This window comes from Candoia aspera, chromosome 8 (assembly GCF_035149785.1).
Source record: "Candoia aspera isolate rCanAsp1 chromosome 8, rCanAsp1.hap2, whole genome shotgun sequence".
Taxonomy (NCBI): domain Eukaryota; kingdom Metazoa; phylum Chordata; class Lepidosauria; order Squamata; family Boidae; genus Candoia; species Candoia aspera.
Window position 1 is genome coordinate 7186409 of NC_086160.1, and position 144179 is coordinate 7330587.

At 40.2% G+C, this 144179-nt stretch overlaps 3 protein-coding genes across 4 annotated transcripts; 2 read left to right on the forward strand and 1 right to left on the reverse strand.

Annotated features, from left to right (window-relative positions):
- The first annotated feature begins 22408 nt into the window (after positions 1-22408).
- SLC34A2 (solute carrier family 34 member 2) lies at positions 22409-46305 on the forward strand. Of its 2 annotated transcripts, none has more exons than XM_063310185.1 (13): positions 22409-22531; positions 27593-27704; positions 27837-27968; positions 29104-29232; positions 32266-32409; positions 33469-33580; positions 36399-36594; positions 37534-37629; positions 38418-38538; positions 41152-41319; positions 42937-43053; positions 43538-43662; positions 45083-46305. In XM_063310185.1, exons 2-13 carry the CDS (start codon positions 27596-27598, stop codon positions 45647-45649), a joined length of 2016 nt encoding a protein of 671 aa, XP_063166255.1. In that variant the 5' UTR covers positions 22409-22531; positions 27593-27595; the 3' UTR covers positions 45650-46305. The 2 variants fall into 2 exon arrangements, with proteins under 2 accessions (XP_063166255.1, XP_063166256.1); XM_063310186.1 differs by lacking the exon at positions 22409-22531 and adding an exon at positions 24283-24454.
- Positions 46306-57366: 11061 nt separating this feature from the next.
- Positions 57367-96699, reverse strand: SEL1L3 (SEL1L family member 3). The gene is made up of 23 exons (XM_063310475.1): positions 96166-96699; positions 94779-94905; positions 88366-88487; positions 86774-86889; positions 85613-85668; positions 84111-84243; positions 82577-82706; positions 81741-81887; positions 79687-79898; positions 78242-78421; positions 77191-77310; positions 76034-76174; positions 74315-74377; positions 73695-73871; positions 71784-71911; positions 70474-70557; positions 67798-67888; positions 67627-67711; positions 67287-67396; positions 65465-65592; positions 63703-63805; positions 63553-63625; positions 57367-58632 (listed from the first exon to the last, which is right to left on the reverse strand). Exons 1-23 carry the CDS (start codon positions 96548-96550, stop codon positions 58472-58474), a joined length of 3072 nt encoding a protein of 1023 aa, XP_063166545.1. The 5' UTR covers positions 96551-96699; the 3' UTR covers positions 57367-58471.
- A 9028-nt stretch (positions 96700-105727) lies between these two features.
- SMIM20 (small integral membrane protein 20) lies at positions 105728-111887 on the forward strand. The gene is made up of 3 exons (XM_063309885.1): positions 105728-105872; positions 107398-107454; positions 111494-111887. Exons 1-3 carry the CDS (start codon positions 105764-105766, stop codon positions 111529-111531), a joined length of 204 nt encoding a protein of 67 aa, XP_063165955.1. The 5' UTR covers positions 105728-105763; the 3' UTR covers positions 111532-111887.
- The last annotated feature ends 32292 nt before the right edge of the window (positions 111888-144179 follow it).

Genomic DNA, 144179 nt, shown 5'->3' on the forward strand with positions numbered 1-144179 from the left:
CTGCCGTTGCAATCAGCCCAGTCCCTTCTAGCCCTCCAGGGTCTGGGGTCTTGGGTGGAGTTCTCCCCTCTGGGCCTTCCCCTCACCCCACCGATACTTGCTCTGCACACCTTCCTCCACCCTCCAGCTGTTCTCCATCCTTTTTTCTCCAGCGACTCCTTCCTCTCCAGCAACACACTTTTACTCTCCCCTCCTTCTTCCTCCCTTCCTCCCTCCCTCCCTCCATCTTCAGATCCTGTGACAGTGCAGCTACCCTTCGAGGCCCCGACTGAGCTGTTTTTGCCTCTTTTCTCTTCACACCAGCAAAGCCACGGCCACGACAGGCCTCAAAATCCATACGCCACAAAGACGAGCTTTCTCATCTTGTCTTCCCTGCCCAAACAAACATAGTCTACCAGCCAAATAGAGGGCTGTACTACCAGCTGATAAAACCAACTGCTTACACTTCCTGCATACAGGTAGTCCTCGCTTAACAACCATTTGTTTAGTGATGGTTCAGACTTCCAATGGTGCTGAAAAACCCGACTTACAACTGGTCCTCACACTTATGACCGTCGCAGCGTCCCACATAGTTCGCTTAATGCCCGCTGCAAAAAGGGTTGTAAAATTGGGTCAGATTTGCTTAATGACCACTTCGCTTAGCAACCGAAATTCCAGTCCCAATTGTGGTCATTAAGTGAGGGCTACCCATACATCTATAACCCAGAAAGGGTTTATCCAAAGAGTAGTAAGCAGGAACACTTGGTTGGTGATTGGCATTCAGCTCAGTGGATTACAGTTTATGCACAATGGTATTAGTCCACGATGCATAAAACTGGCTTTGTCTTAAGACTTTTTTTTCCCCAGATGTTTTTAAATGTCTCACTCAGATTAAATTATGAGAGAGAGAGAGAGACTGTACAATTTTTTTTCTTAGTATGCTGTTTAACTTTCTCAGGAAATATAGGTGGTTGTACTTCCTTAAAGAGCTAGTTTTTCCCCCCTTTTATTGCAATGTTGTAAATCATGATACACTTTATTATTTCAATGCAGATTCCTATGCAGTAATGTTTATGTAATATGAATAAAATTCCTTAACATTCTATTATTTTAAAAAGCTTGAAGTATTGAAAATACAAAGAGAAAAGTAAACATCCTATCGGTATTAATTGCCATTTAGGATGTCACTGTTACAAGCATAAGATGATTTAACTTTTCGTCCAAAGTTGAATATAAGATAAAAAAAAAAAAAGAATAACTGCAATTCATATCGAAGTATTAACTATGTGATAACAGTTTCAGTCTTCTAAACTATTTTTATTCACTATCATGTTCTGAAACTATTTTTAATAAATTAATATAAAATCAATTAATTTCCATAGATACATTTTACAAAACCTTAAGAGACTTTAGGTGCTACCTATGAAATGTGATGAAAGCATGCTAATATCCTGAGATACTTACTTCAAAAGGCCTTCATAGGATTGGGCTACAGAATAATTCTACGCAAACTTCTCAGGGAATCAATTCTGCTGGAAGTGGGATTGTTCTAAGAAAAGTTAAATAGGATTGAGCCAAAGTGTATATAGTTATTCAAGTTGCCAATATCAAATCTGTATTAAAAGTATCCAACAAACTAAGGACTGAGCTTAACATTTCCAGGTTTAACATGGAATGGGAGAATATGCATGTGATATGTGAGCTGTCCTGAAAATCATATCAAGAGAAAAATGTGGAACATTCCTGAGTAGGCTTTTAATGTATAATTGCTTTCAGTCACCAAATCTTCCAGGGAATCTAGATAATGCAGCTTTGTCTCATGATTCTCCAGAATTTTCCCATAACTTCTTCCCTATTCTTTTTTCAGCTCAAAATCTGTTAAGAAAATGAAAGTTGAATAATCCAGAAAGAGTTTAGATCCCAAATCAAACACATTTTTACTATGTTTAATATTAATCCATATGAGATTTTCAATTAAAATTGATTCAGAGATTTACAAACATTTTTTATTGCACCCTAGGGATCTAAAACAATTCAGCCCAATCTGTCTGTTTTGGTTAACAGGATCCTGTTGATAATTTGCCATATCATTTGGGATTTTAGTTTGTGGATGTATAACTGCCTGTTTATGGTTAGTCACATCAATTGCCTTTAGGTTATAGAAAAAATCATAGTCAATGTAAGCTAGAAACTCATTTGTAGTTTCTTAAATGGAAGCATTTTCTTGATCGTTAGATGAAATGAAATTCATTGTACCTTTTAAAGCTATGCGAAACATTAATTGTAATTAGTGGGTTGGTCTTGTTTGTAATAAGCATGAACTTAGTTATACGGGTATTATGATCATTCAAATTGTGTGGTTGTGCAATTTTATTTAGGATTCATTATTCCACTAAATAACTATTCAGTTCTGTTTGAATCCCTGTTGTATTTTGCGGTTAGAAGTGAGTTATTTTCTTACAAATCAGGGCTTGCTTGGACATAATTGTCTAGGAAATGTAAAAACAAATCCTGGGGCATACTTTTGAGTGGTTATTGAGCTCCTAAAATGTTGTAGTTGGGCATTTAAAAGTATCAAGTAGCTTATCCTAAGGCTTTTGGCAATTGCATGTAATCACAGTAGACAGGATTTAAACTCAGTGGCAAGTTAAAGGTGAGTTCACAGTGGTTTCACAATCACAAAAGAGGAATTTTAACCTGTTGGTTGGAAATGAACATTTTGGATCTTTTCTCCATTTTAAAAACTAATGCAAATACCAGAGCTTGTGATCAGGAGGACAGAATGTGCAAAACTTCTCAATTTAAACGGCACCCTTAAAACTATTTCTTGCTTTATCAGGAAACGCCTAGTGAGGCATATGGTATGTCTTTCCACTCTCATAACCTACAACTGTTGTTTTTCATTTTATCTGAAGCAAAATGAAGTGGGAAAAGTACATGGAAATCAGGATAAAGTTGGCCTTGGCCCTCTTTATTTCAGTGGAATTTGTAATTCACCATGAGCAAAAATGAAAAATAATTATCTTGTTTTCTTATTGGGTATATGGTTAATGTACCTCAGGGTCTTGAGGCAAATCACAAAATGTTCGTTTTCATACCCAAAGCCATTCAAAGTCTGTTTAGATGGAAGCATCTTTCATTGCCTTTGGCCAAGACTGGAACTTTGGCAAATCCTCCACAGTGCCAAAGTTTTGGACCAAGTGGCTCAAATTACATTGCTGCATAATGATAAGATCCTGCTTTGGTGCATGGACCACACAGATGCTTTGACTATCACAGAAGGAGAAACTGGCTAGATGTTCAGCAAAATGGCAAAAGTCTATCAAAGAAAATAGTGATTCTTCCATCACCCTCCATACATGGAGACTTTCCTCTATATTGAAGAGTTACAGAACTGAGGAGCAAGATTTTCCATGATGACAAAATTCTCTACCCTCTTCCTCCTTTTTTTCTGTTCTTTAGTGCGGTCAGTCACTGTGAGGTATGCATGGTGGGCTGAAGAGTTAAAGAGCATGGTAGAAATATTCTGCTATGCTAGTAAAGCAAAATCCTCCATCAGCTTCTCTGCATTAGCTGCCAGGGTAGGAAATAAGCATGAACAAACATGAGCAAATAATGAAAAAAAAAAATAATTCTGGGGAGTAGTGAATGGGTTTGCTTGACTGTAGGTACAGTGATAATTCAGACCTGAAGCTGTTTGTGTATTTTTATATTTTTAAAAGGGGATATTTCAGCTATCTTAAGATACATCTAAGTATCAATAAGGTATATCTAAGTACCAATACACCTAAATATCAATGAGCAATATAACTTACCTTGTTAAAAGCTTTATTTGTTTGCATTAAAAGAAAAAACAGAAGTCCTTTTTGATTCTTCTAAGAATGATGCAAATGTTAGGGATGTATTATTGCTCCAAACATGTTCTTTGAATTAAAATGTCAGCTGTCAGATTTAGTGAGCAGACAGAGCCTTGTCCCAGAATGTTATATCTATTAAAAGAGGTGACATTGCTATCTAACCAGAATAGAGAGTTTGCAGTCCTTTTCCTCTTCTCTGCTCTCCACAATTTGAGGAGCTGTGATAACACAAGCTTCAACCATCTTTTTTTTTTCTTTGGGTTTTCTTTTCTCTGGGCCTCAAAATTCAAGATGGTGGCCATGACAGGGTCAGTTTTGGGGAGATAAATGGTGTTACAGAATTAGGGAGAACTCTCTTTTTTTAACATAGCACACTCATGCTTCCATTTTTCAATTCCATGGCTAACACACACACTTTGACAGAAGATAAAGTATATAACTACAGGATTCTGATAGTAATTTGCAGTATATGCAAGGCCCAAAAGTGTAAGTGTGGGCATATATCCATCAGATAAAATATATAATCACAATATTCTGATAGCAGTCAAGCACCGCATCTTATTCTGATAACAATGGTCTAACAGCTCATGCGAGGCCCAACTTAAATAAGTAACTTATTAGCAACATTTCTATCTGACTTTTCTCCCACTGCAGCTGCCATAACTTTTGTGCTGTTCTGTCATTCCTTGTCTTGCCCCTTTCCGCTCCCATCCTTGCCTTCTTGCCGTCCTGATACTAGCCAGTAATGTGGTGGCTCTGCAGAAATGTTCATAGATGACTTAGAGTCTTGCCTTGTGAATGAATATCTTTATTAGTCTTTGACCAGCCTCTACAAAAAAAGAAAATAGTTTAATCCAACAATTTGTTGTCAGAAAAAATAAAAAAAATAAAACAGTGAAACAATATATCTAATTAAACATTTTGTGGAATTGTATAACTTGATAAAAATATCCGGCCATCTGGTGTGTGAGTGCAGGGTCTGCATCCCTTAAAAAGAAATAAACGTAAAATCTATCAGTATGGCCCTCACATTTAGGGGTGATTGGGGAAATCAAAGCATGTCTTGGGGCATCATAAAAAGGACACTGTATGAGGACATGGGCAGGAGTCTTGCCTTATGGAGCTCCCTTAAGGCAGGGATATTGTGTTGCTCCCTTTATGAATACACTTTAATTAACACTGATCTCTCTTAGTCCCTGATGCTCTTTTTTTTTTTTTTACAACTTCTACTACATTAAAAAAGTACTGATTGCCAGCCCTGGTTTTTAAAAAAGCAAGTTCTTGACTGTGAGCAGTTTTGCACTTGAAATCTATTTGAATTGGAAGAACATCAGAAGCGCCCAGCATTCTGAGTCACCCAATGACCAACTGGATGTATCTGGAAGCTCACCAGCCTGGACTGGAAAGCAAAATATTTCTTCCATTGCTTCCCAGCAGTGAGTTTTGGTGCCTGCTGCCTGATTCAAGAAGTATTAAACAGCTATCAAAATTAGGAGCCTTGGATAGCCTGATTTTCTACAAATCTGTCTATTTGCCCTTTGAAAACCATCCAAATTGGATGCCATTACCACAAATGGAACTTATCCATTTTATGTACCCCCTGAGTGGAAAAGCATTCCTTCTCTTGCTGCTCAGTCTCCATGCATGGAGTTTCCATGGATGTTTTAATACTGTAAGGAAGAAAAAAAATATTCTGTATCCATGTTGTTGATGCCACACATAGTTTTACATTTCTCTGCCTTGTTTCTTCATATTCTCTCTCATTCCATGCTAAAGAGCCACATTTACTACAACTTTCTTTTAATCACTTAACCTAACCATTTTATCCTTCCTTCCTTCCTTCCTTCCTTCCTTCCTTCCTTCCTTCCTTCCTTCCTGCCTTCCTGCCTTCCTGCCTTCCTGCCTTCCTGCCTTCCTGCCTTCCTGCCTTCCATCCATCCATCCATCCATCCATCCATCCACCCACAATGACATCCTTTTTAAGGTGAAATGACCAGAGTGTATGCAGTAAAATCATGGAGTCAGAAAGGACCACAAGGATAATCTTGTCCAACCTTCTGTAATGTGCAGGAAAACCAATTAAATCATCAATGAGAAGAAGCACTCCAGCCTCTTGTTCAAACCTTCCTGAGATGGAGACCTAACACTTCCAGAGTTAGACTCTTCCACAGAACTTACAGCAGGAAAATTTCCCTTACTGAAATGAAATCTGCAACTTACATCCATTATTCCTGATCCTATTTTCTGTGGCAATGAAAGCAGCCCCTGAGCATCTTCTCTCTAACATTCTTTTATATAAGTAAAGGTAAAGGTTTCCCTTGACATTAAGTCCAGTCGTGTCTGACTCTAGGGAGCGGTGCTCATCTCCGTTTCAAAGCCGAAGAGCCGGCGTTTGTCCGTAGACACTTCCTCTGTGGTCATGTGGCCGGCATGACTAAATGGAACGCTGTTACCTGCCCGCTGAAGCGGTACCTATTAATCTACTCACATTTGCATGTTTTTGAGCTACTAGGTTGGCAGGAGTTGGGACTAGCAATGGGAGCTCACCCAGTTTATATACCTGAACACTAATGTGATGTCTCTCCTCACTGTTCTCATGTCCCTATATCATCTTTAGAGAGCCTCTGAATTTCTTCTAACCTGTTAATGTTGTTCAGGAAATGGGGTGCCCAGAACTGTACACAGTACTCCTGGTGTGCTCTCAACAGTACAGTGTAGAAAAGAATAAGGACTCCATGCATCCATGAGATAATGCTGCTTCTAATGCAACCCACAATTGCATTAGCCTCTCTAGCAGCTGTCTTACACTGCTGTCTCATGTTCAGCTTGTTGATGATCATACCTAAGGACTTCTCTGCTTCCAAGCTATGAATCCCCCATCTTGTATGTGGCCTTTGATATTTCTTTCCTAAATGTAACACATTATATTTTTCTTCCTCTTGAAGAACATCTTGTTCCTCTAAGCCCAGTCTTCAACCTGCTCAGATTAGATTGCACTCTCATTCTGCCATCTTGGGTGTTGGGCAGACCGCTTAATTTGGGGTCATCCACCAATCTAATGAACAGCTCACCAATCTCATTATCCAGGTCATTAACAAAAATACAGGACTCCATTAGTTATTTACTCTCCAAAGTGAAGTACAGCCATTAATATTGACTTTCAGTGCAAGTTGTGGATCTACTTTAATGTAGTGCTGTTTAAGTCGCACTTTATCATGTGAAATTTTATCAGAAGCTTTGCTGACATTGAGGAAGTTCTTATCCACAGCATTCTTTTTGTCCGCTAAAGTAATCCCTCCATGTATGATCTGATGATGCATTTGTATAAGAGCATTATGATACAGAAACCCTTGATTTAACAGATCTCACTTTAGGGGATTTAGGATGATTTCTGGCTATAGATTTAAAGTCCTGTTTTAAATGCTTCTGCGTAGATTTAAAATCCCGTTTGTCCTTTTTTGCGTGCATAAAATCCCATTCACATTCACCGACATTCTGCTTTAAGGACACATTATTCCCTCCGTTGGTCCATTATTTTTACTTCCCTTCTCAATTACTCTGAGCATACAATGTTGCCATTTTTACTGCCAGCGTACAGAGGGCTGTAATTTTTATTAAGCTGTGCATTGTCATGCCAAGTTCTCCTTCCTGGTCCATCACTGCCTGCTCAGATCCTCTTAATATATAGGTGAAGCTTACATTCCTGAGTGTGTGCTAACTTGCTTCCCTTTAAATAATATAATACCTGCCTTTATGACCTGTTTACGTGAGGAGCATCATTTTGTTCAAGAAAATAATAATTTATTTCAGTGCGGTATTATCACTTCAAAGTATACACTGCATATATGATGTCACCCAAAATATTCTCAACAAGCCTAGAAGTAACATTCAAGCAATGAAACTGATCCAAAGTAGGAATAAAAGTCAGTGGTGAATACCTGGACCACATTTGTTTTGCTGATGACTTTTCCTTGTCTTCAACAATGCTGAAAGCCTTCTGTAATGGTATGTGGGAACACTATATTTGTGGTGCTCAGAGTCAATGTGAAATGGAAGTGAGAACTTCATCTCCCAGGTACTAACTTGACTGATAGTAAAGATAAAGGTTTCCCTTGACGTAAAGTCCAGTCGTGTCCGACTCTAGGGGGCGGTGCTCATCTCCGTTTCAAAGCCTTGGAGCCGGCGTTGTCATAGACACTTCCGGGTCATGTGGCCAGCATGACGACACAGAACGCCGTTACCTTCCCGCCGAAGCGGTACCTATTGATCTACTCACATTGGCATGTTTTCGAACTGCTAGGTGAGCAGGAGCTGGGACGAGCAACGGGAGCTCACCCCGCCGTGCGGTTTCGAACCGCCGACCTTCCGATCGGCAGCTCAGCGGTTTAACCCGCAGTGCCACCGCGTCCCTAACTTGACTGATACTCTTTAGTAAATGTCAATAACTCATCTAAGCAGAAGAGGGAGGGAATTCAGAATGATTTACAAAATCCTTATGATTCGGCTATGTTTATTATATCTGAAGTTCATAATCCAGAATAGAACAATTATCAGGCTTTGAGGAAGTGCTAGTTCTTCCTGTTGAAAACATCTCTAGGGAGCACAGTGCAAGAAAGCGATGGAAATAGATACCATTGGGCTGTACCCACAGACTACTGAGCTGCCTTAATATAGCAGTCTCCTGAATGTATAGACATCAAGCTGAATAATCCTTATTTGGTCAATGATCAGCCAAAGTAAACAAAATCAACAGATAAGAAGTACTGTACAAGGTTACAATCCTGGCCTGAAAACATCTCAAGCAGGAGAAGGTGGTAGCACAGTAGCATATTAGGACACTAGCAGTATATCTCTGAGATCAAAGTAACTCTGGTCTTAGAGTGACACAGTATTTTAGCATCAAAGCTATAGTCCATAAGACTAGAACACAATTCATAAAACTAAAACCACTACAAAATAATTCTTATAGCCTAAAAAGGTGATATTTTAATGACATAGCTATATACACTGCCCCCTAGAGTCGGACACGACTGGACTTAATGTCAGGGGAAACCTTTACCTTTACTATAAATAATATCAATTATAAATGTGTATGCTATAAAATAGTTCATATTAAAATAAATATTAGATGATATAGTTTTATGGTATGCTGCCCAGAGTCACCTTGTGTGAGATGGACAGCCATATAAATCTGATAGATAAATAAGTAAATAGTTTTACAGATTACATTATAATCTATAATATTACAGCACAATGAGACTAAGGGGAGGAAATCAGTAAAATTACCCCTGTGCCATCTTTTGCCTTATTTCCATTGCGACAACCCAAAACTTAGCTATTGAGCGAGTAATGGAGGACTTCAAATCTTCTAAAAGGAACTTCACAAAGGGCTTGTCCAATTTTCCAACGTTTGCTCAGTCTGTTTATAGCCTAACAACATCAGAGTTGTGTTGGCTCAGTATGCTAAAAACAACACTCCCTCAACTAGAATTTTAGGTAAAACAAGGATATTGTTCACTTTCACAAGTCCACTAGCTAACACTTGGTTCTAGATTCCAGAATACTGATTTTATGTTACCCAGTTTCCCAGATAAAAGCCCAGGAGGATTTTTTTGTTGTTGTCTTGAGCCATGAGCATTAAATCCAACAGACCAGAATTGGTAGACCTTATCCATTCTTTGCCCATTTTAAAACAGCAATCTCCTCAAAAACTCAGAGCAGGCATTACAGGAAGCCTTCCCCACTCTTGTGGGGGTGTCAGTCCCTAGAAGTCCTCAAACGTCATGACCATTGCTGAGATTCTGAAGGCTCCAACATCTGGAGGACATCCAGGTCGGACAGGGGGGTATAAGAAAACATCTGGGGTACTCAGAGGAAACAGAATGAGGTGGTGGATGTTGTCCCCTAATATTTGCCAGGTGAACTTCATAGGTATATCAGGGCCCCTGCAAGTCACCAAAAACAATATGAGGGTATCAAGCCCAGCTTCAGGTTGATGCTGCTCACTATACAAGATGATGATGATGATGATGATGATGATGATGATGATGATACAATGTTTAAAATATTGCCAAGCACAATATAGCAGTGTGTGGAAAATCTTTGTTTTAATATATATGGAAACTGGTTAAGGTGATGGACCAGAAGCAGGGAGACACAGGTTTTAGTTCTCCTTTAGGTCCAGAAGCCAGCTGGAGTGACTTTGGACTATTTACACTCAGCCATAGACAGGAAAGTCAAAAACCATCTATATACTAAACTGTACTAGACCAGCATGGTCTATTACTGTCCATAACCAAACAAAGAGACCTTTATCCTGCAGTGAAAAATAATTTGGGCTCATCATCATCATCATCATCCCAAATCAATTCATTGCAGAACGAAGTCCTCTTCATCTGTTTTCCAAGTCCTTTGCCACACCACAAGTCATTTCCATTTAACACCTTTCAACTGAGTTACATCAGTGTTTCTCTCCCCATTTTCTGGGTCTTATAAAGTCAGTTGGTATCCAGTCAAAGACCATTGTTGTCCATCGCTGTCATGTTCATCATACCATATGGACACACTGTTGCCATTTTCATGGGACCACCTGCTTCATGATGTCACATACTCCTGTCTGCTGGCGGATCCAGAGATTTCTTATCACATTATGTTACACACCAAGCATTTGCTATACTTCTCTATGTGTCACTTTCAACTTCTATACTGCTTTTGCATTTCACATCCCACTTTCTCAACTATATGTTGCTTTAGATAATACACACTGATTAAACAATTAACACAGCTTGGAATTGTCCAAATGTTCTCCAAACTAATGAGCTCCACTTCAAAATTTCATAGATAATATCACCACCCATGGTGATCTGCACAGGCTCTGTTGCTTGCACCAATTTGTATATCTCTGCTTGAATGTGAGATTTAACTCCTGAGATGGGTGATGACCCGCCCCCCCCAACAACACTGAAAACTCCTTGGTTAGATTCATCCCGATCTAGTCTGCCTTAGTTTAACTTCAATCAAATCAAATCAAATCAATCCAAATCAAATCTTTATTAGGGTCATAGGCCAGCATATTCGTTTAACCTGATGTATTCTGCAAACCTAGTTCATGTTAGTTTATGGCAAACCAAGATAGTGAGTTGAGTCAACCATGATTCTCATAACTAAGTAACTGTATCGTGCAAAAGCAGCCTTATATAAAGACACAAAATGAACTATAAGCATTATAATACAGTTGACATTCATTCTAAAAAAAGGATTTCAGGAATATTTTTCTGAGTGCCTTGGTATGACTGGCTGGGATGCATTATAAGGGAATGCTTCTACCCAAATACCATCCAGTTATCCAAAGGTATGAGCAGAGAAGAGCCTTAAAAAGTGATTTAATACATGCAAGGAAATTGAGGATGGCTAAATGAGAGGCCAATGGGTAATGGACTGCTCATCCAGGATGCCTGTGGTCAATGGTTATTACACATTAATTAAGGCTTGTTGTTAATCTTTTCGTTGTAAATATAGGTTAATGGTTATTCTTACTTCCCCCTTCTCTAAAAATAGAGGAGATCCATGGATGTTATAAGGAATTCACTGAGAACTTATAGCTCCTTGTGGAATTTGAGTTTATTTACTAATCTATTGAGATGTGAAGGTAATATTTTAAAATCCAGTAGATTTTAAAAATATTCAGATCCAACCAAAGCCCGTTCTTTTACACTAAATCTCCAATTTCCCCCCTCCCCCACAAGCCAATTTTTTCCAAAATTTGCATTGCAGAAAAGTAAATATCCTGGTCTTCCTCTAGCCCTATTTAGGGATTTATTGGTTTGGGGGGCTTTCAGTGGAGTACAGAACAAAGCAGAGATGTACCTCTACCAGAACTAGCAATTCTGGTTTGCAAAAAGGCAGGCAATCACTAGATGGCAGCAAAGGCATACAGAAACCTCTTGCTGACATCTGGTGGTTGTCCAGCATTTCACAGCCCAAGTACGGTTGCCCAAAGTTGTATTGTCTAGTCTCACTAGGGTCCACCTATCCAGCTCTGAGGTCTAAACAACAGCTGGATCCTTTCAGAAGTCTTCTGATTCCCAGCATTAGAAGACTTTCAGCAATCAGATTTGCTGAACTAGTCAGATAAACAATCTCCTATCCAAGGCCAATATTTACAGCATTATTAATATCAGCAAAATGGAATATTATTGGATGAGTGTGCACATTTATTGACCCCACCTCTCATAATTTATTTGAGGGCTGAGAAAGAGTTACAAAGCTGCTGGCAAGCTTCCATTTCCAGCTTGCTTTTAAATCTGACTTTCCCAAAGTAAGTTAACTGCACATAATAAAAAGAATAAGGCAGTAATAAAATACGAGCACAAGCCATATAGAATAACTGAAGCAGGCCTGCAGTAAAACCAATAAACCAGATCAAATATACTTTTCCTATGTAAAGCGTCTGGGTAGGAATTGTTTGTATGGAACCCAAACCACCTAACGTGCCTCTTTAGAAACAGCTTGCCAGGGCATTGTAATTGTCTGAACCTTCTTGCCTTCTCTGGACAATGACATATACTAGCAAAGTCTTTGGATCGTTAATATAAGTCTACGCTCAACTGGAGCCAACTAATCTTCCAAGGAGCCTTCCTAAGCCGTAACATGTTCAAAAGAATTACTACATCAAATGTCTGGCTTCTCATCCACTTTTGCTGAAAAATCTTGCCTCTCCAAATACTTAACTCCTTATTCAGGAATTGGTTTCCTTGGTAGAAGGCTCACAGTCCTGTTTTGGCTTGATTAGTGTCTTTACTGAGGACAAGAATGAAACCATATACTGTATACAGAGGCTTCACCAGTGCACTACACAGAAGCCAAAGCTTTTGTACAGATTTATGCTCCGGGGTTTAAACTCTAGGTTTTTTTTCCTTCCACCTTTGTGAGTCAGTGGATACTTGGCTGTTCTGTTGATGGCCTTGGAAGGCATCTGACCTATGGTGGCAAAACAATTATTAAGCAAAACACTGGTTCCTCTCCTATCACCTGCATTTCTTACAGTTTAGTCTGGTAAAGAAACCAAGAATTGGTGCAATTTAAGCATAAGTCAAAGCATCATTTGTGGTTCTTGTGAGTCAAGGCCAGAGAAAGGTAATTCTGAAAACAATTGCAGCTGAGAAGGAGCCTCTGTTGTTTTCATAAAGGAGAAGAAAATGTGATGAAAGCTGGACATAAAACTATACCTGGAAACACTGACCATTCAGTGGGTGAATTGCAATTTTGGAGAAATGTCCTCCAGATGTGGCCTTGCAGTCATGCAACCAGGCTTTATTAAGATTTCCTCTGCTACTTGAGCACCAGCACTAATTCTGCCTAAATTCCAGGATGCTTTGAATGTCTTGTTTTCTTCTTTGGCCTAACTTTCTCTTGGTTCCTTTCTCCTAGTTCCTCCAAATCCATGGCCCATACCTAGTAGATTGCATTTATCATTGGATCTCAGAGGGTGGTCAATGGATGATCTTGCTTCCATTCTTTGGATAGGCCTGTAAAAAACCTACAAATGAACTCAGAGTTCAAAGACGCTTACGCATTTCTCTCCAGCTTGCTTCTGATTCCTGTAAAAAGTTATTCTCACTATGCTTCTACATGTGAAACCTTAGTTTAGCATTATTAAATTTCTTCTAGAGAATTAGCTTTGTAATTTGAGCAGCTTTTTTTTTTTATTTGTTCCATATGATTGATGGGTTGGTGCTAACCTAGAAATGAGATGTGGTTACAGTAGTTTAACAGGTTCCCTCCAGAGTTTTACGTACTTGGCTCCTGATGAATAAAACATTGTTCTGAGGTTGACTTTCCCGAAGGAATGAATTCTGCTCCTGCAGTCCTATTAAAAGGATGTTGAGGGAAATCTCTTAAACATAAGGGATATTAAGAGAAAAGTTGTTGTTTTTTTTAGCTGTGTCCCAGAAGGGCCTTGTAGTTGCATCTCCACATCTAGCAGAGAAGCGAGCATACATTTTAATCTGTGCTTGATGAAAGAATGGAGGAATGGGAATTGGGTAGAGTATCAAATATAACAAAGGACAGGATTTCTCTGCAAAATCCCTTCGGATTTACTGTGTTGGAGCTTCACTATCATTAGCATATGCCTGTCATATCCATCTGTTTATCTCACATTTATTTATTAATGAAACATTCTACATTGTTTTGTGCCTTTGCCAATACTTCAAAAGGTTGACGGAGTATTTTGCATGACAGGACATTGCTTTGCATTTATAGAATTTTTTGATCCTACATTTCTGCTCTCTTTTAAAATTCTGGTGGTTCCAGTATTGGAGGAACAACTTTGCATGAACATGGAACTGGTAGACATATGGCTTCCAGTTTTGAACATTTGTATTCCTTGGGGTAGGGAATGGGAATTTTGTATCACTCTTTTGTGAGATCACATGGTCAGATGAATCTTAATTTTTCTCTTCCTTAGAATATTTGCAAACAGTGGCCCATCAAATGTGCAAAATAATAAAATATAAACACAAATGCAGTCAGGAATAATCCAGCCATAAAAATATGAAAGGTGATCACGTGTAGAAGGTATGCGAGAATAAAAATAAGTAAACCTGAAATTAAAAAAAAATAATAATTGTGGAAGGTTGTTCACTCTTGTTCACTATTAACTCTGCTTGTTTAATATTAGAAGTTGTTATAGATGTATTAGCTGAACACCAGAAGTAAATCTTGAAAAGTCACTTTTTTCAGCCAAGAATTCAGTTGTTAAGGCACATCACTGTTTATCAGATTAATTTTATCAGCTTTTTTTTAACACTCAAAAAGTTATAAATCAGTGTCTTTATTAACATACTTGTATCCAATTTTTTTTCTACTAAATGTCGAACTACATTCACTGTTATATGTGCACACCATGGGGCTATGGATGTTCTATCTTGGAACGAAGAACCACGCTGGGACGGTCTCTAGGTCTCTAGTGTTTTTTGAACTACTCTAGTAGACAGAAAATCCTGCCAAACTGAAAGAGCGTGGGAAACCCACATAGATAAATTCAAAACTCAAGGCGGGTCTGCTCTGAGTTTCTTTGAAGGAAAGTTCAAAGCTTCTAAACTATGGATGCATTTTCCTCCTGGATAGGGGCCCCCTCCTGCTCACCATCAGTACTCATGACAATGGAGAGTTAAACTAGAGAAAAGCCAGTTTCTAATATTTCATAAAGACATCCTCAAGTGAAGTTGGCAACAACATGGATATCACTTTGCAGTTTTCTTGACAGTACTAAATCAGTGGTGCTTCACTGTTGCCTTCTGGGTTATTTTTCTACTTCCAGCCTAGCCTGTAGGGCTAAGATTCATTAGTGTTCTTCCAATTACTGTTGAGAGATCTGGAAAGAAAATTCACAACTACCCTTCATGCACCCTGCTAAAGCAACATGCATGGGCCTCCCATTTGATAACATCCCCCCTCCTAACAAAGCCCTTGATCCCACCAAAAAACCCTCGGAAATATAGGCACCATCCTCCAAAAGTTGGCTTCCCTCAACTCCACACAATCCAAACTTTGAAAAACACCAATTAAAAAAAAATCTGGCTTGGATTGTTAAATAAGTTAGAAGTTCTAGCCCAAGGAATGCTGATTTCCAAGTCTGCATGTATTGCCCTTTATGGGGTGGTGGCATTTGAGAGGAATCCTCGAGGAAAAGTCCTGAAACCATGAAAAGATAGTAACAGAGATATGGCAAGGCAGTGCCCATGTGGAAGAATCACTGGTGTAACCTGGTGGATCTACTTGTGAAATTTTGCAGGTGGCCACCATGATTTTGTTAGCATGGTAGCACATTTTCAAGCTGTAGGAACCATCATTATGTGTCAACTCACTCACCAATCCCAAGTCACATTTACTTGTTCTATATGTAGCTTCTTTCTTTTTTTTTTTGCATATAAAAATCCCCAAATAACTCTTGCTGCAAAGTTTGTATTTGTAGCCTGTAGAAATTGTCCATTGTTGACAGCAAAACAGACCAAGCAAAATTGCAGGCTTTTTTATTATGCATTCTACATTGTACTTTGTATTACGTAGTGTATTTTCTTGTATGAAGTCTGAGTCTATGATCCTTAATAAAATTTGTTTGACTGACTGACTGGTTGATTGATTTGAATGTTGACTGCCAGTGATAGGGGAGTCATTGTTAAGCAAAGGTGTGTAAACCATTTTATCCTGGACCTTCCCAGCCTCAAACTGCACTGTTCTGATCCTTCTGGAGGTCAGGCCACATCCAGAAAACTTCAGGTGGTCCATTTCAAAAGCAGAATGTTCTACTGAAGTTAGACATCTTCTGCCAAGTATGAAGACTTAAAGGTAAAGGTAAAGGTTTCCCTTGACGTAAAGTCCAGTCGTGTCCGACTCTAGGGGGCGGTGCTCATCTCCGTTTCAAAGCCTTGGAGCCGGCGTTGTCCATAGGACACTTCCGGGTCATGTGGCCAGCATGACTCACGGAACGCCGTTACCTTCCCGCCGAAGCGGTACCAATTAATCTACTCACATTTGCATGTTTTCGAACTGCTTGGTGTGCAGAAGCTGGGACGAGCAACGGGAGCTCACCCCGCCGCGCGGTTTCGAACCGCCGACCTTCCGATCGACAGCTCAGCGGTTTAACCCGCAGCGCCACCGCGTCTTAGGTATATAATAAAATCCAGTCAACATGTACCTACTGGGAATGGAAATTTCACAATTTCCCTGTCCAGTTCTGCAGCCCAGGAGCAATTATGTGTATCCCAGCACTCAAAAGAAGAGTGATAGGCTGGTGGAAATAAACAGTAAGGAGTTTTGCACAAACAACAAAAAAACAGGGAGTTTTGCAAGAAATTTGGGACGGCTAATCGCTGGCCAGTTTTTCCTTTGTGGCTTTCTCAGTCTTCTTTGTCAGATCCTGGCTGGTATTAAGGTCAGAATATGGCATGGCATAGATGTCTGTCAATGATGTCCTTATTTTGCATGATATTATACTGTAGTAACTCTCCAAAGAAGTGTTGTGGCACTCCAATTACCATATTCTGGATACCCTCCCGATCAGAATTACTTTACTAGCTGGAAAAAATATATATTGCATTTTCCTATTAACAATCATGCTGCAATCTCAAAACAAACTGGGAAAGTCAACTGCCCATTGAAGGTCAACAGAGGTAGCCAAATCATTGTTTCTCAGTTTAAATCCACCGCATCAGGTTGTTATGCAGATAGAATGAGGCGAAGGTATGTGATCATTTGCCTGGGACCTGCGAGCTAGGGTGGAGGGGAAAAAAATCTGAATATATAAAGCTAATTGCATTGTTGACAGTGCACATTTAATCCCATTAATCCAGGAATTCCTTGCACCTGGCTGGCTGAGGAATAGCAAACACACATCTGTCTGTGATGTGTGGAGAAGGAGAGACTTCAGTTCCCACTTTTCCTCGTTGCATTATTAGCGCAGCAATGCTAATAGTTTTGGATGGAAACTACATGCCTTCATTTGGACCAGAAATGTCAGTGGCACATGAACTTGGCATCTGATACAAGAGTGTTGCCAAGTCTTTGTGGATGGTACCCCTGTGCTGAACTCTTCCTCATCACCCAACAGATAATACACAGCAACCTTGGTCCTTTCTCAGTAGGAATCAGCACCGTGACTTTTCTAACAGGCTTCCTGAGTGACACATCCTTTGGTTTCATCCCCTTCTGTGTTTTGCCCAGGAACCTGCGCCCTGCCTCAAAAGGCATAGATATCCCTGGCAAAAAAGTTGCTGGGTGGCACCAGGGCTGAAAACGTTGCTCTTCTTGCCAAATAATTAACAGTGTTGTCCCTTTCTTTCAAAAGGGATTCTTAAGAAGTTGGATAATTAGGCTTAATGTGTATATGTGTTTCAGCTAATCCTTTGCTTTTCTTTCTTTTGAGGCAGATCCGCAGGAGGATAAGCTACACCCGAAACAATACTTTTATCTAGTCAGGGCAAGCCCTATTTTAGCAGGTTTAGCACGGTGCTGGGTTTTGTTTTGGGCGAGAGAAAGAAGAATAAACAGGCTGGCCATTTAGGAGAAGGCAAAGGTAAATGCCTAGGCATGTTTTTGCAGTGGATAGTAAATTCTCTGCACTGCCAAGGGTGGACGAAGGTGCTTCTTTTAAAATTAGCCTTTACTCCAGCCTGCTCTTCCTGGGAGTGGGAAAAAAAAACCTAAGGGATTATTAAACTGCAGGTAGGCAGTGCCTTGAGAATGATTTAGGAATGTGAGCCGGCAAAAGGTCCTGATGACAGCGGACTTTGCCCAATACCTGTTGGCTGTATATATTGTAGCTCCAGCAGGATACCTGTTTGAAACCTTCATTCTCTGAGAACAGAGCAGGTGAGTAAAAGGAAATTGGAGCTCCAACTTTCCATTGCCTTCATGCTTTCATGGATACAGTATTTTCTTGCCAGCTTCTCTTCCTTTAATCTGTCTCATCTCGCAGCCGGTGAATCGGATACAGTAAATACAAAAAAGGCTGTTGGTGGGATTTGGCTGGGCAAACGGGTTGATCCTAAGCCCAAAGTGGCATTTGTCATCTCTGGAAGGTTTGATTGCTATGGCATTAATGAAATATTTACCGAATCAAAGAATGAAGTAAATGTAGTTTGCTCTCACCTAAAAGTAAAGGCAAGAAGGAAAGATTGGATGCATTGTTTAATTCTCTGGAAGTCCTCTTCCTCCATTAATGGCATTGTTTTAGTAGATTTTTCACCTTCAGGCTAGTTTTAAAAAGAGATTTTCTGGAGATAACGTATTTTGATATGGTGAGCTAAAGTGTTATATCTTTGAAAAGTGTACCAGTAGAAAAAAGACCAAGAGGTTTTTTTGCCACCCTGGCCCCCCAACAATTACATCTAATGCTTTCCTGAAGTGGCCATTGCACACTGTTAGAATTCTTTTTTAGGTTTGAATGCACTCTGGTTTTCATTCGGAGCCGTTTTGGGGCTAAGTCCAAGGCAGGGTAGTGAAACTGCTTATAGGATGCTTTTAAATGCATCCTTCTTTCTTGGGGAGAATGTGTAGATTTTTTAATTGAATGCATAGCTTCCTTGATGCAGTTACAAAACTTCAAGATTACTCATGCTGAGTCTGGTCTTCCTCTCTCTCTCTCTTTCTCCCTCGTGTTCCGGTGAAATGTAAATGTGATCAATTTATAGATCATTACAGGGAGGGATGTCACAGGAGCAAGAAAAACTGGCCCTAGTAATTTTCAGCTGCTCCAAGCAGTTATTTAAAATCATCACTTGTTCCACCATGCAAAGCATTCTATCCCCAGTGACTTCGTTATGAAGTGCTGGGGGAAAAAAGGCAGGAAAAATACGTAATTAACGAGGAGGAGCTATTTTTTACAAGCTTGAGATATTTGATTGAAGTTCTGTAGGAAGTTGTTTAACCTCAGAACTGCTGGTGAAATGTCTGGCTGTGCTTGAGCCTTTGTTACGTTTGGGAGCATCAGAAAAGCTGTAGCTACGTTAACCACAATGCTGCGTCCTCGGAACTGTGTGTGCCTTTTTGTGTATTTGCCAAATGCAAGTTTAAAAAAAATAAAAAAAATTAAGGTGGTGTTGTCAGTGGGTTTTAAATTGTGGGGCTTGGTTGAAATTTTTGCATGTCTATGAATGTCATTGAATGCTTGCCAGCCTGTCTGAGACCAATCTCTGAGTGTAGCCTACGTTACAGGGTTTTTGTGACAATTGGTCAGGAAATGAGGCTTCCGGCTTTATGGAGGAAATAGGATGAGATAATGAATTCTTCATCTTCCTCCTGGGCCTTGGAAGATGATGGTGATGATGATGATGATGATGATGATGAAGAATGGGAAGCTTTCCCCAGCATGAAGTATAAAATAAGCAATACAAAATCCAGTAATTTTTTATCTATAATGCTAGCTGTTTAATTGCCTTCAATATGTTTACAGTAAAGTACTTATAAACTTAATCTACAACTAAATCTGTGAAATAATGCTAAAACAAGTCTAAATTATGTAAGTTATTATATGTCCCATGCTATAAAATAACAATAAATCTAAAATTAAAAAGAATGAGTAAGAATAAGAGTCCCCCTATGGGAGGAGATGGGCGGGGACAAATTAGATAAATAAATAAATAGATAAGAGTATAAATGAACTGAGAAATCATTCCAAGACCTATTTGTTGTTTTTAAATGTGCTGAACTAACTTAAGTAACTTAAGTTGCTTAATTAAGTAACTTAAATTAAGTTACTTAATTAAGTAATTAAGTTACTGGCCCTATCAATAACCCTAACCTTGGAATAGCATCTAATCAATTTAAAATAACTTCTACTTTACAATGTCTACCATAATAAAATCAAAATATGAATATGGCATGTTTCTAGCTCAGTTAACATGGACTACATATCAATTCCCGTTTTATTTCGTATGTTGACAAACAGAATTTGGCTACATTATAAATAATAGAAAAGTCATTATCCAAAAGTAGTACAAGGGGATAAAACTGGTGGTATCCTTACGAGTGGTGGATGAATGGCTGAGCTGCCTACGTCACAGTACCATATACAAGGAAGACCACATTCACCAGTTCTGTCTGACCGTCACAGCACAGACACAAATGGTCTTTCAAAAGGGTCCTCCTATATTTTCCTTCCAGCACAACCAAGGGGAGGGCACTGAGATGTGCCAAGGTCTAAACCTTTCTGTATTTAGGAAACTCTAACTGTGTTAGGTAGGAAACAGATACTACTCTATATGTGAAACTCTTTCTGATAGAAAAACTTGACATTCTAGCCAGAGCAGATTGGCATGGTGTATCTATCGTACACTGCCTTATGGGAGCTCTCATCTGACCAGCAAGACATGCTTGCCGAAGTGCTAGACCTTAGTCGATGCCTCCAAGGTCCAATAAAATTACCTGTCTGTTGCTTGGTTAGTGGCTATCAACTTTGTTCCTGCAGAGAACAATAATGCTTTGAGAAGCTCCATGCCAGTCACAAGTTATAAACCAAGTCGTATGCTGCCACGACTGGCCTCAAAAGACCTCTTCGATCAGGCACGAAAATTGCTGCAGACTTTGGGGAAATCATGGATTTGTTTGCACAACCCTCTTGACTAAAATGTGGTCAGCTAATGGGTGGTGTAGTGGATTTTGTCGTTATCGAACAGCCTGGTCAGTGCGTTGTGCAAACTTGGGCAATAGAGTTAACTCAGTAAACTGTGCCTGCATCAATCAAATTAATCAGTAGCATGCTGCGCAGTGACAGCCATTTTCTTTCCATCCCACCTATCTCACAAGTTTGTTGGGAGTTTAAAATGGTAAATTCCAGGTTTATTGACCTTGTTTTCTGGAAGGAGAAGGCCAAATTAACTCATTGATAGGTACAATGAGTAAGTCACATGTTTATCCATCTGCATATAAATAAGTTTCCACAAGCTTTCCTGGAACAGGAGGGTTCCTCTCAAACGTGGAAGGCATTCTGATGAGCATCAGTTTCAAATTGAATGCATGTATTAGACCAGGGAGTTTTCATATTTCATTAAAATTCAAGAACAATTTTAAAGACTTTAAATATAATTTATTGAACCAAAGTAACCACAATTTTTGATAGTTCAGGTGTAGATTTGTTTCACTGCTAATGTTCCCTATGAATGCTGAAGGCTCTACAGAAAGGTTAATCATGGTATTGTAATTCTTATTCAGACGTAAACCTCACAGGGTTGTTGTGGGGAAAATAGGAGGAGGAAGGAGTATTATGTATGTTTGCCACCTTGAGTTATTTATAAAAATAATAAAGGCGGGATAAAAAATCTAAAAAAACCCCTAAAACTTGGCTTGACAGTCCACAGGAGATTTTCCCTGCTTCTTTCTTTCTACAGTAATTGACAAGAAGCTGATAGTCTGCTGTAGATAGTCTGCTGCATATTGATTATTTATTCATTTATTTTAATCCTTATCCTGCTCTTCTTTCTAAGAAATAGTGGTTAATGCTATAATACATGAAAACACACAACACAAAATAATCAGGAGATCATAGCACTGAAAAAAAGAAGAGTAACGTAAAACTGTCAGCTGAGTTACAGAGTTTGCCCTCTGCCCCCAGGATAGCATACAAGCTTTATTGCAGTCAATTAGTACTCAAGATAATATGTCTCATTAAAGCTAAGGAGAAAGAGACACAGCCCAGTCTACCACTTCCTAAAGCCATGTTAAAAGTCCATGTCTTGACTAAGTGGCAAAACTCAACTAAAGATGGGCCTGGTGAGTTTTGATAGGAAGATATTGTCATGAGTAAGGATGGCGAGCAGGGCCTCCCATCCAGGCTGTAAAGTGCATGCGTAGTACTGAGGAATTAGGTGGCCATTCAAAGAGACACAGATCGGGCCTGCCTTAGTCTTTGGGGTTTATATGTCTGGGTTTTTCCCACGCTTCTTCAGTTTGTTAGGATTTTCCATTATGTCGCAGTAATAAAACACTAGAGACCCATTCCTTGTCTCAGCATGGTTCCTGGCTGTTAGGACAGATATTCTACAACTGATTCAAAAGCTCTGATGTCTCGGTTTTACCAGCGTCATCTCTGATGCTTGTGAATTCCAGAGTGAAATGTTGATAATATAAGAGAAAGAACCAAGCAGAAAAGGCAAAAATCTTCAAAATATCCAGGTCCCAAGCCATTGGGTATAGAGGTAAGAACTAATTCCTTGACTGAATTCAGAAATAAATAGGTAATCAGTAAAGGCTGAACAAGACTAGAGTTACACCCCGTGTTACATAAACGCCAGGAAACAGCTGAAATGCATTTTCAACCAGTCAGCCGTTTGGACCAAGTAGATTCATTTCAAGCACAACCCATATAGAGAGCTTTATTGTAGCTGAGTCTGTAGGATATCAAAACCATGAGTCTTGTTCAGCAAGAAAGTCTCTTTATTGGAGATAAAAATGGGATGGATCATGAGTTGTTAAAGGCACTTTATACATTCAGCATTTTATTTCTGGTCCCCCCCCCCCCCCCCCGTTTTATCTCTGGACCGAGCATGCATTTAAAACTCTTTCATGTTTGAAGAATGATGAAAGCCAAGCTGTCCCAAAGCCAAACTGGTTTTATAATTGAGCCCCAATTAGGACTAGAAACATGCATATATAGCAGTGGCTAAGGATTGCTTTCTGCAAGTACCAGCTACAGGTTAGAATGTGGGCGTAAATATGCCTTCAGATTTATTCTCCTAAATCAGCATTGATAATGCAGTAACATTTTAAAGATATGGGGTCTCTACTGAGAAAACTAGGCACCAATGCATTGGTAGAGGGGATTAAAAAGTCGAGATGGAGGCTGAAACCGTGAAATTGAAGACCCACCACTTTTTTATATGCGCTGCACTTGCAATGCATGTGAAAAGGGGGGCAGGGCTTCAGTTGCATGCTCTTGGCCACCATCTCAACTTTTTTGACACACACAGGCACCCCTGTGGGACGTCTTGTCCCAGACAGGGCCAGAGAACAATGACTCTAACCCAGATATTAATGCTTGAATGTGCTTAGGGCGTTTAGTATCATCCCAAATGTTTAGGGCTTTGAAGACTCCAAACAGCTTCTCGTAGGGGTTCCCAAAAGAAATAAACAGCCAACATAAATAATATAGAACAGTGTAATATGATTTGAACATTTAATACTCATTTTGTACCCGTTTGCAGTTTTGCAGTTTCCAAAACATTTCCACGGGCAGCCTACTCTGAGTGCATTACAGTAATTTAATCTAGACTGAACCAAATTAGGGGTCACTTAGAGGTGCAGAACTAGCCTAAGCTAGTAAAAGGATCCTGGCAACTAATAATAGTTATATTTCCAAGGTAGTGCAGAATTTAAAAAGGTTTCTACACTGAGTAATTGATCCTTTGATGGGGGCAGGGGTTAAGCTATTTATAGAAGCTTCCTTCTATCCAACTCCCATTTTCTCCAGATAAAATTAATTGGTTCTAAATGATCCCAGGATGGCCTCCAAACACATCTAGGTGATTTTGGCAATCTATAGATGGAAACAGAGAGATCCTACATCATGAATCTGTTTTATAAGGAATCAATCACGTGCCTTTTGAAAGAGGTTGTAGCCAGACTTGCTTCCTTGTACTCTTCTAAGCTTCTTGAATCCCTGAACAAAATATGCAGTTTCAAAAGTCTTAACTGCTTGCTGAGTTAATAAGTAGTTAAGTTTGAAAGTTTTGACAGTGTCTTTCCACCAATGTCACTTCTTCTCTTGGTTTCACTTCAATTTTACTTTGACCATTCCCCTGTAATTTTGAGTTTTCTAAATCAGGTTATTTTACTCTGCTGTATGAAGTTCCAGTACAGTTTGTTCTTTCATGGTGCTGTCATGGATGGCAAGTTGCAAACAATACGTTGTAGTCACACACTAGGTAGTAGTTTCTATTTCTGCATTACACCTAGGAATCTTCACAAATCCCTTGGAGAAGGATTAACATTTTGGGGAATTCTGTCCAAAGAACTTCAAGATAGTCACAGAGCCGAATCATCTAGTTCTGTTATAAAAGGAATTCTGTTTAGGCATGATTCATTCAAGTTCTTTTAAGAGCCACTGAATTCACTGAAAAAAAGTTTTCATGCATCCTTTGTTTTCTACTGGGACATAAGTGGAGTAAACTCCGGTTCAGCTATTAATGCTCATTCTTATCCAAAAGAGACAATGTATACCATACAAAATAAGGAACAAGGTAGCTAAAATTAAGGTGGCAGAAAATGTTTGCTATTCATAGAATTAAAGATCAAGGGAAATGAAGGGGAGATTGGGGAAGAGAAGCCAGATTTCTAGCCACCTGCCATCCCTGTAACCATAAAGTTCCAGAAATGCATGGAAAAATAACTCATAGGTAATCCAAAGTTTCTACAGCTTGGTTGCTGAGCTTAAGGGTTGGTCTATAAGAAAAGTTGATCCCTTCCACATTCAGGAAGTGTATCCGCATGAGACTGGGCTTGTTCCCATGTGTTTCTGTGACACTGTGAGGCTTCCAAGGGGCCTGGGAAGCTGAACCTGGACAGCCAAGATAGTTTTGCTGCATTTCTTCACCAGAGCTGTGGAGGAAGACATTTCTCACTGGGGTAACTCTGGCCTCATTCCATCTCTTTGTATCTTCCTCCCCAATTTGTCTGCTTATTTGTTCATCCAATTTCTACAGTGGTCCATCTATCCCAAGAAATGTGGCAAGCAGGAAACAAATCTCAATAATTAAAAACCCAAATGAAACCCAGATTGAGGCTTTTATAAAATACCAGAATATTTTATGCCAGAGTATTTGCATCCACCAGTGGCTTTGGTTATTTTTTCATCACTGCATAAATACATTTCGACAAGAAAAGAAGGAGGATGGGAGGCCAAGGGGCTTCCATTTTTTCCCCTTCCCATTGGATGGAGGGAGATAATATTAGCTTGCTGGGGCAAAGCGGTGGGAATGCTTACTGAAGATCATGGGGAAGAGTAAGAGGTATGTGGCTGTTGTTTGTGGAAAACTATTCCTATTTTCTATGAACACTGTCAGAAGCTCAAAGAATGTAAAAAAAACATGCTTTTTAAGTTCAGAAAGCTTTGAGCATTTATGATGACCCCCTTCCTTAAAGAGCAACTTCTTCAGGATGACTTCCCCTCCTGAAAGCATTTCCACAAGCCACCTCCCTCCCTTTACCTTACCACTCCACTTGGATTTGGACAAGGACTGCTGAAAACACTCTGGAATTCAATGGGAGGATGCCATTCCCCTTGAGATGCGTCTCAGCAGAGTGTCACATGGAGAGCCACCAAGTTGCGGGATGGACACTGCTGGAATTCCCACCATTAGGAATATTACCCACCCCCGAGCCTCACAACGCTGAAGAAACGGATGTGTCTCACACTGTAGAATGTAAGAAATCAACATGTCCTTCAAGAAAAGTGGGAGACCTGTCCATGTTGTTGGGAACATTTTGGGAATGTCCTTCGTCCATATTGTTCCCTACAGGCCTCAACTTCCCTAGATGTCTCCCATCCAACAATTAACCAGTTCTGTCCCTGCTTAGTTTTTCCAGCTGAACCAAAGTCAGCTAAAACTCAAGTGACAAATGATTGATACAGCAATAGCACCCCTGCTATTTCTGTCCCTTGCAAGCCAGTTCTGAGGTCTCATTTTGTGTTAAGACAAAATCAGGATAACCAGTTCCCTATATGATAATGCTATTACTACTAGGTGGGCTGTATTTATTTATTTATTTGATTGATTGATTGATTGATTTCTATAGCCGCCCATCTCTACAAGTGACTCTGGGCGGCTACAGAATGGCTTTGTTGGTCCTTGCCCATAGCTAAACAGGGCAGGGAACCAGCTAACAATGCTTAGTTAGATGCAACATTGTCCAGAGAGACCCTACAGCAATTCCTTTCCATGCTCGTTGAGCCTTGGCCCACAGAAATCTGATGTACATTAATGATGTCTCAGGTCAGTGACCTAAGTAGAGAAAATAATTGAAATATTTGGCTTGCTTTTTTATTAGTGTGTAATCTTTAGGAATAACAATATACAATATTGTATATAGGTTTTATTGTATGCCACCTACAGTCACCTTGTGTGAGATGGGCAGCCATATAAATTTGATAGCTAGATGATAGCTAGATAGCTAGATAGCTAGATATTGTAGATACTGTAGATAGATAGATAGATAGGTAGAATAACTACAGGAATGTATTGCATGATTACTTTCTACACGGCTGATAGAATATAATAGTAATAACAACAACAACAACAACAACAACAATAATAATTTATTAAACTTGTATGCAGCCAACTCTCAATGACTCTGGGCAGTATAGTATAGTATAGTATTTCCCATATTAACATCCTTGTCCAATCACATTTAAGTTCACCCAGTTTGGTATTATGTTTTCAAAAGCAGCCTTTCAGATGGTATGAAAATTAAGGACTTTTTTCTTCTTCTTTGCAAAGCAGCTTTCTACAATGTTAATGGCATAAATAAGAATCAAGAGCACTGATATTAGTTCTGTCTGCCTCAAGGAAAGGCAGGATATCAATAAATAGTCCATAGATTCAAACAGATCAGGGTTGGTCTATTCAAGCCCTTATTAGAACCAACCAAGTCTTTTGTAATCATAAAGCCTCTCCCCTGAGTTGGACATTTACAGATAAATGGATTCTTCTGGTGAGAGTGTATAGCAGTACCAATAAAGTCTCCTTGAGCTCAAATCCTACCGAATTCACGGGCACATCCTTTTCCTGGGTTTTTTTTTTTAAACTTCCTGGTCTAGCCTACAATTCTCAGATTTCCTAGTTGTCTCTCATCCAAGTCCTAATCAGACTGAAATCGATTTATCTTCTGAGTCTATCATGGCAAGTCATTGTACATCCGGTGCAGGAGCACATCCCAAACATGAATGTAGCACAATCATTGTTATTTTCTTCAGGGACACCATCTAGCCTACAGCCTTGGGATTCCCTGGAGGTCCCCCATCCAAATACTAACCAGGCATAACCCTGCTTAGCTTCCAATCAGAAGAAGAACCAATGAGGTTGGCCAAGTGCTGTCACCTGCTGGGATACATAAGAACATGATTATTTGCTACTAAGCCAGTTGCTTTTAAGAAATGGATTTCTATTTCCCCACGTTTTACATAATGAACCATGGAAATATGGTAGTGGAGCCTTCATATTGATCTTTCTTTTATCCATTTCCTGTTCTACCTCTGTCTGCAGGACATGGCTCCGTGGCCTGAACTGGAAGACACAAACACCAATAAATATATTGAAGAACCTTGCTCCAAACCAAACGAGATTATGTCTGAAAAGGAGATGAAAGATACCAAAGGTAAAACAAAAGTTCATTCTTCTGATCTATCATATCCTTTCTCCTGAATCTCCAGTACAACCATTTTTTGGACTTCCACATCTCATATTGGTGGATTGATAATAATATTGACTTGCTTGTTTGGTCCATCAGATGGGGCCATTTCCACAGGGAATCAGCTGGAACTTTTGCCTGCATATTCCACCATAGCTTTGACTGCTGAATCTGAAGAAGAAGATCCATGGAGTTTGCCAGAGCTTCAGGATACTGGAATCCCATGGTCAGGTGAGGCTCTATCATCAGAGAACTGATGAAATTTGTTTCAATTCCTCCATGTTCTACCATCTTCCATTTAATTTCTTCCTGTTGAGTGTTATATTTCTGGAAGAAATGGAAAAGAACATTTGGATTGGGTTTTTGTTTTGTTCTTTAAAATCGTTCCTCTGAATCTTGATGGCATTATTTCTTCATCAATAACCTCAACATTCTGTGTTCCCTGATTGGTTTCTTTGGTTTGAAAGTGAATGGCTGACCAAAAAGGCAAAATGGCACATTACACATCAGCACAAATAATAACAAAGCTAATATTAAGCGATAACCTCTTCTCCACATTTGATATTTTTGTTCCAGGAATCACAAGTAGAATAATAGAAATTAGTGATACCCCTGATTGGGGTGGGTTGATTGATGCCTGTTTTCTTTAATGTCATTATTTTCAAACTTCCAGCAGGAGTAGCTGCAAATTTTTTAAAGCAATTGAGAATCCTGAAGTTTGGACTTATGGCATATTTCCTGAAAGTGTTGGTGGAAGAGATTGGTTAATGCTGATATTTCAGCTTGAGCTTTCTTGGTCAAGACACCTGGCATATGGTGGCTTCCCTGGGTTTCAGTCTGGTTTTTGTCCAAGAACTGAGAGCAGGATTTTCAAAACACCTCCTTTCCCCCTCCAAACTTCTCTTTTTATTGCATTGTCCTGACAACCCTTTGGATGTATTTGGTTAGGATCAGGAGGAGGGTTGGACTGGATCTGGATTCTGGAGTTCTCTTTTCTAACTGCGTGAAACTTCTGTGACAATAAATCCTTCCATTTTGAGCTAAAAGAAATAGGATGAGATCTATCAATAAAGACACAGAAACATTAATTAGTATTTTCTCTTTCAAATTTCTGGTCACCAGATTGTAATAAGTATGACAGAGTAAAGTGCCCTTTTAAAATATGGCTGTTTTTAAAGCTTCATAAAAAAAACCTTTTAGCTAAAGTTAAATTTTAATAATGAGAACATTCCTTCTGGTTTATTATCCACAGAGCTCATGATATCAACCTTGACTCACTGGACTTGCTGGGAACTGAAATATCGTTATGATTCAAGACTTATATTTGGTGCTAATTATACATGAAAGTTTGTTTTGTCTTTTGCAGAGCTCGATGGAAAACACAAAGTCCTTTATATTTTACGAGGCATAGGGAAATTTATTCTTCTGCTTGGATTGCTTTATTTTTTTGTTTGCTCCTTGGATGTGCTCAGCTCTGCCTTCCAATTAGTCGGAGGTAGGACAAGATTTTCAAAGTATCTCAATGTCTCTTAATAAAATATCACAATGTACTTTATTTAAGCAGACTGAAAGTCTGTTGGTTCTAATTCTGCAGAACAAAGCTTTTTAAGTATTACAACCCTAAAAGAACCCCCTTCAAGTAGATGAATATGCAAATAAAGCTTCATCTACGATGAGAATCGATGAAGGTTCAAACAGAATCAGAATCATTCTGTTTTTGTAATAGCCAAAAAGCTGTTATGTAACCAGGGCTCCTGGTCCTGTGGATAGCAATCTTAACAGCTTAATTCCTTGTGAATATAAGCCCTTGATTGGCAAAAGTGACTCTTGTGAATGCCCAACGTGATATTCATAGTAGTGATTAACCTTTCCTCTAAGGCAGTGTTTCCCAATCTCAGCAACCTTTAAGATGGGTGGACTTCAATTCCTTGAATTCCTCAGCCAGCACTGAAGTCCATCCATCTCAAAGTTGCTGAGGTTGGGAAACACTGGTCTAAGGAGCTCATGGCAGCATGCTTAAGGGCCACACCCCATTTAACTTAACAACAACTCTGTGAGTTAGACTGGGCTGAGAACTGGGGCCAAAGTCACCCAGGGAGCTCCATAGCTGAAGGGGAACCTGAACCCAGGTCTCCCCAGTCCTGAACAAACATTCTAATCACAACTCTACATTGATTGTTTGCTATTGATCTTGGATTCATATGGAAAACATGCTTCAACTAAAGAAGATTCCTAACTGGATTATGCCCAAGGATGCATTTACCTGACACAGATTGGTTCCCCAGTAGGGACTTAGAGCATCTTTATAGCATCACCCAGCCACTATGGAAATTATACAGATCTTGTCTTACTTTTATTTTGGCCCAATGATGTTTGGATGACTTGAGAAGATGCACTAAGTCCCTAGTGGGGAAAAGACCACTGATAAAGTAGAACAGGTTGTAGGGGATGTTTTGCCCCCCAGCATCCTCCCTAACCCTTATTGCTAAGCCCCACCTAGCTGGGCAAGACCAAGGAAGCAAGAACAATACAAATTTCAGTAAGGCATGTTTAATGTTCATCTGGTGTGAACAAGGAAATGGGAAGAGAAATTTCCCAGCCTTATTTATTGCGAGTCAGTTAAGGTGTAGTCTCTTTGAATACAATGAGATGGTTTTCCCCAGATTTCTCCCCACCTGGACTGAGATGCCACTTAGGAGATTAGCTGCCAATTGACTCACCAGTTGCTATTTCTTCCATTCCTTCCCCAGCTGTTCCAACATCTCTCATATTAACACTCTTAGAAGTCTCTGTATCTCAATACTACCCCTTTGAGATATTAGTGTAATCAACACTAATATCTCAAAGGGGTTCTCTAAGTTAGACTGGCTAAACTCAGTGTTCCTGGGCTAGCTTAGCTGAACATAGTGAGCCTCTTTGAGTTCTCGTTGCACTGGACACAAGGGCTGTCAATCGCAAGGAATATTATAGGCGTGGTATGGGGAGGAGACCCAATTGTTTCCTCCAACCTACATTGTCATAACTACATGTAGGTGGCTGCCAATCTAGGACTTAATCTTTTACCCTAAATCAATCTCTTAATCTAGTGTCTTATGTGTTTGGTAATGTGTAATGTGATGGAGAATTTCTTATGCATGACATTTGATAGATAAAACATTTCGCAGACGCTTGAAACAAGCAGGGAAAGCGATAGGTGGATTGGTGTATACACCCATGTGGAAAAGGCTGTGGGAACCATCCTGATCTTCATCTCAGTCAAGAAAACAAGTTCCCTTCCCTATCAGTCTTGCATACTGTGGTGAAAGTCAGATAGCTGAATATAACTGAATGGCCATTTTTCACATTTTTAAAGGACTGGTGAGGAAAGCCTATGTGAATGCCCTCAGAACATCTCCAGTTATTGTTCTTATTTGATGAAGGATATTTAAACCTATAATAAACACAAAACAAGTCTCAAATGCACGCGGGTATTAAAACTTGTATGTATGCTTCACCTTGTCTCAAACTGGATTTAAAGCACTATTTACTTACTTTTATGATGGGTCAGAGACCCAGACTGCACAGAAGAAAATAAAGTAGAATATGGCATACATAATAAAAAGGCTTGTAGAGTAATTGTGCTTAGTGTACATTACTGTCAACTGTGCACAAATTTTACAGTCTACAAATACAGACTGTATAACAAGATATTTTAGGATCTTTATCAGCCCAAAGAAGCTGAATGTATGATTCTTCTGTCTAACCTGGAAATGAGCTAAGAAGAGGTGTTTGTAGCTCACTGTGAAGGTCTCCAAAAAACTTATAATATAGCAGAACATGATCCCACAATTCAGTGCTCCCATGTTACAAGGACAAAGTCTTTCAGCGTACAGATTTAAACATTCAGTTATTTATACTTTCACGAGAGGACAAACTACGCTAGCAACTTCCTTTACAAGGGAAGCCATTTTAAGAAAAGTGATTGCATCAGAAACATGGTGGATAGAAAAATATACTGTATATGCCCCATTTTAAAGTGTATGTCAACCCTTCCCCCTTAACAGACTCAAAAAGATATTATACTAACAAATTCAATATCCCACAGAGGTCTGGAGAAGTTGGATGGCCAAATTTAGAGGGAAAAATGTGTTTCTTTTCAGTGTTCTATTGCTGTATCTACCTCCTTCAAGGAAAGAAAGAAATACAGGCAGTGTATCAGGATTTGTTAATTAAAAGACTGAAATTCATTTTTTCAAACTAAATTCTCATTTAAAAAAATCAAATTCTTTTATTCAGCAATGAAGGACCTTGGTAAATCTATTGGTTTTGTTACTTCACACCCAAGTTCTTTGCAATCAAGGCATAAAAATGTCACCAGCTAGAACATATAAATGTCCAACTTAGAGTGATATGGTCATTTTGGCTTCACAACCATGACATTCAAGTTAGGTTGATTTACTGAAATGTGAAGACCAAACAAAGCTCTGGATTTTCATTTCTTGGGTTGCAGGAATAGTCTTCTCTTCACTGAATTTTTTTTTTTTAACAGGCAAAGCAGCAGGGGACATTTTCAAGGATGGTTCAGTCTTGTCAAATCCCGTTGCAGGCCTGGTCATTGGGGTTCTGGTCACAGTGATGGTGCAAAGCTCTAGCACATCTTCTTCTATCATTGTCAGCATGGTGTCCTCTTCGTGTAAGTTAACTGTATAAAGGATTTTGGATTTTATAAATTATTATGGCAGTTGCAGAGCCACAAAATAGGGAACTGAAAAGACAGCGACCAACTCAGAAATAGCCTATAATGAAACTATGGGTACATAATATTTTAAATAGGAGGGAAAATTCTGCTGGGTGTGTTTTTTCTCTACCCGTGTTACAAGGATGGGGAAAGGCACATGTGATGGAATTTTGCCTCGCTGTGCACTTCTTTAAATTACAGGATACCATAAAGATTATTCTTTTGCAATCCTAACCAGAAATGGACACAATCTTTGGCAAGAGCCGGACTCAATTTTAATTGCACAGCTCTTGTTTCAGTCATTTCCTCAAGAAAAAAAATGTGATAAGGGAAAAATAAGTCAGGTACTCTGCTGGTCTAAAATATGGCTTCCAGTTAATAAACACTTGATAAGTTAAATTATTGTATTGCATTGTACTAAAAATGTTTTCTTGGTGATTAACCCCACCATGCTTCTTTTTACATATAGATTGTAAAAGCACTGTGATTACCACCTTCTTTGCTCCCACTCTGTCTGAGGTTGGTTTGATGGTGTTGGGCTCATGGTTTGCTTACAGTTGTGTTTATCCAATGAACAGCTTTGTGATGAACATGGCATTAGAGAACTCTTAAAGATGGTGTGCTAGAAAGCCAACATGGAAGGAAGTGTGTGTGAAAACAGTGATATTTGCTGACAAACGCCCAACACGACTCTTTTAATCATGTTATACATGGTATTGATTGATAAGGACTTGTATTGAGAAATACCTTGACTCTTCATGTGTGTTCTGGTGTATAACCTACTTCTGCTGAAGTTTGGAAAAACATGAAAACAGTATAAAGAGAGGATAAAAAGTGAATCAGAAGCAAAATACAAGCGAAAAAGCCTTAGTTTTGTAGACATGAATTGGGGGAACTGAAATCAGTTATCTTCCATGAATAACCCAGATCCCACTGAAACAGGGTCATGTATGAGCCAATAATTCTCACTCATCCCATTTTCACCTATTATTATTATTGTTATTACTTTTGCAGTACTGAGTGTTCAGCATGCTATTCCAATCATCATGGGAGCCAATATTGGGACTTCGGTTACAAACACCATTGTGGCGCTCATGCAAGCTGGAGACAGGAACGAATTTAGAAGGTATCAGATTCGGATCGTAAGGCATGCTAATAGCAGTAATGATAATAACGTCACTGCCAAGAAGGAAAATCCGAGAAACCCGTAAAATTAGTACAAACCTTAATGTTTATGCGTTCCGTAATGATGCAATAAATCTATTTCATAAAAAGCTAATATAATTAGGGCTATCTGAACATTCCAGAAGGCTATGCATACAGAGGAGGAATCCTATAGATATGGTGATGGTTTTGCTTTACACAAATCATAGTCCCTATGTGCATATCCGTGTTCTTAAGCTTATTGCAATGTCCTTAAACTGACTGCATTAATACATAAGACTAACTTTTTTGGATGGGTGGGCACGTTTTTGAGAGCTTATTATGGGTAGTCTCACAACGTGCCCCCTTTTCTACCTTTCTAGAATGTTTCCTATCCCCCCAGCTTAGCTTTGCCTTTTTTCTGAGCAGACAAATAAAACCACTTCCTGCTATTTATTTTCTAAGAAAGCCTTTGGGATTTATAAAGAGCCCATAGATCCTGCTGGAAATATGGCGGTGATTGAGGGTTTCCTTTGCATTGTGCTTGCGCTCTATTTTATTATTATTAAAATATACATTTCAAAGGAAAGGTTGGGCATGGAACCTGGTGGGCATCTTGGGAGGTTTCTGCAGGCGCATTGGTGGTCCCCCAACATCACCTTAGGGACCAATAGATACATTAGTACATGCAATGGGAGCTGTTAAGAATTGAGAATCCACTGGATTCTTAAGATTGCTGAATCTCTTCCTGAATTGTTCCTGAATCTCTTGCAGCCCAGAAAATGGTGTTTTTCTTCAATAGATTGCAGATGGCTAAGGACTAATCTAATCTAAGAACTCTCAGATTAGCCTAATTTTGTGCTGATGTAGTAGATACCTGCCTACAGTGATGAGAAGTTAGATATAGCATAATAGCCTTTCTTCCTTGTTTGCTCTTTCGCTTTTCTCCTTTTGACGCGTTGTTTGTGGTCAAATGTGTTGCGGGATCTCAGCCGTTGTCTTGACGTGTTGTGTGAACTGTGTGAACCAGGCCATCACAGTGGATTCTATGGGTCCATCTGGGTGCACATAGCATTTCTGGGGGGGAGATGGGCGGTGACGAAATTTGATAAAGAATAAATAAATAAATAAGTCGTGGGGACACAGCAACTGAGCTTTATTAAGCTGGCTTTAGTTGGATTCCCTTCGCCCTCATCACAATAGCTATACTGTGAGGCAGGTGGAGGATAAACAGCCCCAAGCCTTACCTTCAGGTTGGCAGAAAGCCGACACAAAAATATCTGGCTTACTTATGATAAATAATTCCTTGGCTTTTCCTGTACTCACCTTTCAGCAATCTCTTTTCTCTGTACTTTAGTCATACATTACAAAAAGTTCTGACAGTAATGCAAATAAAAGGGTATTGGAAAGGATGAAAACTGGCTGCCTTGCATCTATCAAAGCAAATTGTAATTTTTCTTAGCCCATTCTTCAATGTTAAAACATTGCATAACTTCAAAAGCCTACTAATCCAAACTTTGTGTTCCCTTATGACAATCTATTGAATGACAGGAATGAAATTGGCCTTCAGTTTACCTGCTGCATTTTGGCTTTTACCTCTTCCAGTTCTTTCAGAACTCATTTTTGTAGCCAAGGGTATAGGTCTTCGCTTATGCTCCTGTAAACAAACCCAGTTGACTTTCCTCAGAACTTTAAGCAGAGGATCAGCCAGAAGAATTATCTAAAAAATGGTTTGCTCAAAAGCCATTCCTTGATCTAGGCTGTAAGCTGCCATAAGTCTGCATGGAGCAGGTGGCATATGAATTTAATGAATAAATCTATCTTCCCTGGAGTTGTACCATAGCTGAGGAACGTTGGATTTATTTGGGGTATATCTTCAGACTGGTCCCTTCATAAATTCAGAATGCACCCAAATTTGGGGAGCTTTTTGTTATATAATTACCATTCATTCAATTTTACCAGAAGAACAAACAATAACAATTTCCACTGTGTTTTCCCACTGCATGTTCCATTCTTACTCCAGAAAATCCATAAAACAGGGAGTATAGAAAGACAGAACCAGGGACCCTCTGTCTGGCTATGCTCTGAATCCTTTTTCTTAAGGAAAAAAATATATTATTTTGCTGAACCTCTTTTGCTTTCTTTGATTGTCTTTCTGCTGAACTTCTTCTGATTGAAGCCAATTAGTGGACAACTAGGACCACTGAATGGAGCAGAGCTTAACACAGCAGAGAAACTGCACACAGAAAAAGAATATTACCTTAAATAGCTTTAATGAGCATGTTAGAGAAATACAGGTTATTGATCTTACACACTCAGCCTTCCCAAGCATAAAGAATCACATGCTTAGACAAAGTAGGTTTAAAAGTAAAAAGAGTCTTACTGATTTTATTCTTGGTTCAGTTACATGCATCTTCAGTGGAAAAATGAAGATTCTTTGTTTCTTCTGTTCCCTAAACTTACTGAACTCTTAGCCCTCATAGCTGCTAAGAGGTGCATGCAGAAAATGGGAAAAATCCTTCTTCAAGGCCCAAGCAGGTGGCCATAATGGAGGGAGAGAGAGCAAGATGCTTGCTGCCTCCTCAGTGGGTGGGAGGAGGAGGAAGAGAGAGAAAGTGGGAGTGGCAACAAACAGCTTCCTTGCACATACAGTCTGCATCCTAGAGCAACTCACACTTTTAGGGGGAGATGGGCAGTGATAGAAATGTGAATAATAAATAAATAAATATACTAAAATGAGGCATGCTGATTTATTGACATCTCCAACACTGATCACTCTTGATTGGTTTGTTTTTCTGCAGGGCCTTTGCTGGTGCCACAGTCCATGATTTCTTTAACTGGCTTTCAGTATTTGTACTATTGCCCATTGAAGTTATCTCCCACTATCTCTACCGCCTCACCAATCTTATTGTGGACTCGTTTCAGCTGGAAAGTGGGGAAAATGCCCCTGAATTACTGAAAGTCATCACAGACCCTTTCACAAAACTTATCATCCAGGTAAATTCTTTTCTTATTTATTTAATGTTTAACAAGAACATCTTTGGCTAATCTGACGTGTCTTGGTCTTCACTAATGCAGTACTTGGAATGGACAAAAGACTCCATAGATTTTGTGGATTGTATTTTTAAGAAACATGCTGCAAAGAATGTGCAAACAACTGTCTTTCCATCATCATGACTCAAACTCTGTATAGGTTTTTGTAGATTCTTATCACCTAATGTTCAAGTCATGGAATCTTCGTGGCCTCGTAGGATCTTGTTCGATCCTACCCAAAGTGGTAGCCTCTACTTGAGGACTTTCAGAAAATGAAAGCCTGCTACCCTAGATAATTAGTAACATTGTCTAACTGCTATTTCAGATTAATCATGCCCTCTTTTTTAAAGTCTTCCGAGGATTTATTTTTCATATTCTTGCTTCTCTTTGTTTCCTCCTTTGATGAAGAAAGGTTGAAAGGATTATGCGATCATAGTGATCCTGTTGATTGAATCTAATGCGATGATCATTGTTCCTTGCTGGCAATCAACTTTTGTTGTGCAGGATACATTTCCTTCTGTTCTGGGCACCCAGAGAATCTTAATTAATGTTTGGAAAAACAACACAAGAACAGCTCCATATATGCAAGTGCCACAATGCATATTCTGTGACACTGGACTCAAATCTATTCTCGTCTTCAAAGCTTGTTATGGAGATCAGAATAAGCTCCAAGCAAAAATGTTTCTTGATTACAGTCGAGGATGTCAAAGAGGGTAGTTGCCAAGACCAATTTGTTATAAATTATATTTTATTTTGAGGTTATGTTAGCTTTTCAGATATGATGAGTCATACTGGCCTGGCATTCTGGAAGATGCAAGGCAAGAGAGAAATAATCTGACTACGTTTGCGTTTTTAAATTGATACAATAAATTATCTTTCCTTTTTGCTTCCTTTGTTTAATAGCTTGATAAATCAGTGATAAATGCAATTGCTACAGGAGATGAATCAGCAAAAAATAAAAGCCTGGTGAAGGTTTGGTGCAAAACTAAAACTAATGTGGTGAGTATTGAGTCAAGGAATCATTTAATGCAGATAAAATGCCAGTTTATCATTGACTAAGTCACTTTTGTTTTTCCTCCTGATAACTAAGGATTCAATGACGAGGGGTAATACTGTATTACGTATTCATTCTTCTAGGAACTGCAAACTAGGGTTGTTTTTATTCTTTTGGAAAGTGCATATATAATAATGTAATATCATGCTGAAGCTTGATGTACTGAAATCTGAATATATGCAATCTGTACTGTATCCAGTTTAAATCATACTGGACAGTATAAAAATGCCAATAGTAGAAAAGCTAATATCGTAACTATCTTCACCTGTAGTTATCATTATATGGGGACCTGGAGTAGGAGCTCATGGCATATTCACCATTCAAACGGATTCCTATTCATGAATCTGGTCTTATCAGTAGTAACTGAGAGCCAGTTTGGGGTAATGATTAAAGGCACTGGGCTAGAAATTGGGAGACTGAGTGTTCTCATTCTGCCTTTCGCATGAAGCCAACTGAGAGATTTTGGGCCAGTCACTCTCTCTCAACCCTAGGAAAGAAGCAATGGCAAACCACTTCTGAAAATCTTGCCAAGATACAAAAAAAGTTAATTAAACTTTCATCTTGGTGGCTGAGGTTGGGAAGCAGAAAGAGGGCCAGGATGGAGACATTTCCATCATTTTCACTGCTGTGATTAATTCTTTGTGGCTGTCATGTTTTTGAATGATAATAGAGCCTAAACTAGCATAATATGAATGAACTGGGTTTCATCAGGCTACTTTATGTCAATGCCTAGATTGCATTGAATACGACCATCCCACCATCCGAAAATTGCACATCTTCAGACCTTTGCTGGACCTATGGAAACATGACCTGGACTGTCAAAAATGTGTCGGGAACAGAATATATTGCAAAATGTAAGGAAAAAGGTTGCTTACCGTTCTTTGAAGATTTTTTAAAAAAGAGAGATAAGTTCCTTTTTCAAAGCAAGAGATGATCAGATATTATGAAAGGAAAATGTCAGGTTGGATAGAGGGCTAACCCAAGACATATTGCTGCCTAAAATAAAGAACAAGGTGATACCCATCATGTTAGAAAGCCAACTGGACCACTGTTGGCTTTGGATGGTGGCAAAAAGTAAACATCTTCTACTGCAGCCACAGGCAACAGGTTTGTTTAGGAGATACAAGATGGGCCATATGACCAGAAATATCACTATTTGGTGCCACATTGCGGCATCTCCTACCTGAGGCATGTACCCCAATCTGCCTCATGGATGGCTGGCCCTAGTTGCAGGGACTGTTCCATATACATACATTCCCCAAATAGAGAAAAAGATCAGGAATTGGGGCTGTTCTCTCCTTGTCTGAATGTGTAATATAGTCTTTTAATATAGGTAGCACACCTATATTATGGGTTCCTATGGGTTTGAGTCAAAGGTGGTAGTTATATCATCCTACAGTTGGACTGAAATTGAGCTGATGGTATGCTATGTGTCCTGTCATCTTGACCAAGACATTTTCTTTGGGGGGGGAGGGGGGAATGCTGCAGCAGTGCTTCAACAAACCTTATTAACAGAGGTCTACTGGACACTGACTGATGTCCAGGATCTTCTATATGATCTCTACCATAGTTAGGCTGACCATATTTCCTTGAGACAAAAATGGGACATTGGGATGACAAAACGGGGCAGGGCTGGGTGACAGGTTGGATTGGCAGGCAGGAACTTCTCTGGTTTTCTCGGGCTGGGAATCTTCGGATTCCTTCGTCTGCGAGAGGCAAGGCTGGGCTGGAGAGTCTAGTGAACAGTTGTCCCTGACAAGCTGTTCCTCCTCTGGCTGTGCTTTTACATTCTCTTCTTCCCGCCATTTCAAGGCAGGAGCCAATCGGCTCACCCTTTGATCACCGCCTATCAGCTGATCTTTTTTTTTTCTTTTTAGGTTTCCCACCAGGTTGAGCTCTGCGGCTTTTTTCCCACCATTTCTGCTGAGCTCCCCCTCCCTCCACTCAAAGTCAGACTGCTGTCTGACAGGTTCATGGGAACTTTCAAATTTTTAAATAAGGTTTTTTAGAAAATGGAACAACATGGAGATTTATATTAAAACAACGGGACGGTCTGGAAATGTTTTAAAAAATGGGACTGTTCCGTTCAAAACAGGACATATGGTCAGCCTAACTATAGTTCATGCATTATGATTCTCCAGCCACTAATTTTGCCTATAAGTTCCAGAAATTTCCACATTACTTGTGTAACAACAGTACACAAGGGCTGCTTTTAGTACAGCATAAATGACAGCTCGTAATCAACTGTGGCCAATCTCCCAGAAGCTGAGCAGGGTCAAACCTGGAGGGGAGACCACTAAAAAATTCCAGGGCTGTAGCCTAGACAGAGTAGTTGAGGGAAAAAAAACATTTTAGAAGGTGGCCAAGGACTTCTTATAACTGCCAGCAGTGCTACCTCCTGGAATTGAGTTCATCTTTAGAGAATAATGTCTTCATTTACTTGCATAACAGCTTCTTCAATAATTACATTTCCACCACTGAGATACGTGTAGTCCAATGTTAGATATTTGCCGGGGGAAATGACTTTAATCTTGTATAAGATTAAAGCCAGTATAATCATTTCCCTTCTATTTTCTCCTTGACCTCAGACAGGTGGGGTGGAAATATATCGAGGCTTTTGGGGAAGGGTGTTTTTTATTGAACACTGAACATATCTGCACGGCTACAAATAACCACACCACCTTTATTTTAAAACCTGCCGGCTTTCTTGGTTGCAGGAATGTGCCAGTAGTTGCTGGACTTAAAAAAAAATATGCAGCAGGAATGGAGAAGAGACTAAAATGGACTGTTCTGATTCCACAGGGGACTGCTATCTGCACAAAACAACTGCCCAGATGCAAGAAACATTTGTGCGGTTGTTTGACTTTTTAAAAAAGTCTAAAAATGTGACTACTAGCAACTGCATTTTAAAATTAACCTAAGGAAACAGAAGGGTTCCAGAGTAAACCCCATATTCTAAGGCAGTTAATTAGGAAATTAATGTCACATTATGTTGTTTTAAGGGTAGAATTCACCTTATAATTAGCTGGCAAGCAAAGTGCTGAGGGCCAATTCAGATATTATTGCTCCAGTAAATGTCCAAAACGTTGTGTTGGGCAAAGATAATTATCTAATTATCAGTCTCTGCCAAAATGCAAAATGCAGAAAGAGCTTGTAAGAGGTTTCTCTTCCTTGTGGAAGAGCTATTTGATAGCATCTGAAGTAATACTTAAGTTACATGTGAATGTAGAAAAAAGAGGAAAGAATGGTTCAAACTGAGGGTGTCTTCAGGGTGTGGTCAAAAAAGTCAAGATGGTGGCCACAATGGTGCAGTTGAAGCATTGCATATAAAAATACTAGTGGAGCTGTGATCATACTGTTGCAGCTGCCATCTTGACTGTTTTGACCCTGACCATCAACTTTTCTACCACAACGTTGCAGAAATAAGTAATGTAACATTGGTTTAATTGACCTTTCTCCTTTCACAGGCAAGCACATTTTTGTAGGAGCAAACCTTCAGGATCTTGCCATTGGCCTTATCCTGCTCGCACTGTCTTTGCTTATCCTATGCACTTGCCTGATACTGATTGTTAAATTGCTGAATTCGGTCCTTAAAGGACAAGTAGCAAATGTTATCAAGAAAACACTCAATACTGGTAAGTATTTCTTCTGTTTTTAAAGAATATAATATTTTGTCTACAGCGGTGTTCCTCAAACTTGGAAACATTAAGATATATGGACTTCAACTCCCGGAATTCCCCAGCCAGCATGCTTGCTGGGGAATTCTGGGAGTTGAAGTCCATATGTCTTAAGGTTGCCAAGCTTGAGAAACACTGCTCCAGAGCAAGTGGAAGAACCTAGACACTCTCTCTCTCCTAGCCCGGACCACTTCTCAGGAGAATGCATACTGAGCTTAGCCTGTCAAGCATTTCAGTGAAATGTATCTAGGATCAGAGGAATCTGTCAATTTTCTAGAGCTTTGGGCCTGCTGAGGCTTAGAGATGAGCCCTTGTTGACCTGAGAAATGCCAGAGAAGTATCTATATCTAGAGTTAAATATCAGAAGCCTGGTAGTCTTTTTTCCTACTACCAGAGGCTAACACAACTCTCTTCCTACAAGCAGCTAGATTTCAATTGCAGATGCTGATTCAAGAAGTAGGCAATAGAGATGATGTTTTGTGTTGCCTCCTGCATGCAGCTTCTTATGGGGAGTGAGAAGAGGCTGGAGGTGGGGAAAGATGGTCCCTGGGGGAATGGAGATTCTCCTCTTTGTTGCAGAGCATCCTGGTGTTTGATGTATAAATTAACCTTCCGTGGAGAACAGAAATCCCAAAGTGTCTCTCAAATTGTTATGGCTCAGGGTTCAAATGCATGTCCAACACCCATTCCAAGTTTGGAGCTGCAGAATTACCACCCAATATGCAAAAGGCGCATCAAACTAACCTTGGCTGACCTAGAAAGCCACCTGATGAGGTTGCTCCCCACTTCCCTGGGAACCCAAAGCTTGCTTCTTCCCACCGTAGCTTAGCTTTATGTACTTTCTGTGCTGGAGAGCAGATTTCAAACAAAGTTGTGAAACATTATTTGTATTTTCTAACCCTTCCAGTGTTGCCTGCAGGCAATATTGGGAAACGGTGTAGGTGGATGTTGATTCTTTCAATTTGAACATGTTTGCCTTCCCTTTTCTTTGTGCGCATGGAGTCAAGCTATGAGGACAGTCACACGGGCAGGGAGCCTGTATGTCCCACAGCAGTAATGTAAAGGTGTTGCCTATTCTTGGCTGAACAGCTCATGTTTGAAAAACCCTACATGAAAAGCAAAGTAGGAAATCCTGAAATCCTGAAATCCTGATTTCTTTGCAGCAAAATTGTTCTTCTAAGGTTCTGCCCATACTGTTTCATTTCTGGAGCTGCAACACATCTAGCACCTGCCCTTTTCTTCTTGTCAAGCTTCGTTCCCCACTAGCCACCATCAGAAAGCCCATTTTGACCCAAAGCAGACAGCAGGACAGAATTCCAGGTGGAAGATGGACAAAAAAGAATCACTGGCAGAACTAGAAGACCAGTTCTGGCTTTGCTTAAAACTTTGTCTATGAAGCCAGTTTAGTGGCCTGCTAGAACCACTGAAATGGAGCAGAGCTTGTGACACAGCGGAGAAGCTGTGTTCCTGTGTTGCTGCTGTTAGAATGTAACAACTGTAATATTTAAGACAATAAATTAGGTGGAACAGAACATGCTATATAAATCTAACATCTTGTACGTTTCTGTTTTCCAGATTTTCCATTTCCATTTTCTTGGGTAACTGGTTATCTGGCTATGCTGGTAGGAGCAGGCATGACCTTCATTGTTCAGAGCAGTTCAGTGTTCACATCTGCTATCACTCCACTTGTTGGTAAGAGCTGTATGTGTGAATGTAACATAAAGGGTTTATTATTATTATTATTATTATTATTCATTTATTTAAACAGCATAGAGTCAGCTATCTTTCAGTTGCTGGACTGAGCAGCAATGGAGTAACTGCTACCTTTTATACAATAGTGTATTGTACATTTTGTCTTCCTGGAAAAGCAAATTCTGTACAATGCCAACAACTCCTAGCAATAAATAAGCTAGGATAGAAATGAAAATCTCCTATCCGCCTCCATTCTTACAATACTGGTTTGGAGTGACTTTGCTTTCAGAACTGAGTTTGTAAGTGATAGATCCTGCAAGGAGCATCTTTACAAGTGCAAACGTCCTACTGTGATTCAGAATTGATGAATGTCAGAAAGCCACTTGCTCAACCCAAGCTCATGTGGATGAAACATTTTAGATGACATGGCATTATATAAAATCACGATGAAATGATGCAATTCCTCCTGTTTTCTTCCCATCAGGAATTGGGGTTATAAGTATTGAACGGGCCTACCCGCTAACCTTGGGATCTAATATTGGTACAACCACAACAGCTATTTTAGCTGCACTTGCCAGTCCTGGAAATCGACTGAAGTATTCCTTACAGGTGAGCAATTTTTGATAATTGAAATCATAACGTCTTCAATGAAAGGACACACAATTCAACTAGAATTGTTCCCTTCTCTTGGGTATTTACTTCCTCTTTAGCAATGACCATTTGCTTTAAGGTCTGAAAAGGTGATACATAGTTTGTTCCTTCAAACCAAGGGTGTGAACATAGTTTCAAGTTCTGGTTTGGAAAAGAAGCAGAAACTCGAGGTTGCCACATTAGATACAGTCCCAAATTGCAGTTTGTACCAACTGAATATGTGGGAGGGGGAAGGATTGGGAGAGAGAAAAAGCACAACATCCCAACTTACTCATGGTTTGGCATTGTATATAAACTAACACACTGCAGTGTTTTGTAATACTTAACCATAATGGACGGTTACTTTTCCTAATGACAAGTATTGTTGTTGACAATTATTATCAAGAGTTGGCTTCATCTCAGCCATAGAATCCTAGGGATAGAAGGGACCTTGGAAGTCTCCTAGTCCAAGCCCCTGACCACGACAGGAATCCTCAGACCATCCCAGACAAATGGCTGTCCAACCTTTGCTTGAAAAGCCTGCTGTGATGGGCCTCCATGGCTCCAGGAGGCAGGATGTCCCAATGCTTCATAGCTCTCACAGTCAGGAAATTCCTCTGTATTTTGAGTTTGAATCTCTCTCTGTAAAAAATTCCATCTGTTGGTTCTTGTCCTACCCACCCATGGGCACTAGGGAGAATAAATCCTCCTTTCTCTTCCCTGTGACAGCCCTTCAAAGATGGGAAGATTGCTATCATCTCTCCCCTTAGCCTCCTCTTGTTTGACAGATAATCATTTTTCAGTTTTATCAGATTAAAGCCAACATTTACCATTTCATTCTGAATTCTGATTTCATTTCAAAGCAAAGGGCACTCATCGTCAGACTGTTTGATGCAGAGGATGAAATGTAACTATCCGATTAATGAAATGAAACTTACAAAAAATATCAGCTAAACATTGTCAGAGTCTTGATCGAAACGCTTCCCCTGTGTTTAAGCATTTCCCACTTTTCTGTGGCTTTCACTTTAAATGGATATTTTAGAAAAATGGTTTTAAAACATGCTTGCTCTTGATACTTATGTATTCTAAGTATACACACTGTTTATTATTTTGCGATGAAAAATGGTATGTGAACTGATCAACTGTCTGGTATATGGTCTAGTATTACTGGTTTTAAACAGCCACGTGAGTGAGAATGAGGATTTGCTCTGGCGTGGCTCCTGTTTCTTTCAATCGGGAGGTGTGTAGCAGAGAACTGGGCTGTTTATACAACTTGCAAGATCTTAATAGAAGAGGTTTCAGTGTCAGAAAAGAAAACAACTGATAATTGTATGGTATGTAAGTTATGCATTGTCTCAATGTTCCTCTGACTTTTCCTTTGAACTGTGTTTGCTTTCAGATTGCTTTGTGCCACTTCTTTTTCAATATCTCTGGGATCATCCTCTGGTACCCACTTCCTTTTATGCGCCTGCCCATTCGCTTGTCAAAGGGTTTGGGGAACATAACTGCCAAGTACAGATGGTTCGCCATTTTCTACCTCCTCACCTGTTTCTTCTTGATCCCCTTGGCTGTCTTTGGCCTTTCAGTGGCTGGCTGGCCATACCTGGTGGGCGTGGCTGTTCCCATCTTTGCGGCTTTGATCTTTGTGCTCATCGTCCACCTTCTGCAGAAGAAGAAACCACACCTGCTCCCCAGGAAGCTCCAAAGTTGGGATTTCCTTCCGAGATGGATGCACTCCTTGAAACCCTGGGATAATGTGATAACCGCTGCAACCGTCACCTGTGGCAAATACTGTTGCTGCTGCTGCAAATGTTGTCGAAACAAGGAGGCTGCCCAAAGTGAAGAAGCTAAGCACACAAAAGCGGTGGAAATTCATGAGAACCCTGTATCTCTGGCGGATGAAGAGAACTGTCTTCCCAAGGCCACCAAAACAGAGCAAACGGGCTTGAGTACTACTGCCTTGTAGCAGAAAGGGGGAAGTTGAGAATGGAGGTCCAAGGACAGAATGCTGAGGGGCCAGTGTAGTGGGAAAATGGGAAATGTATGCCAGTGACTTCCACTCAATGAGAAGATTGCACCAGTGATGGGTAACAATGGTTGTCAGCAGACCTTAAGTCATGTCTAAATCATGAGATGCACCTTCAGGTCATCAGCAATGTCACAACCTCGCCCCACCTCTGCTCAAACCAGGGGACAAGTGAAATCCCATAGTGAACTCTACTTGTTCTTAAAGCTCTGTGGGCAAGCAGTGGTTCTGTTTGTCACTGCTAAAGCTCCCTCATTTGCAGTCCTGTAGAAGTCCAATTTACTCCACGTTCTTCATCAGCAGATCCACATGTAGGACATATAGCCACATGGCAGATCATATAACTAGTAGGATCAGGTTTGGGCAAGACCTTTACAACTGTAGCCCCTCAATCCAATGGTTTCAAGAGTTAAGGCGTATGCCATTGTAACAAAGTGTAATATAATTTGTACAATACAAATCTCTTCAATCAAATGAATTTTCCAAAATCTTCAAGAAGTGCTGGTTGAAGTGTGTGTTAAAGAATTTATCTATGCATATTTTAGTACTGTAGGTTCTGTGGTTTGTGCAATTTATTAACTTTCTAGAGCACTTGTCTTTCTTGGACCTAAATTATTTGAAGGCTAAATTTAGAGAGCATTGTGGCAGAATTTAGCTATTATGTCTGCGTGTGATATGCAGGAATACCATTTCTTGTTTATGGACTCAAAACAGAGAGATGGAGAGGGTACACGGGCACATTCACAAAGATTTTCTCCTCCTGGCAAAATTAAATTGCAGAACAAAGTGTTTTTAAGAAGTGAATTGTGATGCCTTAAAAAAAATACCTCATGTTCCTGAAGCATTCGCTCATGGGACTCCCATGCTCTTACATAGTAGCCCTGTTGGTAATATTTTCTACCTTTATTACCTCTGTTGAAGGGTGTGAGGGAGTAGATTGTGTGCTCTGCTCTGTAAACAATAAGACAAGCAGCATTATGCAAAACAGCATTCAGATCAAAGAGAGCAGTTTGTAGATGAGGTTTGCGCCATATTTGAAGAAACTCCTTCAAATAGAAGCTCTTTAGATGTTCAGACAAATTTATATAGAGGAAGTCATGATCCATAACTTTTAGTGGCATGTGAAGATAAATCCTAAATGTTTTCATTTCAGGGCACGGAGAAGCCTTTCTGTCAACCAGGAGGAACCCTGGTGACAGAGATCATTTTAAGCCCATTCCGCTGAAAACAAAATTAGCATTTTGCTTCAGGATGAAGGGTTTTATCACCAAGATCAGAAATGGAACTAATTTCTGAGACAAGTGTTTCTGTGCTATGCTCTATTACAGATTAATGTCCCTTGCATTCCACCAGATACCTAAACAGAGTTATCATCACTGTTTATTGCCTTGTGGCTGATATTCCAAGCAACTGATAGTGTACTCATCGTTTTCCTCATTATGTAATTTATTGCAAAACTGTCTACATTTCTCAGAAAGTAGTACTATAAAGAATTTTATCTGCATGTAGACATAAAGTATATTTACTTGGTGATCCAGTCAGAATGGACATACTTGAATCTTTCTTATTGGAATCAATGAGACTTAAAAGTGCTCAGCCATGAATGGATCATGTTCTTATTTTAAAAAATGCAAAGAAACTTTATCTCAGGTAGGAATACAGGCTGGAACTGCTTATCATGACCTTAGCATGTGATAGCTAAAAATATAAAGAAGAATATAATGCACGTTCAGCATTTTTAGCTCCGATACGTTACAGTGGGAAAATTGTGTCTTCCACTTATTACTACTGAAATCAGCGAAATTTAAAAGTGCTTAAATATGCATTCCTTGGAAAGCAAAGGAAAAAATCATGCACCCCAATCTTATGCAAGTTTACCCAGAAATAAATTCCCTGTGCTTAATCTCAAGTACATTTTAACTGAAAAGCAGTATTGATGTGTTTGTACTGGAAATATATCACTTTTCACAAATATTTGGGTCTGCAGGAGTCAGTATGCCTTTAATGAAGCGAAAGAGTTAATCCACTTTATGGAGAAATTGATTAATTTCTAGGCAATACCATAGAAAATAAAGCACTTTCTAAACCAGGGGTGCTTGGGATGGGGAGAGAGTCAGAGAAATCAATATGGTGGCTGCAACTGTGCAATCAAGCCCCACCCCTTTTTTATGGGAACTTTATCATTCCTCTCACTTTGTGATCATGTTTTTATGTTGCTTGTTTTTAGGGTACAAAGTGTCTTCACACTTAATCACTAATATTAGCAGGGGGTTTGGTCATATCTGCTAAACAGAATATCAGCAAACTAATTCAGCAGACTTTTTGTGCTCTGAAAATTTTCTCAGAAAAACAGACAAATGCCTTTGCAATCTGCCTCTCATTTCTGGTTAATGTAATGATAGATTATGAAACTGTAACCCAATCTACCTCTTTTTCTCTTCACTGGAATAATTTTTTCGAGGAATAGTGGAAACTCTCCAGCAAAGTGAAGTTGGATTCCTAAGGCCCGATGGGTGGTGGTTAAGGATTAGGGCAGTTGAAGTCAACTGACAGTTGAAGAGCTAGAAGTCATGTTCAAAAAAGTTTAAGAAATAGAAAGTGTTTTCAGGCTGTATATGTATATGTATATGTAGAACTGGACAGAATCTTAAGACTAGGAGTAAATTAGGCAAGGTTAGGATGATAAAAGAATATACAATACAATTATGTTTATACATAGTCAAATTTTATTTTTCTCCCTACTTTATGAACCCAATATTTTAGCTTCTGAAAACTAATTTGTTGGAGAGCTGAATCAATGCAGGGACTGCATTCAGTACAATGTTCCCTCAAGTCTACCATTTCATACTGAATGGGTGATGGTGGTATTTTGCAGTATTCCCTAAAGTCTCTCTCTCTATAGAGAAATATGTTCCACATGCTTGGACATAAACATAATCAAGAATGTGATTTTGTTTCTTTACAACTTGTTTTGTAAACCATCTTTTCATTCCTAACTGAAGCAGCAGGGAAATGAAATAGTTGTTTTTAGCAGTAGACAGGGAAGATGGGGAAATGAAGCCAAGGCCCATACCTGCTGCCATCCCCACCAATTTCCTGGAACAGCATCTTCATTACACTTATTGTTGCCATCCCACCAGTGACTCTATGTGGATGGTCTTCAAAGTGATGCATTGCAACATGGCTGTGGAATCTGCCTCATAATTATAGAATTGATTTAATTGATTTAATATAGCTGCCTACTCCCAAAGACATGTGATAGGAACATGTGACAGAAAGTGACATGACATGAGTTGCCCCCTCCCTTGTAGCCCCTATCAACACTCATGAAATGTTGGATGGGTTGACACATTATGGTAAGCCAAAAATGAACAAATCATATCATGATTATGTGTTAAATATTATCCAAGGCATTAGATCACCAAATTAGATGTGATTGCTGAATCCATGTATTGAAACCTATATTTTTTTTGCAACAGGAAGTTGGGTAAATAAGCTTCATTTTAAGAACAAAAAAGCATAAAGATTTCTGTGGAATTCTCCCTACAATTGGTCCCTCAATATTATGTTTTCTTCATGGGACTCTCTTCTCATCCAGGAGTTCAATGGGAGAAAATTTGAAATATAATTTGTGGGGAATAGGCATAAATTTCTACTTAGGTGTAAGCTACTTTTAGTCATTCCACTGGACTTTCAACACACTTCTCTTGCATTTCACATGATTAGTGTGATCACAAACCTGCAGTTGCTTTGGTGTATTACATTTATACATTGTTGAAGATGATTGTGGGTGAGAGCTTGGCTTGTAACCATCTGTTTATGTCTGCAATGATATAATTCCAAAGATTTACTCAATGTTCTTAGTCCAAGTTGATTGCACAGTAAAACTCTTGGCCTGTTTTACAACAACCCAGTGAACACAGCCTACTTTAAATCAAAACAGGAGCAAACTGTTTACCCAAGTCTCACTAGGGACATTACATATGGAAGTAGGTTTTGGTATGCAGATGGAATTTGAATATGAAGATAGCTTTCAATGCTCTATGATCAGCTGTTCAGAGCAGGAAGAGAGAGAACCTGAACCAACCATGGTTCCTTCTCATTTCTAAAGTTGCTGGATCAGAACAGGACCATTGATTCCATCCCATTTAATGTGTCCTCATTAGCCTCAATGTACTAACATTTACACAGTACAAAAAAGAAAAAAGATGGAAGAGGTCAGCTCACCTTGTGTGTCTACATCAGTTGCACACATAATTTAGAACCTTTACTGTTTTCCCCATATCTCCCACCCACTCATGAGTGTTCCATACATTTTGCCAACCTTTCTCCAACCTGGTGCTCTCCTGTTAAGTTGAGGTATGCTCACTAGGATAAGAAGGTAGCTGTAATAGAAGACAATAGGCAGGTTCCAGATTCAGGGAGGCTACATTAAATTGTCTTGCCTTGCAATAAACAAAGAAGTCTTCTTTCTGGTTCAAAACTATGCATCCTCCAGAGTCCCCTATAACAACTTTGGATCATGGAATTGCATCTCTTTTAGCTTTTCCCATTATTTATAATGTTTTTTAGTGTACAGTTTTTCATATGTTCTGTAAGGAACTGCTTGTGTAATTTGAATTTTGTATTTGTATTATATTAAAATGTTCTGGTGTTTATAAGAAATGTTGGAAAAAGTCTTTTGTAAAACAGCTTTTGGTTGTCCTATCTCAGAAAAGAATGAGTGGAAATATTATTTGTTTTAGTAAGATTTGTGGAAAAAGCAAAAGACTCTAGAGTCATACTTTAATTTCTGTTATGCATTAAAATATTGAACTATCTTTTTTACATCCTACTCACTTCTGCTTTTGTTTGTTTTATAATAAGGGTTCTTCATCAACTGTGGATAAAACTATGAATGACCAACAATGTAAAATGGAATAGTATTGTAATTTGACATTGTTTTTGTCTCACTGGAAAAGGATTACAGGATGTTGAATGCAAAATTAAAGATTTTAAAAAGACTACAGAGTATGAAACTATATTTTTATAAAACCAGTCATAATAATGAAGTATTATTTAATATCATTTATTTAGAAGCATATATATGCATTTAATTTCTACTGTTCAGTATGCTTTGTGTGTGTGTGTCTGAACGCCTTTGAGTCAGTGTTGACTCCTGGCAACTGCCTGGATGAGTCCCTGCAGTTTTCTTGGCAAGATTTTGGAAGTGGTTTGTCATTGCCTTCTTCCCAGGGCCAAGAGAGAGTTGGCTTTGTGCTTAAGGTGGGACTAGAACTCATGGTCTCCCGGTTTCTAGCTTGGTGCCTTAATCACTACACCAAACTGGCTTTCCCAGTATGGTCCATTACCCTATTCTTTCTCCATTATCTGAGAGGTCACCTTCACAGCTCACTTTAAAATGTTAGCAGAATATCAGTTAAGCACCCAAGAAGCTTTCTTCCATAGATTTATTTTTCTTTCTTTTTGCAAATGCCCAGACAAATGCCCAGAGCATGCGCTTGGGTGAAGTAGAAGAGACAGGAACTTTGTTATTCCGGGACCAACTGTATCTGGGGCAGAATACTGATTGACATTCTTTGAACTCTACATTGGTTGATTAAATACTGGGGAAGACCGCCCATCTAATCTAATTGATTAGATTATAGAAGACTGCCTATAATCCCACCGTGAATAATATTATCCGGAAGTGACCAAATAGAAGGTGAATTTGAAACTCAGGAATGGAGGTTAGACAGGTTAGATGTGGTTGATCAATCCAGTTTAAGTGTTCCTTTACTCTTTTGCCTCTGAACGTTTGGGGATTGGATTGCTCCCCTTTCATTACAAAACAGATTTATTTTTCTTTCAAAAACTTATATGGCCACCTATCTCATACCTGATAATCCTAGGCTGCTCACAGCAACATTCCATAAGACAAAGTGTGTGTGTTTGTGTGTGTGTGTCTTTGTGCATGTGTGTTTGTGTGTGTATACTGTGTGTGTGTGTGTGTGTTTGTGTATTTTATTACTGCCACATCTCCCAAGTGGGGGAGATAGGCGGTAATAAAAATATGATAAATAAAATAAATAAATAAATAAAATATTGCCCTCAATGGAACAAATATCCTTACCATGTTATGTCTGCACAGTTTGACATCAGAACTGCATGTTCTTGAACTTCTTGAATCCTTTTTTAAAGAAAACATCAGGAAACCTTTTTCTGTACCTAGTTAACTTCTGCCACAGCATTTACTGGTTTAGAGGTCATCTTTCAGCCCAACAGTGGGAACACTTAATGGTGCAACCTAATCATTGGCATTAATTAATACCCACCTCCTGAAAATGGGAGAAGGGATAGCAGAAAAGATATGCCATTTTTGTCTAAGTAATGTGCATCTGAATTGATGGCCTGCTCAGAAGTAAGCCTGGTTGAACTGCAAAATGATCTTGTCTCTAGTGATTTTATAGTTAAATAAGATCTGAGCTAGTGCCTCTCTTGGTTGTTATAAAAAGCTTAGATACAGCCCATATCATCAGCTGGTTCAAGCCTTGCCTCCTCATTTGATGCTTCTCATCATTCCATCATCCCCTGATTAACTAGACCATAAGGTTGCATTACAACACATCTGGAGGGCACCAGATTGGAGTAGATGCCTTTAAGTTATTCTCTATCTCAACTTGAGCTGGTTAGCTGTGGTGTGAAGGTTCTACTGTTGAGCTAATACACCTTATGGATGTATATCATCCTAACTACTTGTCTGACTGTATGTTACAATATAGATTTCCAAAGACATTTGCTAGAAAAACAGAGGGGCCATCAAGGTAAAGCTCAAAGAAGAATGCACAAACGCTCTCATATTGAATGGCACATTTTCTAAGCCCACGCAAGGAATTCCTTTTTAAGTAAACAAGCAAAGATCAAATTCCTTTGCTTGAAATCATTGTTGTAATTAAATGGTTGTAAATGATACTGCTTGGCTTTCATTTTATCATAGAGAAATGTGAAATGTTCAGTCAGGTTAAGTTCATTAGCAATCAACTAAGCAAGAAGGACTATCAAGATACAGGCAGGCTTTTGCCTTAATAAGAATTTGGGTTCTGTTACCTACTTTTTTCAAATGATTCCATGTTCCTGTATGCATCCAGTCTGCAAAACTGAACACTGTGGCAGGTCTGAGGTTTGGAGGATATGCGTACAGTTTCCAATTAATTTATTCAAGAATGTTTTCCCTCAGTAGGAGCCCTTCAGATATCCTAGATATGGAAGGCCTATTTTTCATGTGTTGCTCATCCCAGATTTGATGAACCACTGCTTCACTACTTCCTATGGTTCAGCCAGCATGACTGACAGTTGTAACTGATTCTTAATGATGGCATTAATAGACCAACTTATAAAGAGTTCCAGACTGAGGAAAGCAATCGTATTTATGCTTGGCTGATAAAGCTTTCTAGTTAATTGGTAAAATGCATGAAAACTCCAAAAGCTTGAACCCCATTATATTTCCAATCACCTGCCAGTATTTCGTTATTCTGCAAAGGAAAGAGGTGTGTTATGGCATCTCAGCTCCAGAATTTTCTGGATGAATGATGATTTGGATCAATTATAGGGCATGTGTAACTCTTGATTAAAATATCTTCACTGGCTAAGAGGCTGTTTCAAGATGTTCTTTCATATGCTGATTATACTGTATTTCATGGAAATGTAAGAAAAACCTCGTAGTTTTGAAAATCTCTGCCAAGAAATAGTTCATTTTGAAGTGTTTTCAGGACACACACACACAATTGTAATGTTAAATAAGTAAAAATAATTTTTTATGTGATTTAGTTTATTTTAGCTACTTTAAGTACCTCCTTCTGGTGGAAAGGCAGCTATATAGTCAACAAATAAATAATAAGATATACCAGCAGCAAGTAAAAGAAATAGATCAATTTGGTAAGGATCTAGGTTGAAGAGCATTTGGCCTAGGGCAGGAAAGGGATTTCTAGGCTGTGTCAACATTTAAGCATGGTTTATAGAATAAACACTGGTTACCTGGGATCAGACAACAGACTATGCTATAAACCACAGTTTACAACTAATTAGGTGGGTGTCACCAAAGAAACCAGAGCAGGGCTTAGAACGTTGTGTGTGGATCTTGCTTGGGTATGTCAAGCTATGGTGTCCCAGGGACAAATGGCTATCTTAGAATGGTCTTCCTGTATCTGGTGCTTTTCAAATGTCTCTATTACAATGTATGCTTCCAAAATTATAAGCTAATGAACCTTGAGAGCATGGATTGCCCCCCTCTTTCCTTATTAAGAATCAACCTTATCTCTATGCCTGAAACACGGGTGATAGCCTTTTGGTGGTCATAGCTATAAAGGCAGAACTTCCTTCTTACAGAGAACCATTGGTTCTTTCCTCCATCAAGATTATAAATAAATTTTAAAGAACTATTTTGGAAGTACAGTATAACTGGGATTCCATTATAAGAGCCCAAGGTTTAGAGTTTCAGATTTGTGATTTATTTTTATTTCATGTGATAATTTGCTGACTTTTATTTTTACTGGGTTTTTTAAACTGAGTATTACTTTCATGGTTGGCTTACAAACCATTCTCTTAACCAGAGCAAATACAGCAATTGATAGCTGCCCAGAATCCCCCCATGAGGGGGAGATGGACGGTGAATAAATTTATAAATAAATAAATAAAATAGTTGATGGAGGAGGGAGTCATTGCTTTCCAATAACAGGAAATTGAACAGTGGAAAGCAAATGTTTCCTGACAATGGGATTTCTTTCTTAGTTTATTATATTTGAGAAGATTAAATGTGGCTATGCCATGAGATCTTATTGAGATAAACTGAAACTGAAAAGGAATTTCTCCCACAGCTACATTTTGTGATGCTTTCAGAATGAGCAGCCTACTCCCAATTGTGAGTTCAGAACTGCAGTCTCACAATGTTTAAGAAATCAATTTCAGTGAACATCCCTATGGAGATTATTTTTGAACTTCTATCTTGGACTTTAACACAGGCTTTTGAGTCCCCAATGAACTTGGCATCCTACCTTACCAAACAAAGCTGGAGGCAGTAATGTTAAAGAATTTCCCTTCCCAAAATAACTGAACAAGAAGCTTGTTTTTTGCAAATGGAATTGATTCATCTTTTCTTTTTCAAGTCACCCACTGAATGCCACCCTGGCCTCAGCTTCAATTCATGAGAACATCCTCTGCTACGTTCACAGGATGTCTATAGATGTTGACACACTCCAAGATCAGGCCAAGACAAACGGAGTTCTTATATAATTCCATTTTAATCTTCCACAAAGCTCTGGGTTTAGTATTAATCTGCAAGAGAAAAAAAGGGGCAATTCAAACCAACTACTTGGACCATACTTGTATATCACTATGGCCAAGTGAGACCACTAAGAAGCACCGAGAGAGAAGAGGTATTTTGCCATGGCTTCCTTAAAGTTGGAGTTGCTTCTTCTCCATGTTCTTCTGGTTTAGGAGTATTTCATTAGCACTCCAGTGAGAGAAACTGAGTTGTTTGCTGAAAAATAAATAATCATGCTATAGTGTATAAGAGATTACCTTTCCCCCCACCCCCTGGCCTCCAGCCATATCTAAACCCACGTATCTTGAATTAAGTGGGCCTATAGATGAGGGGAGGTACAGGTGGCTTGAGCCTCAACCTCTCACTGTTTAGCAGTCATGCTCAAAAACATGGGTACTTAAGCTATATAGCTTTGATGTATTTATCTTCCAAGCTACTTTTTATTACTCCTCTCCAATCAAGAAACTGTTGACGTGGTGTTTTCCATGTCTAGTATCTACAATTTGACGTCATTACAATTGTCACAGTGGCCTTCCATTCCTAGGCACGTGTTTATTATGGTGATTTCTGCAAATAAAATCTTCATGCCATTTCACATGAGTGTAAATATGTCCTCAAAGGCCAGCAGTTACATAACTGTGTTTTGAATATTTCCTGGGGAAATAATATTGGGTCATAATATGGCAGATGCAATTTTGAAAGATTAATAGAAACCATTTTAAAACATAGTCCAGTTTGCTTGGCTCTTATGGGATTTTTCTTTGATCTAACAAAATATAACCACAGTTGACTTATAGTTATTTTTAATTACATAGTACTACAGCCAATGATCCTCAACATAGGATAACCTACAGTAAAGTCAGCTATTGTTTCCTTACCTAACATGTAATTATCTTATATTTGATACTCACAAGACCAGTTCATACATTAGAATGTGATCTTTCTTCTGGCACTGGAACATTCCAGGAGTGGTACAGATTGGCAACTGAAAAACGTCACACGTTTTCTCTTTAGATGATCTAAAACATTAGGCTGAATGTTGTGCCTGCCTCAGGGAACTGAAACTGGAGTCCTTTCAAAGGACAGAAATAACAACAACTGTTTTAAAAAATGATGCCGTAGCAGGTAGTGCTATGTAACCAACCTGTGCTGATTTCAAAAAAGCTAAGTAAAGGTGGAGCCTGTTTGTGTTTGAACAGTTGATACAGGAAATTCCTAGATTGGGAAGATGAAAAAAAATTCCAAGAAAGCAATGACAAATGACATCTATATCATTGCCAAGAAAACTACATGGATGTGTCCAGGTCATCACCAAAATCAAACTCAACTAAAGAAGAACTTTGATGATGATGATGATGATGATGATGATGATGATGATGATGATGATGATGATGATATTGCTTGTAGAGTTTCTACCTCAGATATCAATAAATTTTGGAAAAGTTTGAGTTTTTTCCAGTTCAGATCACAAATTTCTGAGGCTGACCATAATTCCTACAAATTGAGACAGAACCCAGCTTTGCTACCTCTTTGTCTTATGACAACAAGGAGTTGATATTTAACAAACATTTAGTTAGGTAAAGGTAAAGGTTTCCCTTGACGTAAAGTCCAGTCGAGTCCGACTCTAGGGGGCGGTGCTCATCTCCGTTTCAAAGCCTTGGAGCCGGCGTTGTCCCTAGGGACACTTCCGGGTCATGTGGCCAGCATGACTCACGGAACGCCGTTACCTTCCCGCCGAAGTGGTACCAATTAATCTACTCACATTTGCATGTTTTCGAACTGCTTGGTGTGCAGGAGCTGGGACGAGCAACGGGAGCTCACCCCGCCACGCGGTTTTGAACCGCCGACCTTCCGATCGACAGCTCAGCGGTTTAACCCGCAAGAAATCCACACCAAATAGTGATCTGAAAGCTACCCTTATTACAAATTATGTTTTAACTGTTGTGACTGTAAATGAAAGCTCCTTTTAAATGTAGAAGTTCTGATATTCTAATATTCACTAAATATTATAGTTTATTGCAGGAGATTACAGTTATAAACAGACTCTATTTACAATCATAATTGTTAAATAATAAGTATTCTTTGGCATTATATCATCTGAATGATAAGACATTATTAATTTTTAGTAGGTTCAAGATTATCAACCTTCCTAGTTTACTCTAAATGAATTCCCTCATTAAGGCATATCTCTTGGTTTTCTTAGACATATCCCTTTTGACCTTTCCTGCTTAGCTAGCTCAAGGTGACTTACAAAACACAGTCATATAATAATATAAAATCAACGAGTTATCAGCAGCAAGTAATAAAGCAGCCATAGGAATTGTATTCAGATAATATTCAGCCAAACATGTTTTTGAGCAACCATGTTTTAATCCAGCTCTAGAAAAATAAAATGTTGGGATCTTTGTATCATTTCCAGTCCACAAAATTGGGATTGGCCATTAAAAAAAGGTGTGGTATTAAAACTTCTTAACTCCACAGTTCCGATATCCAGAGCAAAGCTGAGAATGTAAGCAAGGAGGAAAATATGCAAGAAGATGGTCCTGAAAATGCCCAAGTCACAAGCTGCTTAAGGCTTTTAGGCCCAAACAATTATTCTGAAGTGGATACAGAAGATCCCATTACAAGTCAAAGAAAATATGAATGGCATGATCGCCATGTAGTCTCACAACTCTGAGTCATTAATTAATACTCTCTCCCATTCCCAGCAAAGCTGAAATGTTCCTGGCCAGTCTTCAGGCTCCTTAGTCCCTCAATTAATTTAAAGGGAATGAGCTGTTCAAGTTACAGGGGTAGATGTTTATCAACAGCAACACGGGCCCAGACTTCACTGCTGTTCCCTACCCCCACTCCAGAAAATTAACATTTGCTCCTCCCCTTCACATTTTTTCTATTCCCAAATGAAACAATAATCAGAATAACAGTATTGCATTTCCTGAACGATGGGATGATTGGCTCTGATTGACTCGCTGTCATCATTTTGCCTTTAATTCCAGATCATTCAAATATATAAACAAAGTAGCTAATATACCATGAGCCTTTTTTTCTTATTAATTATTATACAGTACAAAACAAACAGGGGTATTTGATAATCAGCTGAAGACAGATGTAAATAATGAACTCCTTATGCACCCAAATCAGGAAATAAACAGGGTCTAAGAAGGATGGTTTAATTCTCATTCAAAAGTGGTTGCACTCATGGCAGCATGTTCTTCTTAATGGAGCTGATATATAGTAATTTAGAGAACATTCAAAATGCTTCACATAAATGATCTTCCTATTCATTACAATCACCTCAATTGCTCTAGATTTTGAAGAATGCTGGCTTGTTGTAGGTCATGGCATGCTTCCTCATCAGGCAGACCGGCTCTTGGAGACAACGTAAATCCAAAGAGAAAAGAGCCATTTTACTACTGCTTGGAAAAGGAAGGTGTTTTCTTCTGAAGGCAACACTTCCACATGTTTCAACTCCTTGCACAGGAATGTTGGGAATTTAAGGGATTCCCCTCCAAATCATTTGGGTCAGCAGGTACTTCCTGTTCTACTGATCTGATCTGATTAGGGTCTTCATCTCTAAGGAAAGGTCTCCCTTCAGGCACCGATGAAATATCTGGGTGAATAACTGCTGCACAGCACAACCAAAATAGAAACGAAATGAATACTTTATGATGGTCAGTGACTAGCACACAAATATAAGTAAAAGAAAAGTTCTAATATATGTAAGGGTTCATATACAGGGATGTGTTAAAGTTTTTAAACTTGGAACATTTTGCGCTCAAAACTTTTCCTTTGCAATCTGAAAGGTTGCTTTGAATTTGAAAGAGTTGGTTATGATCATTCCAGAAGTTCTTTGTAATTCAATATGGCTGAGTTTCAAGCTTAAAACATTTCTTCTAAATTGACATGGAACTCTTTTGAGCTTTGCATGTTCCCAAAATGGTTGGAACGATTCATTTTCTAACCCAAGAGGGAGTGCTTCAAACCCAGAACCAAGGGTTTCAAAACAACCCTTTTGCACGTTCCTAGTAATGTATGAAATTGAAGCTGTGGGTATTTTAAAAAGCTGATATTTCAAACAAAATTGAGGTTCTAATTCAACATTTGTTTACTGAGCAGAGATAGAATGTACATGTGTTTTTGAAAGCATGGATATTTATCTCCAGATCTCGATATAAGTGGTCTGTTTTAACACTAGTGATCATCTGTGCCAGAGAAAGGGCAGGATTCTGATTCAGTGCCCTATACCACTGATTCAAAGGACTCACAGAAAAAATATTCTGTTCTGGATATATCAAATATATGTTTGTGAAAGGGAGACAAATACAGATCCCTCTGGCTTATAACACCCCATGCCATACGCAATCTCTAGGTTTATGTAGCCCTTGAGAAGAATCTAGTCCAGTGGTTGCACCACTTCATTTAATAATGCCTTCTACAAGAGAGCTACCAGGTGCATGTTGTAACTTCTAGATTCACTCTCCATATGTAGTATTTATCACAGGGGCACCAACATCTATTTCAGTTTCATATTCAATTCCCTAAATTGAGGACAGATAGCCAGTTTGGCAGAGTGGTTAAGGCACCAGGCTAGAAACTGGGAGACTGTGAGTTCTAGTCCGGCCTTAGGCACGAAGCCAGCTGGGTGGCCTTGGGCCAGTCACTTTCTCTCAGCCCTAGGAAGGAGGCAATGGCAAACCACTTCCGAAACCTTGCCAAGAAAACTGCAGGGATGTGTCCAGGCAGTTGCCGGGAGTCAACACTGACTCAAAGGGACCAAAATAAATAAATAAAATAAAATAAAATTGAGGACAGCAAATCTAATTTATAAACTGTAGCTAGTTCTACCAAGGCAGGGATTTGTAAAGCAATTGAAACCATACAGAATCCGATTATATCCACAGTACAATTATTTTAGACTGAAAAGGCTGTGAAATATGAGAACAGATTGAAACAGAGTGAGTTCCTATTTTTATAGAGTTCCCATTCACATATAACATTGTCTTATCCAGAATGGATCCGGTCATTTTGCCAAAGAGCCTTAGGGATCAATTTTCTTTTTGTTTTATTGATGGATATTTGTTTCTTTCGTTTGTTAATTTTATATCTTGTCTTCCTTCTACAAGCTCAGGTGGTGTACACAACTTGATTAACCAGAGAATCACATACAGTATTAGATTTCGTATTTGGTATGGTATACAGTTAAAGATCCTGCCTGCTAACATTTCAATGCACTCCGGAGTAAGATACATCAGTCCAAATGGGGCTTACTTCAGAAGAGATAACTTTAACTTTACGCTGTAAAATTATCAGCTCTACCAGGTGGCCATTCAGGTGCTCTCCAAAGGCAAAAAAGAAAAAACTGTAAAGGAAATTATCTCGCCTTGCTACCCATTAGCTTGCCTTGTTAATGATCTACTATTAATCTGTTGCATTTTTTAACCTAATGGAATGCTTGAGTCTGCAAGTGCCTAAAAACAGGTTTAAACCAGTTGATGATATTCTCGTGTCTTCAACGAACAGAGCAGCTTTCTTTTAATTATAAAAGTTGAACACAAAACCGCTGCTGTGTTTGCTTAGAAAACATACAGGTAAAATCTTCTGTCATTCTAACCTTCCCTTCAAGGATTCTGTTAAGAGATCATAATTTGCTGGACAGTGTAACTTCCAAAAAGGAGAGCTCTTCCAGGGGCATTTCTGTGATCTCCTTGATCCTGTCCATTCATCTCACCCATTGTCCTCTCTCTCTTCTAGTACCTGCAGCCTTGCAAAATATAGTGATATTTTCTAATCCATCATCTGCTCACATGCCCATAGTATGTATTTCTGATGGCTGATTGTGAGTGATGGGACCACTCAGCCTTTATTTCACCCAGGACTAACTTTCTGGTTCTACTTACAATCCACAGTATTCCTAATAAGCACCTCCACATCCAAAATTCAAAAAAGTCTACCTTCTTCCTCCCTCTCTTTCTCAATGTGCAGCTTTCAAAATTGAACATTACTGCTGGGAAAACCATTGCTTTTGTTCTATAATTTCATTTGTAAAGAATTTCAACAGAGTCTTTCCATCTTCTTTTAATCTCATTTGCCTCTTTTCCATCATTCATCTTGAATAGTCCTACCTGAACAGTCAATTCTCCTGGGATTTTTCTGACCTTATATTTCTCTGTTGACATTCCTCATTGGGATATCGCTGTTGTCCTTTCATCTCTGTTGTCCTTTCATCTTTGACTTTGGAAGTCTGTGTGGTCACAGTACTTTTTGTCCAAAACTTCCATCCTCTGTCTTTCCCTGGTTGCTATAATAACTTGTTCCAAAATCCACATGAATATTTTCCTTTTCTAAGTATGGGGAATATATTTTTTCCATTTCATTTTCACTATACCTCATTATCCAATCCCACAGCTCATATTTTCTTTCATAAAAATTAATTGTACTGAACCTGTGCCTTACAATGATCTTATATTCTCACTGTGTGTTGCCCAGGTCATATCTTGGTGGCATATCTACTATTTTTAATTTTCTAAGTTTAACTCATGTATTTGATACCAATAATTCATGGCAGTTCTACAGTCTGCACCTGAAAGTGTCCTGGCTGACTGAACTTTACTTCTCCATCATCTGTTTCCAATTATGTAGTCAATTTGATTTTGATGTTCTCCATACAGTGATGTTCACTTGTTGAGTCTTGCCTGAAGCAGGTGTTGACAGTGAACATAGAATTCTCTTCACAGAACTGTATCAATCTATCTTCTTAAGCTATTGAGTTTAATCAATTCAAATATATTTGTAATTCCACATTCCTCCATCTTTCCATCTGTATTCCAATCACCTATTAGTAATACTACGTCCTTTCAAGATTGAATTTAGCACTTTTTATACTTTGCCATGAATTTTCAGTGAGAAATACCATTATGCCCTTAATAAGGATTTGTATAATATTGATATTCAGTGGATGTCCACTAATTCTAGTAGATATGATCCTTTCATTTATTGAGTTATAGCTGAGCATAAACAATGGCCCTTTTGACTACCTTTTCACATGATGCCTTCACATAGTATGATACTCCGAATAAGAATATCATGAAATTATCATTACAGGTCTGATTTCTGCCTATCTGGGTCTATTTAAAGTTGATTGATTACAGTACGTGCCATCAAGTCAGTGCTGACTTTTAGAACTACCTAAGTTTAATTATTCTTTAAACATCAATTCAGTATACTTCATTTTCTCTTTGACCATATCAGGTTTTCCTTGATTCCTGCTTCTCCTATGTTCTAACTATATGTGTCCTCCTAAAATGAGGAACTCATCTTCCAATACTGGCACCATCTATGACCAGACATCCTTGCAGCTTTGGCTTGGCTGTATCGTCAGTTCTAGAGCTAACTCTTGAAATTCTACCCTCTTTTCCAATAACTAGAGGAGTGCCTTTCAACCTGAGAGTCTCATCGTTTGTCTAAAGTTTCAGTTTTGTCCAGTTTCCTTGACAATAATACAGAAGAGGTTTGCCATTGCCTTTTTCCAGGTTTCATTCTGGAACTTCTTCTCCTAGGTGGCTCAGCTTCCTTCATGGCTGCAAAGTTCCATGTGCTCTCACTCCCCTTTTGGATTATTCTTAATTTACCCTAATTCTTAGCTTCATTTGATCCCTTAACATCAAAGATGATCCTACCGGAAGCTCACACACACTGGCATGGCTCTTAGGGTCACTGAGCACCATATAAAGGTGATAATCAGAAATCCAGAGATACAGTTGCACTGTCAATGAAGAACAGATCCTGGGTCCCTTCAAAGATTCCTTCCAATCCAGAACCATTTCGGATCTGTGACTCATTCAGAGTTTCAATGGACAATCTCCTTAAAAGTATGTGTATGAAAGTAAGAGTGAGTTCAGCTGTACCTCTTCAGCCAGAAGAGAAAAGGTTGTGATTCAGGAGAAGACAGACAAGGATGAACCATTCTTACTTGAAATAGTTTAATTTTCAAAGAAAATACTCACCCCATGCCTTAGCTTGGGACACAGTATTTTAGTATTGCTGAAATTACTCTGATGATGCCATGATAGGGGATAGAACTTCTTAGATTTAGTTTTTAACAGATTTTTTTAAAGCTAGTCACTTTTTAAAGCTGCGAGTAATTGAAAACTAGTGGTATTTGACACATGTGCCCATTTTAAAGAGCATCTGGTTCAATTAATTCAGTCCTCAATACACAGAAAGCTATGGAATAAAATGAATATCTATTTTAATCTTTATACACATGAAGCTATATTCCAGGGTATTTTCTGTGTTTTCCAAACTGAGATACAGCATTTTTTGTCAATTTATTTAGTTCTCTCCCAATATGATTTTTCTTCACTTAAAACAGAAGCCTCAAATTAGCTTTTCTCAAGTCATCTTTTCTAATGACTAAAACTAGCTTGAATTCTTTTTGCTAAAATTCAGATTGAACCCTAGTGTATGTAATGAAACATACAAAGTATACCTAATATTCTAATCCTGCACACCTTTTTCCATTTGCATAGTGATCCTAAATAATTACCTGATGGAAACCAGAAATGCTGAATGACAAAAGCAGCCAACAAATAGGCAAATAAGGAGCCCATGTAGTAAATCTGAAATGAAATAGAAGTTAGTATTAGAGCCACAGAATCTCCAGCGTTTACTCAAAGGACAATGGATGTATACGCACCAGATCAGAATTCAAAATGTTGTTTGACAAAATCCTCAGGCGTAGATAAAGCAAAGCTAATGTGCACGGACTAACTGATTCTCCGTTGCTGTAATTCCAGCACCTATGGAAAATCATTAAAAAGCGTTCAATGATTTGTAACGTTTAAGCTTTATGTAATAAGGCTGCCCTGGGCTTTGGATAAAATGGCAAAAAGGCACTCTGGAGGATGCACAACACACGTAGCAGCTGTCAGCAGCTCTTTAAAGCAGCTGCATCCTCTCCTGAATCTGCAGCTGCTGCCTGATGATAAAAAAATGCTAAGGGCAGCATTGGGTTTAACTGGGATCATTTTAGCTGCCACATCAACGGTATGTCACTTTCCATCCCGGTACCAGTGGCAACAAAGGTCATATGCTGTGTTCCACAACAAGACCCAGCAGCAGGGCAACTGATGCCTTTCCAAGGGACACCAACCTTTATAATGTAAAAACTTCTTTTCCACATTATACTGCCCATCATATGGATTTGTACACCCAGATTTATAAAATCCCTATTTAACTTTGAAGCATTTGCAATTAAAATGACAATTTTCTGCATTTTTGAATGAGAGTTTATCCCCCCCCCCTTTTTTTTTTGAGGCCGCAGTATAATCATTGGGACTTTGGTCGAAGCTGCTTCAGTATTTGCTGTAGCTTCTTCCATGCTGAAAAATAAAAGACCAGCTTCTAGGGGCAAGTCTCTTTCAAGGGTTTGTGCAGAAGAAGAGTTGAAGGCTTCATCCGCACAACTCATTTGAGCCAGTCATCAGGTTTGTGTGTTTGCGGCTACAACACACAAAAGTGCTGGGTCTCTAACCTTGTGCATGCAGGAATGGAATCAGCAGGCATCACTGATCTGGTCATGTTGTATGAACACAGCCATGCCTGCTGATTCCATTCCTGCATGCACAAGGTTAGAGACCCAGCAGCAGCTCTTTCTTGATTTAGAAATCTGCAGAAATCAGGTTCTGCATCAAAAAGAAGGTCCATATAAGTCACATGTGTATGGCACATGGGGGCAGGCAGGGAATGGAAACAGGTGGTGATGCTAGCAGATACAGTCCTATTCTTTTCCTTTGTGGAGAAGAACTTCCAAGAAGATCCAGACAAATTGTGAAAAATTGGAAAAAACAATTGAATTGAAAAATTGGAAAAAACAATTGAAACAAATGAAAAAACTTGGAGAAACAACCTACTAAGTCTGGGGTTTCCAAACCTTCTGCTTTTAGGGAATTACCCTGCACTGATTTGTCTGCTGATAAAATTTTGGGCATAGCAAAGGAGCATTGCAGAATGATGGAAACAGTGTGGCACTGCAGGCTCCACCCCTTTTGTTCAGGTATGAAAGGGGTGGGGTTTGCATTGTCATGTCTCCCCTGGGACTTGTTCTAAGGTTCTCAATTCATAATGCAGAACAGGACAGCTTTCCTTCTTTTGGGGGGAGTAAGTTGCACTTACTTTCATTATTTTCTATGTAGCATCTAGAACAATAATTGGGAAGCTATCAGGAACTCCCAAGGTTGTGGGCTACACTAGGAAGGATAAAATACCCCAGAAGATGGCTTCCGTATTGTTGCCAAAAACCCAACCTGGACATGTCCACAGAATCATCAGGACACAAGCTTGTTTTGAAGAAAACGTGATCCCTAATTTTTCACCCCCTTTAACCAGACCTTATACACCACTATAAACTTTCTACTCTGAGTTCAGTATCTGCAAAAAAAGAAGAAGAACAGGCCTACCTTTCATAAAGCTCTTGACGAAGGGACATATTTCTGGAGTGGGCAGTGCTCTCAATTTCTAAATGTTCTAAAATATGAGTTGGGATAGAATAACCTTCTTCCAGAAGAAGAGCCAAATTAAAGAATCCCTGGAAGAGATAAAATGATGATTAACTGGACAGTCCTACTGGCATGATTCCCTTCATATCCTAGAACTAGGGTTGGGTGACTGAATCTATGTCTGGCCTGCTTCTAAGCGAACGTCTGCTCTGTAGAGGGGAAGCTTGACCAGAGCTTGACCTTCCCAATTTTTAAGAAGAGGGTCTTGGGGTGGGGGGCGGTGAGCAAATCCACATTAGCTCAGTAGGAAACTGACAACCTCTGCATCTAAGCCAGATGTGTGAAAAAGGGGGAGTCTGTGACCAGCACGTCTGTCTATAGTCTATGCAAAGTGTTTGAAGACTTACAGATGTTGATTCTCACTTTTGCTTAGTATGCAACAAAGAAAAGAAAACTTCAAAGCATGCTCATTTCCTGATTTGTCCAAGGTTCCTCCTAAAAGCTTTGAGGTTGGGCAATGGAATAAACCATTATTTCTCAAAGGAATGAATGTCACTCATCACCCAGAATGGGGCATGTGGAAAGTCATGGAATGGCTCTTCCTCACATTGGCTTTTAAGGAGGCAAAAAACGTGCACTAATTTTAAAAAGAAAAGAGGAAAAGGAAGCCCTAGACTGAATGCAGTAATCCCCTAGGCAGGTAGAACAATCTGTTTTCTCTTTACGACTTGTTAGAGTCCATAAAGTTTTGTCTCTGCCTGGTCTCTTATCTGGAAGCTGTTCCAGAACTAGGAAGGCATGACTGAGTTGATCGTCCAGGCTTTCATACTTCCTGGGATGGTATGGACCAGCAACATGCCTTCATGGCCTTCAGATACTGAGCAGGGAGAGTCCACTTGGAGCAAACATCTTGAGGGTAACAGGGCCAATGCATCCTTTGGAATAGCTGTCATGAATACAGTCAGAATGGGGAAAGATGACCTTTTAGGTTCAAACAAGGCAAGGGAAGTCAGAGAGTAGTATGGCCCATATGTGTTGCTCTGAAAGAGAGAGATGGGTGAGCAAACTTAAAACTCTTCTACTTGGCCATACTAATGCATGGGAAAATTGAGCTGCTTAACTCTTGAAAAGTTGAAGACATTTTGTAGCATTTCCTCTGGATTTCTGGGATGGAAAGTTCCCCACTAGCAAGAACCCCTGCTTTCTTCTGCTCCACAAAGAGCCATCCTCTTTCCTCAAGCTGTGGCACCACTGTCCCCCTCAGTTACTCTGAATTTGGCTCGGCCACCTGTCCTACCCAACAAGGTGAAACTGCTGCTGAGAATCCGGGGGGCAGATCCAGTGCCTGTCTGTAAGGCTTATGAGGAGTGTCACTACACCACTTTCTTCCGATTGGCAAACTCAGCAGCTCAGCAGTTTAACCCGCAGTGCCACCGCGTCCCACAACAAGGGTATATTTGGTTCAAAGCCCATACTATTTGTGTCAAGTTATTTATTTATTTTTGAACCGTTCTTAATGGTGCAAATATCTGTTACTGTTCAGAATCTAAAGAAGAATTAAATGTCTTGCAGCTCATTGATTTGAAGATGGGATTCCAATCACTGGTGGAGGTACTCTGTATTTTTCAATGCTGCTCATGTGGCACCCAGTCCTGTTGCTTCTGGGGGCACCCACATCTAAACCTTCTTCAGTTAGATGGGATGTGGGCAATTTTGCAGTACTCTCAAGAGACTCCAGAGCCCCTGGATTTCATGCTTCATGTCCTGACGATGCACTACCCACCTGCGCATCTCCATTCAGCGCTGCTTGTGCATACATATGTGCTGACATATCCAAGTTTCTGGACTGGTTCTGATAGCCATAGTAGTAAAAGTCTCCTACTTTCAAGAAAGCTATGGAAAGAAAGACCTATGTTAAAGATTGCAAAACCTTTTTCGTTTTGTTAGATTTAATTTGGGTTATGATTTAAACCCTGGCGCCTAGAACTTGCCACCAGCACCAAACGCTGTTCATCAGTTGCTGCTTCTCATTCAGTGCTGGGTGACACACAAAACAACCAGATCATTTTCCACAACCCCACAATACTCACACGGCGTTACTTTTAACAAGCTGCTGTACCTACCAAATGAGGGAGCATTGCTTTGAGAAACAGCGGAATTGTAGTACTTCCAAACACAGTCAGTGGTGAAGTATCTTTTTGCCAAGTTCTGGGAAGGTTAAGGGGAAAGTAATGACTTGATGTGCCTTACAAGAAAAACAAAGTTAATAAGAAGCTAGGGGAATATGTACTTACTGGATTCTCTTCACAGAGATGTGCTAGGTTTGTCTGTGATACCTCTATTCCTGTCTCTGCAGAGAGAATGTAATACAGTAGAGCTTCATTCCTAAAATTGGAGAGAAGACCAGAAAAAGAATAATTAGCTAAAGGTAAGAAAACTTCAGAAAATGTTGGAAATGTTGGCTTTCCATGGAAGCAGATGGGGCAATCAGAAGATCTTCACCCGGTTAAAACGTGTGCTATACAACATTCCCAAATGCAGGAGTGCAAGGAAGTCATCTACATAGAACGAAGCCCAGAAGAGAAAAAGAAAAATGCTGCTTTGAACTGCCATAGTACAAGGGGTCAGTCTAGACACTGACCACAAGAAACCAAATTTAGGTCATTCCGGCTTCAAATACTGTAAACTTGGGGGAGAAAGTTTAAAGGGCAAAACGGCCAGACAGAAGAAGATCAAAGTCCTTCCACCCAATACTTCTACAGCATTCAGCTATTTTTTTGATCCTGAAAATTATTTCAAATGGGGCAGGGAAGTGGTTTCAGATATGTCTTGGGAGGGGACACGTAGATGGAAGAAGATTCACCTCTTATCTTTCTGACAGCTCATTATGTGGACACCCACAGGTGTTTTTGGCACTGCTTTAGAAATAGGTCCCAATTTGTGTGATCTCAGGCTATTGTTGTGTCCAGGATCTGAGCTGATTTATCACCAGTTGTGTTTCTGCAGAGCTTGCAGGTGGTCTATTTTCCCACTGTGAGGGCCTTTTACTCCACCTTCTGGCTCCTAGCAGCCATTTCTGATTCTTACTTCCCCAACATGCTATGATTTCACTATCATGGCTTGCAAGAGGTTTTTAAAATGCAATTCAAGAATGGCATTTTTGCAACCAGGTTCCCCTCTGAGCAACCATTCAAACCATTTTTTTGCAAATGATCTGATAAATGCACAAAATGTACAGTATGCTGAAAACATGGGTGCAAGACACTCACAAATAATTTCATTTCCCTTTTGTGTGAACTTGGCTGCTTTATATTCTGGAATAGCTCAGGGATCAGGATACTGATTGGATGGTGATGTTGATGATGATTTGTTGTCATTATTTGTTATTGGTCAGCTGGGGGGAGAGCCCTGATTGGTTGATGTTTTTCGCTGCTTTTTGAAGTCAACAGAAATGAGGATGCTCATTGGAAGGTCGACATCAAATTGCTTTGGGACAGATTAGGATTAGGGAAACAGTACAATATGGAAGCTTCTGTAGGTTGACATCAGCAGTATCCATAACAAGTCATGGCGATGTCAAATGATGACCTGTATGTGATGACATCATGGTGCTGACATGCTTATGCAATAATGTCATGATGTCTGATACAAGGATATAAGTCATTGAAGTGACGGCATCATTAGTAAAGGTAAAGGTTTCCCTTGACGTAAAGTCCAGTCGAATCCGACTCTAGGGGGCGGTGCTCATCTCCGTTTCTAAGCCTTGGAGCCGGCGTTGTCATAGACACTTCCGGGTCATGTGGCCAGCATGACGACTCGGAACGCCGTTACCTTCCCGCCGAAGCGGTACCTATTGATCTACTCACATTTGCATGTTTTCGAACTGGCATCATTACATACTTCCTATTTACTCTACTTGCCCACTACCTGTGGGCTCTCATGACTTGCATTGTCCTCCCTTCAAGTGAACTTGATTACTTTAACACGATATTTGGGTCAGCCTCTGTGATTGACAAATCTATGACAAATTGTTCAGGATGTTTAAGGTATCATTTGCCACTGTGTAGTCTTCTGAAAATGTGGTCTGCTGCTGAGAATTAAGAACATTGGAGTGCCGATAAGCTTTAAAAACAACATCTCTTTCTTGCTCTAATGGAATCTCTCTTTCCCAAAGAATAATCTGTGGATTATTGTGTATCAATAGCTACATCTGCTGGTCATTTTTTAAACAGAAAGAGCAAATGGAAGCCGGTTTACCTTTGGTTTATCTCTCTCTTGCATTAACATATATTCTTCCTAAGGGGGATTTATACAGCTTTATTCATAAATTATCCCTGGTTCTTTTTAGCAACATGCCTAGCTAGAATAAGATACATTCAATTGGAGGCAAATTTTATTTATTATCATATTTTTGCAACTGTAGAGGTGGAAATCCAGATTTTTTGAAAATTTACAAGTAACAGAAGGGATAAAAAGGTTATTTCTTCTCCTTAATTTTGACTAATAATATTTTCAAGGTGCAGGTGATGACCTCTAATTTTGAATGGGATTTGAGCATTGAGATGGGAGACGAAGAGTAATTTTTTCCCCCTTTGCTTTTAAGTTAAACTTGCTTTTTCACACTGCTGCACCGAAGAAAAATGTGCATTTTCCCATCAGCATCTTGAAGAGCTATTTGCTAAAAATTAAGAGAGATCTATGCCTCATTTGGCCCTGGGATGCTAAGTTTTATCAGATTTATTAATTTGCCATTAATGAAACAGGACAGGTCTGCTGGGAGTAATAGGTTTAAGTTAAGGATAAATAAAAATTATTCTAACTTAGCTATTATCCAGTGGCTACTCCATGGCTTTCCATTCTGTGGTTCCCTTTTTTCTCAGCTCTTATAAAATGAGGTACTGGGAGCACAAATCACAACATTAATTAAAGCACATTTTTTCACATATAAAAGTCAGGAACAACAAACCTACCAAGACAATTCCAGGTATGCATTGAGTGCTTTTTGGATGACATGACCTAAATAGCCATTCTTTTCTGCCACGTATTTTGCCCAGCTGTAAATCAAAGGAGGCACATTAAAACTGGAGATAGCAAAGCCCCATTAGGGCTGGACAGAGTCTATCCTCCTCTAGCTTTGGACATCCCAATGGGTAGAACAACATGGGAAAATCATCTCAGGAGCAAGCAATGCCTCTCCCTGGTGGGGGTGGGTGGCTGAAGTGCTCTCTATCATCTATCTATCTATCATCTATCTCAGTGATGCCCAAAAAGGTTTGACTTACACCAACTTTTTCATTTTTTTTCTCCCAACATAGTTTTGGAAGGGAGAAACTGCTATTGACATTGTGAAAAAGATGCCAATTCAGCTGTTCTTGGTGGGAAATATAATGGAAGATAGATGTGGTAGTGAGATAGTGTGAGACTGATGACTGACAGGCAGAAAGGTAAGATACCATTGAAGAAATACTAATGGAGGAGGAGAAGGAGAAGGAGAAGGATAGAAGACAGATAGAAGAAGGATAGAAGAAAGAGATGGAGATGGAGATGGAGAAGGAGAAGGATAGAAGATGGATAGAAGAAGGATAGAAGGATAGAAGGATAGAAAAAAGAGGAGAAGGAGAAAGAAGGAGAAGGAGAAGAAGGATGGAAGATGGATAGAAGATGGATAGAAGAAGGATAGAAGAAAGAGAAGGACGAAGAAGGAGAAGAGAATTGGGACTCTTTTTCTCCCTCCAATGCATTCTCTATCAATGAAATTTATCCAAAATGACGAGGAGACACTAAGGCAGCCTTTTTCAACCTTTTCACCCTGGAGGAACCCTTGAAATAAGTTTCAGGTCTCAGGGAAATCCTGCATAAAAATTGCAAAAAATATGACAGGTCCACAATCCAATTCCTTCTAACCCACACAATCCACATTTTACAATATTTACAACAGCAGCAAAGCAGCAGGATGGCAGCTGAGTCATGGCATATAAGAATTCCCACTACTGTGAGTGCTAGCATTGCATGGAGCATGAAGTCCAAAAAAGGGATGCTTGCTTGCTTGCTTGCTTGCTTGCTCGCTCATTCATTCATTCATTCATTCATTCATTCATTCATTCATTCATTCATTCATTCACCATCAAGACTTCTTGCAGAACTCCTAATGACCTCTAGGTTCCACGGAACCCCAGTTAAGAAATGCTGCACGAAAGCATAGCATTGTAACTACCTAATACAGATTAAGGTCAACCAAGCAATATTTTTTGCAATCATCTGCTCCTTCAGCATTACTTACATTACTGCTTTTTCCGGATCCCTGGGAAAACTTGGTAGATTTCCTGTAATGTAAAACTGAGAGCAGCGCAAGGTCCCTTCGATATGACCTTTTTCCGCTGCTTTATAGAAATAGCCAGCAGCAGTAGTCTGCCAAGGGAAAAAAGATGTTGAACAGGTATGCATAACTTCTGGCTAAATTTAAAAAAAAATTTTTTTTTAACAAAGGTTACTAGCTGCAATTTGCACATGTATAGTTTAAGTACATATCTAAGATGTCAAAGAGGAAAATATTGTTGAATACTGAATCCAGACTATGATAATAAGGAAGGCCCATTTGTGATACTTTGCTACAAGATTGTCTTGTCCGAGGATGGACATTAAGAATAGATTCTAAGAAAATTAGAAGTGTTTCTCCATCATTCCCAATACTTCATTTCTTTGCTCTGTTATCTCCTTTGCTTAAACTGATCCTGCAGGCCGTCTCAACAATACAAATCCTTCCCACACCTAATTTAATCAAAGGTGGGAATGAGTTAATACTATCTAGAAAATCTTGGGAGTCCTTTCAGGAAAATAAATAAATACAAGCAATGGACAGCCTCTAGGCTTAAAACCTTGCCTCCCTTTTTGCTAACTGTGCAGCAAATGCCTTCAGAATGAGAACTCGGTTTCCAAAGGCCACTTTGTGGCCATAAGGACTCTGCCATTCTAAGATAAGCATTGTTTCCCTTTGTCCCCATGACATTGCGTGGCTTGTGAAAGTCTGTGCAAGCTCAGCTGATTAACTTTTGACTTGCTGCTTCTGTCTTGCACCTGAAGATGCAGAGTGGACTGTTTTCTGTTGTCAGGAGCTCCTGCCTTGTTTTACTTCCTCCTCCCCAAATCTTCCCCTCCAAAAGGGGAATCCTGATGACTCCCCGATGCTGTTTCTGTGGGTTTGGGGAGGGGGCACTTTTCCCGCTGTCCTGCACAGAAGCTCATTTTATTCTGGTGTTTCTTACCATGAAAAGAAAATGCTGCAAGAGAAAGTCACCCTCTTCAACACAACCTGCCTTGCAGGGTTGTGGTTGGGGAAGGGAAAAAAAATGGGAAGAGGGGGCCCTGTGTATGGTGCCTTCAGCTCCTGAGTGAATCTAAGCAACAAACAAATAAATACAACGGAACGCAGGGAGTCCAAAAATGCTGTAGAGGGTATGAAGGACAGAACTGGTGTCTTGGTAGAAATGGCTCAATTTTCTCTTCTCTGGACTGATATCTGAAGGTTAACTGATTAACTGAGTTTGATGATGGCCTGAAAGTAAGTAACACTAACAGTGCAAGTTCCAAAGTAAGATGAAAAGATAAAGGAAGGAAAAGATAAAAGAAAAGACAGAAATCAGTCAGACTGACTCAAGAGATAAGTTCTCTAATGCAGTGAAAAAACATCAAGATCTGTAGGCAACAGGTTAAAAAATACGGCTAACCTCATCATCTTCTTCATTGCAGCATGTGAAGCTTAAGAATTAGGAGTGGAGGTCTTCCTGGAGTCTCTACAGCAGTGTTTCCCAACCTTGGCAACTTTAAGGGGCGTGGACTTCAACTTCCAGAATTCCCCAGCCAGCATCTTGTGGTCCACACATCTTAAGGCTGCCCAGGTGGAGAAACACTGCTCTACAGCTTTGACAAAGGAATCAAAGCAATAAGAAAACCCAGAATTTGGTACCAGGTCTTTCCATTTTAGTGCCCAAACTGTAGGATCTTCTCCATGAGAAGAGGGCAATATGAGCTAACCCCCCTTTTTTTTTTCACACCACACATTACTTTTGTTTATTTCTTCTCCTCTTTGGTTATTTCATTCTGGCTTCTAATTTTTAGCAAAGTTTTAGAGATGGCCTTTTGTTGGAACTCTGGTTGTGAATCATTTTCAGGACAATTAAAAGTTTACACTCACCTGATTTCTACCAGTAGCTCCTGGATACACTCCATCTAAATGCAGAACACCAAGGTTGAAGGAGGCTTCTGGATTACCCATGGCTTCAGCTTTTAGCCAATATTTGGCTGCTTTTGCATAATCTCTCTTAATGTTATGATAATACCAGCCAAGGCCATTCACTGCCTGGGGGAGTCCCTGTTGGGGGAAAAAAAGGAGTGCAATGCAGGTTTTTCCTATTCCAACATCTGTTCCACCAGCATCCAAGTATTACAGGATTTCATCCCAGGGAAATGTGGAGAAGAGATATGGTAAGACAATTCAGAGCACAATCTAGTCATAGTCAAACTGAAATGACTGTGAAAAGGATGTTAAAGCATGCCTTTTTGGGAGAAGAATGAAACCAGTGTGCATGGAACTTCCAGATATTGCATCTACTGGCAACATTTTTGCAGAGAGGCACTCTTGGTTAGTCTACTGCAATGGAAACAAAGAGACATTTGGTAGTTCAACAGCAGGGTAGTTCTTACTCCTAAGGAGCTGTGCAGTTTTGATAAAACCAGAGTCCCCACCACAAGACGAAAAGGAAAGAGACACAATCTCTGATAGAACAATCAACAGATATTGCTTTTAGATTCTACCTTTGAAGCGGCTTTTTTCATCAGCTGTAGAGCAAGACCTCTATTTCTTTTCACCCCTTGACCCTAAACAATGGGAAAAAAATAGTTTCCAAATGTCTTAGGCTTCTTTTTCACAGAGGAAAGTGATATAAGTGCTTTTTTTAAAAAATCAAAAATGGAAATACTCTGTTTACGAGGGTAGGATGTAAAAGGTATCAGACTGCAAGATGATTTGTTTTAAATATACCCAGAAGAGAAATTAATTAGGACTGACTCTGAAGTGGGCAATGGAAGAAGATGGTCTTGGTCAGGTGCCTGTCACCTTTCATCTAACCACAGTTCATCCTGTAGGAGAATTTTAGTTTTCAACTGCAAAACCTTAGTTTTACTGAACAGTATTTATCTATCTATCTATCTATCTATCTATCTATCTATCTATCTATCTATCTATCTATCAATCAATTTTTTATTACCACCCATCTCCCCCCCAAAGGAGGGACTCTAGGTGGTTTAAGTAACACAACTGGATTCATTTGTCGATGAGTAAGTCATTTTTTGCATGACGGGGCACACACCCTCGAAGTATCTTTGTAGTTGATGGCATGACTCACATGATTAGAAGCCAACATGATTAGTATGCCAGCACCCTGGAGAAGACAAGATACATGTTCAGCGATACGGATGATGCAACTAGCATTTTTATGGCACTGAAAACTGCATTTACCACCAGTGAAGTTTCTCTGTGTGCTGTCAACAGAGAATCTGCTTACAGACATAGAGTACATGGGGTTTAACCCAACTTAGAAGGAAACCCCTCGAAAGAGCACAATTGTCATGTTCACTGATTCAATGTAGTTTATACATGGTAACGTTTCACATGCCATGGCGCTGACGCGCGTTTCTGTTTGGGAGGGAGCTGCTGTGAACCCTTGTACCAAGCTCTCTATGTGAAATCAGGACAATGGAATGTCTTTGGGTTATCTTCTCTGCTCAAGGACTTTTCCTGCAGGCCATCAGAAACCGTTAGGAGCACCTGGGATTGTGAACTAGAGAAGATTCTGCGGGGTGAGGGATTTCATTTGCACCAAGGTTTTTTAGTTTGAATTTGGTGCACTTTCATCATTCTCAGCTTTCTCTGTGATCCTGCATACTATTCTTTAATAAATCAGGTATCTTTGAATTCCTACTTATGAGTCTGATGGAGTTTTAGAATAGGCAACCATTACAACAATTTTATAATATATTCCTGACTCAGAACTATTGCAGAACATGCATAAAGTTGCTTAAGAAATAGATGTAGGTAATTCCAGAAGCTATTTAATGGTGGGAAAGGATGCAGGAAATCAGATAAATAGATATACAAATGGACATCAAGAGCTGTGGTTGAAGCAAAAGCCTTCCTCCCTCCCTCCCTTCTCTGCCTGCCTGCCTTCCTTCCTTCCTTCCTTCCTTCCTTCCTTCCTTCCTTCCTTCCTTCCAATTCTCCTTCCTTCCTTCGAATTCTCCCTCCCTCCCTCCCTCCCTCCCTTCCTCCCAATTCTCCTTCCTTCCTTCCTTCCTTCCTTCCTTCCTTCCAGTTCTCCTTCCTTCCTTCCTTCCTTCCTTCCTTCCTTCCTTCCTTCCTTCCTTCCTTCCTTCCTTTTCTTTCCCTCACTCCCACCCTCCCTCGTAATATCATTACACAATTAAAAAAGAAAAGCAAAACATCCCAAAGGTATTCATTTTTAAAAGTAATCTTACCTTGAATAACACAATTGAGTAATCATATAAAGAGACTGGATCTTCAGTTTCCAAAGCGCCCTTTGCATACCATTCCACAGCTGCCTTTAGATTTTTTCCCACGCCTTGTTGGCCCCAGAAAAGCATCTGTCCTAGACGTTGCTAAAGCAAGACAAAATGTTCCGATGGGAAATGTTAGCCCTGCGAGGTGTCCAGACAAGAAGCACCACCAAGAATGCTAGTTCTATCTTCATTGTAAAGTTACGTTTACAGAACCTTGCAAGGATGAAAGCACTTCTCCCCTCCCCTCCTTTTACTCTCCAGGAAACTAGGGAGGGTCCCTTCTGAAATGTTCCCCATGCCCTTCCTCCTTCTATGGGCTGAGATGTCTTTTACTCACCCGTTGTTCAGTCTGCAGCTCTCCCTCCCGTCTCCCAAGGTCATTCCCACATAGCATTACAAAAATGTACAGGTCAGTTATGGATGTTGCACAAGTCTATGCATGAATTAATAGGACCAAGACAGGTATTTCAAGTAAGCATGCAATTAAATTAAATTAATTAATTAACTTAATTATAATTATTTATATGGCTGCCCATTTCACAGTGGAGGGTCTATGTCATTAGAAGTGGCAACTTAGACCAATGCAAGAAGCCAACCAACATTTGGCTGTCATCCACTTTCTTATAATGTCAAGCCATGTATTCTGGGATGATGGACAAGTTTTGGCTTTCTTCTGTGTAATATCTTAACTTTTCCCTCAGTTTGCTCTTCTCAAGGCTACACATTCTCAGTTCCTTCAAACTCTTTTCATAGGACTCAACTTTCTAATCCCTTAATTTATCCTCGTTGCTCTTTTCTGAACCTGTTCCAGTTTCTCCGAATCTTTCTGAATCCTTGTACATAGCTAATTTCTGTTTTCTAAGTCAACTTTTCCAGTTGTGGGAAAGTCCAGTGGGACTTTGTTTTTGCAAGTGTGTAGAGGATTGCAGCCTAAAGCTGACAATCATTTTTGCTAGCCTTCTGTATTTTGATGGCTTAGCCAAATACATGCGCTGGAAGAGTACTCCTGTTTTGGTCCTAAATTCACTCAATTTTGGCTAGTGAAAGTAAGTACCATTTAATTCAGGCTGAATGAAAAGAAAATGCTTCTTTAAAATGTATGGATTCAGTTTCACCTGTGCAGCTGAATTTCCTCTTATTGCTTCATGCTTCAACCACATGAAAATATCCCCATTTTCTTTGGTCTGTGCTTTTAATAACTCATCATCCTGAAGCCTGATTGCTTCAACAAATGCCTAAAACAAAAGAGACAAAAAGAAGACATTAAACACATGACAGAGAAATATCCTTCTTGCCCCTGAAGCTGAAGCCACTAATTCTGCAAGCTCACTACTCCAGAGGAAATGGGACAGGTCATGGCTGGCCATGGTATTCTCAGAAACCTTCTCCAAAGCTAAAGTTCAAAAGGGTCAATACTCTTCCTAACTTTCACTTCCATAGAATGTCACAGGGAATACCATGGCTTGCCCAGTTCTGATCTTTGTAGGGATAGACATATTGCAGCATCTTTATGGCTACTCCACCAAGGGCTAGTCTGCAGCCTATTTCTTCACTGAACTAACTATATGGACACTTGCATATTATTCCCTTGGCATGAATACAAAAGTGGGTTGTTGTGGAATGTTACTTTGAGTTTTGAATCTGGCCTGAAGCCCTGGGATTTTCTAATAATCTCCCATCCAAATACTAACCAAGTCCAAACCTGCTTAGCTTTTCAAAATCAATCACAGATGATTTGGCGCTGCCATCTAGCCAGGCAAAATAATAATGCCTCCTTTAAAAGAAAGAAAAGGCATTTGTCTTTGAAAATCCATGCCTCCTGCATAGGATACCATTTAATTCTTTATAACAACAACCTTTCAGTTTATAAAACCAGTGAATTGACCAGAGCTTCAATGTTTCTCAAGAATAATCACTGTAGTTTGAAACAGACCTGCCTCCTTCTCCTTCCTGATTAGCATCACTCACTGATGTCGTTACACGTCTTTTGTGAACAGAATGAGACACAGTTAAATAGCAGCTAGACTTTGATAACTCATATAGTGGATGAATATTTTGTAAGTTATGTCAACTGCAATCACTTAATATAAAGAGGAGTACTACATTTTAGTAATGCATTAAAACAGTCAGACAGGAGAAAATTTCTGACAGAGGCAATTCTTTTACCTGATCTCCTTCTCCAGTATGTTGATCATGTGGTGTCTTTAGAGCCACATCACTATAGTAAGCATAGGAGACCTCAAGATCCTGTGGATAATTATTAATGCCTCGGTAGTGCTTATAGCCAAGATTCATCAAAGCCAGCCGGTCACCTTCCTGAGCTGCAACCAAGCTGTAGAGCAATCCCTGGAAGTAATGACCCAATTGGAACATAAACATACTCATCACTAGTGAAGCTTGCATGTGAAACCCAGAAAAGTAACATAATATTATATTGCAAGTAGCAAATAAAGAATAGCAAACTCAGAAGCATAGAAGTAGGAGCACTATTGCCTTGCTAGGTAGGCCTGCTGAGTTTTATAATTCAATACTATCTGGAAGACCAACAGTCCTTCACCCCTGTTGTAAATGCTGCCTAAAATCTTGGATGCAGACCTTTGGAAACTGAGAATCAAGACTGGTTGTTCTGAAGCCCATCCTCTTAAGATCTGCCAGAAAAGGTTCTAAGTGCTACAGCATTGCTTCCAGAAGACCTGGGCCATTTTCATTTACTTTGGACTTGGAAAGGAATGAGAGATGGACACTGTATCTCTAAAACAAATCTTATGATCATTCCCCTATTGATCAGATTGGGGAATATAAAATGGAATGGAAATATTAGGGTCTAGGGACTACCTTATAAGGAAAGGGAATCCAAGACAAATACCTGAGTTTTTCAAGAAGTCCAGCAGCTGGAATTGGGATGCCCATCAATATATCTATACCCATACTTATAGCTCTATGTATATCTACAGTATATCATCTCTCTTTCCCTCTCCCTCTCCCCCTCTATCACCACCACTACAACAACACCCTTTTGCTCTTTTTCTTCATAAAAACTGTGAAATGTGATAAGGTAAAGACTCCTACAAGTTTAGCTCAACTCCTGGTGTGCTTTCTTAGCAACACCATGAGGAAGTGTTTGCTGCTACTGCTTTCTGAGATGCCTTTTCAATATCCTTTGGATTTTCTGGTAGTTTCCATCCAAGTGTCAACTAGAACTGGCCCCACTTAACTTTTCTGAAATCAGCCAAGGTCATCTGCTCCCTGCTGTAGCAAAACTGATAGTCAGAGGCAAAAATAAGAAAATGGGCAGTAATTGGTCTGGCAATTCAATCCAGAACTCTGAAAAATTGTGTCTCCAGACTAAGAATGAGATAGAGCTGGCGAGATGTCAGATTTTGCCAATGTCCTTTTGTCATATGCAGTGTTATCTAGAGGGGGGAGGAAATGATGAAAGCCACGTTGCATTACTTCAACACAAGTGCCACCCCTTTTGTACATGTCATGATGTTGCATGCATGGACAAACAACAACAGCATCACAACAGTGTTTCAGTCATGTTGATGAAAGCAATGGATCCCTCAGATGCCTCTAATCCTGGAGCAAAATGCAAGCATCCAACATCTTACCTGAACGGGGTGTGGAGATACACCTAGTCCAATTTCAAAGATGACACCAAGAGCATAAGAAGCTCTAGAATATCCACAATGGCTGGAATCCATCAGGGCCAAGATGGAAGAATTGATATAAAGCAAACCATCCGTTCTTGATAAGTTGTGAGCAGCTGCCTCAAATAACCTGTGTCCAGTTTTGAATGCTATATCCTTCTTGTGTTCAGATACTAAAATGGTAAGATATAACATATTATTAAACTAGCGAGCTAGATGATTGGCAAAGTCTCCTTAGAGTCACCTGCATATAGTCACAGAGTTGTTTATCCTGAGATGAACTCCTAGCTGGTGCACTGAAAGGTAATGTTTGCATCAAATCAAGACTCCTGGTGCTTGCGTGGACAGGTCTCTGTAAGTTCTCTTGGTGACAATAAGGAAGTGGTTTGCTACTGCTACCTTAGGGAACCCTTTTTCAACAGACCTGGGTCCTCCTGGTTGCCTACCATCTAAATACTAACTAGGACTAGCTCTGCTTAGCTCTTGGAGATCAGCCAAGGTCAGTTGGTGGTGCCACCTAGCTGGGAACAAGATCTAGTTGGTTAACTTTAATTTTCTTCAGTCCTCCTCTTAAACAGCATCAGAGACAGACTGATTAAGAACTAGGGAAATAATCTGAGACCTAGACCCAGACCTAGACCTAGCTCTATTTCTACATAGCATTATGGTTGTGAGCAGCTAACGAGTCTCTGCATCTGGGTATCAAAGACATAGAAGCATTTGAGAATATTTGGCTAGAGGCTCCAAGTATGCCATCAAGTATTTGTTTTGGAGTCAGGTTTGGGACAGGACTCCCCACCCCAGTAAAGAGATTGTAACTAACAGCTGCAGAACGCTCAAATGACCAGGGGAGGGAGGTGTCTCCTTGTCAATGAAGTGGAAATACCAGGCAATAGAACTTTATAAAAGAGGAGAAGATAAAAGCCATTTGACAGAGGAAAATGGGAGAGGAAGGAACAAGAAAGGAACATTCAAAAACTGTAGCGTGTGTTACATCAATGTCCTGATCTTTCCCTTATTCATCAGTAGAACACGCATCATTTCAGACATTGTCCTTCCTGGTTCCACTTGTTTTATTCTAATGGTAGGATTGTGGCTTCAGTGCAGTTTAGTCTCATGTCAAGCCAGTAAGACCACAAGGAGACTACTGGGGATCAAAGCATACAGGCAATCCCATGGACAGACAAGCCCCGGCTCATGTAAAATTAGTGAAGAGTCAGAAGAAAGGCAGACAACATTTTTACTCATGTACATGATATACCATCCAATGTGTACAAGAATGGCACCTTTGCATAATCCAAGGCTATACCATAATTCCCTTGGAGCTGCTGGGAGACAGGCTGTATGTATAACAGTAAACATCGACATGCACCCTTATTTCTAACCCTGGGATTCTTACAATGTGGCCCATTGACAACTGAAGATCATTCATGTATTCAAGTGGCCCTTGAGATCACCATAAGAACAACAAAGCTAATACTGAGCAGATTGAGATTTGATGCAAAAATCAAAATAAATGATGGCCTTGATAATGGAAAGGAAGGAAGCAAATAAATAGGTAAATAAAATGTCCAGTCAAGAACATAAAGATAGCATAGGTTCAGACCAAAAGATAATCCAGTTCCTCAGGGGTTATCTAGATACCTCTGAGAAGTCAACAAGCTGGATGTGAAATCTAAAGCAATCTAGTGGGGTCTACAAGGCAAGGCAAGGAGGGCAAATAATGAAACCTGCATTGCAACATCAAATACAATTCAAACCACATGACACATGTTTGGTCTTTTTTTTTTTTTGGTCATCCTGGTTTGTCTGGTTTTGGTCATCCTGTTTGACATCCAGATGTCTCTGCAAAGCTCCTTCTTACTTCTTCTGCCACCCCTGATGACCTCATCCTCCAAGAATGCCTGCAATCAATCAATCCACTTTCAAAATTGTATGGGTTGGTGGCCATGTCTGGACATGTTGCAGTTGTGACCACCATCTTGACTATGTGCCATACTGAAAGAGTACATTACCTTCTGGAAAATATAGACTCCTGTCCTCCATCTCTTCAAGCATGCTGTGATATTTTTCTCTTAGTTCTTTCCCCCAGTCAAAAGCAGCACACTTCAGAGTGCTTTTGTATTTGTTGTTCAGTTCCAAATAATAGTTGTCAAGAGGGCCTGAAGAAAATTAGCATAAAAAAGAAGAAATTGTTTTCTTCAATATGATGATGCCCCAGAACAGCACTGCCTGAATAAGAGTGTGGGCAAGTCCTATGTTAGCTGGCAAATGCCAGAAAATAAAACTAGACAGATTTCAGAAAGGCCTCTAGCCAGCGTAGAAACATAATCTGGAAAATTGTAAAAATAAGTTCCCAGGCAAACTTACAGCAAACTAAGGCAGAGTCCCTGGATTATGCCTACTAGCTGTCCTTAAGCTGATTTAAAATTCATTCCGTCTTCCTGTAAACTGTTGTAAAGTACTCTTACAGAATTCTCAATATCTTTTTGAGATTTTTCATGGAAACAATAACAACTAAAATTTACAAACAACATTGGTAAGTGAAGGTAATACAAATGTTTACCATTCATCTTTCAGCAAAAGAAAACACAGCAATGCCTGGTTCATATATAATGAATGGAGCATTTGGCAAGTGAGAAAAGAGGAAAAGACCAAATCATAGGTGTGTTGTATATTTTCCGCTGTGGAGCAAACAGGAATTTCAGGGAAGGCAATTTGAATCAGGAAAATGAAATGGGGAGAATTGACCCCTATTATTGGATCACATCTCTCATCTAATTTTTGGTTTTAGGTGAAACAATTCCCTTTTGCATCAAACCTAGTTGTAAAATCAAGTGTTATTACTTACACTGTTGATTTTTTTCAAAATATTTCAATGAGAATCCATATTGGGATACTCCCCTCTGGATATCAGCACATTTCTGATAGTACTGCTCAATTCTTTCTGAAATTTCTTTGTTGGAGAACGGGTTAGAAAACTGGAAGGAAAAAAATAGTCTATTTATTTCATAGTACAGTATTGACAATTTAAGAAAATGGTAATTGTAAGAATTATTTTATTTTTTATTTTATTTTTATTAAATTTATGTCACTGCCCATCTCCCCCAATGGGGGACTCTGGGCGGTTTACAATAAAATGACACTAAAACCATATCCACCTAATTTACCATTAAAATATAAATAGAAAAGGAATATAAAATCCAAGTGGAGATGGAACACAATCACTAAGGGGTGCTATGGCGCCAGCCACCCCCAGGTGGAGCTGTTGTTCTCCCCCTCCCAAGCAAGGCGGCAGAACCAGATCTTCAGTTTCTTCCGGAAGTCCAAGGGTGAGGAGACCCATCTCAACTCCGGGGGCAAGATATTCCAAAGGGTGGGTGCCACTGCAGAGAAGGCTCACCTCCTGGACCCCGCTAGATGAAATTCCTTTGCTGATGGCATCTGTAGCATGCCCTCCCTGCCTGACTGGGTGGGGCGGGTCGATGTGATGGGGAGGAGACGGTCCCTCAGGTACCCTGGTCCCATGCCATGTAGGGCTTTAAAGGTGATAACCAACACCTTGAATTGGACTTGGAAGCAAACTGGTGCCCAATGCAGCTTGCATAACAGTAGTGTCACATGGGCTGATTTTAGAGCACCGGTAACTGTCCAAGCAGCCACATTCTGGACCATCTGAAGCTTCTGAATACTCTTCAAGGGTAGCCTCATGTAGAGCACATTGCAATAGTCTATATGGGAGATGACAAGGGCATGAGTGACTGTTTGGAGGGCATCTCAGTCCAGGAATGGGCGAGGAAATACTTTCACTTTTAAGAAAAATGGATCAAATGCAGGCGTATGAAAGATAAATCAAATGTCTCAGATTATCAACAATAGACCCATCATGATGTACATGTTAAAAGGGGCAGATCTTTGATCACATGGCTGGGACCACCATGTTACTTTTTGACCCCCTCCCTGCAGACATTCCTAGTCTCTAGGGATACTAGAAATACTAACAATGTTGACCTAGGTTTACACCAGAGAGATTATTGATTTCTGCTGCTAGGAAGAAAGTATTGGAGAAGATGTCATTCCACCGGAGAGAATAAACACTCATTTGGATGGGTGGTCCAGCCGTAGGCCTAAATGCAAAGAGAGGTTTTGTCTGGCAATAGATCTCAACATGGAGGAATAGATTATATGCATGTATGTACATATGTATGTGTGTATATGTGTGTGTGTGTGTGTATGTATATGTATATAAAATCTGTTTCATTCTGCTTAGTGAAGAAGCCATAATGTCCATGAAAGTTATCAGCAGTTCCAGCTATAAATGATGCTTGTCAAGCAGAGATGGGTTTCCATCTGTCTCAACATGTTTTCAACTTTCATACACTTACTCTTTTGGTCTCTAAGTTGTTAAGCCGGTAGTATTTCACTGATCCAAAGTATCCTTTGATTCCCGATATGTATCCGCTACCACCAAAAACCAAATAACCATCAGTGTCGTCATAATAGAAATCTTCCTGAAAACTAGAAAAGGAGATAAATTGATCTTTTAAATTTCTGAACTTGGAAGAGTCAACTACAGCATTTAAAAGGAAGGGTGGAAGTGTCCTGTCCAGTGACGCAGCTGTAGAGAGTGCAGAACTGAACAATATACCATCGGCAGCTTTATACAGGCAAACTTCTTGAAACTTCTTCTTGAAACTTCAAACTTCTTAATACAGGCAAACTTCTGTTCCATCATGATTTGTTAATGCTGCAATAATATGGTGGATTGCGTGCCCCAACCTTAGATAAATACTAAGTTGGAAATAATATAAACAAGTAATGGCTCAACAACTAACATGAAATTTTAAGGCCTGGGTAAGTTGTAATAAATCAAAGCAATGTATGAGCTGCTGTCCATCTGGTCTCTCAAAGGTCTGATAATACTTGTAAGAAGACCCTCTGTGGCACGATGTCATGGGTTCTTCTCAAGCCAGCCCTGTTCACTGGACATTAGAAAGTGACATTAGAAAGCTCGACATTTACTGATCTACATGGAATTGTGTAGTACTGGATCAGCAAGAACTTGGCTCCTACCAGGGGCATTTATCCAACATATTTTTTAATTTTTTTACATCAAAATTATCAGATGGGCACCCTGACATCATCCTGCAAACACCACATATTTGAACCATGTTGTTTGACCCAAGTCCAAAACACATGATGTCATCACTCAAGTGTTATCCCCTGATCACACCTGAGTCTTACATGACAATATAAATAAAACCTAATACTTTATCAGATTGGCTATATTAACCAAAATTGAACGGGTATAATATTTTTCCTTGTGAAATCACTCCAAGGCAGCTGGATGTAAAGGTTCAGCAACAAAGACTGGAGCGCCAACATAGTGACGATTATTATGAAGGCATGATATAAGACTATACTATCACTCCGTAATTCTCCATAATTAAAGAAATGTAAAGTGTAAATATAAGGGATGCGGTGGCGCTGCGGGTTAAACCGCTGAGCTGCCGATCGGAAGGTCGGCGGTTCGAAACCGCGCGGCGGGGTGAGCTCCCGTTGCTCGTCCCAGCTCCTGCTCACCTAGCAGTTCGAAAACATGCAAATGTGAGTAGATCAATAGGTACCGCTTCGGCGGGAAGGTAATGGCGTTCCGAGTCATCATGCTGGCCACATGACCCAGAAGTGTCTATGACAACGCCGGCTCCAAGGCTTAGAAACGGAGATGAGCACCGCCCCCTAGAGTCGGACACGACTGGACTTTACATCAAGGGAAACCTTTACCTTTACCTTTTTAAAGTGTAAATAAGCCAGTGGTTTGAAAAAGAAAATCCAGTTATATAAAAATACAAGGTACTTATATGAATGGAAGGGAAGTTGGTCGTACTTAAAAGTTTGACGTTGATAGTTACTCATATTCTTCCCAACAATGGTTATGTCTATCTGAAAGAAAAACAGTTAAATATTAGTTCTGAAAATGTTCATGTTACAATAAACTAAATAAATAAAAGTCAAGTTATTCTTGTTATAGTGTTTAGCTGGCCTTTAAGGATAAAAAATAAACATTCACAATCCTATATAGAGATAAGATGTCCTCCTTACATTTTTAGAGGTCATCTCAGATCTATGAACACTGTAAACTCTGGGCCAATGCAGTGTATTACAAGCACACTTTAGATTCATGGATTTGCTTGTTGGTGGGAATAAACAAATATCTATTAAGCCCTTCAAGGACTGGGAACAGGGGTATCCATAGGTTGTGGTCAAGAAAGTCAAGATGCTGGCCACAACGGTGTAATTGAAGCTGTATCTGTTTTTATGCATATATGTGCATAACCTGTGCAGACCTGGTGCTGCCACCTTTGAAAGAATTGCATAGCCCCCAAAATAGATATTCCTGCATATAAATGGTGGAACCAGCAGTAAGGCCAGGCAGCCCAGTATCTCAGCCTTGTGGCCAATGGTAGATACACAATCTTGACTCAAATGTGCAACAAATATAAGCAGGATCTAAAAACAGATAGAAAGTGACAGTGCATCTCACTCTAAATGGCAAATCCAAGATATTTAATTCACAGATATACTACTGTTTTGCATTTTCAGTTGAAGGCAGGACAATAAATGGCTAGACCAAGGTCAGTTAGCCCATTTAGGGTGTGCTAAATTTCAAGAAGCAAGAAATAATGTCACTTTGAACATACACTGAGTGCTTTTTTCACCACCGAGCAACTCTGGTTTCCTCATCTCTCATAGAAAAAATTGTCCACACTTCAGTCTCCTACAGTTGCCAAAATTCTTTGGGGAAGGTAAGACAACTGTGCCAGTAAAAAATCAACATAAGCTGTAATACAGTTGCTTGTTATTTTCTCATAGGATGAGATTATTTTATTACATGTAAATGTATGTAAGGTTTATCCTAAGCCAAGGTTTATCCTAAGCCAAGAACAACTTGGGTATTCCCTTCCTCCATATCTCCCACCCAGGTTCTCCAGAAGAAGACTTTTGGTGTTCTTGAGAGAGAGAGAGAAGGAGAGGGAGACAGCTATACCTCTTCTCCGTTAATGGAGAGATCAAGTCGAAACCACTGCTTCAGAGGAAGGCGGAAGGTGGTCTTCCCTGCAAGGTCTCCTCCTTTGACGAGGTGCACTTGGATGTGAAGATAACCTGAAACATGGTCCCCAACACATGAAGATACTGAGGATCAAAGTATATTTCTTATTTATGAACAGTTGGTCACCTCACACATACAGTCTCTTTCCAGCTGAGCTAGATTCCTAGTGACTTGATAAATGCATGTAGCTTTCTTGGCAGCATTCCCAAAGCGGTTGCCACTGCTTTCTTCAATGTCCCAGTCTAGTTGGGATGCCCTGGTAGTCTCCCATCCAAAAACTAACCCTGTCCAACCCTTCCTTAGCTTTCGAGGCAGATAAGATCAGCTAGATTCTACCACTTGCTGATGCATATAAATACACATACAAACATCCACACATACACATAAATCAAAGCAGCACACATGCACCAAGATACAAATTATAAACTTATACACATGCAAACACATGTACACCCATAGATGTACCCACATATATATGCAGACTCTTCCCATCCCAGGGGCTGATCTGGGCCTCCCTGTTTAATGTGCTGCAACCCTAAAATAACAAGCTGGTTCCATGTTGACTACTAGGTCAACCTCATATCTGGAGCTACAAAAGGACAATTTTTGTGGGGTACTTGGCAAGCCATGACCTCAGGGATTCTTGAAAGGCTTGTTTGAGGTGTGAAAGAGTATTTCTGCAGGGGTGTCTATAAGCAGCTATGCTGTTTGCCATGGCTGCTGGCGGCCACCAAAGATCTCTCACGATGAGGCCCTTCTCCCCATAAACTGCATGTCAGAGTGAGTCCATGTATTTTGTGAGTTTATGTGAAACCCTCCATATACAGTGTCCCAAAGCTACTGGTTTCAGTTGTCTGGATGACTGTTTCTCCAAGGGAATATCAATATTATAGACTTCTTTAACTGAAATGGTTTTTGCCAGAGGATTCTGTTGTCCAAGAGAGCTCTCAAGTTTGGAACATTCTCTCACCTGCATAATGGCACATGATTTCTTTTTGTTATTTTCTGTGCTTTGACTGAACCATTTACACCTGGATTTCTTAACCTTTCCAGGTCATGGACCCCTTTGAGAGTCTGGTAAAATCTACAAACTCCAATTATGCTCAAATACAGTTCTCAAAAGTTTTAAAAATAACAAATCTGTAATATAGTAATGTGTATAAAAATACATTTGTATTTTTTCCCATCCAAGTTCATAAACCCCTGAAATCTGTCTATAGGCCCCCCAAGGGTCCATGGACCCCAAGCTAAGAACCCTTGATTTATACTCTCTACCCAACCAGTACAAAACTCATGCCTTGTGCCTCAAATTCTTTGCATTCATTCCAATGCTCAGAAGCACCAGCTGTAAAGGAATCAGCATCTTCTTTTGCACCTATTATATTTCCCATCCATATTAAATCCATATTAACATTCCTCCACCAGATTGACTTTCTTAGGAAGTGTTTTAGGGGGGAAAAATTGAATTACATTTGCTTTGTATCTAAGACACCATTAATTCAGCCCACCTGGAATCTTCCTCCTCTTACCTTCATTAGTTAGAAATACAGCAGGGGTGCCATACATTTCTCCCGAATCAATGAAATACAGTATGCCGCACAACGATCTTTCACAGTAACGCAGTAAATAAAGCCAGACCAACAGAGTAAAGCTGTACAAGCACAAAACACTGGTGAGAAACAGCTTACTAACTGCTGAGACTACCTGAATATTATCCAGTCAATTCAAAGCAGGGGTGATGTTATTTTTGTCTCATCAATTAAAGTGAACAGTGCCCATTGATATGCTTCCACTGAAGGACATCTATAGGTACAAAAGCAAGGTGGAGATGGAAAAGGCAATGGTTCTTCACAAGCAATGCAGTGAATAGCAATGGCTAAGACACGTTAGGGACAACAGAGAGAGTCTTAGCACCCTAGTGCCTAGAGCAGAGAAGGAACCAAGCAAGGAGATCCAGAGCTGCCTACATGGGAAACAGACACAGGAAGTAGAATATGCCTAGAACTGTTCTTGAAGGAGATGGCTAGCTAGAAGTTCTGAAACCCAGGAGCATGTGCCAAGTTGCTCCCTATACAGGAAGAGAAATAGGGACTAATGTAGTAAGTGACCATATGGTGCCAGCTTTACTATTAAAGCCCCTCCTTGGCTGTTTTCAGAAGTGGCCTTTCTCTTGGCTGCATTCACACACACGGTTCACCAGGTCAGGAAAAGTCATTAAGACAACATGCAAAGCTTGTTTTTTTATTGTTAACTTTAAATTAACGGTTAGCTTAGCTTAACTAGTTTGTCTAGTTTACTGTACAGTAACTAGGTTAAGTGTGTCATGGGGAGTCAGACACTTAGAAGAACTATACACCTTCCTTCTCTTTGGACCTGTGCCTCTTGAATATGGAGATAGGTACATGTTTTAATGCTCTCCCTAGATTTTTCTGGAATAGAGCAGAAAAAATGTATTTGAAGAAGGCTATGCTAAGATCTTGACCTGCTAGATCTTCATTGGCAAGAAATTTAGGACATGAAGGAACATCAAACCATCAGATCTGCCTTCAGCACTGTGCAGCACTATGGTCACCTAACATTTCTCACCATTTGATTTTTCTGTGGCCCAGATGAATTTCAGTGCTCATGGACCGAGGGAGGGAGCCTTGACCTCTGGATTCTGCCAGACCAAATGGCCAACTGAACAGTGAGGAATCCTGCACTCAATTTAGCCAACTTCCCAGCCTGGAAATTACTGTGCTTTCTTCAAAAGACTTCTTATCATCCTAGGTGAGTATGACCACCATCAAGATGGATCTAACAGGGTTTCAAGGGGAAACAAGAGCTTTTTACAGTGCAAAGACTGTAACTTCAGAATAAAGTATTCTTAGGTGTTAATTGCCAAGAACCTGGCAGGTGGGCAAATCTCTAGGATAGCTTCACACCTGACATAGAATCTGACATAAAATATAATTTCAACTGGAAGCCATTCCTACTCTACAACTTAATCCATGGATCTGTACACATCCAAATTTTTGGTTTTTATTTATTTATACATTTGTTTATTTGAATTTATTAGCCACCCAACTCCGATGGACACTTTTCTATGTGTAGAATCTATATTTCAATTTTACAGGATGTCCAAATCAGAACAAATTCTTAGTAATGTGGATGGAATTTACTATAGTTCATAATTCTACTCAGTGACATATACTGTGTTGATTATGGTTCTTGATATGCATTCTTGGTTTAGAGCTTAATTGTGCTTTTTAGTCTTTTGAAGCTATGTAATATATTCAGGTATTCACAACTGGAAAACTATAACCTTCATAACATTTTAAGATCCCTTCTTTATTCATCTGTATTTTACTTTTTCATCCCTGCTTCCTACCTTTATTTCCCACAGTTATTTATCCTCTTTAATGTCTAAAAAAGATACACAGACATATTCAAAGAACTCAGTCTAATAAATGATTAAATGATAAAGATATACCCTTGATTTGAACTCAATCGTTGCACCCAAGCTTCTTTCTTGGCAACATTATGAAAGTAGTTGGCACTGCCTTCATCTGGACATTTTCAGTTTCTGAGTCTAGCCTACAAACCTAGGATGAATCTCCCAGCCAAGCACTAAAGGGGTCTAATTCCACTTAACTTTGGGAGATCAGCTAAGGTTGGGTAGGCACTGCCACCTGCTGTAGCCAAAAAAAGGAAGCTTTTATGGATTTTTTTTAAAATCACTTCTTGGAATCACAAAGGGAGACATTTTGATTCTCAGAGATATGAATGGGGCTCTTTCCCCAAATCTTGATTCATCTGGTTCCTAGCAAAGAAATTTGGGTAAACTTCCAAAAAGCCTTGATGCCATTTGTGTCTATTTCTCTCTCTGAGACATGGAGACACAAACGTCCTTTAGAGAAAGAATAATTCACTCATGATTTTTCTGTTCACAAAATTTACTCATGAACAGACATGTTTTAGATGACTAGCTCATTATTAGCTAAAAATACAGATGTAGAAGTTGCAGCTCTTTACTTATGCAAAGTATAACCCAATAATTCTAAGACTGCACAGAGGAACCTCTGGGTCAAAAAAGTAGAGACCGAATGATCTTGCAAGAAATATTAAACCGAAGTTTCAATTTGAATTAGAAAGCTCCTTCCACACTATTTTAATTAGTGATGTTTTTTCATCCACAATATGGGATTCCAGTAAAATCTTTATGGGACGATGTTTAATTCTTGGCATTGTCTAGAAGAAAAAAAAGCATACAAAAAAGAAAAGAAAAGAATGTATATTGTTGAATGGCCAGAAGGAATTTGAATTAAGACTGAAGCAGAAGCCTCTGTTGGATCTAGAACAAAAGATGATTTATCGTGAGCTAGATTTAATGGAAGTAAATGAAGTCTACAAGATCGAGTTTGTTAAACAAAAATATTTTGAGAAAGATAATAAGCCAGATAAATGTTGGTCTATTAATTGCAAAAAGGACAAGAAAAAAAGAATTTTTACTTCAATTTCAGATGGAAAGAGGTTTGTTGGAACTGCAGAGGACGTGATGAATCAACTTGTTAGATATTATTCTCAATTATACAGAAAGTAGACACTAATCTGGAGAAGATTACAGAGTATTTAAATACAACACATATCATGACATTTACAGAGCAACAAAGGAAGCTCTGAATAAGCCAGTCATGGAAGACAAAACTAGTCTACCATTACCTTGTTCCAAGATACTTTTCAATGGCTTAGAGTATCCAAGTGGTCCCCCATCCAAATACTAACCAGTTTCAACCCAGCTTAGTGTTATAGTATGACTTTATGAGCTGTAAGATAAAGGACATTTTTTATATATAATTGTGGGAGGTAGTATCTTCAGAAGTTACTGATTTTTTAAAAAAATCTGGTTGGAATCGCCTTACTATTTAGTGAGACAAAATTAATGCTTCCAGAAAAAGAATCAAGTTTCTGACAAAATAAACTTCCTATTTTCCATGCCTATCTCTTCATTTGCAAGAAGCCCAAAAGAGTTAGGTGTTAAAAAAAACAAAAACAAAAACCAGCTTCACTATCACCACATCACCCAGTTCTGTGCTCTTAGGTCTGATATCCTGAGAAGGGATAACTTGAAAGCAAATGAAAAAGCACTATTTTTCAATAATTCATAATTTCCTATTGTTCAAATTATGACAGCCAACGCTTTATGGCTTGTGCCAAAGCAGAAAAAGATCCCGGTTGGTGTATTCCTGAACATAATTAAAACAGAATATTTTGACTTTGTTTTACAAATCCATCTGTAGGAGAGGGCTGGTCGTAAAAAACTCAAATTAAATTGGAGTAGGACAGCCTTCGTAGTCCTGTTCCTCCTGCCCTGAATACAAAACACCAGCTCGATTCCCTTCCTTTTCAAATCCACCAAGGGAGTTGGATTTCTCACGGCAGCCATGCCTGATTAAATGTCTGTACGATGGCCCTTTCTAAACCAGCTCGGTCAAGTTGGCTAAGCAGCTTTGCATACACGTCACAGGATAAATCAATAAGGGTGTAGCTTGTACACATTACACTGCAGAAAAGAATAAAAAAGGACATTAAGGGCTTATCTCTGCTATCACAGTAAGGCTGCTCTGTGCTTAATGGTTTCCAGAATACAGGATCTGGGGGTGGGGAAGGTCCAAGGAATTGTTCAGTTGATGGGGTTGATTCAATTAATTCCAATCCCGTATTTCCAACAAGGGTTGCAGTGAACACTGGTTGAAGTTCAGGGTTAATCTACAAAAAGACAGGTGGACTTTTTCTCAAAATTACGTTGCTGGAGAGAGAAAAAAAACAAGGGAATCATGGAGTATGGGTGTGTGTATGAATGAGGCCAAGACAGGTCGTGTTCAGGTTCAACTTTCCAACCAACCATGGGACTTCCTGGGTCTCTTGGGGCCAGATTTTGTTCTAACTCCAATCAACCTTATAGGGTTGTTCTCTTGGGGATAAAACGAGAGAAAACCCTCATATAAGCCATGTCAAGGCTTCAGTGAAATGGTGGGATATAAGTGGAGGTCATCATCATAATCTTTGGTCTGATGCAGCGATTGGTTTATTGCTATTTATCCTGATGAATGAAGGGACATGGCTGGTTCATTTATTCAACCAACATGCTGATGTTCAATAGGTATAAACTGAATGCTGCAGAACCGCATGTTTTTCTTTCAGTTGCATGCCTACAGATACATTGAGGTCCCTATTCCAGCCCCCTCCAGCCCGCCTCCAGGTTTTTCACTTCAGTTCCCATAATTCCCTGGCCAAAGCAGCCCCCCTCTATCCCCCAAGCTCAAGTTCAGCATGAATTGAAATCCACCAGCACTTGGTTTGGAAAAGTGGGCATGTGCAACAAATCCAGCCCAGCACCACAGAGATGGAAGAGGTCATTTGGAGGAGAACTTGCCAACGTCGAGGAACTAACTCGGAACATTCCTAACAAATTGCTCATGGATGCTTCAGGGTTAGGCTTATCTGGAAAAAGAGCAATTAGTCCTTCAGTTCACAATCTGGGAAAAAGAGGACCAAAAACAGAGACCCCATCTTAATGAATTCACATATGCATCAGGGTGGGAGTTTGGGGAGAATTTCTGTGATAAAAATGAATGTCTTGGCCAGAATGATGTTTTTGTTTCAGACAATACCTGTTTTGACAACTGATGCACCATTTAAACAGTGGCAGGAGGATATATCTAAATTTGTGTGGCAAGGGAAAAAAAACACAAGTTAAATATAAGGTGTTACAAGATGCAAAGGAAAGAGGAGGATTGGGTTTGCCTGATTTGAAGTTGTATTTTGCAGCTTGCTGTTTGGTTTGGATGAAAGAGTGGGTGCTGGTGCGAAACAGAAGGCTTTTGGCGTTAGAAGGACATGACCTAAGGTTTGGGTGGCATGGATATTTGTGGTACAACAAAGTCAAGGTCCATGTGGATTTTAAAAGTCATTAGGTTAGACGGGCCATATGGAGAATATGGAATAGATACAACCCAGGTTGTGGCCAAAAACACCTTGGTGGCTCTTAGCACAAGAAACATTTTACAGACGAGAAATGATAAGTAAACACAGATGGCTAACTTATCTGAGATATTAAAATTTTGACAAGGGGAATGTAAAATAAAATCAAGGGAAGAACAGGGTGGGAATTTTGCTTATTTGGTCTCCAAGACACTATATCCTAACCCCTTAGTCTGTGACCTTAAGCCTAATTAAAGACCTTAATTAAAGACTCCCTCAAGTTGAGCTCAACTCTCAGTGACTTTATAGATACATCCAGGTTTGTTTGCCATAGTCTTCTTCTAGGATGTTTTCCAGTTCCCCAGTTTAGCCTCAGCCCCTAGATTTCCTCATAGTCTCCCATCCAAATACTAACCAAGTACAACTGCACTCAGGACTGCAAGGACGTTAGGCCAGCCAGATATATCAGTCCAAAGAACCAGACTGAAGGATCTTCAGCAGTGCCTGTCTAGCCTCCATCTGAAGAACTGGGAATTATCAGTCGCTGAAATATGACCTGCAAATACTACAGGAACTTTGAGAAGCCAACTGGGAAGCAAATCTACAGTGGGCTTCTAATCTATAACTTCCTCTACAATGGAAGCTAAACTGAGTACTAGTAAGCAAGAAAAAAGGAGAGAGAGCAATAAAGAAAAAGAGAAATCAGCAAAAGAATTATTCTTTAATAGATAAACTTTATCTATCTATCTATCTATCTATCTATCTATCTATCTATCTATCTATCTATCTATCTATCAGGTTTTTATCACTGCCCCACATGGGGGACCCTGGGCAGTTCACAATAAAAACAATTTAAAATTCAATAAAATCATAAACACTACCAATAATCAATCAGTATAAAATGTAATGAAACCCAAGCCACAGCAGATCTAATTCAGTAATTAACTTCAGAATGCTTTAATTATTAGGATTTGCTTACCTTGGATAATTAATGTGATGCTTCCGGACTGCTTCAAGTTCTCTGTTTTTAAATTTCTGAAATTTCTTCACAATTCCTGTCGCCTCTCCGCTGGATGCATATGGAAAGTTGAGGATTTCAACTATGTCTATAAAATATGACCATTCTTAATTAGCCGGAAATTGCAAAGGGTTGCATATACCCCGTGTCACTTTAATTAGTTTCCCAGAAAAACTTTCAACAATTATTTTGCTAATATTCTCATTCAATTCTTTGGAAAATATGAGGATGAGTATGTGAGAAAACAATATCACTCTGAGAAGATTCCCCAAGATTGCAAAGGCATATTGGAAGATGGTGAATAAAATTTTAGCTTGCAAAATTGTGTATCCATTTAAGTTTAGGGGGAGTGAGAATCCCAGAATGAGTGGGCTGAAGATTGTAGCCTTGGGCAGGGCGGGTTGTGGGGTTGGGGATGTCAAAAAAGTCAAGATGGTGGCCACAATCACTCAATTGAAGCTCCACCCCTTTTTTACATGTGTTGGTTACTTGGCAGGAAACTGCACATTTTGGCTTATAGCTATCCATGTTCAGTAGTTAAATGCCTGCAAGGGTTTCGATCAGATACATCCTATTCTATGATCTGGTATAGCTACCAAAATTTCTACAAAACCTGGGCTCCAGTGTGAATTTTGCTTTTGATACTGTAATTTAATAGAAAAATGTAAGATTAGTTCAATGTGCACAGAGTAAAGGGCGCTGCTACCTTTTTATCGGTTTTATAAGGTTGGAATCTAAAATCACAGCTTGATCCCAGCTTGTTCTAACAAACCATAGTATAAGGAGGCTATTCTTTCCTAAGTTTAGACATAACAGGAAACTTTGGTTTGTCCAAAAGCTGAAATAAAAATTCCAATATTCCCCTTATGGCTGTGAAAAGTGGGAGGGGAATACATGGACATTGGAAGCTTATGCTGTTCCAGTTATCCAGTTAATACTCAACATGTCAGATCTAAACTCATGGGAACAGGATAAATCTCTAGGAAAACGTGGCAAATTTTATTGAGTGGATTTATCCATGATGCAGTCCTCTTTCACTATTTTATATGAACAGGAGACGCATACTGAGAAAGATTAGATTGCTTTGGCCAGCCTATGTATATTACCTCTCTCATTTAGAAGCGATGGGGTCATTTCTCTAGGAAAAATGTCAGATAAATGCTGTAAATTGGTTCCCCTGCACCCTGCCGCATCTGCATGCTTGGAAACCCCATGTTCAAAATATCAAACTGAACCCCAACTGGAGTTTTCAAATGATCTGAATATTCACAGGGATGAGTACTTCAATATTCCATAGTTGCAAACTCACAAGGTGGTTGCCAGCAAAAGGAAACTAGTTGATCCCTACCGTTCTCGTGGGGACACCGAGGTACCCTGTTGGCTTGGAGTTTCCATGTATGTTCCATGCTCCACGTCAAGCACACCTTATGCTCCTTGTACGGTCGTTGAAAAGGTGGAACTGGATCCAAAAAACTATAGTCCCGTGCAATTGCACGCCAGTAACTTTCTGCTTGTGAAGAATGGAGAAGCATTGCCTCTTTATGTGTAATCCAGGCATAGAGTATCACCCAATGTACAATTATGGATCGTTTAATAAGATAATCATCTCTGAAGACCATACGATCCGGAAATGTCAAGCTGACCGTTTGATTCTGGTCCCCTTCCCACATTTTCTTGTACACTGATACAGGACTCCTGAATTCCAGTGAAGCTATAGCTTCTAGGGTAATCATGCAAGGCTTTGAGCAAAAATAGGCAACGGAAATTCCAGTACCATCGCGCACCGTTTTGTTCCAAACATTCAGATGAATAAAATCCTCAGAAAATGTCACATGGTCAGCTTCAGGGGTTATTGGTGTGGTCAGCAATGTTTCCCTTCCCAAAGTTAGCCCAGTTTTCTAGGGGAGAAAGAGAGATGATGTCCTAACAGCCAGGAACCACGCTGAGACGAGGAATAGGTCTCTAGCGCTTTATTACTGCTACATTAGACAGAAAATCCCAACAAACTGAAGAAGCGTGGGAAAAACCCAGAGATAAACCCCGAAAGTTAAGGCGGATCTGATCTGTGTCTCTTTGAATGGCTGCTCAATTCCTCAGTACTACGCATGCGTTTTCCCCCCTGGATAGGGGCCCCCTCCTGCTCGCCACCAGTACTCGTGACAGATGAAACACTGGCTATTGTTTCAACACTCCAGAACTGCTAGTAGAGGAGTTAGTTTTAATTATCTGTATCGTATAGAAACCATTCCCACTTCGACTTTTTGCCAAGTTATAGGGTGCTTCCAGGCTAGGCTTTTAAGTATTTATTGATACTTTATTGATAGAAATGGATGTAACTCTCCTGTATCAATGAATACTGTCTTGTGTTCTCCAATCAATTCATCTGTTCTTTTTTGTAGCCTCAGATACAATGGGAATGTATCTTTGGATTGGTAGCACTAAGTGCCCTTTGAAAAACACCAGCAAAAACAGACAGATATAGATTCTGTCTAGTCAATTGTAAAAAAGTGGAGTTGAGCTCAGAACCTAATGATTACAGTGCTTTCTTTCTGAATGTTTCTTCCAGTCTAGCCTGTAAGTTGGAATTTCCTCGTGGTCCCCCATCCAATTACTTACTCTGCTGGACTCTACATAACTTTCTAAAATTGCCAATACAGCTAGGCGTTCCCTCCTGCTGTACCTGAATGCAACTCAAATTAAATTAATATCCTCCAGGGGTTCTTTTCCAAATGCATTTCAGTGGAGGGCAGCAGGGGAGGGAGGATTTATTTGAATCTTGTCAGTTTCAATCTCTTTAAAAAGCAGCATTTCTTTTTCTTCAAGGTGGCATAGGTAGATCAGGAAAGGATGATACTGATTCCAAAATGAAGAGAGGGCTACAAGGAAATCCAAAATTACTGCCCTTCTGAAATATCACTGTTCCAACTTTTACATATATACTCTGGGTTTCAGAAGCTGAATCATCTGGTTGCAATGTTTACTCTCCTAACTAAGTATAACAAGCACGGGTACAGTGAACGCAGCTTGCATTTCTCTGAATGAAATAAATGCTCTGTAGACTATAATAGAAGTGATGATCAGATGAGTATGTAGCTTAAGTGCTAGCTTAAACTTATATTCCAATATTTATTATTACTTTAATTTATATACTGTACCTCCATCTCCTAGTACCCTAGGCATCTCACAGAACAATTGACCTGAAAACCTTTAGAACAGCATAAACAACCAATAAAATAATAAAAATACACCCCCAGATTTTAGCTGCTTCCACTGCATTACTGCACTCTTTGTCCCTTTAGAATAGCATCTCCTTGGCTACCTTTCAAAAGGACTAACAAGGAAGGACCTGGACCATAAAGGTCATAACCAACACCTTGCACTGGACCCAGAAGATCCTACAAAGGTGGTCTGATTCTGCTGTAGCAAGACTGGCCAGTAGCATCCCAGACCAACTGAAGGCTCTGAATTTTCTTCAAGGGCAGCCCCATGTGGAGTCATTTGCAGGAATCAGGCATGAGATGAAGCTTTGGATCCAGAAAAAGTTGCAAATGGCAAAGGCCCTCCTGTCCATGGAGTCCACCCGCTTTTCCAACAGCAGCTGCAAGGCCAGGAGGACTCCCAACATGTGCACCTGCTCATTCAGGATTAATGCCACCCCATCCAGAGCTGAAGAAGGAACCACAGGGCTTTTGAGCAACAGCATGTTGCTCGGATTCATCATAAGCCTTTTGTGTTCCATCCAGCTTCTCACGATCCCCATGCAACAGGTCAGGATTTCCATCATATCTCCTGCTCAGCCTGAGATGAAGATATGCAACTGGGTATCATCAGCAAATTAATGGTGCCTCATAAGGAACCAGAGGATGTTTCTCCCAGCAGGTTTCTGTAGGTTTTAAAGAAATTGAGGGAGAAAGCTGAATCCTAGGTCACCTGCACAGCATTTCTGCTCCCATTAATACCATCTGGAAGTGCCCACTCAGAAAGGAGCAGTACTTTTGTAACACTGTGCCCAAACTCCCAATCCTTGCAGCTGGTCCAAAAGGGCACTATGGTTGATGGTACTGAATGCCATCAAGATATCAAGCAGGACAAGCAGGGGGGCACCTCCATCTAAGTCCCACTGCTGGCGATTCATATCCATGCCTAGCCCTGAACCTGGACTGGAAGGGGTCCAGATAACCCACGCCATCCAAGGTCCATATTGGCTGCCCCACCACTTCTCAGCAACTCTTCCCAAAGGAAGGTTGGAGACTGGCTGATAGCTGTCCCAAGTCCCTGGGGGCCACTTCCCCAAAGCGAACCTCTTTAGCTAACTTGTACCACTCAAGCGTCAGCTGAAGAGTTCACATATAAGCTTGGACAAGGGTAGCCCTTGGCCTTCCCAGCACCTGAGGATCAAATGTCAGTTTCTGAAATTGATGTGGAATTGACCCAGAACCTAATTCAAGGGTTCCCTCAGCCTGATAATCCACAATTTCACTGCCTTGTTCCCTGAATCTTGCAGGGGTCCCAATGAGTCTTCCTCTAGAACTAGAGGAAAAACCAGAGTCTTCTGCCTCTAGTTCTGTTGTGGATGGGGGTGTGGATGTGTTTTCTTGGCTTCCAGTCAGGGGCTTCAGCATGATCCAAGCCAAGAGGGCAAGGACAGTCTGCTTTGAGTCCCACTTGACTCCTGGTGACTTCACACTGCGGTTCCTATCATTTTCTTGACAATTAGACGGAAGTGGTTTGGCACTGCGTTCTTCTGGCATGTCTTCTGGATGTCCCCATTAGCCAAGATCAGCTGGGCGCTACCACCTTGCAGGGCAAGCGAAAGACCGTTCTTCTCAGAAAGAAGGCAAAAAAGGAGCTACCACCATGCAGAATGTGGGAAAATAAGTCTGAGTGATAAATCAAAGACAGTGTCACTCTTCTGGGAAAGAGCTGGAAGAATGAGCTCTGAATGACATTGACAGAATAAAAGTCGGGCCTGGGAACTTTGTTTCTATACGTGATAACTGCAGAGAGATTATGTGTGTACAAAGATGGAAAGCTCGACACTGCCCACAATAGAAGAGTGGTTGGTGAAGATGATAGAACTTGTGGAGATGGCTAAATTGACTTCTTTGGTTAGAGAAAAGACAATATCTACATTTATTGCTGTCTGGAAGCCCCTTATTTATTATTTATTTATTTATTTTCTATCCCACCTTTATTATTTTTATAAATACCTCAAGGTGGCGAACATACCTAATACTCCTTCCTCCTCCTATTTCCCCCAACAACCACCCTGTGCGGTGAGTTGGGCTGAGAGAGAGGGACTGGCCCAAGGTCACCCAGCCGGCTTTCATGCCTGAGGCGGGACTAGAACTCTCCCTCTCCTGGTTTCTAGCCCAGCACCTTAACCACTAGACCAAACCCCTTAGGGACTTTTTGCGTGAAACAGAAAAAAAATGATCTTATGATTTATGGTTTTGATGATTATAAAGAAAAGATTATAGAAAAAAGAGAGTCATGTTGTAATCATAGAGCAAGAGGTAAATTTATAATTGTATTTATAACTGCTGTGAAGAATATCGGAAGCTGCTTCTTTGTATCTTTTTTCTTTCTTTGCTTTTGCAATTTTAGCTCTTTGATTTCTTTTTTTCTTTTTTTTTTTCTTACTCTATATTACTTTCTATTAGTCTGCACCTTCTTTCTTAAAGAGGGAAAGATGATAGAGGTCTTGCCTGGAAACACCATCCCCACCACCCACCACCCAACCCACTAAGGGGGAATTCGTAGTCCTGGGAGAAGGACATGGATTCTGCAGCCAGAATCCACAGATTTGACCAAATCGGAGTGAAGGGGACCAGGAGAGAACCATATGGTGCCCAGCTGAGCTTGGCTACCGGCTGGGTTCACCCCGCACGCTTCCCGGGGCTCAAAGAAAGCCCTCGGTCCGCATTCGCACGACCCACGAAGTCAGGGGTTCGGGCTGACCCTGGTTCAGGCGCGGCGGTTGAGCGGCTAGTGCCGGGTTCCCGGCGCGCCTGCAGAAAGAGAGCGGGCTCGGCCCCTCGGGGGAGCGGGTCGTGCGAAGGCAGCCGGCTCTCCCCGGCTGGGGTGGGCAGGTGAGCCGTGGCACCGGGCGCCGCGGGGCGACTCACCCAGAGCAGCAGGCACAGGCGGAGGCGCAGGCGGAGGGGCCCGGCGGCTGCGGCGCTGTCCATGGCGGTGCCCGCTCCTCAGTGAGTTGGCACGGCCGCTGGGGAAACCGTGCCCGGGAGGCGAAGGAGATCCTGCTTCCTGGACATGTGAAGGAGGAAGCTGGGAGGGGCGCAGCAGGTGCGCAGCCTGGCTCGGCGGCGGCCCTTCTGGCCCTCGCCCTTCCGCTCGCGGCTCTAGCTCAAGCCGGGGCAGATGCTCCCTGAGCCGGGACAAAGGGGCCATCCTCTCCCCGGACGGAGGCTGCCGCCGATTTCCCTTGGCGTGGGAAAGTGGGGTCCTGGAGCAGACCGCCTCCCCATCCCGTTTGCATCTGAATGTCTTGGGGGGGGGGGCGCTCCCTCTCCCTCTCCCTCTCCAACCAGCCCAGCGTTTCTCAACTTAAAGCTGTATGGACTTCAGCTCCCATTAGTGCCCTTCCAGTCACTAATAAAATAGTAATAATTCGTCTATCTCTAAGCAAACAAGTCAATGTTGCCATCTCTGCTAGTTCCAGCATCTTCACCAACCAGGATAGGAAGAGAATTGACGCTTTTGAAGTTTGGTGTTGGAAAAGACTCCTGAGAATGTCATGGACAGCCAAAACAAACAGACTGAAGGATTGTGGAACAAATCAACCCAGAGTTCTCACCTGAAGCACAAATGGCCAAGCTCAATTGCCATTCTTTGGAAGCCTTATGTGAAAACCCAATTCCTTTGAAAAGTCCGTAATGCTGGGAAAGGTGAAGGGAAAGCCCAAAGGAGGACATTGGGCAGCAAGGTGGATGGACTCAATAACAGTGGTGATGGGGCACCCTTGGAAGACCTGAAGGATGAGACTGGGGACAGATCATCCTGGAGAAGGTCTATTTATATGGTCCCTAAGAGCTGACACCAACCTGATGGCACATCAACAAATAATCAGGAACAGCCTGGGTTCTACTGGAACCCTGCAAAAGGCAGAAAAGAAGCAACATAATATGAAATATTATTTTGCTCTCAATATCAGTCTGGGTATAATTATTATAGGCAATTGACATCTTGAAGGCCAAGCACTGATAGGCCATTGACAGAAAGACCATGCCACTCTTCTGGAACTATTTGTAACTATTTGTAACTGAAGCGTTTTGACAGAAGTGAAGTAATATGCATGACTGGGTAAAAAGCCTGTCTGTCCCTAAATTATCTGTGCTTTCTCTATTTCACTTCACTTGTAGGTTGGAAAGCCACATCTTAACTTTTTGTTCTTAACCTGAATATTTAATGCAAAAATAACTTCCCCTCATTTAGATTAGACCAAAGCTGAAGACTAAAACAAGCCTTCTCACAATCACAGAGAAGATGTAAGATTTTTGCGCAGCCATGAAGGGCTTTGCTGTTCATTGAAAGCCGCAAGTGTGTGTTTGAGGAACTCCTAAACGAAAGGGTCTTCCTTACAATGGGCCCACAGACCATTTTCCCTTTATGTAGGAAGGGTAATTGATTTTATTATGGTCACTGACCAGTACAAGATACAATTCTATAAAACTATGCACATTAGCCATTAGCCATAAAATATGAGCCATCTAAATTAAAATAATTTTAAATTTGAGTTTACAAGTTCCAATTAAGTGTTAAAATATGTTTGTATCACAATGTAAGTGAGCCCCTTAATCAAGTTTAAAAACAATCTTATTAATTTGCATTATCATGACTAATATTCTATCAGGTTTAAGTGACTATAAAAATATATGTAAAATATTAAAAGGAGTGATAAAAAGAGTAAAATAGCATATAATGTAGGAAGGGTAAATCTCACTGAACTCAATTTGAATTAATTCACCCATGTAGATTTACTGTTGGGCGAAAGGTTCTATTTGGACATATTTGGGGTCCCTTCCTGGAAATAACATTTGAAAAAGTTCCCATTGAAAGGAATATTGCATAATTTTCTCTTCATTCTTGTGACTGAATTGAAGGCCAGTCTCAAACTGAAAGAAAAAAGAAAGCAATGACAGCAATCACTTTCCAGGGATTTTATAATTTCTGCACCGACTTTGTGAGAGGTGTGTTCTAGGAGAACAGGACAAACAGCAATCTTTTCATACCTGAGCCCTATGAAGTTCCAACAGGCCAGTGGCGTGAAACTGTTCATGATCAATGCTACTAAAATATTTCAGGTAAAATATAAATTTAAAGCATTAAAAAAAAGCATAGAAAATTGATTGTTCAGGTTCTGTTCCTCAGGACTTTTCACTACAGGAGAGGATTTGTAATGGCAGAGACTCTTTGGCCAAAGTTAACTTGCTTCCCTTGCAACATAACAAGTCTGAACCTTTGGTGAATTCTGTGTAAGAGAAAGCTGATGACAGAGCAGAAGGTGCTGCAGATCTGTGGTTGGTGTGCAATAGTTTTAACACACATCCCCAAGAAACTTGCTAGCAAATGCAAAAGGAGGAGACTCCACCCACCAATCAGTGTGGTGTTGTGTTGTGTTGTGTTGTGTTGCTGAAAAAGGCTCCATTTTCCCTGCATTCTCTTTGATCAATATTGTCTCAACTCTCCCCAATCGATGATGAGTATTGGGGTTGCTGGAGGAACGTTATTGCTTTGATGGCATTCCTGCCAACCTAGGAATATTCCCAAATGCTTCTCAGTCCTTAATGGTCAATTAAGGAGGCTCTATCTGTTCTCTATGTGGGTGGATAGATGGGTATTTTTATATCTATCTATCCCCACCCACCCATCCATCTATGGAGTCCCTGGTGCTCTCTGAGCCTTGTTGTTTTCTTGCAGATGTTTCATTACCAGACTAGGCAACATCTTCAGTGCAAAGAGGGAGTGGGTCTTGCTCTCTGTTTATATACTGTCCAGCTTGTGTTGGTGGAGGTGTTGTGCTCTTCTTGGGAGTTCCTTGATTGCAGGGTCGCAAATGGTGTGGGGGGCAAGCGGGGCATGTGCCCTGGGCGCCACGCTGGGTGGGCACCAAAATGAGCAGGGGGGGCACCAAAATGAGCGCTGGGGGTGCCAAAATGGGGGCGGAATCCATGTTTGCCCTGGGTGACACAGACCCTAGTTGCGGCCCTGCTTGATTGGGCTGTTGTTTGCTGCTTGGTTGATTGCCTGAGGTAATAGTTCCTTGATTAGGGTGTATTGTGCTGTTTGATTGTTCATCTGGTGTTAATCCTAATGTTAATCTTTGTATATCTGGGTGTTGATTGCTGCCGGGGAGGTGTCCTGGTCTTTTGGCTTTTCTGTTGTCTCTTTTGAATGGTATGTAAATGTTGTTTACCTCTATGTGTCTGTTGATGGCTGCTTTGTCTGAGTGCCAGGCTTCCAGGAATTCTCTGATTTGGCTTGGTTTAGGATGCTCACCGTTTCCCAGTTGAAACTCTGGTTGAGTCTGTCCATGTGTTGTGAGATTAAGGAGTTCTCATCATGCCTTCTGACCTTGGTAGGTGCTTCTCACACACACACACACACACACACACACACACACACACACAAATGGTCTTGACACCATCCAAGAAAAAAGTGTCTAAAAGCCACTGTTTCAGTTTCCCAACCAGTATATACTATCACTGTGTTTCTTAAACTTTTTGGTCTCAGGACCCTTTTTAATTTTAATCCCTTTTTAAATGGAAACCCTTTTAAGAATTATGGAGGAACCCAAAAGGGCTTTTGTGTGTATGGGTTCTATTGATCGATATTTTCTGCATTGAGAATTAGAATCGATGCATTTCTAGAATATTTATTTATTGAATCATGTCAAAAGAACAATATTAAACCTATCATATATTTTAATAAATATTTTTCTTGAAAAACCCTGTATTTTTTCACAAATAAAAAAATAATGAGAAGAGTGATGTTGTTTTAAAATTTTGCAAGTATCTTTGGTTTGTTTGGGGTTAAAACAAAACAGGTTTGTATAAATCTGGAATCCCTTTACAGACATTTTGCTGACACTAGGACTGAAATGTTAAGGATTTATGGATTTGTGCAAAGATAAGGGATGGGTTATGGGAAGAAGAGATACTTGCATGTAATGTTATAGGGGGTTATGAATGATTACGTTTGTATTTATGATGAATTTTTTCTTATTCTTTTCTTTTTTTCTGTACACTACTTTTTTTTACTTTCCCTTCTGAGTTTAGTTTGTATTTTCTTTTATTATTATTATTAAAACTTTCAATTAAAAACTATTTAAAAAATTTCTTTGCAAATATCTTCACTATCCAGCAAATCATTTTGATTCCGTGGACCCCTGAGGTCTCCAGAGACCCCCAGGGGCTCTCGGACCACACTTTAAGAAACACTGTTCTATTGCAAAGTACATGCTACCTTTTAAAACAGTCTGTGCTTTGGCAATCACCTCCCTTCTCACATTTAAAATGGGATGTTTTTCTTTCCAGGACCAGTTTTTAAAGGTTCTCCTGTCCAAGGCAGGCAGGTGCCAACAAGGATCATTTGCCATTAGGGGTGTCTGGGGATGTGGATGGCATTTGTTCCTGTAATAACCTTCAAACACCCGTCAGCCTCCCCCAGTGGAGTTTCTGGAGACCAGAAATGGATTTGTAAATTTATGGATCGCAAAAATCCAGACGGCTTCTCCTTGCGGCGCTTTCCCAAGCGCAGCCTCGCTAGTTCCCGGCGGCCGCCACTAGGGGCCAGGCGCGGACGCTCTGGGAGCAGCACGTGCGCTCGCGGCGGCTTCGGGCGCCGTCTCTCTGCCCGCGCGCAGAACCGGAAGCGGAAGGAGGTGGGTTTCCTGTTCCGGTGCTGTTTCTCCTCCACGGGGTCCGATGGCGCCTTTGGCCCGTTATCTCCTGGTCTTCGGAGGCTTCGCCGGCGTGGTGGGGCTGACCCTTTACCCCATTTACTTTTACCCCCTGACCCACCTGGGGGACTACAGTAAGGGAGGGGACGCCGCCATCTTCCCCGGGGCACCGGCATCCCCGCCGCCTCCGAGCTTGCCGGGGGGGAGGCTGGGGGGGTCAAGGGAGGTTAGCTGGCTTGCTTAGTTGCGGGGAGTGGGCCGCATGTCCACTTAATAAACAATTATTATAATAGGCATCCCTTATTTAAAAATGCAGCTGTTTGGCAGGGCGACCCAGCTGCAGCAAGAATGGCAGTTGTTATTCCCGGTTAGAGAGCAGCTCCCCTCTGCAGGGCTCCTGCAAAGTCAGTTGAGATGGCTACCTCAGGACACGGTCTTACCCTTTTTTGTTATGGAGTTATTATTTATTGAGTATTATACTATTAAGTGAATACATAGAGGCATGGGTTTGTGTATCTGTAAGGATGTATAGGTAAAGCCTTAGCCTGGTCACTGACAAAATAGGACGGGAGATAAGACCCAGATGCAGTGTAGGAAACATGGGAGAACAAATTAAAATTGTACATGAGTAAATTCAGAAAATTAATAAAATTGTTCCCTGTGCAGGGCAGTGGCAGCTGGGGGAAATGTTGCGACTTTCCTGGTGGGGTTGGGGTTCTGGTCTGGCAGCTGGGAACAGATACCATTTTGTTTTATTGACTTTTAATCTTTTAAGAGGTGAACGTTGCCTTACTGTCCTATAGTAGGCTGAAAATGTCACAGGTTAGGCAACTTTCCCTGTGCTCTTTCTGTGGTATTTCCACTGGCCATGGTTTATTTTTTTAAAAAAAATGGTTTGGGTTTAGCCTTCTAAGCCATAACCAAGGAAATCTTTTTTTTTTTTTTTTTGCTTACTGATTTATGTGAATCCAGTCATTATCTTAATTACCAATAAATAAAGATAGGCAGCAAGGAAGGAAGAATAGGATTTCCTACTATCTGCATTTATTTCTCCAGAGAGTAACCCTGACTATGGATTTAGATAGGCATGTTTGCATACTACTAAGCAAAAAACCTGGGTTAGCCTGTTTGGTGGACATGGCTTTTTTTTTTAAATGTCTTGTGAACTCAGCCCAAGTCTGAATGACTTTATTGTGGCCTAGCATTTTTTTTCATTTGGCTTCCATTAGGTTCAAGCTATTCTGTGGTATACTGAAGGTACTATGGCTTGTTTAGTCATTGAATCTACAGCAGGCAGGAGTGACTGGCAAATTAGATTTATACAACATGCTGAACTCTAAATGCAGATTAATACAACACACCAACTGTGTTTGTATCATGTACTGTCTCTAAACAAATGAATCACATTATATCTTAGTGCATTGACTGGGTTCACACAATGTTTTAAGACAGTGGCTGGATTCCCATGACACAACTACAAATTGCCCAGCCCTGTTTCATCGTAGACTAGCATGTTGTGCAGACCTAGTCTATAGAAGCATAAGAAACAGCTGCTGTAAAACTTATCCTTAACTGCCACATTTTAACATATTCATGGACATTGGCCAGTAAGTCAATTAAGTGTGCATTTTACCTATTTACCTATTTTATATTTATTAGAAAAGGCACAAACAATAAATCGAGCCGGCATTATCCAAGAAGATGTACAGCCTCCAGGTATATATCTAAATTCCTAATTGAGGTGTGTATGTTCAGTTATGTTATGGTTTAAACAAGTATCCCAAAAGTTGTTAAGCAATGGGGTTTGATTTGGATGCCAGCCTGAAGATGCGAGATACATTTTTAAATTGGTAATTTCTATTTCGCTGAGTCATATCTGCTGCTGCTTAGAAAATTGTTCCAAAGTATACATTATTGTCACCTGCATATATTTTACTCTTGCTCAGTTTTGGAAATAGAAATTGGAAAATGGATGAAGATTGGACCTTCGCTTATGTCTATTTTGATGAAAAGGAGGAAAATGTGTGCAAATACTCTCATGTTCTATTTTAAAAGATCTTCAAGTTATGACTGTTATTTTGGTTTCTCTCAAACTCTCAGAAATACATAGTTTATCTTCATATTGTTCAGACAACAGTGAGTTAGCTTAACAGCTGGTATGGCTGTTCTTTAAGAAGGCCTCCATTGGTGATGGTAACCACCACCATCCACTTGAAATACTTATTTTGGAGACAGTTCTCAAACAGGTGGCAACTATTTAATTTCAGGTTCTCTTGGGTGGAACAGGTCAATTGTATTCTCACAGAACACTTGCCCATAATTAACTAAATTATTCTTTACTCAACCCAATTTTCTGGTTTTGCACAATACATCAAACCTTACTGATTAGCTTTGTACAACACGCTAGCCTAAAACATGGCTAGTTTATAGCTGAGCACATTCCAGTCACAACTGGTATTTGAATCAATTTTGGCTGGTGCACACGTAAGCTCTAGTGAGCTAATAAATTATAAAAATGCCTCTTCGCATGGGTCACGGTCTGCTTCTAGTGCATAAATCACTTATGCTTTTTGAAATAACTGAAAGAGGTGACTGTGCAATCATCAGAATGAATTCTCTAATGGAGTCCTGGAGACACGGATTCCAAGAGTGAGATGTCAGTCATGCTATCTACCTAAAGGTTTGAGGAGGGGGGATTGCAAGCAAGTGCACATCCTGGGTTGTTATCAGTGCACTGCATACCTACCTTTTCAATGATAGGATGCAGGCACTGCTATGTTACCTAGCAAAGCAGTCACTAGAGATCCTAGCTTGCATTTTGCATGCATGTGCACACTTCTGAGTCATTATTGACTCCCCTGTTGACTGCCCTGCTGTTTCTTGGCAACCGTTTTGGAAGTGGTTTACCCTTGCCTTCTTCCTGGGTCTGAGAGAGGCAAACTGCTCCAAAGTCGCTTCATGCCCAAGGCAGGATTAGAACTCATGGTCTCCCAATTTCTTGTGCTTTAAACCACTACAGCAAACTGGCTTTCCTTGGCTTGCATAGAGTAGTGAGGTAAAATTTGACTGTGGTTTGTGTTCAAGAAAAAAATCACAAGAGGTAATTTATAAATGTGAGAAATTGATTTGGCTGGAATGATACATGGTGTAACTGGAGAAATATTAAAATAAGGATCTCATTTGCTTTCAGAATGGCTTTAGTGGTGGTTTGTGTGAAGGCTGCATCTGTGCCCGATAATTTGAAGATTGCTGTTCTTGCCCTGTAAGAATAGAAAAATAGCAAGAGTGAATGTAAAATCTGCAGGAGGATTAGTTTGTTAGGGATGTCTGGGAAAGAGGTGATAGTGACCAAAATAGGAGAAGTGGAGTTTGAAGTGCAGTGTGGTAGAACCTGTTTTTGTCATATGACAAAGTTGTTCAATTTTTACCAGGTCACTTGTTTTTGTATTTAGTGCACAGTCATTGAGATTTTAGTTTGCAGAGGTTTGGTTGTATGGAAAGAGTGGGGAATGAATTGTAAAAGAAATATAAGAAGAGTGAATAGGTGGAGTGGAAGGGCAGGGCTGAGAAAGTCATGGTTGATGGAGTTGATGAATAATTCTCCAAATGAAACAAGAGAGAAGTTTAAAGAACAAAATTATGTGGGGTGTGGACTTGGGAAAAGCAATGATGGCTTGTTAGCATAGAAAGGTATGGAGGGGTACAAATGGTGTTGATAAAAACTAGATTTAGCTGTATTTCCTTTTTAATCTGATGCTTTTAATATCTTTTGTTTGCCAGTTTTTATTCCCTTTCTGTACTCCCGTACGGTATGTATGGGGAAAAACCCTGCCAGGATGCTGATGTTATCCAGCTCTTTTCCTTGTCAATTGAAATTGTGTTTACACAAATTAGCCAACCACATTTTTCTTTGTATATTGTGCAAGCTCAGCCTATCTGGTTAGTTTTATGGCTCGCAAGGCCATGCAAATCCAGAAAAATTGGGTTAATTGAGTAAACTTATTAAATTAACTGTTGGTGAGGATGGTTAGTAAACTCAGCTGCTCTGCTAAAATGAGGTCTGTTTTTTAGTGGGTTGGATGAAGGTAAGTAAAAAATTCCAAGAAAGCAGAGGTGCTATGATTAATAGGTTTCCCTGTTTGAAGAATTAGCATTCATCCAGTCACACAGTGGTTTGTACTGATCTAAAAAGCAGATTTTCAATTTACTTTTTTTCCTCCTGCATTTAATTTTGGGATAGTCTTCCAAGTGCAGTTATTGCAGACTGAACTATACTGGCTTGTCAATATTCCTAGACAGGGATAATCTGGTCATAGTTGTCCATGCTCTGGTTATGTCCTGATTAGATTGCTTCAAAGTGTTGTAAATCAACTGGTTTTGTAAGTTGTTTGGTGCTCAAATTATGAGTGCACCATATTTGGACTGAGTCTTGCCATTTTAAAAAGAACTCTACTGGTTACCTATTTGTTTCTGAATCTGATTGAAGTGCTAATTTAGATACAGAAGTATGTGCTCCTATGCCAAAGTGCCTTCTCTGAAATATGACCTACTGATATTCTTTATGCCTTCTCTTTTTGAGATAAAATAGAAGGGGGAAAAGGGTTTTTTTGTTACTATAACCACCTAGTTATGGAATACCCTGCTCAGAAGGCTGATCAGTGTTGTTACTGATTAGATCCTTTTTCTACAAACCAACGTTGTAAGGATTCAACTTTGTTAAATAAAACAAAAAAGTAGGAATTTTTGTATGTTAGCTAAGTTCCTCTGGAGTCTCTTTTAAACTATATCTGTCCCCCACTGTCACCGCCTTTTATAAAGCAAATATTTGAAAAACTAGTACTTTCATTAGCATTCCAACTCACTGATTATTATTCATTGCTAAATTTTTTCCTACTACAATCCTAAACACATTGGGGAATGAGTTTATTGATAGGTTTATTAATTGGGGAATGGCATTTTATATTTTAGCTTTTAGCTTTGGTATTTATATATTGGTTGTTTGTCGTTAGTTTTTTTTATTGTTGTATATTTATGTTGTATGTCACCCAGAGTCACACTGTCTGAGTTGGGTGGCCTTACAAATCTTGAAATAAAATAAATAAAATGAGTTAGATTTAAGAGTGGATCTTAGAAAATCTGCTTAAATTACTCAAGTGAATAGTTATGTTATTTCTTCTTATTTTCTTTTCTCTCACAGATAGTTCTGTCCCCCAGCTTTCCTCCCTGTATTTGATGCTCATTTCTCAAAACAGTTAAATCTAGCCTGAGTTACACAGTGTGTCATTGTAAGTGCTGCAATCCTGCTGCTCCAGCTGTGTTCTATAGCGGCTCTCACAAGAGCATGTTGTACTGATAGATTTGTTCAGAAAGCTGAACTGCTGGGGAATGCAGGAAGAATTGTGGACAGTCTCACCTGACGAATAGATGAAAATTCCACATGAAGGAAGGCTAAACGAAGAGTGTTAAATTATCTTTATGTGTAGAGTAGCTACATATTCTGATGTACACATGTAGGAACATCACTTCTCACTCCCTCTCACTTCAACCCAGGTTTCCAATTTTAAATAAGAGATCTGACTGCTTTTTGGGGGGTGGGGGTGGGGGTGCAGAGTGCTTGTTTCATTATTTAAATTATATGGGTTATGGGGTTTGTGTATGTGTGTGTTTACTGCTGGGAAATAACTATCTCCTTGCACTCTTACCGATATATAAAAGGGATAATTCTAAAACACCCCAATCATGTGTTTACCCATAGGATTAAAAGTGTGGTCTGATCCATTTGGAAGAAAATAAAAACCTCTCTGGGTGAGATCTTGAAGATGTGTGGATTCTCCCTTTTCCCATCCATGATACTCCAAGTTCTTTCTGTCAACTGAAATAATGTAGAAAAAGAGTTTGGCATGTTGGTTTGCATCCATGTATATAGACCCATAGAGGTTGCTAATTTTCAAACGTTAAGTTTCTCTCTGAGTGATCTAGACATGACAAAGAATGTATGGAATATTTTCTGTTAATTAAATGGAATAATTGTGTTTTCCTTTATAGAAAGAATGAATGGTAATTGCTTTGATCTATACAGATTATGCAACTGATGTCTCTGTAAAATATGCTCAGAACAATAAAGTATATTATTTATTAGAAAAAACAAATTTGGTTCTAAAATTGTGAGAAATAGTGCCTTTTTACAATGTCCTACTACAAGCAGGATATGGTATTCAGTATTTTAGCTCTCCTTTAAATGAAAACATGGACCTGATGAAATGCTTACTTCTAAAAAAGATATACCAGATAAACATATTGTAATTTCAGGCTTCAAGAAGGGGATGGATTTTCAGTAGTTTTTTTTTTCTTTAGAGGAATTTTTTTTAAAATTTCTAATAAAAACTACCATTTTAGGCTTAGGTGTTTTAATTTTTTTTTTATTAAGAGAAACTGAATTTGTACATTTCCTGTTAAAAATAAAAAACATGTGCATTACTTATTTCTCATTTTCTAATCTTTTTTGTGAATGTATATATATATATATATTCTTTACTTGAAACTTTTGAATAATTCTGTATTCAAAAATTCACTAGGCTGGCTTTGAGACCCAAGGGTTGAAATTATACTTTCTAGCATCCAGATAGTAATTCATGGTCTTGATTTCTTGCACAAACTGATATTGACATTGGGCAGGTGGCTATATAGCCATTGCGATACATTATTCAAATATCACATGCATATGAAAATGTCTACAGCAGTCATCTGCAAACATTCAAACATTATGTGGTATTGAAGTATGGAAAACATTTTTTGCGTAGTGTGTGAAAGTTCCTAAACCTCAGAGTAATATTTAATAGGATGCTTTACCCATCTAGAATTGCTGTGGGAGGATACACTAATTGATTATGTTTAGTCTAAACAGTGTTATAGGTAATACAAGGTGCTGGGCTAGAAACCAGGAGACTGAGAGTTCTAATCCTGCCTTAGGCATGAAAGCCAGCTGGGTGACCTTGGGCCAGTCCCCCTCTCTCAGCCCAACTCACCTCACAGGGTGGTGGTTGTGGGGAAAATAGGAGGAGGGAGGAGTAATAGGTATGTTTGCCGCCTTGAGTTATTTATAAAAATAATAAAGGGATAGAAAATAAAATGTTTATGGGTATATAAAGCTGGGCAAGATGATTGATAGTCTATTCAAGTGAAACCACATTGGTGTAGAGCAGCTAGATGAGAGCATTCTTGATGTTTTTCAGGATTCTGTGTGAGTGAAAAAGATGTTGCTGTTTTAAGAATCACATTAACTTCAGTGAATCATCTCATTAAAGCAACTGCAACCTTTTTCATGCATCGAGGCAGGAAAAACAACAGGCTGCTGGAGACATGCTGCTGTTACATGAGATATTAAGCATGGTTGAAACATGCACAGCCGTTAGACATTTCTTCCTAGTAAGAATGTAATTTTTTCAAATGGGCTTAGTAAAATAAAAATTCAGTAGTTCACAGTAGGAGTAAAATAATAAAAACCCAACACAAGAACCCAATAAAATATGAGATAAATCATTCATGGTTGTCATCCCAATTATCCATAGGTCCTGTGACACAGGTTGGTTTTTAACAGCTTCTGTTTCCCAGTTTTCATTACCAAATAGTTGATATATGTACTTTTCCTAATTATCCTAATACTGTCAATTTATTTTTGAATACCAATTTCCTTGTGCTGGTTAATGATTGCAATAAATTTATTTATTTGTTACCCAAATAGTTGATATTACATGAAAAGAAAAAAAAAGGGAGCTACCACCAAGCAGGTTTTTTAAAGTAGTTTTACAATTATGTAGTTGTGTTCATGGATAGTCATGTTTTTCAGGGTCTCATTTTAAAAGATAAGTCTTTTAAAATAGGAATGGAAGAAGCTATAGTTTGTCTGCAAATGCCATTTCTGTCTGACATTCATCTAGTTTTTCCCAGTAATGATAACATATACTAAGAGTTGGGCATCTGAGGAAGAATAGAAAATCAAAACAACTGCTCTGTATAAATATCTTTGCTATATCCTCTGACCTTGAGAGATGGAAATGCTGACTTGCTGGAGGTGAAAGCTGATGAAAGATCTTTCTGTTTTACAATTCAAATAAAAAGATGTCACATAAACGTTTACCAGTTTGTATCCATTTCTTGATTAAAAGAAGTTAGGATAAGGTGACCGCATCCAGTTTTGGGCTGTAAGAGAATTCACAGTGTCATGAGTACTGATGGCGAGCAGGAGGGGGCCTCTATCCAGGGTGGAAAACGCATGCGTAGTACTGAGGAATTAAGCAGCCATTCAAAGAGAGACAGATCAGACCCGCCTTGACTTTTGGGGTTTATCTGTCTGGGTTTTTCCCACGCTTCTTCAGTTTGTTAGGATTCTGGGTTTTTTAGCAGTAATAAACACTAGAGACCTACTCCTCATCTCAGCATGATTTCTGACTGTTAGGACATCAATCCTAACAAACTGCTACTCCCATTGAAAGAGAGAGGAACAAAGAAAAATAAAAGAGACATTTGGAAAATGTCTTCGGAAAACCAGGAAATTCGGCAAGCCATCCAACAATTGGCAGCAGCATTGCAACATCAACAGCAAGTAGATCTCCAGATCAACACATTACAAGCTGCCATGCTACAGCAGTTACAACAACCAGCTCCGATTAACCCACAACCAGTGCCAGCAGCAGCAGCAGCTCCGCCAGTAGTCTTGAGATCCCAGGGCAGTCTACCAGAGAAGTTTGGAGGAGAAGCAGGACAGTTGAGAACCTTTCTCACACAGTGCACAATGTTTTTCGACAGCAGACCAGCAGAGTTTCCCACAGACAGAACCAGAGTCACCTTCATTCTAAGTCTGCTAAAGGGCCCAGCAGCCAAATGGGCTATTCCCATGGTGGAGAACAACGACCCAATTCTCAACGACTACCAGAATTTTCTGGCAGGGTTCCGAGCACACTTTGATGACCCGATCAGAGAGGTCACTGCCAGCCGGGAAATTCGGAAGCTCAAGCAAGGCAACAAGAGACTGGGAATCTACATTGCTGATTTCAAGCTGTTAGCAGGAGATCTGGACTGGAATGAGAGTGCCTTGAAAGACCAATTCAAACGGGCTGGATGAAGAAATTAAGAATGAATTAGTGTGCCAGGGAACACCAGCTACCCTAGAAACCTTATATCAGTTGTCTGTGGTCATAGATGCCAGGCTAGAAGAGCTCAGACAGATGCAGCCGGGGAGAGGCAGGAGCCTCAGGATGCTTCCAGGATTTCCAGCTCTCTCCACAGCACTTCCTTACTCAGGACCAGAGGAGCCGATGCAGATCGGGACGAGCAGGAGGCTTACTTCCGAGGCTGAGAGACAGAGAAGGAGAGAGAGAGCCCTCTGCTTCTACTGCGGAGTCCAGGGGCACATGGTGAGAGCTTGCCCAGTGAGAAGCCAAGCAAATTCCGTAAGAGCCCCAGGGCAAGCAGCTGAAACAAGAGCCACCTCCGCCTCTACTTCCAACCAGGGAAACTCCGTCGGTCTCCCTCCAGAGAGCTCAGCAGGGAGACCATCAATCAATTAAGAAGGGCTCATTCCGAGGATTCCAGGCAATCCTTTTACTACTTACCAGTAATAATGCACGTAAACCCAGAGCACCAGGTCACGCTAGAGGCCCTCGTGGATTCTGGAGCTTCAACCAATTTACAGACCATACAAGATATACAGATGTACAGGCCATACAAGACTTCAACATCCCGACCATAGAATTACCACGTCCCATAGAAGTGGAGACCATTGATGGCCAGCCCCTCAAGGCAGGGCCGATTAGAAGGTACACAGAACCGGTGCAACTAACAACGGGAGACCACACTGAGTGGATCCAACGTTATGTTTCTGCATCACTTAATGTGCCTGTAGTCCTGGGCACACCTTGGCTGAAGATCCACAACCCATTGTTGAACTGGACTACGGGAGCAATCTCCTTCCCAGCTAAGGAATGCCAGCACCACAAGATTCAAGCCGCTCTCCTCTCTCCAGCAACCAACGCAGTCACGGAAGCAGGGGGGGTCCAGTTGCCAGTCAAGTATGCAGATTTAGCAGACGTTTTCAGCAAACAAGAGGCCACAGCACTACCCCCCCCCCCCCATAGGGACTGTGGTTGCACCATTGAGTTGATACCAGGAGCCAGGATTCCAGCAAGGAAACAATATCCCATGTCCCCCAAGGAACTAGCCACCTTAAAGGATTACTTGGATTCTAACCTCCAAAAGGGTTTCATCCAACCATCTACTTCCCCAGCGTATGCTCTTACCTTCTTCGTACCAAAGAAGCCTGACCTGTTGGCACCGACAAACCAGGAGGCACCCATGAGAGTGGTCCACGATTTCAGTTCCCTCAATAAACTCACAAAAAAAGAAAATTATCCCTTGCCTCTAATCTCTGATCTGCTGGATCGCTTACAGAAAGCACACATTTTTACTAGGTTGGACCTCAGGAATGCGTACAATCTGATCCGGATGAAAGAGGGGCATGAATATCTGTCTTCGACACCAGGTTTGGTAAATTTGAGTACCTTGTTTTGCCCTTTGGCTTGTCTAATGCAGGAGCCATATTTTCCCGATTTATGAAGCAAATTTTCTCTGATTTACTAGATAAGTATCTGGTCATTTATCTAGATGACATATTAATTTTCTCTGAGGATGCTACAACTCATGTAACCCATGTACGTAATGTCTTACAAAGACAGAACAAGCTATTCGCCAAGCTAGAGAAGTGTGCCTTCGATTTAACTGAATTACATATCCTGGGCTATAAGGTATCAACCAAAGGCATATCCATGGATCCTTCTAAGGTACAGGCAATTTTCTCTTGGCAACCCCCCCGAAATGTGAAAGATGTACAAAGATTTCTAGGGTTCTGCAATTTTTACAGGCTGTTCATAAAAAACTTTAGTGACAGGGCTAGACCCCTCACACAGCTTTTGAAGAAAGGATCAAAATTCATTTGGGGGGGGAGAGAGCAAGCAGCCTTCCAAGAATTCAAGCAACTCTTTGCATCCCAGCCGCTGTTAAAACACCCTGATCCCACGAAGCAATTCATAATGCATTCAGATGCTTCCGATATTGCCATTGGGGCGGTGTTATTGCAATATACAAACAAAACCGAGAATACATTGCTTCCTTGTGCCTTTTTTTCACGCATGCTCTCACCAGCAGAGAGAAACTATGATGTTTTTAACAAGGAGTTGCTAGCAATTAAAGCAGCATTCCAAGAGTGGAGGCACTGGCTAGAAGGTGCAGCCTTTCCTGTGAAAGTTTGCACCGATCACAAGAATTTACAGCTTCTACAAAACACCAGATCCCTCACCCCACGCCAGATCAGATGGAGCCAGTTTTTCTCCCGTTTCAATTTTGTTATTTCTTATGTTCCCAGGGCACAGAACTGTTTGGCAGATGCCCTGTCTCGATCCATTCAGGCAACCCCTGCTACTCACCAGGAGGTACAGGCTACTATATTACAACCTCACAACTTTGATCAGTCTATGAGGGGGAACCAAACAGAGATTTTAGCAGCAGGCACACAAGCAGAGGACCTATTTACAAGAGTCAGAGCTCAGCAGCAACAAGACCCGTATGCCAGGGCCAGGATGGGTGACCTCCAGAGGGGCCCGCAAGACACTGCCTCGCCATTCAATGTGGAGGCAGGAATCCTCTGGCATAGCGGGTGATTATACATTCCCCCCTCATTGAGGGAAGAAGTACTGAGACTTTGCCATGACCATCAAACGGCAGGCCATGGAAGTGTTTTCAAAACTCTCCGTAGAGCTCTGAGAGACTACTGGTGGCCTAAGATGACTGCAGACATAAAGGGCTACGTGGCTTCTTGTCATACCTGTAGACAAGACAAGCCTCTCCCAGGGAAGCCCACAGGACTCTTGCAACCCCTACCCACCCCCAGTCAGCCTTGGGATACAATCTCCATGGATTTCATCACTGATTTACCCCTGGTCCAGGGGCTGACTTCCATACTCGTGGTGGTGGACCTTTTCACAAAAATGGTGCATTTTATTCCATGCAAGGGCCTCCCATCTGCGCAAGCCACAGTGCAGTTCATGGACCATGTTTTTAGGTATAGAGGCATGGTGAATCACTTGGTGAGTGACAGAGGCCCACAGTTCACTTCCAGGTTCTGGAGGGCGCTTTTCCAGTCATTAGGGGTCCAGATCCACCTATCATCGCATCATCCGGCTAGCAACAGGCAAGCTGAGAAAATTAACCAATGGTTACAGCAGTATCTCAGGTGTTACACCACTTATCAGCAAGACAATTGGCCAGCCCTACTCCCCATGGCAGAATTTACATATACTAATTCTGTACAGTCCTCTACCAAGATGTCTCCTTTTCAAGCACTCTACGGGGTTAACCTTTGGGTGTTGCCCACCTCCTCCCAGCAGGGAACTGTTCCAGCTGCAGCTGATTTTCTTAAAGAGCAACAAGCTGCACAGGAGTTGTTAAAGGAGCAGCTGAACAGGGCAAAGAGTGCTTACAAGAGAGCTGCAGATGCTCACAGACAAGAGGGGCCAGCGATTGCGGTAGGAGACAAAGTGTGGCTCTCTACCAAGTTTTTGACCTCTACCAGACCCTCCAAGAAGTTGGACTCTAAGTTTGTGGGCCCTTTCACTGTGGTACAGCAGATAAATCCAGTGGCTTATCGTTTACAGCTACCAGCATCCATGAAAGTCCATCCAGTGATTCACAGATCATTGCTAGCCAAGGACCCTCCCCCAAGCGCCTTACGATCGCAACTGCCCCCTCACCCCCAGTAATTGTGGAGGGGGAGGAGGAATACGAAGTCGAAATTCTGGACTCTAGGAGGAGGGGAAGGGGCATCCAATATTTCATACACTGGAAAGGGTACCCTGAGGAAGAGCACACGTGGGAGAATGCCAGAGATGTACATGCACCAACGCTGGTTCATCGATTCCATCAGCTTTTCCCTCACAAACCCAAGCCTCGCACTCTACCAGAGATTCCTCACTTGGCTGAGCAAGCAGAGGAATCCCAAGCAGAGGAGTTCATAAGTTTGCAGTTTCCACCCCCGCCTGAAGCCTTGACACCAGTAACAGAGGAAGGGGGGGAACCACAGCCCTCCACCTCAGGTGTGCATTTCCCAGGGGGGAGGGGGACGACTCTTCTAATTATCTAGCTATTTTCTAGCAGCAGCCACCTGGGCCAGAAGAGTTATCAGACCTGGAGAGCAGCACTGATTTGTCCTTGGAGGAGTTTTCCTTTGAAGACTTTCCATCGTTGCCCAGTTCCCATGGGAGCTTAGAAGGAGACATAGTGTCCTAACAACACATAGACTCTTATCAAGCCTCTGGAAGGGAGTGGGCTGAAATGGAATGTGAATCTGGAGGGGAGGGTGATGTCATGAGTACTGATGGTGAGCAGGAGGGGGCCTCTATCCAGGGTGGGAAACGCATGCGTCATACTGAGGAATTAAGCAGCCATTCAAAGAGACACAGATCGGACCCGCCTTAACTTTTGGGGTTTATCTATCTGGGTTTTTCCCACGCTGCTTCAGTTTGTTAGGATTCTGTTTTATGTAGCAGTAATAAACACTAGAGACCTACTCCTCGTCTCAGTGTGATTTCTGACTGTTAGGACACACGGGCAGGATCTTTTCTCAATTATAGCAAGATGTGTTTTTTCCCTGTATGACTAAGCCTTCAGCAATGTCACAAGAACCCAGAGATGGTTTAGGTAACCTTCCATTAATAAAGTTTCAGAGGAAATACAATTCCTTGAGAGATGCAGGTCCAGCTATTTGAGAGCATCTGTAAAACTGTTAAGCATTCAGTTGCTGAGTCAAGAAAGAATCCTGTCCTAGTTGTCTGTCCAAGGGATAAAACAAACATGTTTGTAGTTTATTCGTTCAGTCGCTTCCAACTCTTTGTGACTTCATGGACCAGCCCACGCCAGAGCTTCCTGTCGGTCGTCAACACCCCCAGGTCCCCCAGGGACGAGTCCATCACCTCTAGAATATCATCCATCCACCTTGCCCTTGGTCGGCCCCTCCTCCTTTTGCCTTCCACTCTCCCTAGCATCAGCATCTTCTCCAGGGTGTCCTGTCTTCTCATTATGTGGCCAAAGTATTTCAGTTCTGCCTTTAATATCATTCCCCCAAGTGAGCAGTCTGGCTTGATTTCCTGGAGGATGGACTGGTTTGATCTTCTTGCAGTCCAAGGCACTCTCAGCATTTTCCTCCAACACCACAGTTCAAAAGCATCTATCTTCCTTCTCTCAGCCTTCCTTATGGTCCAGCTCTTGCAGCCATATGTTACTACAGGGAACACCATTGCTTTAACTATGCGGGCCTTTGTTGTCAGTGTGATGTCTCTGCTCTTAACTATTTTATCGAGATTGGTCATTGCTCTTCTCCCAAGGATTAAGCGTCTTCTGATTTCCTGACTGCAGTCAGCATCTGCAGTAATCTTCGCACCTAGAAATACAAAGTCTTTCACTGCTTCTACATTTTCTCCCTCTATTTGCCAGTTATCAATCAAGCTGGTTGCCATAATCTTGGTTTTTTTGAGGTTTAGCTGCAAGTCAGCTTTTGCACGTTGTTCTTTCACCTTCATCATAAGGCTCCTCAGTTCCTCTTCGCTTTCAGCCATCAAAGTGGTATCATCTGCATATCTGAGATTGTTAATGTTTCTTCCAGCGATTTTAACCCCAGCCTTGGATTCCTCAAGCCCAGCATGTCGCAAGTTTGGCCTCTATCCATTCTGTTTAACAGAAAATGAACTTGCTCACTTAGTTTTTGTTTGTTTTGATCCCAGAACTGCTTGTATTTTTTTCTCCCATTGTACTCCAGCAATGATTAACCACCTACTCTTCCCAGAACTATGCACTATCAGGCTGACATCAATTAGACTGCTCTACAGGCAGACGTAGATCAAAAGCTGGTTTCAGCCTCTTGTGCTGTGCCAGGAAGCAATGACTTTTGGGTTAAAGAAAGGTGACAAGTCTTGGGACTCTGATGCTCCTGTGCGTTTTAGGAACTAAAGCAGACTGAGTGTGTATGCAGTTGTTGGAGGTAGTGCAAAATATTTTGCTTTTCAGGGTTTAAGGTATGTTAAGGATTCCTTGCTTTGACTTGCTAAGTAACCTGTAACCTCTACAGTAGCCAGATGTTTATAGCTGTATCTGATAAAACCTTTGGACATCCATTTCAGGGCTCTCCAAAATTTCCAGATTTAAATAAATGAGTCTCTTCCTGCTTTTCCCTGCAAACAATATTTTGATCACAGTGTATGGGGTCTTCATATCCTGGTTGTAAGCAGTAAGTTTGCCTCAATTATAACTGGCCAAAAGTAAATTTAATTGGCTTTTCTGGTTTTTTTCCTAACATCTTCAGAAAGCTGAAGGCTCTTCATACTGGAAATTTAGTGTTAGGATGGTGGTGCAATAAAGCGACATTTCCATTGAATGTCATTCTTTTTTTGTCCACTAGATAGAGCGCTCCAGCCTTTTCTCAGAGATTAATGTTATTCAAGACAGGTATCAAAATCTAATGTATTTCTGCTATGCCAGGGTATAGGGATTTTCCTCTGGGGCACAAAGGTACCCATTATCTAGACTGCAAAATGGCAGAGTGCTCCAACCATACCGTAAATAAGGACACTGCTATATGTATTCAGAAATGTAATCTGTATGTCTGCAAACCACCAAGCTAGAGTTCTCCTCCTAACTGTGATGCCACTTAACAGTCCAGATTTGGATGCAACGGACCCTCAAGTTCAGTATAAATTAAGTATTGAAATACTTCTCATTTCCTTCCATCTCCAGCCCTGTTTGGTTTTCCCCTTTCTGCCTAGGCAAAGTGATACCTGCAGTTGCCTTACAAAGCGCATGGGTGTGTGTAACCTCCTACTCACATACTTCTCCCCACCCAGTCCAAACAACACATGCCATGTCTGAAGTACAGATGTTTTCCCACCCTTTATCATAAAGGGCAATTTCTTATCCAGTGTTTTGCTTGATAGCCTGGCCACGCAGGTAGGTGATAACACACTGTCTTTTATGGCCTGATGGAAACTATTGTGCTTTTTTGTGTGGCTGCGTGAAGACTTTTGCACACAGTAGTTGGATCCCAGGAGATGCATGCCTGAATGGCTTTAAACACATGCCCTAGCACCGTCCTTGTTCTTGATTGCAGCCCAAAGGGAACAGAGGGCAGCATTACCATTATTTTCAGCGTCATGGTCAGTTTTTGTATTTTGGCTGCTAAGACAAATTGACTCGTGTTTGCTTATGCTGTGCTTAGCTGCATTGGCACAGCTTGTTAAGTAAACCAGGGTTTATTAAAGTGATCCACTTGCCTAGGTCTGCACTTTATACTTGATGTAAATTAATTGCACTACCTGAGTTGACAATCCATTTGCTCTGTCACTTGACACTCTGGATCACAAACTAGCTAACATTTTAGCTTAGCGTGTTGTGCTAACTTATCGCACGTGGTTAGGGTATGGTTCAGTGTGTTACGCAAATCCAGAAAATTGGGATGCAGCTATGGGTAAATTAAACAGTTTTTTTTTCCTCCAAATATTTGGAATACTACAGAAAGACTTTAACTGTATCAGAGGTGGATGAGTGTGAATATCATGGCAAAACCATGCTCATATGACAACAGTCCTCAAATTCTTCTGACCAGGTTTCTCAGTTCTTCAGAATTTTAGCTGCCTCCTCAGCCTTCCCAGGGCATGTTAAAATCTCTGGATGAGAAGACAGCATCTGTGGAGGACCTATTGCCATCTTGCTTGTGACATTTTTCATTTACTTCGACCTCCCGCAACTCTGACCTCACTGCTTGCCTACCCTATTCCCTTCCATTTTGCAAATACTGCTATAGTGTGGTGGATTTGGTTTGGGCTTAGTGCAATGTGCATTTAGCTATTGTGATAAAAAGCTCTGGTTTAGGATCAGGAGTAAATCAGCCTGCTCTGGTGATTGGTTCAACAAATTTACGTCTTAAATTTATACTCTGCTTCTCCACCAGGAGATGGTAGCATAGATAGCACCATCCCCCCCCCCCCACAACAGCCTCAAAGAGTAGAATGAGATAACATTTGGTGTGGTGGGAGAAGACAGCAAAAGACAGGTCAGTTTTGAAAACGGGCTGGACTTGGTGGGCCTGCAGAGAAATATGCTTCAGAAAGAATTGGGCAATGGCTTGTTAGTTGTTAACTCCTGCTTCCCAGTCACGTGACCTCTGTAGTGTTGGCCCAGTGCGCACACATGCATAAACAGAGATGCACCACAGGAGAGCAAAAATGCACTCATATGGAACATATTACAGAAAGCTGGCTGGGGAATTCTGGGAGTTGAAGTCCATACATCTTACAGTTGCTGAGGTTGAGAAACACTGGTTCAGAACATCGAAAACCAGAAGAAAATAGAAACTAACCCTAAATACATAAATGTACATAGAATGCTAAACTGTATACTGTACACTTACAATAATAAAACCTGTCTCTAAATGTCTAGGGTGGTTCCTTCTCTTAGACTTCTCAACTACCGCACAAAATTTAGCTCCTTTTTTTTTTTCATCTGGGTAGGGAAAATAAAAACAAGGAATATTTCCAAGTTCTGTGAAAAAGTTGAGAAAAACAGGGCAGATAGTGAATGGTGAATATCTGTCAGAATTTAGAGTGAAGAACTACGCTGAGACAAGAAGCTGAAGCTCTGGTGTTTATTCTACTCTACTAGACGAAATCCTGTTAAACTGAAAGGCACCAGCAAGCTCTACTAGAAAAATCCCAGGAACCTAAGGTGGGTCTTTTCTGACATTCTTGGCTGGGAGCCCAAGGGATTCTAAACTGTGCGTGCACTTTTCACCCTGGAGAGGGCCCCCCTCTTCTTCACCAGCAATCTCCATAACAATATCTTGGCAAAGCACGTAGCTTAAGTGACCCAAGTCTACTGGTGTCTCCAACACCATTCTCCCCATATAGGATTATCCTGTACTCTTCTGTGGATAGAGAATTTTAAATTATAAATATACTTAGCTGATTAGATGAACAATTGATTCAGATTGTAAAAATGTGGAACCCAAAGACACAGCTGTAGGTGAATCTATGTCATTAAGTCTTGCTTTAATGCTCACTTCGGCAAGTCCAAGTCCCAAGAAAAGCAGTCATGGTGAAAGGCCGTATTAACAGAATTTAGCTTTAGTGATGGTCCCATGGAGAATTGGGAATCTGGATGGAGCTTGATTTTATTTTGACAAAAAATTAAACATGCCAGCTCAGATCCTGCCCTCCACTGAACAAAACTATAGCAGTAAAGAGCCATACCACTGCAAACATTTTTGGGGACCTCTAGTTTGAGGGGGAAGGGAGATAAATACTTGGCACCTTCTTCTCAAGCTCTGGAACAATGAATAACACTCTCCCCACCCTAAGATACTTGAAGCTTTGGATCCAGTTAGTTCCCACCCTTTCCTTAGACCAGCGACGATTTGTAGGTCTCTGCAACAACAAGGACTTTTGATGATTGAGCTTATTTCACTATCCACACAGCACCGTGCAAGAATGCTGTCCTCAAACCATTTTCTCAGTTGGCAAAAACATCCACAGAGAATAAGACTGCTTGATGTTTATCAGAAATGTTAGAGTGGAAATCCTGCCCTGCTTCTTTCTCTATTAATGATTTAATGTAAAAAAAAAAAGAAAAAAAGGCTAGTGGGGCCAAAATACACCCTTGTTTTGCTCCTGTCCAGGAGGGAATAGGAGCCATGATTTGCCTGCTAATTCTAAGGAAGTTTAAAGTATTCCCTCCAGTCTTTCCCATTTTATTTCTGGAGATTCAGATTCAGTTTTAAAATTGGTCGGTGAGACATCTTCAGAAGCACATCTTGCAATTTGGTGCTGAAGAATTGAATAACCATTGATGGTGGGTCACTGCAGAGAGCTTGCTTGCTCTGCCATTTGTCCCTGCCCAGTTTCACAGTTTTCTGTAATAGATGTTCCATGCTATTTATTAGTGATATTCAAAAGGTTACAAGGGCAATAGTAGTTTTATTACCTTTCTCAAATATGCGAAAGTGCCCTTCCCAGGGTTTTTCAGATTTCCATTGTGCTATCTGCATTACAAAGCAGAGATGCCAACACGAGAACCCACCACTCTAAAAAATTGAGATGGGATATAATCCTGACCTGGGTCCTTTCTTGATGTAACCTATAAAATCAAATTGTCAAAGCTAACAAAAACACACAGCAGCCACACTGATGGGCTGGATTCATTTCCACGCACAATCGGGTTTATTTGCTTAGGTCTAGCTTTATTTGCTTTGGGATGATTCAGTTAGGAGCGTTGTGGTCCTTTCCAAAGCAGCTTGCACGCCTTGTATATTTTGGGGCTTCTGGCCTAGCCAAATGCAGAAAGACTTGGCTGCTCCCTTGTATTTTCCTACCCAGGGGTTTTTATAAACTTTCAGAAGGAACTGAAAGAATGCTACTTCTGAGCCAGGTTATTTTTCAAAGCAGCCATTCTCGGTTGCCTGAAATTACTGTAAAACTGCTGAAGATTAGAAAGAAAAGAAAGGAAAAGCTGTATTGTGCAATCGCAACAAATTGTTTTCATTAATTGCTTTACCATTCTTAAATTCTCCCTGATGTTCTTTACAATATGTGGTCCCCGGTCCTTTATGTTTGAGTAAATGTAACACAATATATTCCAGAGGTGTTGTATATCTAGCATCTGATTCAGGATTGTGAACATAGGCGCGACTGAGGCTTCATATGAATGAAGTGTACTGTCAGTGACTATCCTCTGAGTCTGTAGTTGGGGTTGTTTACAAAGAGTTTGCATAGGTGCCTTCAGGAGGTGGCATACTCTGGCCAACTTTGTCTGCACTCCAAAGCTAAGCAAGAGCAGACCCAGTTCTTGGATGGGAAACCACAGGAGATTCCAAGGCTGTGGCAACACTAGGAAATTGGAAGAAATATATTGGAAGGAGGCAACAGCAACTACTTCCCTATTGTTGCCAAGAAAACTACTGAAAACGTCCATGAAACCTCAGAAGTGAAATTTGACTCAGGATCACCTTTGCTTTACACACCTACATAGGGCTGCACTCTTGAACTCCATGGCATTTATTTCTGAATAAGCTGGCATAGAAGTAGGTAAAGTTGAATGTCGATTAGGATTTAGCCTGCAAATAATTGGGTTTTCTGTTAAGTGTTCCTTTAGGAAGCCCCTGGACCAATGTTCAGCATTGAAATCATGGTTCTGATGCATTTCTATTTAGTCTGACTTTAACTGATTTAAATAAAGAGAAAATCTTCTCAATATCAGTGAGAGGTAAAAAAATCTGGTAGGAAATTTAGTTATTTATCCCTACCTACCTACCTACCTACCTACCTACCTACCTGTCCACCAATTCTGTATTAGGGCATAGAAGGCTTTAAAATGTTCTTAACTCTTCTGAGAAATCTCTAAAGTGATGAAAAATTCCACGTAGAAACTTTGCTAGCATTCTCCTTGGACTTGACAAGATGACTTTGTGAAAATGGAAGTTTGGAAGGCTACTCTGGTTACTGCAGATGGGGACAGACAGTGCTATTCCATTAAAACAAACAGAAAATATGAGGGCATGTACCTACAGCCATCGAAGCTTGCAGATTACTAGAAAGGGTCAAAGTTCAGATTTTGATCTTCTTTGCTGGCTGCCAAACAGTTTTGCTCGTGGCTCCCCATCAAGTAGGTGCAGAATGGTGTTTCAGATGGCCTTCTCTCCATGCTCTACAAGAGGTTCTGCCTTTCTTTCAATAGTGGATATAATTTTATTTTTTGAGGCAGAAAGAAAAAAATGGAAATCCTAGAGACTTACAAGTGGAAGAGCCCAAGTTTTCCTCACCCGCTCTGGAGGTGTCCAAACTTAAGCCAGCTGTCACCATCACAGTCTTTCCTGTTAATGTATGTTCACACCAATGGGATGTATCATTTATACCCTTTCTGTTCCAATTGCAAATATGCTATACTGGCAAAAGGAAGTAGAATGAGATTTGCCAACAGTGTCACAAGCCATATTACTGTTTCGCGTAACACCATTAAAAATGGCCACTGGCATTTTTCCAAATCCAGTCATTGAAAAGCCTTCAGGTCTTTCAATGAACCATCACAAATCTGTTGAGATAACTGAAATGATACCTAAATGCACCAACTCTCCACTTGGAAAGACTACGGGCATCTTGGAAAAACCACAGGGGCATCTTTGGAGGACAGGGTTCAGAAACATCAAGAGGGTGGTTGTGTCTGCCAGTCAAAACTCCACTCCTTTTTAATGTCATATGAAAAGGGCAAACATGCTCAGTGTTCCTGGATGTGGTTGCTAGCTAGGTTTTTTTTTTCTTCCACCATGCCCTGGATGGAACTACTGTATATGGGGCATTCTGGGTAAAAACCTGACTCATGCAGTCCCTCTATTCTTCCACATTGTCCTAGAATAATAAGGTATCTGGAACAGAGCATCTGTGTATAAAACTGTAGCGGGCTTGTTGACATGAAAGCTGTACAGTGTTGATTAAGGAAAAGCATGAGCCAGCCTTACTGTTCCTAAATACGTGCGAGAATCAAACAGAGATACTGGACTGTTGAGTGCGTTGGTTATCTTCTGTAATTCACGTTCAGTTTCTCATTGTACAAATATATTCAATCCTATTAAGTCAAAGTAAGGGATGATGGGAACTGGGATTAGGGATGTGGCCATGGATGATGACAAAGTGTACACCAACATATCAGGAGAAGGCTGAGGGTGGATATGCATGAGCTCCTCAACAGAAACTTAATGATAGGTCTGAATCTGCCCCTGTGGCAATTCAGTAACATTGATTTTGGCATAAAGGATCTTGCCAAGGTCGTGTACTGGATAGTCATGCATTCAAGGTGGAAGGTATATGTCTATAACAGTTGCAAAGAGAGAACTATTAACATGTCCTGGGTCTACATTTATCAACAGAGTCTTTGATGAGTGTAAGATCCATGGGCTTTGGAAACCATTGGGTTCCTGGTAAACATTAATCGACTGTCAAAATGGATTACAATCAGTTTCATTGTGCCTGAATCCCCTCGGCATTGTGGACACTTCTGAATTAATTGCATGATCTTGAAAGCTATTAATAGGGTCGGACTGTCTCCCTGCCCACAAGTTCCTTTTTCAAACGCCCTGTTCTCCTTTCCGTGGCCAAATGAAATGAGTTACTGGCTACCAGGGAAAAATATTTTTTTACTCCTTTTAACATCCCAGTTCTGAAAAGCTGTCTGTACGAGGTTCGCCTGGTGTCACTTTTTGGTATATATTGATTCCAGATGGAAAACTTTTACTCTCTAGTTTAAAATCCTGGATTTTGAAAGCTGCAGGTTTTCATTAGCCCTTCTCATTTGCTGATTTTTTTTTTTAAGTAACAATCTGATTTTGGTTACAGGAACACTTTTTTATGCTTTGTATCTGTCTAGAAAAAAATGGTTTTCCAAGTAGTCGATTGAATACCACACAGAGTTTGAACCTGGTCCTCCATATTCCTAATTGAACATTGTCAATATGTATAAGATTGTATTGTTACTGTTTATTACTCTATAAACTGTTTTGTGGGGAAGTTTTTCTTTGGCAGTTGAGAGAGTCATTTTTAATAAGTCACTAGATATCTTTAGAAATACATGTATTCATTTTTTTGTCTATAAAGGCCTTCAAAGCAAATCTTAGCAACATCATGCAAACAACAGATTAATTTATAAGGTGAAATACAAAATATATGAACAACAGTTCGCTTTACAGTAAAACCAGAACAATTACTTGGAAGCCTTCAGGGATACCACGTCCAAATATTCCCAAAACGGCAGTTAGAAACAGGACTTCTTCCACATGGATGACCCCTATGCTACCGGTCTCAATGTATTGTGTATCTAATTCATCTTCCTCTCCTTAATATATTTTTGTAGTTAAGAACATGTTAGATAAAGTAAGCAAAGCATGACTTCTGGGATTCTTCCCAGCCCCTTTATCAGCAGTAGCAAAGACATTGCCCAATTACCCCTCCCATAGGGATGTTTTGGGGGAATTTTTTAAAGGATTTGGTCTTGGTCCATTTTCAAATCCAGTCCTCCTTTTGATGGCCTTTCCTGCCACACCTAGTTTGGTAACACAATCTCTTTCCAACATTCCTCCAGGTTTGGAAGAATAATGAAGACAATATAGTTTTGGTGTTGATGGTGATGGTTCCAAACATGAAACACTGTCCTCTAGACCCCATCATTCTTCTGAATGAAGCAAAGTGAACGCCCAATAAAAACCTTACTTGGAAGGACCCCCTGAGTGAATGTGGCTGTAAGGACTGTAAAAACAGCTGGTGCGACACAGGATCAGATATTCTTAATAGTATGAAGAGTTATGGTTCTACTGAACAGGGAAGGACATATATCTTTCAGAAGCTTGGCCTCTCTCAAAATGCCAGGTTGTGGGGGCAATACATGTTTCCAATCTGGTACAACTGTCCTCCTTTCTTTGTAAACCTATTATTTACAGAATTTTCAGTGCTTAGCTTGGTGGTATGAGCCCAATAACACATGGCTTTTATTTCTAACTTTGCATCTTTAATTGATGCTAATCTTTATTGATTAGCGTGTTTATATTCTCTAGCTTTTTTCCATGAGAGATTCCTTCCATGATCTAAAATATTTCCTGCTTTTTTTAATCTCCTAGCAAACCTCTAGAAGTTCAGTAGAAATTATTAAATATTCTAAAGGGTACACAACAACAAAATAAATAGGCGGAATCAAATTGTGAAAGTATTTAGCAGATTCTCATACAATTGCAGATTCAAATGGCCATATACAGACCTTCTCATTGCGGGTATTTAGCCATATGGAAACCATTTACATTTCTATTTTTCCTCAGGCAACTTCGAGTGCTATAAATTACAGGAAAGAATTGCCTTTTTTATGAGTTCATTTTTTGCTCTCTCTCCAGCTTGGCCTATGTTCATGCTTCATGACTAATAGGAAGGCGCTTTTTTGGAAAATCAATGGGGGAAATCCCATATAAAATAGGTAAACAGCTAGGAAATCTGTAGATTTGCTAAATTTATAGTTCACCCTTCCTCCAAGCAGTTCAAGAAAACATAGCAGGAGACTTCATCATTATAGCTACCTACAAAGATTGATTAAACTAAGGAACTTTTCAGCAAATGAAGCAATTGCCTGGATCCAGTCTGACATCAAACCATGCTGGCTAAATTAGATAAATAAGGAGTTTTGAACTTCCATCTCATTTATTTTGAATGCAATAAGGGTATAACCTGGTGGCTCCAGATGTTTCAGGTTTCATTTCCTACAATTCCCAAGAAAGGATTATGAGAGATGGGGATGGATCAAAACTGACTGACAGAAAAGAGGGGCTATTGAAAGCAACATCTGCTGAGCAATGAGGAACTGACATCCAGAGTAGAGGGTAGTGATAAGTAACATGGTTCCTCCAGATGTTTTAGAGTTCAACTCTCCCCAACCCTAGAAAAGATTATAAGGGATGCAGATCAAAACATATGGAGGGTCTCAATTGTCTACCCCAGCACATCCAAACATCTGTCTTTCAATTTTCTCTGGTCCCCTTGGGGTGACATGACTAACACTACATTGACCTGTATTTTTCAGATGAAATTAATATGATTTATATAAAGTGATCCTGCTAATTGCACAAATGCCCCATTATCATCTGGACAAAAAATGGGAACGGTTGTTACTATTTGGGCAAAGATGCCTAGGCATCACTAATGGATCTGGAAGAAGAGGAATATTTGTTGTTCTCTTTACTTGCCACATAGTGGATAATTATTAACAGAGGAGTTGAAAAGAAATGCTGTAGCCTCCTTAGCTGATTAGGATGATATGAAATCCATCACACTGGGGGATCCTAGAAATGCAGGATCTATTGGAAACACTTCGTTTTTAGAGACTGCTAAAATGCCAGAACAAAATGCCAATTATTCTTTTCAAATAAAAATCAGTCAGCTGGCAGCTCTGTGACACTTAACATAAACAAGAAATTATTCCTTTGTAAAGCTTTGTAATATATCCCATACTGTCTGTGTTTGTATGATGGGAATTTTCAAAGAATTGTGGTGAAAAAGTTGGCACTGCTATTTCCATTGCTCTTTGTTGAAAGACTGAATATGGAGTTACTTCACATAAAGAGATAATTATAGACCTGTCATTCGACTGCTCCCAAGCTTATACCATTATTTGAAGATGTTTATACCTCCCCTCCCAAGGTATGCTTGTCAGAAGGTGAAGGGAGAAAAAGAAAAGGAACTTTGATAGTTAAATGACACCTCCTAATATCCATTGGAAAAGATCTACATACAGTAAGACATTTTCCTCTTTCTCACTGCTTGTGCATCTCCATAATTAACGCTGTTGCTGTGGATGGCAGGCACCATTCTAGCATTCATTTTTAAACTGGAAAAAGGACATCTGTAATGCTGTAGAACGACATTAAACCAAAGTTCTTGCTTATTAATGTTCTTCCTCTGCATAGAAGCCTTTCCATAATGAAGTAGGAAAGAAAGGTCAATGATCATAAATATTGTCAGAGTTTTAAAATGAGGCCTTCTGCTCTTTCCTTCTTGTGGATAATACCCCACTGTGTAAAATTAGGTTCAACTGACGTTATGCCCTGAAGGAATTTCAATATTATACCCTTAATGCCTGTAAGGAATTATGTTACGGCACAATTAGGGAACACAAGCATAGCAAAGTTTTATTGTTTATTTTTTTAAAATAAAAAATATACTTTCGTTAAAGAAGAGTATGCTGCTCTTTTATATGTAATTAGGTTTAAACTGATTTAAGCTCCTATGATCTTATTATATTAGATGGAGATACACCATTGCAACACTGTCCACATTCGCAGGGGGGGAGGGGGGGAATGTCAGGGTCAGCCTCGCTCCGAATAAGACACGGACTCACTTAATAGGGATTAAGGATTTCCGGTTTATTGAAACGGTACTGACAGAGAGAAAAACGGGAATGGGGGTGCGGTGTTGAGGTGCCCTGTATATACCCTCTTGCGGGGTCCCGTGCTCCCCCACCCTTCATTGTCCCCATTCCCCTTGATGGGTTTCTTGATGGCTGTGGGGGCGTTTTCCCAGTTGCTGTCCTTGTCCTCTTGGTTCAGGTGTGTCCTCCAGGGCACCAGGTGCAGCTTATCGCTGCTTATCTGAAGTCCTTCTTTTCAGCTGTATATGATTCCATGGGTGTGGGTGCTTTGGGTGCTTGATTCAAGCGCTAATTATCTCCTTCCTCTTTTTCTTAATGATCATGATCCACGTTGTGAGGCTCTTTGTGCCTTGCAACAGGGTCATGACAGGGAAGCACATTGCCAGAAAATACACAAGTGAAGTAAAAATGGTGTCATACTTTGGGAATCAATACCAGGGACCACAAGTCAAAGACCATGCTAGCGATGGGAGACAAGAGTGCCAATCAACATACAGGTGGTCCTCAACTTACGATTGTTCGTTTAACGACCTTCCGAAGTTAAGACGGCCTCAGAATGGGGGCTTTACATCCAGCAAAGCACTTCTGAGTGTTACAAAATGTTGCATCACCCCCCTTGTGGTCACATGATCACATTTTGGGGGCTTGGCAACTGGTTTGCATTTACAACCAGTTGCAGAGTCCTGCCTGCAGTCACGTGGTCACGTTTTGCAACATTTTTTGCTGTTTTCTGGCAAAAAGCATCCATTGGGGAAGCTGGATTCGCTTAACAACCCATGATTTGCCTAATGACTGCAATGTTTCACTTAACGACTGCCATATAAATGGTCATAAAATTGGGTCCAGTCACATGGTGACTAGACTTACAACCACGACGACTTAAGATGGAAATTTCAGTCCCAATTGTGGTTGTAAGTTGAAGGCTACCTGTATGACAGTGAAATCAGGGTCACCACTGCATCACAACTTTACACTCAATATAGTCAACAACAAACCTGCTACAGCCAGTCCCTAGCCATCGCCTTATGCTCCTCCAGATGGTATTGTGGAGCACAATACACATAGAGGGAGAAAAGGGAGCCTATACAGCACAGCATGGGTATTGGGTATGTATGGGGGCAGGGGAGCTGGAACAGGGGCTTGAGACAGGACCCAGGCGGCGGTAACAGATAGAGCCAACAGGAACGTGGCCTGTCTGTGCATTCTGCAGGCTTCAGCTTTGCAAACAGAGTTGTTCGTAGGGCAATTCTGCACTGCAGCCTAAGCTGCTTGTCTCCCATGCTGTTTCCAGATGTTTCTTAAGCCAACTTTAGAAATTCCAGTCCAGACTGCAGTGGGTTGGCAGTAGGGCTGGGCTGGTGTTCAGCCTGGACTATGGCCACTGCAAGATCTGGTTGGTTGTTTCCCTGCTTCTTGCCCTTCCCGTCCAGACAAGGAAGGCAAATCTCGCTGGTTGCCTCCTGTGTGGTCCAGCCTACCAGAGTCAGCCTTTTCCATTTAGAAGATGCTTCTTCCTTACTAGTTCCTTTGCTCTCCCAGGTGTTTGCACACATGGATGCTCTGACACGCCCTCCCTGTGTTCCCTCCTTTGACACAAATGCAGAACCTTCCTTTTTCTCTCTTCCTCTCATGGTACCACGGTTGCTTTGATGCTGCAACAATCAAGCAGCAGAACAGGTTGTTCCTTTGTCCTTACCTTCCTCTATAGGTCCATGGGAACTTCATACAAGAGCAGACTAATAGTTCTGCTTTGTAGAAACAATACAGCAGTGTTCCTACACTGTAATTTAATTAATTTATTTATTTAAAAAAAGGGAGTGGGGGGGAAGGAAAAGAAAGCTTTGCAGTACTATAGGCAGGAGGCAAGAAAGCAATGCAAATATGCTTCACCCAGCCTGGGCAGAAATGGAAAGGGTAGACATTGAGAGATGTAAAGACTGAATGGAATGGGAGCGTCTGGGTTGAGGATAGTTCACTGACTTAAAGAGTTGTCGTGGGTCAACTGCGATCTTGTCCTAACAGGCAGGAACCACGCTGAGACGCGGAATAAGTCTCTAGTGTTTTATTGCTGCTACATTAGATAGAAAATCCTAACAAACTGAAGAAGTGTGGGAAAACCCATACAGATAAACAAAAGTCAAGGCGGGTCTGTTCTGTGTCTCTTTGAATGACTGCTCAATTCCTCGCTACTATGCATGCGTTTTCCCCCCTGGATAGGGGCCCCCTCCTGCTCACCATCAGTGCTCATGACAGATCTTATATAAAAGCACAGAGAAGATCACAGCTTGAAAGTCCGGGATAAAAGGGCTACTCGGTGCTGGAGGGGCGGGGCATGCCAAGCCCTGCAGCCAATCAGAGCTGCAGCTACTCCTAGAATGGAACAAGCACTGGAGAACATCTGCTCTGAAGGATCTAAGAGGATTCAGGTTTGAAAATAGCAGTTTTGAGGCAGAGCTGGAAAATGCAGGTGCATTTACGATAGGCCAGAAGTGTGAGGAAATGGCAGCGTGCTCAGGAAGCCATGAGTGGCCTGTACAAGCAATGGGCTAAACAGAAAGTGTGGCTCTGCCCTCAGTGGGATCTCAGCTATGTTCAGCTGCATGGGAAGGAACCAGATCAGCTGCTGAACCCAGAGGCCTTGAGTTGATTCTGTATGGAAGAGTTTTCAGTCAGAGACTTGATACCTAGGAAGACCTGGGAAAACACGGAAACCAGAGAACGCTCTGTTCTCGCCTGCTCCCCAGTTTCTCAGATGACAGAGGGGCAGACAATCCCTGCAAAGATAAACACAGCATGCACTTACTTATATACAGTATCATCATCCCCCAAAGACTTGTGGGGAAAGTAGCCAAGCTCAACCACCATTGGGATATCCAACGGTCAACCATTTTATTAATCTATGGCCAGAAAAAACAAGTCTTGTGAGAAAGACTCAAGGTTGTCTGCATATTGCGGGCTGTGTTTGGAATTCTGCAAGGATGTCCCAGATGCTCTCACAGAATGGTTGATGGAGAACTTCATTTACAAAATGGATCTCCTGGAGGTGCTACCAATCAGAAATTATTATTTCATGAGATTTTTCTCTGGCATCTTCTTCAAGTCCATAGCTTAGCTTTATCTTTTTTTCCAGACAGGTTGGCACATTTTCAAGCAATGAATCAGATGGTAGCCACCCACCACTGTTATTTTCCAAGACTGCCTTTGAAGCCTAAGTCGAAACCAGAAATATCTTTGGAAATACAGATGATGCCAGAAGCTGCAACCTAGTTTTATACTATCCTTGTTTCCCATTTAACTTTTTAAAATTAATGAAAAGAGAATTAAAGTTAGGCGAAGGGGCGTTTGGCAAGGCCCTATTGTTTACTTCAGTTGAAATACACAGTTATAATGGTGTAAATTTTTCTGGACCAAGACCTGGAATGAAGTCAGCTTTACTCCACAATTTATGATGGCAGATGAAATTAATTGTGACCCACTAAAGCTTATGCAAGAATCTGGTTGGTCTTTAAACAGCCACCATGCTCTTAATTTTGGTTTCCTTCATAATAAATATTTTATTTTATAAATAAATAAATGTTATAAATAAATGTTTTCAGTATCTTAGTTCACACAACACACATAGCCTGCTTTCTAAGTTACAAACAACTAAAACTAACCTGTTCTGCATATAAAGCTGCTGCATCCTTAACGGATTGAATTAAGCCTTTGAACATGCTGGCTGGGGAATTCTGGGAGTTGAAGTCCACACATCTTAAAGTTGCCAAGGTTGAGAAACACTGGCCTAAATCATAACTGAGAAACTCCAGTGATCTTTTTATAATAATTGGAGTAATTTGCACAGTCTCAAGGGGAAGAAAAACAATTGGTCAAAGAAAAATCTGTTTTTACCATTTGTGTGTAATTATCCTCCCCTTTTACAAAAAATATCCTTTTCCTCCATAAAAATATTTATACATTTGGTATTATAAATTATTCCAGATTGTGTGAATAGCCATATAAAAACCCTGACTTCATTTTCTTCCACTTCTGTTATTTGTACTTTATTCAATGTGATTAAATTTTGGCACTTCTGTATACACAGTCTGTTTGAACTTGAGAAAATGGGTATGACTCTCCCACTCAAAGGCAGAGAGAATCTCTCAAGAATGACACATTTCTCTTTTCATTTTAATCTTTCCAATGAACGATACTAGAAGGCAAAACCTGGCTGCGTGTTCACGTATTGCCACACTTTTGCATGGATTAATTATCTTCCATTAAAAAGGGGGGCATATGGACTTTAAAATGCTTATGCTAAATGTATCTTGACTTTTCTGTGCCTTATCATTAACAGTACAAAGTCCATGCTGTTAAATTGTTCTCTGGAAATGTAGTAACAGTCACTTGGTGACGGTGCCAAGGAGTTCTGTAGAAAGGAAACTAAGAAATAGTAAAGAACCCTTATGTCTTTCACCCTGATGGGTTTAGGTGGCAACGTTTGGATTAATTAAAGCAGTTAACTTATATAAAGAAACACAACATATATTAGGGGTGGAACAGTGTCTCCTAGGAAGCCCATGTGCTTAATATATAGTCACTATATAGTGATTATATTCTACATTCCACAAAAAGCTTGGAGGGAAATGTGTTTTTTTTTATTTCTGTTGGGAAGCAATGTAACAGTGATAGGCATTCGACACCTGAAATGAGCTAAGTAAAATTAATAAGCATGCACAGCTAAATTGTAAAGACTGGAGGAATTCATTTTGGTTTATTGATTTTGCCTTGTTATTGGAGGTCTTTGACTTCAACCTGCAAGTCCTAAAATTGCAGGTGGTGGTTATATTGTTGTCCGGAAGTAAGTTATCTTCATCCTGTAGAACCAAGGAACAGAACTCCCCCTACCCCACTTTGTATTGTTTTATTGGATTATTATAAAACACAAATAGTACAATATATTTGGATGCAGTGGTATTTATACACTGTCGACTGGAGATTATTAACACCCTGACTAACACCCTTGGGCAGGAGGTTGGACTAGAAGACCTTCAAGTTCCAACCCTATGATTCTATGATGTTTAGATAATTTAAACCTTTAAAGATAAAAAAAAAGTTGATGTCAATATTAACTGTGATTTCTAATATGTTAATGTTGATAAGCATAAAGTTGTTTAAGTTTTACATCTAAAGCTGAATGTGGTATTGATAAACAACTACAAAATACATTAAATTATTTGTTCTTTAAGATAGAAAGGGTCTATCTGTCTTAAGCTTGATACTTAATATTGAGGTCTCTACTGTGTTGTTCCTTATCACTGTTTATGCATATTAAAAAAACAACAAATTAAACAACAACAAAAACATAAAAGTTAAAAAAGCTATTTTGCTTCAACTTCCCCCTTCTTATGCCTCTACCAGTTGTGGTGTTTATAAGCATTGAGGCCCCCTTAGAAACCATAAGTGTGTTGATATTTGCCATGCTGCATAATATATTATATATATGGAAACCATTCTTGCTTCAATTTGGTTAAACTTTTGTTGTGAATATATGCTATTAATTTTGCCATTGCTGCATGTTCTCCAAGTTTAAGCTCCCCATCACATATTGTTGGAATTGTATCTTTCTTCCAACCTTGGGCAAAATTTCTTCCCATTGCCATGAGCAAATATCACAGTATACTTCTTGTTGATATATTCTGGGATTATACCAAATAAAAAAGTTGTGATTTCATTTTGAATTTAATTTCCAAAATTTTCTGCATTGTACTATGTATATCTTTCTAGTACTTTTGAGGATTTTCACATGTCCACCACATGTGGTAAAATGTTCCTTCTGTTTCATGGCATTTCCAACATGTATTATTGTATGATTTATCTATTATGGAGATTATTGAACAGAGTTGTGTACCATCTATAAAACATTTGGTACAAATTTTCTTTTAGATTGTAGCTTGGAGCGTATTTTATAGATTGGGTCCATAATTCTTCCCATTGTTGTGTTGTGACTGCTTCTTTAAAATTTTTTATCCATTTTATCATTCAGCTTTTTATGTGCTCTGTCTCTGTGTCATGTCTAAGAAGGAGTTTGTATATGCACTCTAACAGATGATATTGGTTTTGTATAAGCATCTCAAATTCTGTCAGTTTTCTTAATGTCCCTTCTTCATTCTTAAGATCAGATGTTATCCTTCCAGAAATTTGTAAATATAACCATTGTATATTCTGGCCTTCATTGAATAATTCTTGCAGTGTCTTTAATCTATTCATTGAGTCTGAGTGGATTATATGTGATTACATTTTTCTAATTGTCTCCAACATGGAAGGCATTTGAAAGAGAGGCTAATGGTGAAATTGTTTGGTTTATTGTTTTCCTTATAGAATTCCATGCTTTTATCAAACTTTGCCTTTAAAATTTTTATGCTCTGTGTCTCTGCACCATAAATATCTGAGAAGTCCATTAGCTAGGCCAGCTCCTTCTAGTACTGACTTTTTACTATTTGGGAATTTTATCCACTCACTTATCCATAACAAACAACTTGCTTTTTGATACAATTTAAAATTTGAAAGAACAAGACCACCTGTCTTTTGAATCTTGTAAATTTTTAAATTTAATTCTGGCTCTTTTCCCGCTTCATATAAATTTGCTGACCATTTCTTGCCATTCTTGTAAAGTTTTCTCTGAGATTGTAATTGGTGCCATTTGGAACAAATAATTTATCTTGGGTAATACATTCATTTTAATGATTGCAATTGATCCTAACCAGAATGAACCAAAGAACAGAATTGATCACAAAGCTGAAAGCAGATATTTGGCCCAAAAAGGTCTTCAGCTTTGAAGCATTTGAGTGGAGTTAATTTGTCATGCTGTTAAATACTGTGGCCTTAACTAGAGAAAATGCATGTATAAAAAGATTTTTTAAAAACCACTTATTTTTCCCCTATCTCTTCTAACTGGTCCTCTTGGTAGGACTGCCAGATCTGGTGGGGCAGAGGAGATTAAAAAAAAAAAGTCAAGTTGGCAGTCACAACTTCTTGATTGAAGCTCTACCCACAACTCATATAAAAATGGGCAAGGCTTTGATGGTGTGGTCCTGAACCTTTGCCTCTCAGACCGACACATTAAAAACCTATGAGAACATTGTCTCTTCTTGACAATAGTTCTACAGTTCTTTCAATTATCTAAAGTCCTGGTGAATGTCCAGGTGAAAATGATCCAGAAACACAAGTCTTGTTTCTTCTGCAAGATAAGTAAAGGATGATATGGTGATCTTCTCCAAGTCCTTCTACTCCTTTAGAGTTGGCCAGACTTATAGTCCGAGGGGGTTCCGCTGAAGTCAATTTACCACGCACTATAGCAGTGGAAAGTTCTAAATAAGCCCACCCCCAATTCAAGGATATTCCTGCTGCTTTCATTGGAGAAGATATTGGATGCCATCTAATAACATTCAGTGAATCCATAACATCCATCTCTAAACCCTTTGAAACACCATACAATTCTGCTTGATGAGCAAATCTGCAATAACATCAAGTTGTACTGTACATATCAAGCTGTACATATTAAGAGCTCAGTTAAAGGTTGGCATATTTTTCCTCCAGTTCTTCCAAATTCTGCAGAACATGATTCTGGGTAGCTGTGGCTGAAGATACAGATAAGTGTTCTCTTGGTCAGGTAGTATGGACTCACTACCTAACTTGGTCAGGTAGTATGGATTCACAAGTTGGGTTCCTGCTGAGCTAGAACTAATATTAGTTATCCCTGGGTTCACACTATACATTAAGTCCAAATGTGGCTTAATTGTATATGGTTTAGTGTGCTATGCAAACCCAATCATTACGTTTTGTAAAGTTTGGCTAATTGCTTTGCATATTGTAGGAAACCCAACCATCTGTGGTTTATTTAAAAAAATAATGGTTAATCAAACCATGCTTTATCATTTTGTGTGAATCTAGCCTTTGGCTTAACATGGTATATAAACCCAACGACTATCTAGTTCAAATAGAACCATGAGAAAGAAAGAAAAGGGAGCCAGTTTAAATCTTGGTTAATAGTCCAAACCATGACTCAGAGCTAGATATCATTAGGTTCAATGTGGACATACCTCTGGAAAAATATGTATGGGACTGCAGCCAACAAAGAATTTAGGTAGTTTTTTTTTCCCAAGAAGAGGCAGACCCTGGGTAGTACCCTGACTGGTGCCAATGCATGCAATAATTTACTCAACTGTCTCATTTCTGCAGCAGAGCTATGTTGAGCAATAGTAGCCAAAACTCAGGAGGAGTCTGGTAGCACCTTTTCAGACTAACAAATTGTAAATTTAGCCCCTGACATATGCTCTCCTGTCTTTTGCCAGCTTTTCAAGAGAGTGAATGGAAGTTTTGTTGTATTCTCCCTTGTTAGACTATAACTTCTTCACAGAAGAGCTGAGTAACGGCTTAAGTCTCTTTTCCTTTTTGTGATGACTTCCACACTAAAAGATTCAAATGTTCTTCCTTTCAGGACCTTTGGGGTACTACAGTGGTCAGTTTCCAAAACCAGGCTCAGTCTATTTATTAACTCATTTCAGTACTTGCTTACTCTGGGGCACCACCAGAAACATGTGTAACTAATTACTTGGAGCATGTCCACCATTCTAAATTGCTTGAAAAACATTATTTCTGGGCCCAAATGTACTATAGGGAATTCTTCGTTAGGCAGCTATTTCAGTTTCAAGATGCAATTTCACAGCCACTTTCATTTCACTGCTCAAAAGGAATTATATCCTGCTTGCAAACACAGTCCTGATGCTCAACAGTGTTTACTTCCAGGTAAGTGTGCATGGGACTGAAGATTTAAGGCACTCTAGTTTATAATCCCTGCAAATCTCTTTTCTGATCTGCTACTTCTGTGGAGGTATTTCAAATATATTTGCCCACCTCACTGTCTTTAGCTGATGATCTTGAAAAGCCCTGGTCAAACCTGGTTAGTACTTGGATGGACGATCTTCAGGTAATCCTAGGGCTGTTGGCTTAGATTGGGAAGTTGAAAAAACACTTGGAAAATCACTTCCATAGTGCTTCCAGGAAAAATACACTGCTTTAAAGAAGGTCTTACTTTTACTACTAATAATCACACCACATTTGGTTTTGATGTTTTTCCTTACAGGGCTAGATGCATTTTCATCAAGCCTTAGATATGCTTGAAGGTAGCTATTTAACTAAAGCAGTCATCCCGACATCGAAATGGGTTCTTTGGAAAAAAAAGTCAAACCTATGGATGAAGAGGAAAACAAGGATTCTGAAGCTTTGGGACTTCAAGGGAGAATTAGCTAGTAGGAACAAAAGTCCTTCATCAGCCTTTCTGTTCTTGGCTGTTCTCTGTAACAAATTCCCCAAGACCTTCATCCCCACCCATCCAAACTGGCTTATTTATTGTTTGGAAGCTCAAGTTGGGTGGGGATGCATATTAGAACAGCTCAGGAAGCATTTTTGAGGGAAAATTCTTGGAGAACGGAAGAATTCATGCAACCCTTCTTGCTCCCCCCCCCAGTTGCATCAGGAACTTCATTTCTAGCCCCCCATCTCTCCTGATGGAGAGATTAAAGTAACAAAGTCAGAGGTTTCCTGCCTTTATGAAAATGACATGGCTGCTTCAGATAATAGATGGCAGTGAGTGAAGGATGGTGGTTTCAGTGAAGTACTGAAAGAAGGCCTAAGGATGTGCTGTGCCTATCTCCATATCTTTACAAAATTGGTGCTGGGCCCTAATCGGGACACCTTCTCTTGTGTCCTATTTGCAAAACATGCATTAGCCTAGTGGGTTGTGTGAACATGATGTTCTCCATCAGGATATTCTGACCTTGGAATGACCCCATTTTGAAGTCAGGCCACTTGGAAGGCCCATTTTGAGGTCAGAATGGCCTTTGATGGACCATTTTACATACCTAATCTGAGACCAGTCTGTGTGGTTAGCTTATGGTTCAATGTCCTAGGAATCTAGAAAAGTTGATTCTATAGTTACATTGGTAACATAACACACACTTCCTCAACCATTTGTTGTTTCTTCACAGGCTCATCCTCATGCTCATGTCACAGCATAGGTTTTCTTTGCCATTACTCATTTTCTACTTCCTGCTCAGTGCATTGCGCTCTCTTTTAGTCATATAGTTGACTTTAACTCTACAGATCTGCTAGGTCATCACAACCCTTCTTGCTTTGAGATCTTTCCATAATGCCTTCCTCTCAGCCTGATCATTGTAGGCTGTGGAAGAAAATGATATTTCAGTTTTCTTCCAGTTTCACTTGTCTGTTTACACTAAAAAAGATTGTGCATTCTTTCCTCCTTAAGTATATAAATTATTACAGGATCCGCCATAAACCTGAAAACTGATATCAAAGGACTTCTCGTTATCAGGGTTTAGAGCTTTTTATCATGTTTTTGCTAGGGAGAGACTTTGATTTTTTAAAAAGGAAGAAAAAGGTGAAGTTTGTTCAAGGAAAGCTTGATTCTTGGCAACAGGAATGTGCCAATTATGTTTTCTTAGCAATAATACAAAAAGGGTTCCTATGGCTTCCTTCAGGGATGGTTTCTGACTTCCCAGTTAGACAAAACCATGACTAATAGGATTGGCCTAAATGCATACTTATGTAACCTAATTACTCGTTTCTCATGTGAACAGGTAGTGGTAGTGTACACATTTCCTAAGTCCTTGTTTCTTAATGTCTTTCTAAACAAGAACACTTTCATGGGTCTTTTGAGGGCCGATAGAGACCACAGGGGAAGTCCACTTGATTGACTTGTTTTCCCTCACCATTCAGAAATATTTCCCACATTTGGGAAATCACAGGATGATTAACCAGATAGGTTAAAGCCCTAGCCACAGCATCTGCATAACACACAAAACTTGATTAGTTTTCACCAGGGAATGCTTGGGAGGGTTGGGTAGCTTAGTGTGTGCAACACCACCCTGGAAATCAAGCCCAGGAAATCAGGGTATTGTGCAAACACAGGCAATATTATTTACGTATTAGGTTTGTACGTAGCCATAATGAGAACTGACTCTTGGAAGTTTACTATACAAATAAATCCATGAAATCACTCACTAATATTACAAAAATAGCAACAACAATAAAAGAATGGGCAGCTATATGAACCAGCCCTTATTAATGGTGATGACATGCAGGTCAACTGCAGAGACTATATGGAAATGGTCTGTTTTCACAGCTTTTGGGAATGAAGCCCAGGAGGTGTCAATCAATGGCTGAGGAGTGAAGTTGTCCCAGAGAAGCCTCTGCCCTCAGCTCAAGTATGAAAGGGAACTTTGAGCATCCTCATTTGGGATGCAACCTTATCTTTTTCCCCAGACAAGCAAGGATTGACTTGAAAGAGGATTTCACAGCATCTGCAAAATATCAACAGGGTAAACCATGGAGGCCTTGGTGCTCTCTGAGCTTGGTTGTTTGCTTGCAGATGTTTCATTACCCAACTAGGTAACATCATCAGTGCGAGTGAGTGTGGGGTTTGCTCCCTGTTTATATGCAGTAGCTTGCCCTGCCAATGTTGGTGGGGGTGTGGTTTTCTCCTTGGTAGTTCCTTGATTGGGCTATTGTTTTCTGCTTGATTGTTTGTCAGGTGTTAATCCCTGCTTATCTGGGTGTTGGCTGCTGGAGAGGATGGGTTCTGGTCTTTTTGTTTCCTTCTTAGCTTTTTTATTGTCTCTTTTGAATGGTGTGTAACTGTAGTTTATCTCTATGTGTCTATTGATGGCTGATTTGTCTGAATGCCAAGCTTCCAGGAATTCCCTAGGGTTTTTGGATTTATCTTGCTCTAGGATGTTCACGAGAGCCAGTTTGGTGTAGTGGTTAAGGTACCTGGCTAGAAACCGGGAGACCATGAGTTCTACTCCCGCCTTAGGTACAAAGCCAGCTGGGTGACCTTGGGCCAGTCACTTTTTCTCAGCCCTACGGAGGAGGCGATGACAAACCACTTCTGAAAAACCTTGCCAAGAAAGCTGCAGGGGCTTGTCCGAGGATCAGACACAATTAAATGGGTTAAAAAAAAAGGATGCTCATAGTTTCCCAGCTGAAACTGGTTGAGTCTGTCCATGCATTGTGAGATTAAGGAGTCTTCATCCTGTCTTCTGACTGCTAGTTGGTGTTCATGGATGCACTCTGCTAGTCTTCTGCCTGTCGGTCCTGTGTAAGGCTGCTACAGTCCTTACACGGTATGCTGTGGAGTCCTCTCTGAGCCTTGTTGTCTGCTTGCACTCATTTCTTTACCCAACTAGATAACGTCAATCGTGTGACGGAGTGTGGGGCTGCTGCCTGTGTATGTGCAGTAGCTTGCCCTGCCAGTGTTGGTGGGGGTGTGGTTTTCTTCTTGGTAGTTCCTTTGCTTCCTGCTATTGGACATTGCAGAATTCCCCCAAGGATTCCCATGAGGACTGGAA

Excerpts from the sequence above, each read along its gene's own strand:
- SEL1L3 (XM_063310475.1), bottom strand. The coding sequence starts at position 96,550 with ATGATTACCCTAGAAGCTATAGCTTCACTGGAATTCAGGAGTCCTGTA. Across the intron at positions 71,912-73,694 it reads GAGCTACTGGTAGAAATCAG|ACTACTGCTGCTGGCTATTT; the intron begins GTGAGTGTAAAC and ends TTCCCTTGGCAG. Across the intron at positions 65,593-67,286 it reads CGCTGAATGGAGATGCGCAG|GGATTCTTTAATTTGGCTCT; the intron begins GTGGGTAGTGCA and ends TATCTCTTCCAG.
- SLC34A2 (XM_063310185.1), top strand. The coding sequence starts at position 27,596 with ATGGCTCCGTGGCCTGAACTGGAAGACACAAACACCAATAAATATATT. Across the intron at positions 41,320-42,936 it reads CAAGAAAACACTCAATACTG|ATTTTCCATTTCCATTTTCT; the intron begins GTAAGTATTTCT and ends TCTGTTTTCCAG. Across the intron at positions 43,663-45,082 it reads GACTGAAGTATTCCTTACAG|ATTGCTTTGTGCCACTTCTT; the intron begins GTGAGCAATTTT and ends GTTTGCTTTCAG.
- SMIM20 (XM_063309885.1), top strand. The coding sequence starts at position 105,764 with ATGGCGCCTTTGGCCCGTTATCTCCTGGTCTTCGGAGGCTTCGCCGGC. Across the intron at positions 105,873-107,397 it reads GACCCACCTGGGGGACTACA|AAAAGGCACAAACAATAAAT; the intron begins GTAAGGGAGGGG and ends TATATTTATTAG. Across the intron at positions 107,455-111,493 it reads AGAAGATGTACAGCCTCCAG|GATTAAAAGTGTGGTCTGAT; the intron begins GTATATATCTAA and ends GTTTACCCATAG.